The sequence below is a fragment of the Lactuca virosa genome, chromosome 1 (genome assembly GCF_052849685.1).
Source record: "Lactuca virosa cultivar CGN04683 chromosome 1, Lactuca_virosa_CGN04683_v6, whole genome shotgun sequence".
Classification (NCBI taxonomy): domain Eukaryota; kingdom Viridiplantae; phylum Streptophyta; class Magnoliopsida; order Asterales; family Asteraceae; genus Lactuca; species Lactuca virosa.
Window position 1 is genome coordinate 101,602,398 of NC_136426.1, and position 144,179 is coordinate 101,746,576.

Genomic DNA, 144,179 nt, shown 5'->3' on the forward strand with positions numbered 1-144,179 from the left:
TTCACTACAACTCCGGGTGAATCTGTAGCCTCTGCATCAAATCGGTACATGATCGTTGTGAACAAAATGACAACACATGGTGTAGTCCGAACTCCAATCGAGTACAATCTCAAGTTCATCAACAGCCTTGGAAAAGGATGGGGAAATCTTAAGTATTGTCTTCAGAGTAATGGATCTCTGAAGAAACTGAAGCTCTTTCAGTTGTATGACGAACTACAAGGTCATGAATCCAACGTTTCTCAAACGTTGAGAGAACTCTCAGGAGGTCCTCTCGCTTTAGCAAGCTCTTTCAATCCACTGATTCCGAACCCATCTGTTTTGGATCCTTTTGGAGCCATCCCACCTGTTCCATGTGTTCAGCCTACAAGACCCACTAAACCTGTTGCACCTATTCCTCTGATTCCGAACTACCTATATGATGTAGACCATGATCCAGAAGCTAATGATTTTTAACTTTGTTTCCAGCAAGAGTATGCACTTCTATCTATGAAGTACAGACGTCCTTGGAATCCCAATTAAAAACCACCTCAAAACCGATTTCAAGCTCCTTATCTAACTCAAATTCCATCATATATGACAGTTATTCATAGAGGTTATGAGTCTGCCATAGAAGTTAGTGAGAAGTTGGATAGTGAATTGACCCGTCTTATATTACGTTTTGAAGACCGGAAGATTAAGATTGAATCATTAGAGAGAGAACGTGTAATGGCTAACGATGAATGTATTATTTTGAATAAAAAATGTGAAATTACTCTTAGTGAAAGAAACATCTTAGTTATAGATAATAAACGTCTTAATGCAAAAATTATTGCTTTGCACAATTCTATTGATGTTCTCGAAGCTAACGAAAGGATGACATATAATTTTCGTCACCCTTGGTCCAAAGCATATGGTCTTAGAAGCGAGTTCCGAAACCTACAGCTCGTCCTTTGAAGGAACTTCAAAACCTAACGTTCAAGGGAGACATTCTGAACCATACTTATTCAGATACCCCTGTCTCGCCATTGTCGTCCCTTCATGAGACTTCGGACAAATATCAATCATTGATTCCTGAGTTCAAACCTATCACTGTTAAATGTCCTGATTCCACACCTCTTCCGCCTTTGATATCCCTGGATCTGAATCAATCTTCAAAATCCTTTCCAAACACATGATGTATTGGAGTTCATTTTCTGAACTCTGGACCGCCGAACAATTGTGTAATTGAGGAAATCATTCCTGAGACAAACAGACATAAATCAGACCAATCCAATTCGTTCTGAGCGTCTCTTGAGAGTGATGTAGAACTTAAGAGTGATGATGACATCTCGTCTGATTCCCGTGTCTCCAATTCTAAAGTAGTCTCAAAATTGGCTCTCGGAAGAAACCCTGGTTGAACAATAAAGACATCGTTCATCCAAAGACCGAAGCTAGGAAAGCTCTTGAAAAAGAAACTAGGCCTAGGCAATGTTTAAGGTTTCTTGAGAAATCCAAGAAGAAAGTGTCTCAAACAGTTAGTCCAACCATTAGGAATCACAATACCTTCATGCCTGTTAAGATCCTTAAGATACCGTCTAATCCTGTTAGTTCGGATTTTCAGAACAAATCTGTCAATAGTTGTGTTAAAAAAGTTATTTTTGAGACCTCATCTAAGAAAACCAGCTCTCCTCGGAGAGTTTCTTCTTCTGTGTTTATTTCTACCTCGGATGGCATGATTTTTAAACCTAAACAACTTCCAAAACCTAATGTGTCTTCGAACGCAGCAAACAAAGGAAAAGATGCTCAGAACACTGTTTTTCAGAAACTTTCTAAAGGTTTGAAACAAAAGTTTGAATGGAAAGTGAACAAGTTTGAAAACACAATCGAAACACTTGTGAATACAGTTTTTCCAGCAACATTTCGGAAAAATGTTCCTTCGAGGAAAGTAGTGCCCAAACAACCAATGGTTGAGTATGACTTTTGGATAAATGAAAAGATATTGACATTCTGCATCTTTCCAAAAGCTTCTCAGAAAAAGCCTTCCGAGATACCAGCAACTCAGAAATCGTAAAACAAGTCCAAAGCCCATGCTAAAGTCCCTAAATCTAACTCGGAGCCTAAAAAATCTAAAACTCACCGATTTTGCAGGCGTTTTGTGCTTGAGAAAAAGATACAATATGGTATATTGATAGTGCATGTTCCATGAACATGACTGGGCAGAAGTGTTTTCTGCATGATCTGAAGCTTGCTCCAAATGCTGGTTATGTTACTTATGGCAACAATTCAAATTATCAAATTCGAGGTTATGGCGTCTTAACCAATGGAAATTTCTCTGTCTCAAATGTGGAGTATGTAGCTGATCTCAAGCATAATCTGATCAGTGTGGCTCAACTCACTGATGCGAATCGAAGATTTGAATTCTGCAAGAAGCATAGCTACGTTATGACAGAAGACCAGAAAGAATGTCTTATCAAATCAGATGGCATCAAGAATATGTATCCTTTAGACATCAACATGATCATCGTAAAGCTTTAAATTTGTCTTCTTTCATAGGCCGTTCCTGACGTAAGTTGGTTATGGCATCAGGCTCTCTCATCTCAATTTCCGATACATGAATGATCTGGTTTCTTGTGAAATGCTCCAAGTTCTGCCACTCCTCAAATTTGAAAACGATCATATCTGCGATGTGTGTGAATGTGGGAAGCAATCGAAGAAAGGTCATCATGTGATTATTGAAAAATCCATTTCGGAACCACTGGAGCTTCTTCACATCGATCTCTGTGGACCATCTGCCGTAGAAAGTTTACATCACAAAAAGTATATTCTGGTGATTGTTGATGACTGCACAAAGTTCACTTGGGTTTTCTTCCTAAGGCTAAAGTTCGAAACAGCCTCTGAACTCATAAATTTCATCAAAGGAATTGAAGTTCTTGTTAAAATTAATGTTCGAAGAATCCAAAGTGATAATGGATCCGAGTTCACAAATGCCACCATTGAGAAGTTTATCACCGACAAAGGCATCGATCACAATTTCTCTGCTCCCTACACTCCTCAGCAAAATGGTGTGGTTGAAAGAAGAAATCAAACTTTTGTTGAAGCTACTTGTTCGATGTTGAACATTACAAAACTTCCTCTCTATCTATGGGCCGAAGCCGTCTCCACTTCTTGCTTCACTCAAAATCGAAGCATCATCAATCGTCTTCTGAACATGGCACCGTATGAAGCAATGAATGGTCGAAAGCCGAGTATCTCGTTCTTACACGTTTTTGGATGTAGATGCTTTATAAAAAACAACCATGATTAATGTAACGATCCAAAAATCATGACCAAAATTTTTCATTTTAAATTATAATAAAACCCATAGTTGTCAAACCATTCATTCAATACATATTTAATCAGAGTATCATGTCTAAACATATCATATCAGAGTAAAATATCCCAGGATAAAACATCACGGTGTGTGCGATGCAGTCATCCCGAGCTCTTCCCTCCGCTACTGGAAGTACCTGAAACCAAAACTAAAAACCGTAAGCATGAAGCTTAGTGAGTTCCCCATACTACCACATACCCGACATATAACCACATACTGGGCCCCCACCTGCTGCATCGGGACTTGCCCGACATCGGACTCACTCTGGCATCGGGCCCCGCCCGGCATCAGGCCCCGCCTGGCATCGAGCCCCGCTCGGTATACAGATCTGTCTCTCACAGGCCCCGCCTGTCTCTGGGCCTCGCCCGCTATACACATACAAACATACAACATACTAGCACATAAAGAAACATACTATACTGTACTCATGTTCTAAGGTGTCGCCTATCTTGGGCCTTGCCCTTGTTCTGCTATTGAAGAGTCGTAGAACCCCGTCCACACTCGGCTAGTGGTGAGATACGGGACCTCGCCCACACTCACCTCCCTACCAGGCACATACATGTATCACAAAGACAACAAGTATGCTCTACTATGCAACATAGAACATTCCTCGGGCTTACCCCGACATCGGACCCTGGTCCGGAAACATACTACCGGCACATGCAAGAATCACAAAGACCTCTAGCATACTAACATACCTCGGGCCTCGCCCGACATCATATTGTAATCTGAAACATATATCATAAAAATGCCTAGGGCTAACCCCCGGGTCCTCCTACTATACACAAACATAATGGGTCGGCATTGTGGCCGTAGACCCATGCACACAGTGAGGAGACTCACCTCGCAAGGCTGAATGCAGACTTTTACTGAAAACCTCTGGCTGCTAGCTGGCAGATCCCCGAACTGCTGATCTCTCGACTTCCCGAGCTATCATATCCCAAATATCCATTAGTCCAAATCAATAATCTTCCATAGGGTAAAATGACCATTTTACCCCCCTTAGTCCAACTTGGTCCATAACTAAGGCCCAACACCATAATATAAAAGGCCCAACACTAGGTAGACTTACCAACCCCACTAGTGGTCCACTAATGGCCCAATTTGCCAAATTGGGCCCAATCCCTCTAATGGACCTTACCCTAAGCCCAAACATCTTCTTGGCCCACCCTAACTGACTTCTGATGGCCCACTAAGGCCCAAAGAGCCAAAATCCATTGCATGGCCCAATCCGAGGCCAAAAACTCGCAAGGCCCATATCTGATGAGTACGCTAGGCGTACTCCCATGTGCGATAAGCGTACAAGAAAAATAGTGCGTACGTTGGGCGTACCTGCATGTACGCTCAGCGTACTCCCCTGCTAAGACATTTTCCCATTAAGTGCTTAATACTCTAATCCAGAAGCTACAATCACAGATCCAAGTCATTTTCAACGTCTTAATCTATAAAGTCACTGACTTGGTGACTTGCAACCCACCAAATAAGCCCAAACTTAAAATGTGACTATATACTTCCATGGAAATGGCTAGTCTCATGTATGAACCCATTAAGACATTCAAGATGGCAACTTTCGGCCTTGGGGACTCATTTAGTACAGGGAATGGCAACTCTAGGCCTAACAAAACGAGTTGAGTCATAAAGGTCCATTCTTGGGACCTAAAAGGTCCAAAACTCCATTAACATAGATCTAAGCATTCAAGAGACGAGTTCAAGACTTTATACCTCAAGAAAGTCTGGAATGAAGCAATAACCCCAGATCTATATCTTCTCCTTCAATCCACCACCTTGCTTTGCTCTTCGCTTGCTTGGAAAATGGTTTCACAACACCAAAATACTCTTCAATGGCCTCCAAAGCTCCAAGAACACTCAACGAAGGAATAAGGTTTCGTGGTGGCTGTCTAAGAATGATATGGAGGCTGACCATTGAGACATACTATTCCTTTTCTAGTGGCAAAGCCCTAAAATTAGGGTTTAGAAGCTCTGAGCGTACGCTGGGCGTACGCCTCTCCGCACCACGACCATTCTTGCTTATACGCTGGGCGTAACCCAGATTACGTTGGGCGTACCCAGCCAGACACGTGCATGCATCCCTTGCATTCATGGGACTTTCTTGCCAAATATTCCCATTAGGGGCCAAAATTGTCAAAATCTTCAAAGTGCTATAACTTCTTCGTTCTAAGTCCGTTTCCGACGAACTTAATATCCATGAAAGGGTGGCGAGAAGCCCTACGCTTCTAACAACTCGTCATTACCTAAAACTTCCCGAGCAAGAGCCCGAAATCTTCAAAAGACCGAGGTGTCAATTTACGAGTATACCCTTGGCCCCCGAAGCCACAATCAAACACTTAGATCTCGTATGCCCTAATACTCACATCCGCAATGGGCCAAATCCTTCTTTGCCCAAGGCCCTAACCCCATGACAACTAATAACTGGGCCGCAACCCCTAGCAGCGAAGCACTTCCAAAACCAGGTGTTACAATTAACTCACCAAGTTTCAACTGAAATCCGATGAAGCCATCTTTTTGGGATAATCAGCCAAATCTAAAGCTTACACGGTTCTTAATCGTAGAACTCATGTAATTGAAGAAAGTTTGGATATAACTTTTGATGATATTTTTGTTCGGAACTGAGATCCAACTCATGTTACAACACATATCACGGAGTCCGATGCTCCACCTCTTGGGTCTCCGAATCCTCAAATTATCTTTGAAGTTGATTTCGAAAGCTTGTTCGGACCAACAAAAATTGCTCTTGATTCAGAATCTCGATCAAGACCTTCCTCAACTGACGCTCTGGTTTCTTAAAATTTCTCCGGTCCGTCCCCAACCTTTCCTCCATTTGATTCCGAAGTATTTCAACCTTCTCAGGTTGAGGGGGAGAATAGTAATCCAAATCCAAATCCTACCCTCGAATCAAATGTCGACGGATTATAAGATGCAGCAGATCAATTCGCTGAATTTGATCCCATTCCGAACAACAATGAAGATGATGTCAATTTCGTTCACTTTTTGAACGATGGCGATGCTAACATATCTGGTTCAAAAGTTCAGGGGGAGCATCACCCTCTCAAATTGTTCAGGGGGAGCAACATAACTCCATTGTTGATATCGGATCATCTGCTGCACAAGAATTTCCGAGATTGCATATATGGACAAAGGATCATCCTCCGAATCAAGTTACTGGAAATCTTAACGTTGGAGTTCAAACTCGCTCTACTGCTAACATTCAAAACGAGTGTCAATTTTCGGAATTTATATCAATGGTTGAACCTAAATCCATAAAAGAAGCCTTAGAACATTCTGATTAGATTACATTCATGCAAGAAGAGCTAGTAGAATTTGACAGAAATCAAGTGTGGACTCTTGTCCCTCCTCCTCAGGATCACCCTATTGTAGGTACAAGATGGGTCTTCCGAAACAAATTCAACAATGTCGGAGTCATATTTAGAAACAAAGTGAGATTGGTATCCAAAGGATTTACTCAGATTGAAGGACTCGACTACGACGAGAATTTTGCTCATGTTGCTCGTCTTGAAACTATCTGAATCTTTCTCGCTTATACTGCTCACAAAAGCTTTAAAGTTTACCAAATGGAAGTTAAAAGCACTTTTATCAATGGTGAACTTGATACTAAAGTATATCTTCAACATCCGCTTGGGTTGTAAATATTTCATAACTGAACTACTGTTACAAACTTTAAAAAGTCGTTTATGGCCTCATGCAAGCTCCACGCGCCTGGTACGAGAAACTCACTGATTTTCGGAATCGTTCTGGTTTTCAAAGAGGAATTCTTGATCCTACATTATTCCGAAGATCGAATGGAAACCATCTCATGTTAGTTCAAATATATGTCAACGACATCATCTTTGGATCAACTGATCCGACGATGGTTGCTGATTTTGCCAAATTGATGTCAGTCGATTACAGATGAGTATGAATCGTGAATTAAGTTTCTTCCTCGGACTGCAAGTTAAACAAGCCAACAGAGGAATCTTCATTCATTAAGAGAAATACATTTCCGAACTTCTGAAGAAATATTCTATGGACACCTGTGCCTCTGCAAAGGTTCCAATGGGTTTCAGACACATTGCTTCTCGGACCCATCAAGTGTTGTTCTTGATCAGAAGAAGTATAGGGGAATGATTGGATAGCTACTCTACCTCACTGCAAGTCGTCCGAACATCATGTTCTTTACATGTTTGTGTGCTAGATTTCAGGTTAATCCGAAGATTTCTCATCTTCTGGATGTCAAGAAAATCTTCCGATATCTCAAAGGAACTAAGAAGCTTGGAATTTGGTATCCTAGAAATGAAAGTTTCCTTCTTCAAGCCTATTCCAAATCAAACTATGGAGGAATTCAACTTGATATAAATATCATTTCTGGTGGTTTTCAATATTTTGGTGGAAGATTGGTTAGCTGGTCATCCAAGAAACAAAACTGTATTGCTATTTCAACAGCCGAAGCGGAATATATTGTTGCTGCAAGCTGCACCTCGCAAGTTATATGGATGAAATCTCAGGTTTTGGACTATGGTTATCGATTTCAAAAGATTCCTATCTATTGTGGCTCTCAGAATGCAACTGCAATCTTTCACAATCCAAGTCAGCACTCCATGACCAAGAACATTGATATTCGGTACCATTTTATTAAAGATCATGTTCTAAAAGGTAACATTGAGCTCATTTGTGTTCCACCTGATGATGAAATTACTGATGTCTTTACTAAGGCATTAGATGAAACCAAATTTAATGGAAACACTAGAAAGGTAAATAATTCCGAATCAAAAGTTTTTCTTCTCGGAAAATAAAGGATCATTATATGTCTTTTTGTCTAACCTTTCTTCTAGTATTAAGTTTTTCAGTCTTCCTCATCATTTGAAGTTTAGTCCGATATAGCTACATCGAATATCTTGAGAGAATTCTCTTCTCAGAATCTTCTAATTCGGAACGATATCTCTGAAGTACACCTCGGAATTCAAATCCGAAATGGTAATCTAATCTCATCACTAATCCCCCTCGGAGCTCTGTTTCTTCAACTCTCGGAACTTCAAAACTTGTCCTCTAAGATCTTCATACATTTTTACCTCTGATATTCAATTAAAGATTCTGCCATCTCAAATTCTATATCATGTACTTATGATGTGTTTGAATTTTTTTTTCCGAAGTATCCTATGACATCCCATCTCGAAATCTGATCATTCTGAGATTCTCTTCAATAAATGAATTTTAAGGTTATCATTAAAGCTTTTATTCCAAAATGTTTTTCATGAATATCTTAACGGTAATTTTCTTTATGAGTATCCTCTTAATTCTCAATAAACATGCTTTGGTACATGTCTCAATAAAGTATTGAGTGTTTTCGGAATTGAATCGATGGTTTGCCTTTTTGAAAAAACAAACGTCCCATCTTTTTGTTCTCAACTATCACTTAGGAAGCATTTTTTTGGCTGTGCATTAAATGTAACCCGTTTTATTTTTCGGGTGTCATCATTTCATTCTTCGACCCGACCCAAAACTTCCAACCTATATAAGGATTTTGAATCCTAACCATTCCCACTTTTCTCTTTAGCTATCTTCTTTTTAGAGCGATTTCTTCCGTACTCTTTTCTTCAAAGCTTTTCAAAAAAATCCTTCACTGGCATCCAAACCTTCTAAAATGGTATCAAAGTCCTCAAAAACGGCAACAAAGAATAAATCATCAAAGGGGTCTGCTTCATCTTCCTCCACTGAGATCATTCTCAGAGAAACAACCCACTCGCTCTCTCTTGACCCCATGGATTATGATGAATCTATGAGAATCATGATCGAGTTTATCTGCCGTCATCCCATCGTTGTTCCTCTCACCAAAATCCCTAACCCTAATTTCCCTCTCAAACTTCTTCACAAAGCCTTTGAAAGAGTGAAGATCGATAAAGATGTTCTTGAAGTAAAGATAACTGATGATGGGATTGTACCGGTTCACAAGGAAACATTTTTCAAGGCAATCGATATTTCAGAAAACCCCAAAGGTTTTCAAGTGCAGGAATCGAAGTGTGAAGAGTTTCAGTCATTCTTATCCTAAATCGGTTATAATGGCAAATTCAAGGAAAAGGAGTTCAAGAAATCATCCATTCCTGGCTTATGGACTATCTTGATGCACCTCATCCTTAGAGGTATGTCTGGCAAACATGGTGGTACAGAAACCATGAGAAAAGATTGGCTTTACTTGGTTTACAACATCCTCACCGGAAGAGCTAACATCGTTGACCTACCAGAGGTTCTGTGTCAAGATTTTCGGAAGTTTGCAGTCAAGAGGCAACCGAACGATATTCCAAGTCCGAGATTCTAGCATCTGACTCTGCAAAAACTCTACTCCGATAGATATGAAGTCATTCCACTTAATTCAGACATCCAAGAGGTACACTGTTCTTTAAAACCATTAAGACTTACATGTTACCAAGTCAATATGCTTTCAAACCTGTTAGACGACTACCTAAACATATTGAAACACCTATAAAATACGGTCCAAAATTTTCATTTTTAATTATTAATAAAACCATAGTTATCAAAAATCATCTCATCAAAAAATAAGTCATAGTATGTCAAAACAAATCATATCAAAACATTTGTCAATATATCAGAGTAAACATCCCAGGCTAAATTATCATGGTGTGTGCAATGCAGTCATCCTGAGCTCTTCCCTTTGTTACCGGAAGTACCTGAAACCAAAACTGAAAATCGTAAGCACGAAAAATAGTGAATTTCCCCCCAAACTACCACATACCATACACATAACATGTAGCTAGGATATACGCCCCCCGCCCACACTCGGCTAACTATGAGATACGGGCCTCGCCCATACTCAGCTATCTATGAGATACGGGCCTCACCCACACTCTGCTAACTAGGAGGTATGGGCCCCGCCCACACTCCGCTGACTAGAAGATACGGTCCTCGCCCACACTTCGCTATCTAGAAGATACGGGCCTCGACCACACTTCGCTATCTAGGAGATACATGCCTCGCCCACACTTCGCTAACTAAGACATACATACAAGTATCACACAGACAACAAGTATAACCAAAATCTACCAATTCATATCCATACTCAAATAATGCTAAGATACGGGCCCTACCCACACTTAGCTGCTAATCATCACACGTACTATACACGAGCCGACATTAGTGCCTTAGACCCGTTCAAACCAGGAGGAAACTCACCTCAATGTGAGATGATAGCTGAAACGTCTCTGCCCAGTAATCAGCTCCACTCACTTCCTGAACCAAAACAACCCCTTAGATACCATTTCATGCTCATAACCCCTATAGGGCCAGCTGTGATCAAAGTCAAAGTCAAAATGAATGCTCCGAGTTGACTCAACTCGTCGGGTTTACCCTTCAACTCGTCGAGTTCTCATGAGTCACATAATCGCAAAATCTCGATGCAACTCGTCGAGTTTTACTCCAACTCGCCGAGTTCTTCCCTTTAACAGAATCGGGACTGTTCGACCCAATTCGTCGAGTTCCTTCATGAACTCGCCGAGTTCCTCCTAGTTCTTAGTCTATTAAGACCTTTCCTCAAATCTAAGGTTCCATAATATAGATCTACATTGTTTCCATGGTATACATCTATAAATTCGACAACTTGATGGCTTTGCATGCCTCAAATGGACCTAATCTCGAGATATAGCAACCTACTTCTATGGATATGGTCTTTTCTTGAGCATGAACGGGTTTAGGACCCTTTTTATGAATCTAAGGACCAAGTAACACTGAGAATGGAAGTTTTTAGCATCACGACTATGAAGGTTTATCATGCTCCAATAATAGGGTCAAAAAGATCAATAAAACAAAACTAAGAGAGATTTAAGCTATTGAGCATCAAGTTTGAGACTTTTTACCTCAGAAAGTTGCCAAAGACGAACGAGATTCCAGATCTAGTGCTTCTCCTAAAGCTCAATGATCTTCTAGTTCTTCCAAGTCATTCACCAACCACAAGAACACACAAAAATCCACTCAAAACCTCTAGTTTCTCAACAAGGAGCTCGCAATATGATTTAGGGTTTAGGGAGGCTGATGAGGGGCTGGTTAGAGGAGTTTTTGTCCTTTAAACAGGGTGCAAAACCCTAGAAATTAGGATTTCATCCCTGCCAGCCTACTCGTCGAGTTAAGGCCTACCAACTCGTCGAGTAGGTTACTTAAATTACGCGGCCCATACGATCTCTACTCGACGAGTTTGGGGCTTCCAACATGTCGAGTTGCTCTTAAAAATTGAATGATTAATAAATTAAATACGTAACAGGAACCAGGAGTTAGAATTCTCCTACTTGTCCCAGACTTCGTCCTCGAAGTCTGCTGCCTCAAATAACTCTGGGTAATGTTCCCTCATCTCCTCTTCTGGCTCCCAAGTTCATTCTGAGCCCTTACGGTGCTGCCACTGCACCTTCACCAACTGTACAACCTTGTTCCTTAAAGTTTCCGTCTTCCTGTCGAGGATGGATACTGGTCTCTCGATGTAATTTAGGCGGTCATCCACCTGAATATCCTCTAAATGCACAACCGCGGAGTCATCCACTAAGCACTTCCGCAACTAGGATACATGAAAAGTGTTGTGGATTTGTCTAAGCTCGGCTGGCAGATCCAGTCGATACGCAACCCGGCCCACCCGAGCCACAACCCTGAACGGACCAATGTATCTGGGGCCCAGCTTGCCCCGCTTCCTGAACCGGATGACACCTTTCCAAGGTGACACCTTAAGAAGGACCATATCCCCTACTTGAAAATATAGGTCTGAACGGCGTTTGTCGGCATAGCTTTTTCTGCCGACTCTATGCAGTCTGGAGCCTACTCCAGACCTGCTGGATATTCTCCGTGGTCTTGAGTACCACCTCAGTATTCCCCATGACTTTCTGACCGACCTCAACCCAACATATTGGGGTCCTACACTTCCTCCCGTAGAGCATCTCGAAGGGAGGTCGATCTATGCTGGCGTGATAACTGTTGTTCTACGAAAATTCCGCTAATGGAAGATACGTATCCCAACTCCCACCAAAATCTAATACGCACGCTCGAAACATGTCCTCTAGAGTCTGAATCGTCCTCTCACTCTGCCCGTCCATCTGAGGGTGAAAGGTTGTACTGAAGTGAAGACGAGTACCCATCTCGTCATGTAACCGCTTCCATAACCTAGAAGTGAAGCGAACATCTCGGTCTGACACAACCGAAACCGGCACCCCATGACGTGCCACCACCTCGCGTACATAGAGCTCGACTAGCTTCTCAGCCGATATACTCTCCTGGACCGGGATGAAATGAGCACTCTTGGTCAACCGATCCACGATGACCCAAATCGAATCCACTCCGCGTGCGGTCCTAGGAAGCTTTGTGATGAAATCCATAGTGATATCTTCCCATTTCCACACAGGAATCTCTAACGGCTGCATCTTTCCGTGAGGTCGCTGGTGCTCGGCAATGACTTTCCTGCAAGTCAAGCACCGCTCCACATACCATGCTATGTCCCGCTCCATGCAGGGCCACTAATAATCAGAGCGAAGATCCCGATACATCTTCGTCGCCCTGGGATGAATGGAGAATCTCGACTTGTGCACCTCCTCTATAAGAACCTGGATCACTCCACCCCAGTAAGGAACCCAGACCATCCTATGTAGGTTAAACAAACCACGGTTGTCATAATCGAATGAGGCCACTTGGCCTATAATCCGTTCACACTTTCGGCGCTCCTCCTTCATACCCTCGACCTGCGCCTCCGAATTCGTTCCAGCAACGGAGTAATCACTGTCATCCTCAGACATATGTATCGAATCAGAGTCCTCACTTCCTTGTGGCTAAGAGCATCGGCCACTACATTAGCCTTCCCCGGGTGATAAAGGATCTCACAGTCATAGTCCTTCACCACATCTAATCACCGACACTGCCTCATGTTCAAATTTGGCTGGTCCATCACATACCTCAAGCTCTTGTGGTCTGTGTAAATGGTATAACGAACCCCATAGAGGTAGTGTCGCTAAATCTTGAGGGTGAAAACCACAGCACCCAACTCCAAATCATGCGTCAGATAGTTCGCCTCATGCGGCTTCAGATGCCTCGACGCGTACACAATCACCCGACCTCGCTGCATCAGCACTGCACCCATGCCCATGATCAAAGCGTCACAGTAAACCACGAAATCGTCGACGCCCTCTGGCAGAGTCAGAATCGGTGCCTCGCACAACTGCTGTCTAAGAGTCTTGAAAGCTGTCTGATGCTCAGGCACCCAACGGAATGTCACTAACTTCTTGGTCATTTGGGTCAATGGAACAACAATCTTGGAGAAATGTTGGATGAATCTCCGATAGTAACCCGCCAAACCAAGAAAACTTTGAATCTCGGATGGAGACCTCGGAACCTCCCACTGCATCATGACCTCTACCTTGGCCGGATCGACCAGAATACCCTTCTGGTTGACAAGGTGCCCCAGAAACTGCACCTCGCGCAACCAAAACTCGCAGTTGGAGAACTTTGCAAAAAGTCTCCCCCTCCTCAGTGTCTTCAACACCTTCCTCAGGTGCTCTCATGCTGCTCCTGAGTCTTGGAGTAAACCAAGATATCATCGATGAAGACTATCACAGACCGGTCCAGCATTGGTCTGCACACGCGGTTTATGAGATCCATGAATGCGGCAGGAGCATTGTTGAGCCCAAATGGCATCACCAAGAACTCGTAATGACCATATCGAGTCCGAAAGGCTTTCTTTTATACATCCTCGTCTCTGACTCGCATCTGATGATAACCTGATCGCAGATCAATCTTGGAGAACCAAGATACACCTTGTAGCTGTTCAAATAGATCATCAATCCCCGGGAGGGGATAATGGTTCTTCACCGTTACCTTATTCAACTCAGGGTAGTCTATACACATCCGATGTGACCCGTCCTTCTTCTCCACAAACAGAATCGGGGCTCCCCATCGCGAACTGCTCGGCCTGATAAATCCCTTGTCTAACAGCTCCTGCAGTTGTGTAGACAACTCCTGCATCTCAGGAGGAGCCAATCGATATTGTGCCTTGGCTATCGGAGCCGCACCAGGAACCAGGTCAATCCTGAACTCTACCTGTCTCTCCGGAGGTATCCCAGGAAAATCCTCTGGGAACACGTCCGAATACTATCGTACGATCGATACATCATCCACAGTCGCCTTACCTTTTTCCTGGGTATCCATAACATAGGCGACATAACCGGCGAAACCCTGTTGAAGGTAGCGCCTAGCTCTCGCTGCTGAACATAACGTCGGTCCGTGCTGCGACCTCTCGCCCTGAATCACCAACCCTCCCCCACTTAGGGTCCAAACTCTAACTAGCTGCTGCTCGCAGTCGATCACTGCCCAATTGGGGCTCAACCAGTCCATACCCACAATAACCTTATTCCCTCGCAGGGAATGGGGACTAAATCCATAGAATACTGCTCATCGAACAACTGCAATGTACATCCCCGATGCACCCTCGTAACCCTAACGATCCTATCATCCGCTATCTCTACATCAAGTGGACAGTCCAACTCTCCTGGAGCTCCAACAAATCGCTTGCTAAGCGAGACTAATACAAAAGATCGGGTAGCCCCCGAATTGAATAATACCAGAGTTGATATACCGTTCACTAAGAACGATCCTGTAAAAAACACATAAATATAAGCGACAATTCAATATAAATAAAGAGATAAGGAGAAGATACATACCCGTCACAACATCGGGAGCTGCATGTGCCTCCTCTGCTGTCAGCTGGAAGGCTCTACTTTTTGCCACATGCGCCTCTGTCCGGCCCTGACGGCCATCGATAATCCTCAATGTAGCAGGAGCGGGTGCCGCCACCTGTCCTGCTGCTACCAAACTCAGACATTGGACCTCTTGTGGCCCCTCTGATTGCACTCGAAGCAAATCAGATCAGATATTGTAGTGGTGGTGGTGGTAGCAGTACAATCCTTGCTAACATGACCAGTTCGGCCGCACTTAAAGAAACCCGAACTACCCGTCATGCACGTCCCCTCCTGCGTCCTACCACACTTGCCACAGTGGCCTCGGCCCTGCTGGCTCTTCCATCGGGAATCCACCTTGGGCTTCTTTCTCGAACCCTCCACACCAGACACAACATTTGGTTTCCTTTTCCTCTCCATCTCTAAATCAATCTCCCTCTCCCGAGCCCTCGCTATCATATCCTCCAGCGTCTTGCAGCTGGATCGGCTCACAAACTGTCGAATGTTGCTCCTCAACATCTCATGGTACCGGGCCTTTTTCATCTCCACGTCCGCCACATACTGCGGAACAAGAAGGGCCCTCTCCCTGAACTTAGCGGTGATCTCAGTCACTGTCTCAGTCGTCTGCTGGAGATCCTAAAACTCCCTTGCAAGCTGCTACACCTCAATCACTGGTGTAAACTCGGCCCTGAACCTGGCCGAAAAGTCACTCCAGGTCATCGCATAAATCATGGCATCATCGCTAATGGCAGCCCGACCTCCTCCCACCAATCACGCGCCCTATCCTTCAGAAGGCAGGAAGCAAGTCGGACCTTGTTCTCCTCAGGACAACAACTGGTGCGAAAGGCGTTAGCGACATCAGCCAACCACCTGCTGCTAGCAATGGGGTTCCGAGCCCCATGATAGTCTGGAGCTCCACAAGTTTGGAACTCCTTGAATGTCATCGTGCGCGCCCCTATCATGACCGCCATCTTGGTGCGGAATGCACGCAACCTCCCGTCAAGAATCTCCAATATGCCCTCCTTGATCGTACCGAAGATCACAGGAGTCTGGTCCATTATACTGCGTGTGATCTAAGATGAAATGAACTCCCCCATCTGATCATCGAGTTGCCCGACTCCAGAGCCCGAGCCTGATCCCTCACCGGCTCTTGAACTGCCAACTGGTCTAGTACGTAGCATCACCATACTGAAAATACACCATAACAAACATCAGAATTCTCATCATAACTCGAGGGATCTCACACACTACAAGTTCCATGTGTTCATCTCAGCCTTCCTTGATTCGAGTATGGATTCTCTACTTTCAATAGTACGGGCATGTTAATGTTACCCTGTACGGTCACGTTAAACTTAACGGAAGGCCTAGACGGAGCGTTACCATGCTAGTACCTTGGCCGAGGCCCAGTCTTGGCCCAAGTGATCCAGCGTCGGGCTGATAGTTGATAGCTCACTTCCCATCACAAGGAAAGAACATTCCACGTGATCTCCTCATTCACCCACAACCAATCAGAAGACGACGAATAGCTCAAGTGACGCCAAGAACTGACGTCACCCGATAGTTAGTTAGCGTGGTCAAATCTCCCAGTAAGAGGAGACCACGTCTCACGCTCATAGCGTGAGGTCCCCACAATCCGTTAGCAACAGGTATAAAAGGATCTTTTCCGTCTCAAGGAAGGGATCCATTCTCTCTCTCACAGAATCTACCCTAAAAACCTCTCTCTAAGAAAACTAACTAGATCGTCGGAGCGACGTCCCGGGAGAACACCCGGTCATCCTCTAACGGTTCTTCTGTGATTGTGTTCTCAGGAAAGCTCCCAAGGTAGTTACATTATCAAGCATCCAAACCCCCTATAGAGCATGTCACAACATTTGGTGCCATCCAGACGTATCCTCAGAGTGATATAGCCAATTAACGACACTGGTTCTTCGTAAAACAACGATCTAAGCCCAACAACACCTACGCCTGCAGTAAGAGATCTGTCTCAAATATCGGTGGCGATACCCAGAGGACACCACCGTGAGTATACATCACAGACCCCAATCCAGGTGCTCATGGCATAGATCTCACTGGCTACGGGGCCAGTACTCCAGAGTAGTTCTCGGCAGTTGTCATCGGACGGTTCATCGCCTCAGACGACGATATTGCATCCCGATCTGCTGCAAGGACCTTCGCATGATGGAAAGGAAGTACTTACTATCTCTAATCCTCGTAAGAGAAACACGACTCATCAAGCGAGGGACAAAATAGAGGTACTCTCGAGAAATCAACTCAATATCAGTTTTTCGAGCAACGATCCCAGACCATTGAACTGGGATCCGCGAGATCCGCTCCTCATATATGAATTCTTTCGTAACACGAAAATCCATCAATTATATATCGAAAATGGTAGTTGCTCTGATATACTCTACGATCACCATTTTAGACAACTACCAGTTGCGTGAAAGGAGGGGCTACATCCCCTAACCGGTGGGCCGTTGATAGGGTTCGTCGGACACAGTTTGTGGCCATTAGACACAATTCGACTGCCCTTAACGATGGTCAGTCACGATCAGAGGGATCGAATCACAAGAACAATTGAATTCTCTGTGATCCGATATCCGGTAGAACACAACATTATGCTCGGATGGTCGGCAATCTCCTCACTACACCTCGTACTATCAATGATCCATGGCATAGTTAAATTTAGCACACGCCAGGGATCAGCGAAGATCCTCACCACAAACACCAAGGCACAACAATGTCACCAAATCATAGCCGCTCCCGAGCTTGTGTGAGCGCCAAAGAAGTCAAAAGAGGGATGTTCCACCGAGCAGCACCAAATAAACATGGAATATCCAGAATAGCTCGTGCGAATTGGCACTCACTTGTTAGACGAAACCAGGGCACGGTTGGTGGCACTCCTGAAACAATACTCCACTATTTTCGCCTGGAAACCAACCGATATCACGGGCATCGATCGACAAGTTATAGAACATAGCCTTAATATCGTAGCTGGGAGCAACCCTATTAAACAAAAGAAAAGGGGCCAGGCAGCAGACCAAAACAGGGCTATAAACGTAGAAGTGGCTGACCTAGTGAATGCCGGCATACTTCGGGAGGTCATGTTCCCGATGTGAATAGCTAATCCCGTCATGGTGAAGAAAGCCAATAGGTCATGGCGAATGTGTGTTGATTACTCAGATCTTAATAACGCCTACCCAAAGGATTGTTACCCTCTCGCCAAGATCGATCAGAAATTCCAGTCACTTGAAGGTTTTCGACTCAAATGTTTCCTTGATGCGTACAAGGGTTATCACCAGGTACAGATGAAATGAGAAGATGAGGCAAAAACAGCCTTCCATACAGAAAAAGGCACCTTCTGCTACCAGAAAATGCCATTTGGGCTTAAAAACGAGGGCGCTACTTATCAAAGGCTGATGGACAAGGTATTCGCCGATCAAATTGGTAGGAATATCGAAGTCTACATCGACGATATGGTAATCAAGAGTCGCGATGAGGAAACATTATTCCAAGATGTGGAAAAAAAAACCTTCAGAACGCTAGTTAAAGCGCATATGAAGTTAAACCCAGCTAAGTGCACCTTTGGAGTCGAGGAAGGGCAATTCCTTGGGTATCAGGTATCCAAGGAAGGGATTCTCCCTAATCCCACTAAAATACAGGAGTTCCTCGAATCGAAAGTTCCCCACAATCTCAAAGGAGTACAGGAGATCAACGGTAGGTTGACGGCGTTGGGAAGGTTCATCGCCAAATCTGCTGAGAAAGCACTTCCTATGTACCAGAAACTCAAAGGATGTTTAGACAAAAAGCAGTTTAAATGGACAGAAGAAGCAGATTCGGCATTGCAAAAACTAAAAGACGACCTACAACAACTCCCGGCTCTTGCCTGCCCACTCCCAAGGGAGACACTATAGATGTACTTAGCAGCGTCTGAAGAGGCCATCTCCTCTGTACTAGCAGTGGAGAGAGAAGGCAAGCAGATCCCCATTCATTTTTTTAGCAGGGCCCTTCAAGGGCCAGAAGTCAATTACCCAACCTTGGAAAAGTTGGTCCTCACCTTGGTTTACGCAGTCAGGTGGCCACAGAGATATTTCCAAGCCGATAAGGTGGATGTTCTGACTAGTTACTCGATAAAGGAAGTGCTACTAAGGCCAGAAAAGCCTAGGCGCCTGGCCAAATGGGCCATAGAGTTGGGTAAACACTACATTCAATACCACCCCCGAACCAGCATCAAAGCCCAGGCTCTTGCAGACTTCCCAGTCGAAATCCCAGATACCATCAAGGGAGTACCAATGATAATCTCCACCGATCCACTCGAGCCTGAAGCCGCTAAGGAACTCTGGAAGTTGTACACTGATGGCGCGTCAAGTAAGGAAGGCTCAGGCGCATGCCTGATCCTTCAAATCCCCAAAGGCGAAGATTTTACTTACGCGTTGTGATTCGAATTTCAAGTATCTGTTGTGATATGTTGGAGAATGGATGGGTCGAGATTGTCGGTGAATGTTGCAGAAATGACTTCCCCTGATATCACAGTACAAAACAAGATAGAGATCGTTAGTCGACGTCCGGGAGGGGGTCCCGGGACGAAGCTCCGACGAGCTAGTTAGTATGAGATCTGAGAGAGATGGTAAGTGATTACATAAAAGAGAGAATTTCGTCCCCCTCTTTGTGAGGAAGAAGGATCCTCTTATACTTGTCTCAGAGGCGTGTCTCTGAACTGATTCTGTTGAGGATTCTCTCGTAAGGTGCGATGTGGCGGACCCATATTGGAGGGTCCTCCGTCACGTCTTTTGCCTCCTTCTCCCATTGGCTGGAAGGAGATCTTCCAAATGTTCACGAAGATTGTGGCTATCGGCTAATGAGTGAGTGGGACTCTCTGATTGGTCCCACGTTTTCCAGGGTATGATTTCCTGGAGAAAGGGTTAAGGCGCGGTTCTGCATCTTAACCGCGTTATCAGCACCGGTCGTGTCGACGAAGGCCCGAACTTGGCTTTAGACTGGGTTCTGACCAGGATAAGTTTGGTGTCAGTTTGACTTCTCTTTTGACGTTTCCTGGAGGGATATGTTAACAAGTCCCTTAGGCTTGTAGGCGTATGCGTCGGTATGACAACATCGTCGTTCGAGCCTATATCTCGACAAGTGTTTACTTGGGATTAGTTCTATCGTTTGATGGGCCTTAGGTAGCGCCGTTAATGTGTTAGTTTCATCATGAGACGGTTCGTGACACTAGTTTTTCCTTTAAAATCCCCCCTTTCAAAGACCTTTCATCCTTACCTCCTTTCTTCACCCTCGTTGTATCTATCTGGGCCATCTGAGAATTTTTCTTTCCGATCACTTATTTTTTGCTCGACGATGGACCATTACGGTAGAGTACCTACTGCTGAGGAGTTCCAATTTCTGCAAGATCGCTTCGGTTTCTTACCGGAGCATGGTGTAATGATTCCGGTAAAGGGAGTATCGATCTACGATCGTCCTCCGGTGAAAATTGGGGTTCCCATTCCTTTGTTCGAAGCGGGGTTGCGCTTGCTGACATCAGATTTTTTCGATATGATCGTGCAACATTATGGTTTTACTGTCAATGAGTTAACCCCGAGCGCTGTCAATAAGATCGTTGGTTTTAAACTGATCTGTCGCTCATTGGGTCGCGTTCCCACCTTCTGGGTTTTCAGTTACTTTTTCTGCTCAACTACGAACTCCGGCGTCCATACCCTGGCTAAGCGACGAGGCATTCACCAACTGATCTCTGAGTTGGATACTTCGAAGAAGAACTGGAAAAGGAAATGGCTTTGGGTCGACCGGAACCTCATTGGGCATGGATATCGTTGGAAACTAGACTTTTTTGACCGTCTCCCCAAGTTGTTTGGGGGCAATCTGACTCTTGGCAAATGGCTGGGGAGTGTTACTGTCCATGGAGAAAACTGGGAAGACTTTATTCTTGTCGAGGCCGATATGAGTGCTGCCTGGAGGGTTCGCAGGAAGACGACACAGATGTTCATTGTGAGATGCGGTATTAACTCATCTCCTTCCCCCCCTCCTTTTTTTTGAAAATAGAGTGAGGATAAGATATCTGGTTGGCTTGTGAGATCTTACTTTGGTGTTTGCTTTCACATGTGCGGAGGCCGATATTTCATTGGAGATGTCCCTGTGTTGTCACTATCAGGGAAAGCTTTTCCATCGGGAGATCGATCTCGTAGAGGTTTTTCCTCCTCTTGTGTCTAAAAGACACATGTGGGAGCTTGCTGGACTTCTCTTGGTAGGAGGGGGAAATATGGGTTCTAGCGGGCCTGCGTCGCCTTCTCAGCCAACCGTTGGGGCCGTTTCCCCAGTTCGTTCGCCGATTTTTGTTCCTTCTGGTTTGCCTGTGGGAGTACAAGCAGGAAGAAGTAGTGAGCCTACTTAGAAAAGGCGAAGCTTACGTGTGGTGCCTTCGTCGGATGATAAGACAGAATCCGACGATGCGGGTCTTCATCCTGGTAAAGCTCGTAGGACTGTTTCTGTCGCTAGGCTTCTTAGTGGTATCGGGATATTCTCGGCGGTCAATTTTCTCTGTCTGAGCAGAGAGAGGTGGTGGTGGTTCCCAATTCTCCATAGGTGTCACCCTCTCGATCCGCTGGTTCGCACTTGGTTAATCCTGGTTTCGGCTTTATATCCGGGGGTACGCCGAGTTCGCCTGGAGGTTCTCTTCAACGTGAGAATCCTTCCTTGGTCAATGAAATAGAGACTTTATCTCACTCCCCGTATTTCGAAGCCTACACTCCGGGCTGGGCGATTACTAGGGATTCTTTGTTGTCGGAAGACATTACCGCCCAGGAGTGGAGTAGGTGCGCTCATCCTCCGGCCATGATGAGTTCGCTTGTGGGTCATTCAAGTGCTCGCATAGCTGATGACCTTTGTTACGCCGCGGCCCAGACCTCTGCCCTTATGGTTACTGCCGCCGACCGGGTTTGCCTAGCCGGTGCGAGTCAGAGGCAGTTGAAAGTACTGCAGGGTGCCTTGGTAGGCATGAGGGAGGAGGTTCGTGATTCTGACTCGGAGCATCAAGTTCTTGTTGAGCATAACAACATTGTGGCCTTCGAGAAAGCCACTTTATAGGATCAAGTGGCTACTTTGGAGGACCGCTCAGAGCGACTTGAGGACCAAGTGAGTTTTCTCACTCAAGAGAAGGATGTGCTGGCGAGTAGACTAGCAAGGTGCCAACATTAATTAGCTCGAACCCATGCTGAAGGCGTTGTTGCTCGAAATAATTTGCAATGGGTGTTGGAGAAGGGGGTGGTTCGTGTGATTGACAGGGTCATTGAGAGCATCGAGTTCGCCAAATGGGTCCAGGATGTTCGTGAGGCTTGTGAAGCCCTTAGTTTTGAGAATGGGAGGCAACTAAGTGGTTGCTCCACATCTTCCGGTACATCAGAAGTTTCAGGTCCTGGCCAAGTGGCGAGCAGTGCCAAGGAGGTCAACACTGCCCTTACATCTTTTGCTGAGACGGATTTTGATGGCCTCTTCTGTTTAGGGGAGTTAGAGTATGATGGATTCCGTCAGTTTTGTGGCAAGCTGAGCCCGGGAGGTTCTTCCTCGAACTCTGAGGGCTGACTTGTATATGCCCATTGTTGTTTGTCTTTCTGTGTACTATGTATATAGTGTAAAACTTTGGTTGCTAATAACCATGGTGTGTGTTTTTTGTTTTGTATTTGGTATGGAAGTGTTATCTTCCCTTCTTTTTTTTTGTATGTATGCACATGCTTTGAGCTGTAATTTGTTTTTGCACATTCCCTTGTTCTAGGGTTTGTGTTAATCTGGTAAGTGTGCTTCAAATGTCGCATAGCTGCTACTACTGAGTTATGTTCCTATGACTTGTATGTTTAAATAGGCTTATGGTATTAAGCCGTGAAATAATAGTCAATGTTGTTGACTATGCTGTATGGTTTAGCTACCAATACACTGGCTGAGATCGTCATCTCAAGGCCTTTACTGTTCAATTTTTAGGGGGAAAGGTTATGAACCTTTTACGCCCCCTCGTTTTCTACCATTTACACAATATCAACTCTGAGATGTTACTTGGCATATTGTAGGTAAAGATTATGACTCTTTTAAGACCTACAGCTGCATTCTTGCATAGATTTTGCTCAAGTAGCGTAGGTGCTCAGCCATTCTTGCTACTTGGAAAATATACACAGCATCTATATTTTGTGTTTTTGCCATATAGAATTCTGGAAAGTTTTTTCAAAATGCAAATTTTATCATTCCTAAAAGGAAAAAAGAAAGACATGAGACAATAGACCCTAAATGTCTAAGTGTCAGGGCATGTGCCCGGTCTTTGCTTTGGTGCCTAAAGTATGGCTATCGTGTGCGGTGTTGGGCCATACTTCCTGTTTACGCCTGATGTAGGTTAGCCTTCATAGGTTGGGGCTTCCTCTTATTTCCCCAGCGGGGCCTGGCGTGGGGGAGTTATGTTTCGTTTCTCGTTCCCTGGGGATGTTCTTGTATGTCTTTCTTTGCGACCCGATGCGTGTTGCGACCGTGGGAAGCGCCTCCCCTTGGTCGGGTGAGAGTGCCTCCTGTGTGTTTCTGCACACCCATCTTCCATGCATGACTCGCTATCACTATAGATGCTGCTTTGCTTACCGAGGGCCCTTGCTAGTGCTCTCCTAGGGGAAAACCTGCTCGTTAAAAAAGAATGGCATTCCGCCTCCGTTGTTGTTGTTTCGTGCGCTTGCACCCTCTGTTCTGAAGGGCTTTGGTTCATCAGCGAAGATTTACTCTAGATCCCGAATTGTTCTTTTGTTGGGCCTTGCCTAGTTTTCAATTATAGGCCAGGCAGGCGCCTTTGCCTATGGGCCAGCGTTTTCTCGCCATGCGCTTGTTACTCTGTATTCTTGTTGAGCGTTCCTTGGATCGGCGTGAGTTCCCTTCTGTGGGAGAGATGTTGCGAGTCGACTGAATACATCTCGCCATCGTTTCCTGGTCTCGTGGGTTGGCACTTGTGCCACACCAGATTTCCTTTGTGGGTCTTCTCTTTTTTGGCGACCTTTTTTTGATGCGATTGGGTTTCTTGCCTTGCTCCTTGTTGGGCGTCGTGCCCAATTGTCGGCTTGGTCGCTACTATCGTTGCTGACCCATCACTCGTGCTGAATTTGAGAACACGTGGAGAGTAGATGGGATTGCTTGCAGTTGAAAAAGCGCAGACCGACCTAAGAGATTGTTGTGCTCTGTCGGGCTATCGACAACCGAGAATTCGAGCACCCTTGTTATCTCCATTGCTCCGTCATGACTAGTCAATGTGAATGGGAGTCTGACTGTTCTCGTTGGCCAAATGCGGTGACCAGTGAAGCCAGCTAGTGGTCCCTGGCGCGGTGGCTGGAGGTACTCTTTCCATTTGATTGGCAGTTGACGAAGGCAATGCCCGTAGATCACATTGACTCTGCTTCCTTTGTCGATGTAAACTTGTTCTACACGGTGTTGACTAACAAAAACCGGTGATGTGCAATGGATCGTTGGGGTCCCAATGTTCTGGCCTGGGGTCATTTACTGAGAATGCTATGTTGAGGATGTTTTAGTGGTATGGCCCTGCATCCGAATATTAGCTTTGGTGGTTGGTGCATGGGCGGGGCCCGGTGATGGTGAGTATCTCCACCATTTATTCACGGTCCTTTCCTCTATCCTTTTGATTTTTAGGCTGGTGTTTATCTTCGTCGAATTTTTCCCTGAGGTCTTTTGCTATATCAACTATGTTCCCCACTAGTTGTTTTTCCGTCAATCTCCCTTTTGCTATATCAACTATGTTCCCCATATGGTCTTACATCCAAGTGCCACTCCCAGGTATAATATTTATATATTTATTTATGAGTTGTTTGAAGAACTCGACGAGTTGGATTGCCCCAACTCGTCGAGTAGAGGCGGATTGACCACGTGGGTTTTATGACCAACTCGACGAGTCGGAGAGACCAACTCGACGAGTTGGCGCTGTGAGAAGAAACCCTAATTCTCCGGGGTTGGGTCCTATTTAAAGGACCTTAAGCCCTCATTTCCGCCTCACCAGCCACCTTACTCCCCTGTGTGAAACCCTAATCGCCTATATTGAGCTAAGAGAGAGAGAGAGAGAGAGCCAATCTTTGGGCATTTTAGTGCACTTTTTGAAGAGAATAGTGGAGTATCAAAGCAAGGAACGAGAAGAGACTATTGGATCTGGTGTTATTTCATCTAGAGCTTCTGTTTAAGGTAAAAAGTCTCCAACTTGCTCATTAGTTTGATTAGATCTCATTTTATGGAGTTTTAGGGCTTATTCCATCTTTCCTTGAGGCTTTGAGTGTGTTGAGCTGACCAAGAGATTGAGACTTCAGATCTGGACCTTGTGAGGTCCCTAAAGTCCAAAGGTCCCAGCTTTATCCATCTAATAGAAGAGCTTTCATGATTAAGACCCTAAATGTAAGTTGTTTTGGCATTTCAAGCCCTAAGTGTCATGCATGGACGTAAAGCTTGCAACTTTACGTGGTATATTATCCTTGGGAGGCTAGATCTAGATTTTGGGGTTATGAATATGCCTTAAAACGTCTGAATGAGAAAGGAGACTTAAGGGACTCTCCGATTTGATGAGCCAACTCGACGAGTCAGCTAGGGTTTTCCCCGATGAGTCTGGACATGAGTAACTCGGCGAGTTGATGAGACAACTCGACGAATTAGGTTGGGCTTTCGCGACCTTTCTGAAGGAACAAGGGGACTCGACGAGTCACATAGATGCACTCGACGAGTCGGGTCCACATGGCCTGTTGACTCGAGTGTTGACTTCAGTTGACTTTAGGGTTTGGTCAAGACAGGGAGTATAAAGACCATGAAGGGGTAGAATGGTCTTTTACCCATTCCAAGAGTTAGAGAGAGAGAGAGAGAATAGCCTTGGTTTATTTAGAGTTGTGAATGGAGTGTTAATTAGAGATAATTATCATATGTATTAGGTGGAGGCTAGATCGGTGATTCGTGTACGAGATTTGTTTGCTTGATTACGAGGTGAGTATTCTCACTATACTTACCTAGAGTGGTAATCTTTATGTGACTGGAGGGTCTTGTGTGCTTATATTGAGTATTGTGATATCCTGCATCATGTCTTTGTGATTTATTTTGTGTATTATTCTGAGCTTACTGAGTTAGGACCGGAGGGTCCACCTAAGTTGTGGGACCAGAGGGTTCCACTGAGACACATTAACCGGAGGGTCTTATTCGAGTATACGGGGGAATTTCCTTCTTAGGATAACCTGTTTAGGTTATAGACTTTGACAACATTCTTGGGTAATACCATAAATTCAACTAATAACATGTTAATGTTATACACTGGGGATGGTCCCAACTTGTGACGTATCTCATGGGAAATATCCTTACTTATGAAAATGTTATGATTCGTGTGTATTTTCTGGGGAAAATCCCAACGTGTGATAACATGGAGATGTTATAAGCCTTATGTAATTTCTGGGGTAGGATCCTAATTTTGGATAACATGAAAATGTCATAAACCTTAAGGATCTTAACTTATCTTCAAAGATAAGAGGTTTGCCAAGCCACTGCATCGTGAAATGATCCCCTTATTCGTATCCCATAGTTAGATATCGTGCGTTCAAGCGAGGTGTATAAACCATAGTTTGTGTGAAAGAGGTAATTAGCTCTTAAAACCTTAGAGGGATTAAGTACCTTTAAGCGTAGGAGAGATGATCAGTCTCTAGCTTGTGTATATGATAGTTTAAAGATTATACCATTGATACAATGGAGTTGTTAAGATGCTGAGATCTTTGTGTGTCAAGATCCTTATGTTTCAGGATCTTCAACCTCGAGGATCCCTATGTTTCAGGATCTTGAGGATCCTTATGTTTTAGGATCATTACTTATGGAGATCCTTAGCTGTACGTCGTTCTGCATCGCAAACGTTAGCTAGGGGTGCACATTAGTCTAGCTAACGCCCCTCTGATGCTAAAGTTAGTAACGTATTCGAGGAGAAAATAAGTAATGACAAAACGTTTAAGGTAAAGAACATGTGCACCTTGGTCTTGTTGAAGATCAATCGATCTTACTTACATATAGTATGCTTTGAGATGCATAGCATTCCACGATTTTGGCAAAATGTCTCCTTCGAGTGTTGCTAGCCAATATGCTCCTTTTCCTGCTTTAGCATCTATGAGATATGGTCCTTCCCACTTAGGAGCTAATTTACCTGCACTAGGATCCTTGGTGTTTTGGAATGTTTTCCTTAATACCAAGTCTCCTATTTGGAATCTTCTGACTTTTATGTTCTTATTGTAAGCCTTGGTGATCCTTTGTTGATGAGCAGCAATGCGTATCTTGGCAGGATCTCTGAGTTCATCAATAGTGTCAAGATCCTAGGCTAGGATCCTATCATTGTCTTTTTGATTTAGGAGCAAGTATCTTGCCGTCGGGATCACTACTTCGGTAGGGATCATTGCTTCTGTCCCAAACACCAAGGAGTATGGGGTTTAACATGTGGCTACTTTGGAAGTGGTCTTATCTACCCATAGGACGAAAGGAAGCTCTTCTGCCCATCTTCCTTTCTTCTTGTCCAACCTTTTCTTCAAGTTGTTTACTATGATCTCATTGCTAGATTCTGCTTGACCATTAGATGGGGAATGAGTAGGTGTGGACATTATCATTTTGATTCCCCAAGCTATGCAAAATTCTCTTGTCCTATTGCTTATGAATTGGGATCCATTGTCGCATATGATTTAGTCGGGATCCCGAACCTGGTCAATATATTACGCTTAATAAATGAGACTATCTCTTTGTCTCTTGCCTGAACGAAGGCTTCAGCTTCGATCCACTTCGAGAAGTAATTAGTCATCACCAAAATGAAGACTTTTCCTCCTGGAGCTATTGGTAATTTTCCCACTATATCCATTCCCCATTTCATGAATGGCCATGGAGATATAAGAGGACGTAGAGGTTCTGCTGGTTGATGTAGGATGTTGTTGCGTCTTTGGCAAGCATCACACTTTTGAGCATGTAGAAAATAATCTCTCTTCATGGTTGGTCAGTAGTATCCTATTCTCAATACCTTGGAGCATAAGGATCTGCCCCAAGTGTGATTGCCACAGTCTCCTTCATGTATGTCTTTCAAGACTTCTGCAGCTTCAGGATCTTCCAAGCATCTAAGATATGGACCCGCCATAGACTTTTTATAGAGTATACCTTGGATTATTACGAATCTTGAGACTCTTTTTCTGAATGCTCTTTCATTTTTTTCTTCTGTTGGAATCGTGCCATTTTGGAGATACTCCATAATTGGTTGGATCCATGATCATGGACTTCTTCGTGGATCCTGTTCGTCGGGATCCCTTTAAGGAGGGATCTGAGGGTCAGGATCTCTGATGGCTGTTACATATTGGTTGTTCAGGATCATCGGGCTTGTCGGAAATGGCTTCTATAGTTGGAGTTATTGTGTGGGTCATAGGGATCTTCATTTCTAGTGGGATCCTTAGGGAGGATCCTAAGTTGGCTAATGCATCTGCTCCTGTGTTTTCTTCCCTGGAAACTTGGGTTAGGCTAAAGTTTTCAAAATTAGAGGCTAATTTTTTCAGGATCTCGAGGTATAATGCTAATCTTTCACCTTTCACTGCATAAGATCCATTGAAGTGACTGATTAATAATAAAAAATCAACAAATACCTGAAGATCCTTGATATGAAGATCCTTATCCAATTGTAGTCCCATGATGAGTGATTCATATTCCGCTTCGATGTTGGTTGCGTTGAATTCGCAACTTACTGCCTAGGGTAGGATGTCCCCCTGTGGCGATTTTAGTATGATCCCTAGCCTGGTTCCTTTTTGGTTTGAAGGTCCATCTGTGAATAGTGTCCATTTTCCCAAGTGTTCATCTTCTAGGAGTTGTTTAGCTTCAATGTATACTTCTTTTTTTAGATCATCACTAAAGTTATCCACAAAGTCTTCTCATGCTTGTGACTTTATCGCGGATCTTGGCTCATATTTGATGTCAAAGGTGCTTAACTTCACTGACCATTTTGCCAACCTTCCTGAAATTTCTGGTTTTCTCATCACATTCTTAATAGGATAATAAGTTTTCACGTGTATAGTATGTGTCTCGAAATAATGTCTTAATATAGTAGAAGCAGTTACTAACGCAAGAATTAATTTTTCGAGATGATAATACTTGGTCTCAGGATCCAGAAGACTTTTACTTATGTAGTAGATAGGATGTTGGTCTCTGTTAAGATCCTTGGCTACGATAGCACTTACCGTGTTTGAGGATACTGAGAGGTAGAGGAGAAGTGGTTCTCCATATATAGGCTTCACTAGTAATGGCGCGAAACTTAAGTATTTTTTTGAGTTCCTGAAAATCTTCTTCGTGTTCTTCAGTCCATTCGAACATCTTGTTCTTATTCAACATATCATAGAAGGGATTACACCTTTCTGAGGATCTTGAAATGAACTTGTTGAGTGCCGCTACTCTTCCAGTTAGCCTTTGGATGTCTTTTGTTAAATATGGAGATTTCAGCTTGATGATTGCTTTGATCTGCTCCGGGCTTGCTTCTATTCCTCTCTTGGTTACCATATACCCAAGGAACTTGCCCGACTTCATCCCAAAGTGGCATTTAAGTGGATTCAACTTCATGTTGTATTCGTCTAGAATGTCGAAGGCTTCTTCAAGATCCCTGAGATGATATTTAGCTTTCATCAACTTCACCACCATGTCGTCAATATAAACCTCCATGGTGTCCCCCAGCTTGTCTTTAAACATTCGATTCACCAATATTTGATATGTTGCACCTGTATTTTTAAGACCAAAAGGCATTGCAGTGTGACAATATATACATGTTGGTGTTATAAATGTTGTATCTTCTTTATCGGATGGTTCCATATGGATTTTTTGGAATCCTGCTGAAGCATCCATGAAGGTTAAGAGTTTGTGTCCAACCGTTGCATCTATCATAGAGTCAATGTGTGGTGGAGGGAAAGGATCCTTAGGACAAGCCTTGTTAAGATTCGTGTAGTCTACACATACTCGCCATTTGCTGTTTTTCTTTTGTACGGCAACTATATTAGATAGCCATCTTGGGAACTTCGGTTTATTGATCATCCCTATCTTGAGGAGCTTTTCCACTTCTTCTTGGATGATCTGATTCTTTTCGGGTGCAAACTTCCTTCTCTTTTGGTGTATTGGTCTGAAAGAAGGATCAATATTAAGTTTGTGAGTGATAGTACTCTTGTCTATACCTGTCACATCTTCATGTTTCCATGCGAACGTCTTGCATCTGGTTCGAAGGAAGTTCAACAGGTCTTGCTCGATTTGCTCGGGTATTGAAGATCCTATGAGGACTTTGGCTTCAGGATCCTCGATGCTCAGGGGCACTTCCTTCACTTCTTGCTTATTTGTTTCTAGAACATGCCGTGCCCCCTGCCTTAATTGCTATTCTTACTAAGGTTTGGTCATAGGCTTCATATAGGTTTTATAACATTCCTTTGACACTTTTTGATCTCCCATGATCTTCACTGTTCCCCATGGAGTAGGCATCTTTACACACTGATGTTATGTTGATGGAACCGTTTTCATCTTGTGGATCCACGGTCTACCTAGTATTACATTACAAGAAGATAAGGTGTCAATAACACAAAAATTTTGTATAGAGTTTACCCCCTCTGTGTATATTGGTAGCTTTATCTCCCCAACGGTGTGTTTCGTTTCCCCGCTAAATCCTATGAGGACCGAGGATCTTTTGATTATCTCTAACTTCGGGATGTTCATCCTCTTTAGTGCGTCCAAGAGTAGGATGTTGACCGCGGATCCTCTGTCAACAAGGATCCTTCTGACGAAGTGGTTGGCCATGTACAATGTTATCACGAGTCTGTCATGGTGAGGAACCTGGAACCCTTCCTTGTCCGTCTCGTTAAACGTGATTTCCTTTTCATTTCTAACCAAGGTATTCTTCCGTGGTCTATCCTCCTTTTCTGTTTTAGAGACCTTGCCGTGTCCTTTAGCCTAAGAGTAAGAACTACCACAAATGTTAGATCTGCCTGAGATAACGTTAATTATTTTGGCGTTTGGGGTGGAGATCCTCGTTTCTCCGGGATCTTGTGACCGTCCTGGTTGTTCTCCTTGGACTTTTCTCTCATTCTTCCGAGGATCTCTTTAAGATGCCCCTTGCTAAGGAGGTAGCTGATATCCTTTCTTATAGTTATACAATCCTCCGTCATGTGACCGAAATCTTCAAGGTAAGCACACCATTTGGACTTGTATTTCCAACTGGTGGACTTGTTATCCTTCTTTGGCCACCTTTCTTTGTCTCCGAGATCTTGCATAGCATGGATTAATCCTGAAACATCCACGGAAAAACAATAGTCAGTGATCTTAGGAAGTTCTTCTTCCTCTCTTTCATCTTCGAGGGCATTGGCCCTGTGATGATCTGGTTTGGAATAGGGCTTCGATTTGTAGGATCTTGGGGCCGAGGATTCGGCCTTCCTGTTGGGATTCTCGTATTGATTTGAAGGGTTGCTTCTCTTCTGGACTTCTTTATCCTCTTCGAGTCTTATGAACCTTATGTTGGATTAATGTCTAAGTCCATAACTATATTTGGTATGTACTTGACCCGACCCGGCATGGTCCATTTGGGTTGCACTTCACTGGCACAATTTATATGGATAGTCTTTTGAGAATAGTATATTTATGATTTATATTAATATATTATAAGTTCTAATATATTAATATGGAGTCATATTATTTAATTAGTATTGATCATGAATTAATTTAGAATTAATTAAGTGATCAAAAATAACTAATTAAATATGGACTCTTATATATATGGAATGGGCCAAGTTCATTTAGGTTGGGCTAAGCTTTCATGGATGGTCCATGGAGCTTTTAACCCATGGATCCTATGTAAATGAAAGGTCATGGGTATTAGGGTTTACATGGATGTAACCCTAATCCTCCATAATATATAAAGGGGTCCTTGGCTCACAAAATTGGCACAAGTGTGTGAAAATAAGAGTGGGCCGATTTTAGTGTGCATACATATTCTCTCAAGTTCTTCCAAGGTGTTTTGGTGATTTGTGATTCCATTTGAGGATTCCACACTATTGGGGCTAAGCTCTTAAAGCTTGAAGACATCAAGCTACATCAAAAGGTATGTCATCTAACTAGAACTTTGTAGTATAGGTGCTTCATAATATGCTAGTTAGGATGAAATATTGGAATAGTTAATATTTGCATGTATAATAGAGAAAACATAGATCCAAGGTTTATAGGGTTGCATGTACACCATAGGAGTGTTAGAATGCTCAAAACCCAACAGTGGTATCAGAGCCATGAGTTGTTTTCTGTTATATTGATGCAAATGTTTTATTTTCAAGTTGGAAAAAAAAGGAAAAAAAACATGACGTTTGTCAAATTTTAAGATAATTACTTGTTTTGTGAAAAACGAATTATTTGTAAAATTTGAATCATTTGTTATATGAGTTGAATTAGGTAAAATTTAGTAAAATATAAAATGATATGATTATTTTATTAGTTTTAAAAGTTTGATCTAAATGTTTTAAGGAGTTACATATTTTGTCATAAAATTTTGGAGCTCAAAAGTTTTTTTTAAAGTTGTGATCTTAAGGGTTTTTGAAACTTCCATAAGTTATGGATATGAAAGTTTTTTTTTAAAAAAAAAAATTGATTCAAAGTTTTTATGGAGTTACAAAATTTTGTGTTAATGTTTTAAAGAATTCCATAACTTGTTCTTAAGTTATAGAACATGGAAAGTTTCATCATAAAACACCATTAATTCCATAAGTTATGGAATCCAAAGGTTTTCAAGAATTACAAAACTTACCCTCAAGTTTTGGAATTGGAGAAAATATTTTTATGAAAAAAAAAATTGAATTCTAAAACTCTTGGGTTCATAACTTAAACAATTAATTAAATGGTTTTAATTTTGAGTTTAATAATTGGAATTATGATGTTTTGTTGAATAGTTCAAATTAACTCTTATGGACTTTATTAATAGTTAATTAAAGCGTTTAATTAAAAGAGTATTATTAAATCCATAAATATATGGTTTGAGTTTAATTAAATTAAAAGTCTAGTTTAATTAATAGATTAAACCACCAAGTATATTAAATGGCTAAAATACACCCTTATACTATTATAATATTAAAAGTTTAATATATTATATGTATAAGAGCAAGTCGTCTTACCATTAGTAGGCCTCATTCACGAAGTCGGTCTTTAAGGGGGGTATAAGGTTACTGCCTATAAAATGGCAGTTTAATGGGTGTCCACTCTCACTCACCGCTTCCTTGACCGGTGGAGGGTCGTTAGCCGAACAGGTAGGACAAGGACTATAATTCTCCCTTCATTCTAAGTATAATGATAAATACTAAGTAACTAAACACTTATAAATTCCCAATCTTAGTTACTTAGGAAAATGTGAATAAGGTGCTAATCCATGAAATTACACTTTGCACTCTGTTTAAGCTGTTAGTGGAGCGTGTGTGGTTAACCGGCACACTAACCTGGACTTAACAAGGTAGGCAAAGGGTAACTTAATGTTTATCATAGTATCGTTGGAGCGTGTGTGGTTAACCAGCACGTCGATTGAGGGGTAAATATTAACGGTACCAAGTATATTTGCATGGTTACTTCACACCTTGTTTTGTGATCCTCGGCATCCCAGTCACAAAACCTGAAGGGCACACTCGAGATTGAAACATGTCATTGAAAATTCAATGAATCTCAAAAGAATCTAGGAGTTTCAAAACCAATTAAAACCTAATAATACATTTCGTTTATCTTGGTGGAAATTGGTGAATCGTCATTCACCTACCTTCAAATATTTTATAGCTTGGATTACGACATCCCTCTTCCAAGTTATAAAATAGTTTGTTGGGTCCTAGCCTTAATATATCATATTGGGTGTTATATTAAGGACTTAAATCAACTTTACATGAATTTCTCCCATTGTTGATGTCTGGTTTAGACAACAATGATCTTCCCAAACCAAGCTTTCCTAATGAATATGACTTCCCGAGTTTGGCTCATGGAAGTCATACTTCTCTTCCTCCACCTCCTCCAATTATTCTCCCTAACCCACAAGTTCAAGGTCACTCAAGCCCTAATGGCAAGCAAGGTCTATGTGTGATCACATCTTAGAGATGAAGTCACATATTGACAAGCCGGGAGAGTTGGGTGTCAAAGTCTTGAGAAAGTTGGATGTTCAATCACTTTCTAAGTCACATAGTGAGTTACTTTGGGACTACTATGAAACAGACTATGACATGAACCTTAATGATCATATCTATTTGCTTGGTGCTGCTGAATCAGCAATGATTTGGAACGATAGTAAAGCAAATTTGATTAGAAGATCAACTTCCCAAAAACTTTATGGACAATGACAATGGTGACACTGGAAATCCAGAAAAAGCATTCTCTTCCCAATGGAAAGGGATTGGCCATAGTCAACCCGGTTGACCAAATGGTAAAGAGAAAGGATAAGTCTGAGATAGTCCCATTACCAAAGGGTCCATATGTTTATTTTGCCAAAGGAAGGGGCGTTGATTGCAAAGCTGCCAAATTTACCTAAGGATGTTAAAGTCAATAAGTTTGACTCTACATCAGGTAGAGCCCATTATCTAACTCTGTTAAGTTCTATTCTGAGATCCTCATTACATGATGTGACTGGGTCACATGTTGATGTTTTAAGAATCAAAGAATAGAGAGAAATCTTAAAGGAAGTATATGTTGATTCTGATCACGAAGGTGGATTTCGATCGCATCAGAATTTTGAGCAGTTGCTTCAGAAGTTATGATATATTGCTAAGGAATAGATAACAATAATTTTCCATGTGGATTGTAAGGATAAGTTTTTCCGCAAAGTTTTAAAATAAAAGAAAATTGTTTAATTTTATTTATTTGAAGTATCCTTACAATGGCATTTGTGGAAAATTGTTGCTTATATGATTCCACTGACAGCAATATTGGAAAATGGATTTGATTCTTCCATTTGTGGTAGTGTCTAAATTTACCAAATCAGGAAAGTTCCTCATCACCCAAGTTTCAATTGGACCGAAACTTGGAATCATGCAAGTTGAATAGTATGATGAATGAGAACTTTCAAGCATTGGAAAATCAAGACTAATTACTTGTTCACATGGATGTGTGAGTCAAGTGAAGGACTAAAGGGATCGAGTACACATTCTTGTGCACTGGTCATGTTCACCACAAAGCTCGTTAAGACTATTTGATTTACTAAAGTTTAGTAAATATGGTTATACTTACAAGTTTAAGTATAATTCTAAAACATTGGAAAAGTCTCAATGTATGGCAGAACGAATGGGAAGAATCAAATTAGGCAGAAAGATAAAAGTTTCTCAAATCTGAAAAGATGGGAGAGTACTTTAGTATCATGTTTGTGATCATCTTAATGATTTAGAAATCATATCACAATTAGTCCTCTAAAGGTCATCTTAGTGCATTCTTATGACTAAGAAGAGGAGTCATGAATTGTTGAAATGGTTAGATCAGGAAGATGAGTCATACTTCGTTCCAAAACAATTCTTAGAGTCATACTCCAAGATTGTAACTTGAGTGACATATCTTAAAGAAAGGTTTAAAACACTTGTCAAATGTAAGAGTAAAAGTGTCCTACTCTTGTACATTTGAAATTGGTAAGTTGTAATGTTTTGGATAAAACAAAGATCAACTAAGGCCAATTGTGTTAAGTGTTTGTCTTGATAAAGAATCCGCACTATCTCTTGAATATTTGGCAAGATAGTCTTATATGTCAAGAGGATAGTGGGAGTCTTAAAGATCCTAAAAAGAATTTCAAGAACTAATCAAGAATAAAACTTGAGGTTCTTCACTAGCACACGACTTGAGGTTTATAGCCTATCGTGTTGACATATTCTGTGCCCATTCCAGTTAAAGTTGGCTTTGCATAGGAGTTCTGAAAGTTCTCAATTGGTTGCATAACAACTTGGAAGCAATGGCAGGCTCTGTACTGCCAGGTGGCAAGAAGTTAAGATTGCATAAGTTCAGTCCATATGAGTTTGGATTTGTCATTATCCTTGTCTTGTGACTATGGTTTTGACGATTCACATGGATAAGAACACATACACCATAAAATCTAAGGGTCATAAGGTTTCTGTCCGATTCATGAAAATGATGGTGAGGAAACACTTCCACCAAGTAGATTTGAAGTAGATGGCAAAAGGTCTAAACAATTGAGACTATGATTACGGCATCCCTTTTCATAGTTCTGAAATTGTTTAGACACACATGCATGCTATCTAAGGAAAGGTGTATGATTTTGATAAAGTTTTATCAAAGCATCTCGTATCAGAAATCTGAACTTTGGTAAGAAAGTCAATAAAGTATTGATTTCGAGAAGTCCAGCTGATTTCTGAGTACATGTCAAAGCTAGTGGGAGCATAAGTGTTATGCTAATAATCATCATGTTAGTGGGAGCATGATAATTATTGTTAGTGTTGCAAGTTAGCAATGTTAATTATAGAAAACAAAAGTTTCAATTCGTGAGGCTGCAGGGATTGAAAAAGTTGTTTTGTTATAATTAAGGGAGAGGATATACTTCATTTCAGTTCTAAAGGCTTAGATTGAGACCTTAATCATCTTTAGTCAAGAATATATATATGAATTTCATGTTGGATTGGTTCAACTTAAGGAAATTCTATATATTACGTTCTCAAAATTCGATTATGATTACGGCATCCCTCTTCATAGTCAAATTTTGAAAACATGGCAAATAAAAATATTGTAGCAAAAGACTGGTCTAGAATCATGTCTTTATGTGAGACATCATGAATCGTGTACCATTTGCTTTGGGTACAGGATCGATTGCATGTGCTATAATATTTGTCATTTCTAAATTTTTCCAAATGCCCAGAGGCATTAAGAAGGGAAAAGGTCTAGAATTGGATATGACTAAAATGATTAAGCAATTGTCGAGGACAATCTGAGGTTTACCAAAGATTGGTTGCTCAGGGACAGTTGGAAGTATAGTGCTAATTTTGGAAGGACCATATTGACATATTCTGAAAAGAGGCATCTCTTATTCAGAAGTGATAGTCAAAATGAGAATATGGAGTTGTCTCCATAGGTGGAAGTTATCTGTGTAAGATTAGAAAACTTAATGCAAGAAGCATGTCCAAAGCAATGTACTTTGAATATGAGACTTAGTTTCCATGGAGTTGATCTCCATTGGAATACCTTATAATGACTGTTGACAAGTCTTTGTGACTTTGTACATATTCATTACAGGAGGGTCAGTGCATATAAGTTTAAAATATAAACATATTTCGATAAATGATAGGAATTTGAAATTCTCACATTTTTCGATAAGGATTTGGGAGTGTGAAATTAGAATCATTGAAATTATGTTCAATTGGTTTATTTCACAAAGTAAGGATCATAGACAAACATAGAGTGCATACTTGGTGTATGGCAAAGCTATTCTTTAAGAAAAACATAGTGTACATGCTTGGAGCATGGGACAACTAGTGTTTTTAATTCAAGTATAAAGTTGATAAAACCGAAACAATGAATAATAAGTAATCAGTATTGTGATAAATAAAAGTGTTTATTTATATTCATAGGGTTTGATACCATATTTGATTCATTTATTCTTGTGTTTCACTTTGCATGTTTTGACTTCCAGAATAACTAAGTCGCTCTTCCTGAATGATTAAGTTATTCAAACCATCCACAGTCGGTCATATGTTGGAAGTAGATATGAATCAAGATTGTCATGGGTTGGTTTGTAGAGGTCCAAGTTGGTGGACAAAGTGGTGCAACAACACTCATGAGTGCTCATAAGTTCTGAGTATTGGATTCAACCCGCGCTCATTTGAATCACTTCATGGATTTTATCACGAGTGATCATGAGACGATAATATCTTATATTCTTCAAACCTAGAGATATGAGTTGTTACTATGAGTTGGTTATACATTGATTGCACGAAAACGCATTTGGTAACTCGATGTTATAAAACGTGCCTTTGTGTATGATTCAACAAGTAGTAGAACAAGCCATATGAGTCGAATTTTATCCATTCCTTTTACCTTCGGGATAAAAGCGATATCTGTGGGCCCCTCGATGATTTAGCGATGACACATGTGAGTGCTTGGCCAAGCCAGGACTGATTTGATTTGTTCAATCAGTCAGTCATCATAAATCAAAAAATCAGGAAACAACAAATGGACAGAGAGAATGATTATAATCCATGTCTCAGTCCATATGATATCTAGAATGGAGGAATATATGATCCCTTATCTAATGGACAAGTCATTGACAAGGTCAGAGTTCGACAGCGGCTTTAAGAGCTACGATTGCCAGTTAGGTTTTGAAGTCATACTCAATAATAGTTTTAGACTTATCCAAGTGGGTGACTGTTGGATTAATGTCTAAGTCCATAACTATATTTGGTATGTACTTGAACCGACCCGGCATGGTCCATTTGGGTTGCACTTCACCGGCACAATTTATATGGATAGTCTTTTGAGAATAGTATATTTATGATTTATATTAATATATTATAAGTTCTAATATATTAATATGGAATCATATTATTTAATTAGTATTGATCAAGAATTAATTTAGAATTAATTAAGTGATCAAAAAGAAATAATTAAATATGGACTCTTATATATATGGAATGGGCCAAGTTCATTTAGGTTGGGCTAAGCTTTCATGGATGGTCCATGGAGCTTTTAACCTATGGATCCTATGTAAATGAAAGGTCATGGGTATTAGGGTTTACATGGATGTAACCCTAATCCTCCATAATATATAAAGGGGTCCTTGTCTCACAAAATTGGCATAAGTGTGTGAAAATAAGAGTGGGCCGATTTTAGTGTGCATACATATTCTCTCAAGTTCTTCCAATGTGTTTTGGTGATTTGTGATTCCATTTGAGGCTTCCACACTATTGGGGCTAAGCTCTTAAAGCTTGAAGACATCAAGCTACATCAAAAGGTATGTCATCTAACTAGAACTTTATAGTATAGGTGCTTCATAATATGCTAGTTAGGATGAAACCTTGAAATAGTTAATATTTGCATGTATAATAAAGAAAACATAGATCCAAGGTTTATAGGGTTGCATGTACACCATAGGAGTGTTAGAATGCTCAAAACCCAACACCTTAATGCTCGGCATCTAACTTCATCCAATCTCTTGCATGGGGTCATCACAAGATCTTCATAGAAGAATGAATCCTTCCTTAGACCCATCTTGAACGCCTCTACAGCAGTCGCCATGTCAATGTTGGGGATGCTTAGTGCTTCCCTGCCAAACCAATTAAGAAAATCCCTAAGTCGTTCCTTAGGATCCTGAACCACCAGAGATCACTAGTGATCTTCTCGAAGGTTCTGCTACAAGAAAACTGGTTATTGAAAATATTGACTAAGTGTGCAAATGAAGTAATATAATAGGAGGAACGTTTAGCAGCCATTTAAGAGCTGATCCCGTAAGGGTTGAACCAAAGCATTTGCATAGGCAAGCTTCCTTCAAGTGCACTGGTATGGGAATGATCTCCATCCTTTCTCGGTATTGTGCTACATGCTCTTCAGGATCCGTAGTTCCATCGTAAGGCTTCTTGCTAGGAGTTTGGAAGCACTTAGGAACTTCGGTATCAGCTATCGCAGGAGCATATCTTGAGATCCTGTGACTTTTTGGATACGCTTTTGGTATGGGTTGAACTACCCCAGGTACGCTTGAGATCATCTGTCTCAACTGTTGAAGTTCCCTAGCCATGTTTGGACTTATTCATGCATCAACATTTGTAGAGTTAGTATTGATAGTATGGTTGTTTAAGAAGTTACTAGAATCGAGGTTTCTAGGAGTATTGAAAGGCTCATTGAGATTATTGAGCATAGATGCTCAATTTTTCATAGTTGTCCCCTAGGGCGACGCAGCAGTAGCAGGAGCCGTGTTCTCCTTGTGATTTCCTGAGGATCCTACATTGTCGAAATTCAGGATCCTTGGTTGTACAACTGTAGGCATCATTTCCTGGGATCTGTGAAATTATGTCTTCATCCTCACCAATTCTCTAAGTAGTGTTCTATTCTAATCTTGCTGTTGAGTCATTTGTTGCGTCATTTTCCTCATCATAGCGAAAAGTTCAGCAGTGGTGACCGGAGCAGTCGGATCCTGGAGTCCTAAAGATCCCAAACTTCCTTGGCTAGTGATCAAAGCAGTCAGATCCTGGAGTCCTAAAGATCCAAAACTTCCTAGGTTAGTGATCGGAGGGTTGTTTCTCTTGAAAGTGTCAGGTGCTTTCCTCTGACCAGGGGTCCACTCGGAGGAGGTGGTAGGTTTTTGGTTGGAATGGAAGGTGCGGAGGATGAAGAAAGGATCGGTTGTGTAGACATTATCTTTCAAGTATTTTGGACACCATGGCCCCTCGGTGGGCGCCAAATTGTTTTGGTCAAAAAATTACACAAGTATTGATAAACCAAATTGAATGAGAGTCTGTGATGTTCGAACTGTGCAGTAGAAAAAGATAAAGAGAATGACACGATTGTTTACAAGGAAAGCCCTTGATCCTTGCTAGGATCTCCGACACAAAACCTTGGGAGGTGATAATGATCACCTGCCTTGATGATTTTATTAATCTAAAATGATGATTACAGAGAGTATCTTCGTAAAAACAAATGAAGAAGTTCTTAAAGTAAGCTCAGAGTTAACAGCGTGTGTTGTGTGCGAGATACAAGTGTCAATTTATAGTCGAAACTTGCTAACAAGATGTTCGATATTCCCGGGATCCTCTATGACCAGCTTTGTGAACATTGTTTGACTTGGTATTCCGGGTCTTTAGCATAGTTGAGACGAAACTCTGTTGAGAATAAGTCTTCTCTAGACTATTTCTGCACATATGTTAGTTATGAACGAAATATAACTGTTATAAATATTAGTAAATAAAAATAACGGTAATAGTCGGGATCCTAAGATTGTTGAGGATCATGAATATCTGATGAGGTTTGAGGATCTTGAATGCTTTGAGGATCCTGGCCCTAACATGGGCACCTTAACACACTAATGGTATATTGAGGGGACAACCTTTATATCATAGATCCATGGTCTACCTAGTATAACATTATAGGAGGATAATGTACCATCTATACAAAAGCATTGCATAGAGTTTACCCCCTCTATGTAGATAGGCAGATTTATCTCGCCAACCGTATACTTTGTTTCGCCACTGAATCCTATTAGTACTAAGGATCTTTTGACTATTTCAGCTCTTGGGATGTCCATCCTTTCTAAAGCATCCAGGAGTATAATGTTGATTGAGGATCCTTCGTCGACAAGGATCCTTCTGACAAAATGGTTGGCGATGTAAAGGGTGATTGTAACGCCCGGGTTTCGGGGCTAAGCATTTTAGACGATGTAATAGTCTAGGTCAACTATTGTAACTCTTTTGATATAATAAAGATGAAATATTTGAGTATTTTGTGAATTATGTGAATTTATATGCTTATTGTTTAATTATAAATGTATAATTAATAAAGAATAAAAATAAGCGTCAAAATTAAAGTGTGAGATAAACCCGATATCTTTACATAAAGTTGTAGTGGTCGAAACAAGGATTCCGGAGATATAAAGAACGCCGAAATCCGAGTTATAACGAAGAAGTTATGACCCGTCGAAGTTTCGTGATGGAACCGGCACGATACCGGGAAGCGTAAATAGTGAATTTACGATAGAGTGAGTTTTAGCCATAGCGATCTAAACGAAAGTCGTAGAATACGTTAAACCGAGAGCGTCCATGAAAAGAACGCCCAAATCTGACTTCGTATGAGGAAGTTATGATTTTTCGAAGTTTCGGCTTAGCAGTGTACAGCCAGAAGTTCGAATATTAGATCGAGCGGTTTTTAGCCGACACTACCTAAACGAGAATCGAAGATCTCGTTAATAGTAGCGTAACGATAAAAATACAGACGAAAACGGACGTCGGATGAAGAAGTTATGAATTTTTAACGGACCAATCCTGTCCCGGCCTGTTAAAAATATAACTTTTAAAATAAAGTCAAAATTAGCCGACGGAGTCTAAACGAAAGTTGTAGAGTACGTTCCCGCTTACGCGTGGATATAAAGAACGTCGAAAACGGAGCTCGTATGTGAAAGTTACGAATTTTTAAAGTCGAGAGTGCAATTTGTGAAACCGTGATGACGTGGCAAGATCGTAGCCGTTGCTTGCTCCCCACGGCCTCGCACCAGATGAAGACACGTCGCCTCGCCTTCGCTCTATGCCCCGCGTCCAAGGCTGGTACGCCCAGCGTACCTTCAGACCTGATCCTCTTACGAGTGCGAGCCAGCTGGATCCGAGCTGGTGACCTTATCCGAAGTTACGCCCCGCGTAACTTCCTGAACGCCCCGCGTAGATCCGAAGTTCGACCCCTATAAATACCCTGCGAGGGCTGCCGAGGAAATCACTCATTTCTTCATTCCTTTCTCTCTCTACTTTCTCTCACTACCCATTTTAACCCCCTAAACCCTAGGAAAAATCCCTAGCACCCTAAGGAAGCCCCAAGGCTCCCAGAGTCCCGAGAAAAAAGGTTTTTCGGTTCGGAAACGCTGCTTCGAGCAAAGCCCGGTTTTCTTTAAAATTCGCTGTAAGTGAGCTACGCCTACGCAATTTTTAATATAACTTTTAAATAAATATAGTAATGTTATTAGGTCCTTAAAAGAATTATTTGGGTTATTATTATGAGTTATATTGAGTGTTATTTAACGCTTATATAATAATAATAATAGCTAGACTATTAATTAGTCGCGGTTAACGTTAAAACTAAACTCTAGTGGTATTAATACTAGGTTTTGATCAAGGAAAAATTGTTTTGAGATAACGAAGTGCTGTTCGAGTACCGAGTCACCACCTAATCAGGTGAGTGCATAGTTACTTTCATCTTACACATAGATATGAAGTATTTTATATAAATTACGTGCTATGTGTGCATATTATCTGAATACTTGCTGCCTATGTTGGATGAATGATTTATACACGTTTTTCATGATTTAAACTGTATATGTATTTTATATCTACAAAAATGTTGGGGTAAAACATGGATAGATGTAATAAGACGATGTGTGATAAAATGATGAGAGGCCTCGATGTTGTTGGTGATCCAGTCATCTAGCGGAGTATAGATGACGACCACAGACTCTTCTAGATAGTCCAGTAGAACGCTAGCAGGCTCGCAACCTGTAGGTGTTTGTGAAAGATGTGTTCACCGGTGTACTCCATCCCCCTCATGGTTGCCTTTAGGACATTTATTGCTGAGGAACCCCCTTAGCAGTAGTGTCCATCCCGATGATGATCCTTAGGCTAGGTCCCTTATGATAGGTGTTTAGGGACGTAAAGTGAGGATAACGGGAACGGGTAATCGGGTTATTGTTGATCGATGAAATTAATAAACTTATTTATTGTGGGTTGAAAACCCTATGTGCTTACCAGGCTCCCAAGCCTGACCCACTCAGTTTCATGCATTACAGGTAGTGGCACTCGAGCATAGATGTGATGTTTTGGATGAGGGATTACGGATATAGGCCTGTAGATATGAAATAATGTAGTAAGGCTTATATTGTGCTGTTTATGCTTTTGATCTGTATCGAACATGACATCCCGAGTCTTTTAATGAAATACATTTCTACGGAAATGCTTTTGAAAAATCTTTATCATATTTTGTTTTGGGACAAATTCCGCAACACTTTTATTTAAAATGTTACTCTGATTTTCACACAAGCATAAACAAAATCGGTCTTTTCTGGCCGTGAAAATGGGGATGTCACAGTGATGACCAGTCCACCATGGTGGGGATTCTGGATGTTTGTTTTATCCGTTTCGTCGAAGGTAATCTACTTCTCGTTTGTGATCGACATATTCTTCTAAGGCCTTTCTTCTTTATCTGTTTTCGACACTTTCGCATGTATTTTGCTGCAGAATAAGAGGTACCACAAATGTCAGATCCTCCAGATATCACATTGATTACCTTGGCATCCGCAGGAGGGGATCCTAGTTTCTCTAGGATATTATGAGCATCCTGATCCTTTTCTTTAGATCTTTCTTTTCGTCTTCCAAGGATCTCCTTGAGGTATCCCTTCCTAAGTAGGTAATTGATCTCCTTTCTGAGGGATATGCAATCTTCCGTAATGTGACTGAAGTCCTCGTGGTATGCACACCATTTGGACTTATGTTTCCAGGCGGTGGACTTTTTCTCCCTTTTCTTGGCCATCTTGCTTTTTCGCGAAGATCCTACATAGAAAATATTGAACCTAAAACATCCACTATAAAACAATAATCAGTGATCTTTGGAAATTCTTCTTCCTCCCCATCATCTTCAAGGGAATTGACCCTATGATGATCAGGTTTGGAATAAGGTTTGGATTTGTAGGATCTTTGGACCGAGGAATCGGCCTTCCTATTGGGGTTATCATATGGGTTGCTCATTTTTTGGATCTCCTTGTCTTCTTCCATTCTTTTGCATGGATTCATTACAAGGTCTTCGTAAAAATGAGAGTCCTTCCTTAAGCCCATTTTGAAGGCTTTTACGGTAGTTTCCATATCGATGTTGGGGATACTCAGAGCTTCCCTGCAAATCTGTTCACGAAATCCTTGAGCGATTCCTTAGGATCCTGAACCACCCGATAGAGATCACTACTGATCTTTTCGAATGTTCTTCTACAAGAAAATTGGTTCTGAAAAATATTAACTAGATGTGCAAATGAAGTAATAGAGTAAGGAGGAACATTTAGTATCCATTTCAAGGCTAATGTTGTGAGGGTCGAACCAAAACCCTTGCATAGGCAAGCTTCCTTCAAATGTGTGGGAATGGAGATGATATGCATTCTTTCCCTATATTGTGCCACATGTTCTTTAGGATCCGTAGTCCCATTTTAAGGCTTCATGATGGGAGTTTGGAAGCGCTTTGGGACTTCGATATCAGTAATCGCCGTAGCAAATCTTGAAATCATGTGGCTCGTTGGGTAAACTTGCGGAATATGTTGGACCACCACGGGAACACTCGAGATCATCTGCCTCAACTGCTGAAGTTCCATGGCCATGACCGGGCTTATTCCTGCATCAATATGCATGCAATTATTATTAAATGTATTATTATTCATAGAGTTACCAGGATCCTTGTTATTGGGAGTGAAAAAGGTTTATTCGGGATCCTGGATCATATGAGCTTGCTCTTTTAGAGGTGCACCCCAAGCGGGAGTAGGCGTCGGTGTTGAGGATCCTATCTCACAGCGGTTTCATGAGGATCCTATATTATCAAAGTTCAGGATCTTGGGCTGCAAGATCGAGGTGCCACTTCTTGAGGTTTGTGGATCTCCACCCTCATTCTCTCCATTTCCTTTAGTATCGTCTTGTTGTCCTCCGACTGCTGAGTGACTTATCGTTCCAATCTTTTCATCATGGAAAAGAGCTCGTTATTGGAAATTAGTACAGGAGGATCCTGAAATCCTGGGGTAGCGACCGAAGAGGTGTTTTTCTTCGGTGCCTCACAAGCTTTTTTGGAAGCTCCGACTAGAGGTGGTGGAAGTTTTTTTAGAGGAAATGGGAGGAATGGAGGAAGAGGGTAGGTTTGGTTGGGTAGACATAATTCTAAAATGATTGTGAACACCATGACCCTGCGGTGGGCACCAAATTGTTTTGGTTGAAAATTGATCAAGTATAATTCAACCAAATTATATGAGAGGTTGTGGTGTTAGGATAATGCAAGTGTATAATAATAATCAAATTGAAACAAGTGAGTTACAAAGAAAGCCCTTGATCCTTTATACGATCTCCGACATAAAACCTTGGTAGGTGATAATGATCACCTGCCTTGTTGCTTTTTATTGATTTTAATCTGGTATTACAGAGACGTTGAAGATAATACGAGTACAAGTGTGATAATAGAGCTAATCGTGTGTGTGGTGTTCAATTTACAAGTGTTATTTATAGTCTAAGAGGAATAACAAGAAGTCCGATATTTCTGGGATCCTCCTTGAACAAGCATTTGCACGTTGTTTTACTTGATATTCCCCTGTCTTAAGCTTGGTTTAAGTGATTATGCGTTGATAATGAGTCTTGTGTTGACTAATTTTGCACATGTAAGAAAAAGAAAGAAGAATAACATTTTAAAGTATTAGGAAATATCAGTGATAATAGTCAGGATCCTGAGATATGTTTAAGGATCCTGAGACTCCGGGGATATTGAGGATCCTAAATATGATTCTGGGATCCTGCCCCTAACAATTTCCAACAATGAGCTCTTTTCTATGATGAAGAGCCTGGAACGACAAGTTACTCAGCAATAGGAGGACAACAGGATGGTGCTCAAGGAAATGGAGAGAATGAGGGCGGAGATCCAAAAACCCCAAGAAGCAGCACCCTCGATCTCGCTACCCCAGATCCTGAACTTTGACAATACATGATCCTCAGGAAACTGCCAGGAGATAGGATCCTCAACATAGGTCCCTACTCCCGCCTAGGGTGCAGCTCTGGATAAGCGAGCTTGTGTGATGCAAGATCCCGGCGAAACCTTCATCACTCCCAATAACAAGGATTCTAGTAACTTAGTGAATAATAATACTTTTAATACTAACTCTATGGACCATGATGCATGAATGAGGTCGGTCATGGCCAAGGAACTTTATTAATTAAGGAAGATGATCTCAAGTGTGCCCGGAGTGGTCCAACCAATACCATAACTATCCCCCACGGGCCATAGGATCTCGAGATTTGCTCTTGTGATAGCTGATACTGAAATCCCAAAACGCTTCCAAACTCCCAACATGAAGCCTTACGATGGAAATACATATCTTGAAGAATATGTGGCACAATAAATGGAAAGAATGGAGATCATCCCCATTTCCATACATTTGAAGGAAGCTTGTCTATTCAAGGGTTTCAGATCAACCCTTATAGGAATCCCTTAGGGATTTTGTGAACAGGTTTGGTAGGAAGGCTCTGAGTATTCCCAACATCAATATGGAAATTGTCGTAGAAGCCTTCAAAATGGGCTTAAAGAAGGACTCTCCTTTCTACGAAGACCTTGTAATGACTCCATGCAAAAGAATGGATGAAGTGAGAAACAAAGCACTAAGGTCCATAAGGCTCGAAGAAGACAAGGAGATACAAAAGAGGAGCAACCCACCAAACCCATATGATAACCCCAATAGGAAGGTCGACTCTTCGGTCCAAATATCATATAAGTCCAATCCATATTTCGAACCTAATCATCATAGGGTTAATGCCCTCGAAGATGTGGGTGGGGAAGAAGAGTTTCCCAAGATCACTAAATATTGCTTTTTTGTGGATGTTTCAGGTTTAATATTTGTTATGTAGGATCTTGGCGACAAAGCGAGATGGCCAAGGAAGGGAGAAAAGTCTAGTGCCTGGAAAGATAAGTCCAAGTGATGTGCATACCACGAGGACTTTGGTCACATTACAGAAGATTGCATAGCCCTCAGGAAGGAGATTAGTTACCTATTAAGCAAGGGATACCTCAAAGAGATCCTTGGAATAAGAAAAGAAAGATTTGAATGAAAGGATCAGGATCCTTATAAGATCCTAGAAAAGCTAGGATCCCATCCTGCGGACGCCAAGGTAATTAATTTTATCTCTGGAGGGTCTGGCATTTGTGGTACCTCTTATTCTGTAGCATAAAAGGCATGCCAAAGTGTCAAAAACGAAGAACGAAGAAATGCCTCAGAAGAATACGTCAATCACAAACGAGAAGGAGATCACCTTCGACGAAACATATAAAGCAGACGTCCATGATCCCCACCACGATGGATTGGTGATCACTCTTTGCATTGCCAACCATTTTGTCAGAAGGATCCTTGTCGATGGAGGATCCTCTATCAACATTATGCTCGTGGATGCAATAAAAAGAATGAACATCCCAGAATCCGAAATAGTCAAAAGATCCTAAGTACTAATAGGATTCAGCGGTGAAACAAAACATACAGTCAACTAAATAAAGTTGCCTATCTACATAATGACGGTAAACTCTATGAAACGGTGTTGTGTAATTGATACGTTATCCTCCTATAATGTTATATTAGGAAGACCATGGATCCACGATATGAAAGAGGTCTCATCGATATACCATCAATGTGTGAAGATTACCACTCCATGGGGGACAGTGAAGATCACAAGTGACCAACAAGAATTCAAGAAGTGCTGCAAGACCTCGATGAAGACTTCCAAAGTTCCACGACAAGCATAACAGTTAAAGCAAAGGGAACGAGATTTACTAGAAGCCGAAAAACAAGATACAAAGTAAGTGCCCCTAGACCTTAAGGATCCCGATGTGAAAGTACTCATAGGATCCTTACTGCCATAAAACATAAAAGAATATATAATAAAGTTCCTAAAAGAAAAAAGGAAAACCTTTGCGTGGAAACATGAAGACATGAGAGGTATAGAAGAAAATATTATAACTCACAAACTTAAAATTGAACCTTCTTTCAGACCCATACATCAAAAAAGAAGGAATTTTGCACCTGAGAGGAATCAAATCATTCAAGAAGAAGTGGAAAGACTTCCTAAGACAGGGATGATCAAGGAGGTCAAGTTCCCAAGGTGGCTGACCAACGTGGGCGTCGTACAGAAAAAGAACGACAAATGGAGAGTATGTGTGGACTATACAGATCTTAAAAATGCTTGCCCTAAGGATCCCTTCCCCCTGCCACACATAGACTCCATGATAGTTGCTACGGCTGGCCATGAGTTATTAACATTCATGGATACATCAAACTTACTCTAATTTATTAGATTTTTAAAAATACAATGTCATAATAAAATTAATGAAAAAAAACAGCTTTTAATAAAGTAATGTTAAAAGAAACAAAAACAGAATACCATAATAACCAAATAAATGAAGATACATTATTATTTCTTATATTTCTATCATATTAAGATATAACAGCCCCACCTAGCGGTATCACAATATTGTCTGCTATGGGCCACCTGATATGAAAACTTTATAGTAGGTCACTCATCTTGGAATTGCTCTCGCTCGGGCATGCTTAACCAAAGAGTGCTTATGAGAATTATTTCCCTCACAACGATAAAACGCCTTGTGATAGGGAAGGTATCCACACCACCTTATAAGGAATATTTAGTTCTCATTCCCAGCCGATGAGGGGTTAGGTGCAAGTAGCCACCCACCTTCACCCCCTCCTTTATAGGGTTCAACATCCTTGATGAACACATTGACATATACCATACTTCTTATACCATTTCTAACATCCCCATCTAGCATGTATCACAATATTTTCTGCTTTAGGCCACCTGGCACGAAAACTTCCACATGGGTCACCCTATCTATAATTGCTCTCTCTTGTGCACGTTTAACCGTAGATTTCTTATAGGATCTGTTGTCCTCACAACTTTAAAATGTGTTTTGACAAGGAAGGTATCCACACCCCATATAAATAATTCTAGTCTCATTTCTAGTCAATGTAAAGGCGATGAAGTTGAGTAGCTACATGAACCTGATTTCACATCTTTTGGGAAGGAAACTAAGCATTAATTATAAGGGTGTGGGTATATTCCTTATCACAACATGTTTTCAAGCTATGAGGGCATAAATCCCTTAAGAGCTTTGTATTTAAGCATGCTTAGGCGAGAGAAATTTCAGGACCGGTGACCCACCGAAGTTTCATACCGGGTCATCCAAAACGAACAATATTTTTATACGTGCTAGGGGATGTTATATAACAATACTAATCACATATATTGTTAATGTAATTTTTATAAATACAACAAGATTAAAACTCTTGAAGAATAAGGTATCATTTACTTTCATTAAATACGATCTCAGTATGTAAAATCAATAAATATGCACCAATAAAAAAAATACTAAATATCATATATATATATATATATATATATATATATATATATATATATATATTTAATAGTTTAATGTATATTATACTGGTTGTCAATATTTTGTTCCATAAATACGGTTAATAAATAAATATTATGGTCATATTATACAAATACTTAACTGGATTACTATAATGTTATTACATTAGAAAAATAGTAAAGGAAACATTAATATTTATATGGGAAAGTGTGTACTTCAAAATTATACACCTTCGTTTGAAACCATAGATATTATGGAAAATAAATTGGAGTTGTTGCCATCTGAGCACCAACGCGGCGTGCAAGATATTCGCAACATAGATTTTGCGAAAGAGCTAGCCCGGATTCCGTTTTACTTCAGTGAAATCTCACCGGACATGGAGTTACTTCCATATCCTAAAAAACGTCGGACACAACCTCCTTCTCCACCACCATTATCTCCTTCACCACCACCTCCTCATTCACCAGTTCAACTTCCTTCATCGCTACTACCTTCCTCTCCACCACCTTCCCCTCCAAAAGAAAATTTGTAGATTGATTTTGCCAAAGAATTTGAAAATATCCCGTTATGTATAATTGATCACAACCAAATTTCAACTCAACCATCACCACCAAAACATTTATCTTTATCACAAGATCTGCAGCCGAGTTCGATTGACGATGTTTGTCTAGTGTCACAAAATTCTACCGAGATCTCCACATTCTAGAACCAACCATTCAACAGGATTTACTCAAGTGTTTGAGATATGTTCACAAGAACATGGAAATTCATAGTTAAAATCTTATATTTGTGTATTTTTCCTGTCATTATGAACCATACATTGATAATTATATGAAAAACATTTTTCTTCTCAAATCCAATGTGATATCTTCTTCTTTCTAGATTAGTTGAAAATTATTTATGATTTCCTTTTTTCCTTTTTTGAATGATCATGAGAAGTAATTTTATTTTTATTTTAACAGAGGTTTTAATGAAACAACCATCACAAGATCTATTTGAAATATTTTAAATCATTTTTATTTACTTGCTAAAATTTCACTTGCATAAAATAAGGTCGCAAACGTTAAACATGTGTAATGTATTCAATAGTTATCTACAGAAATTATGAAGTATGCATTTTCCGAGTAAGCTCTTAAGGCATCAAATAAGCTCAATAATCCAAACAAATTAAAACATATTTGTATCAAGAATATTGGAAAGAAAGCATCTTAAATAAAGAATTGCCGATTCATTATCATTACAAATCGTCATGAGAAAATAATGCAATAAATATGCTTCTATTCTGAATTCCTAAGTCTCTACACTCACAAAGGTGCTTTTCCATATAAAGGGTAAATATAGTAACTCAAAGCATATACATGGTGTTAGCATCTCTTACTAAACTTGTGTAGAGGCTTCAAAAATATTTTTTGGAGTCATATGAGCATCACACATGAAACCACAAAATACATATGAAACTTTCATCCCCTCGATCATGACTATCTAGAATGTGAATCATAATTCACAAGCTCCATTGGTTTCATGGGACCATATTTCTAAAAATTATTGGGCTACACACAAGTCACAACCCATATTAAATGGACTATATGTTGGATTTTCTATTCAACTATACACTAGATTAAGGCAGCAGAAACAATTAATAATCATCCTAAGTGTGCATGCATCCTAGGATCTAACTTTAACTATTATAGCAACGTACTTTTAAAACTAACCTAACAAACTAAAGGAGAAAGGTATTGGTTACCTACCTCTTGAAAAATCTGATTGCCTTGTAGCATTTGATCTCTTGTTGATCTCTTGCTTCTTAGAAAGACTAGTACCCAAAGTAGAGTACCTCTAATGGTTCCTACCTAAAGTAGAGTACCTCTAATTTGATCTCTTGTTGATCTCTTGCTTCTTAGAAAAGAGCCAAAATTCTCAGCCTTTCAGGAGGGATATGAGGGACAAAAATATAAGCACCCTAAGGTCCCTTTATATAGATGTAGTGGTAACAAGATAACCATGATTTGAATCAATTAAATAAAAATATTTAATCCTTATTCAAATTACTGCCTTATCCGTTACTTGAATTAATTCTTGAACCCTCGAAGGAGTCTCCAAAACCATCCAACACCTATGGGGTTCTAGAATTTTCCCTTTGTTCAACTATTGAACAAGTAACATTCAGTCCCTGTACCTCCAGATTAATTACAATTAATCCTAAATTAATTCAAATTAATTTCAACTAGTTTCTAATTACTTTATTAATCATTTAATAAATTAATAAACTATTTCAATCTTCTAAAACTATTTCTAGATATTCTTGCTCTCGAGGGCAACCAAAAAGGACTTTGCTATAATTCCTAAAGTCACCAATTAGTTATGATATTGGACACCTACTTCCACCAGTCTCCCACTTGCACAATGCATCAACTATTATTGGTCAAATAGACTTCAAATAACCAATGCAGTATACCTTCCACAAAAGCTATCGAATTGTGATCTTATTAAAAATTGTCCCTTAGATAAGTGATCAATTATTACTTTGTTTTTTTCAAGATATCATTGTGGACTAAGTCATGCATTATGAATCAACCTAATAGTCTATCATTTGTTTCTCGATTTCCAATTCATGACTATCAAATCAGACTACTAATCGAACACATTAATCAAGTTCTGGCGAGGCTAAGTTAAAATTTTCATTTTTAAACATCCAAAACCATTCATTCATTTGTTCACGAAGTAATCAGAGTATAAAGTAGTCTCAAACATCAAGATTATAAAGTCATAAAATAGATAATGTAGGATAAAAATCCAAGGGATGCAGTGCGATCAACCCGGGACCTTCCCTTTGCAACCAAAAGTACCTAAAACATTTAAACATAAAATAGTAAGCACAAAGCTTAGTGAGTTCCCCAAAATACCATATATCATACATATCATCGGGGTCAGTCCTATGATATCTTCCAACCCAATTCAATGCTATGATCCAACCATAGTCTTACAATCACTTACAATGGTACAACCCAGTTGCACTCTTTCATGACATGATCTGACCAATGTTCTTTCATACAAGTGTTGTAATCCAACCACATTCTTACATACAGGTGTTGTGATCAAACCACAGCCTTTCATACAAGTGTCATAAAGACAGTCTAGCATCCTACATAGTATAGTGAAAAGACTCACCTCAATCTGAAGACAAGATAAACCGTGCACTAGAGCTAATGATATCAACTCTCCTCACTCTAAACATACACATAATAAAATCCAAATTAACAATTAAGGTAATAACTAATTCTCAAAGAGTCTTGGTTCATAGGTAATCCTCTTTGGGGAAAAACACCATTTTTCCCTTCCAAGACTAAATCCAATACAGTTGACCATAAGTCAAAATGGTCAAAAAGACAACGGTCAACCCTGAGTTGACCTACGCTCGACGTACCACACCGCTTTATGCTCAACATAGAGCTCCTAGTGCAAAACGAGCCATTTCTATGCTAGGCTCAGTGTAGCTACCTAATGTCCAAAAAATTTATTAAGCTCTTAATACAGAAGATTAACTCCTACAACTTTCAGATCTGGTCTAAATGGATAAAGTCTCTGACTTTACCATTTGCATGGCTAGAAAGAGTATAAAACCAAAACCTAAGTCCATCAAGTCCACTTTTTATCAAGAACTCATGCATGGATGGATGAGAGTGTCCAATCTCTCATTTTTTATGACTCCATAACCTTAAAACATTATAAAAATGATACTCACAAGGTCTTGAGTAACCCATACTTACATCGACTAAGATTATGGGCACAATATGCATAAAACTCATGACCAAACTAGATCAAAAATGAATAAGAACCACAATAGAAACTTTATACCTTTTAGAGGTGAATGATGGGATGGAAATTCCAGATCTATAAAGCTTGAAGCTCCCAAGTGGTTCTACAAGCACCTTCTTCCTTTAAAAGATAAAAAAAGTCACTCCAACGGCTCACAACTCACAAATGGTGGCTAGGGTTTCAAGGGGATATTTTAGGAGGGGGGTATTTTGGGAGGGTGGAGGTTGAGCATGGGGGGATCCCAAGGAGTTAGAACCTTTAAATAGAGCTCAAAATCCTAGGTTTAGGGTTTAGGTCCAACACGGCTACGCTCGGCGTACCCTTACCTACACTCACCGTAGGTTATTAAACCCCTGCTTCAGATCTCCCACATGTGCTCAACGTACGGGACTATCCTATGCTCAGTGTAGGTCGTAACTTTTCAAAACTAAACAATTTAATAAAATAGAACTTCAAAGAGCAATACCTAAAGATACGGGTGTTACAACTCTCCCTCACTTGAACCAGATTTCGTCCTTGAAATTTGTTGCTACAAAAAACTTGGGTTAATGATCTCTCATGTCCTCCTCGGGTTCCCGAGTCCATTTGGAACCCTTTCGGTGCTTCCAGTTCACCTTCACCAAACCCACCACTTTGTTGTGAAAGGCCTTCATCTTCCTGTCTAGAATGGAAACTGGTCTCTCCATATAATTCAAGTGCTCATCAACCTGAACATCATCCAACAGAATCATCTACCAAACACTTCCGTAGCTTAGAGACATGAAATGTGTTGTTGATATGACTAAGCTTTATGGGTAGATCCAATGGATATGCAACCTTTACCATCCATGAAACCACCCTAAACTTACCAATGAATCTAGGGCCCAACTGGTCCCACTTACAAAACTGGATGACACCTTTCCAATGTGAAAACTTCAGAAGCAGAAGATCTCTGCATGATACTCGAGATTAGAATGTCGTTGATCAGCATAACTCTTCTAGAAACTTTGAGCGGTCCACAACCTACCACGTACCTCCCGAATCAAGTCAGTGGTCTTGAGTAATACCTCTATACTCCCCATCACTTGTTGTCTGACCTCGCCCCAAAAATTGGGGTCCTAAACCTCCTCCCGTAGAGCAAATCAAAGGGACACATACCAATGTTGGAGTGATAGTTGTTATTATAAGAGAACTCAACTAAAAGGAGGTAGGTATCCTAGCTCCCACCAAAAATTGAAAATGAACACTCGGAGCATATCATCAAGTGTCTGAATGGTCCGCTCACTCTGGCCATCGGTCTGAGGGTGGTAAGCAATACTGAAATGTAATTGAGTACCCAATTCCTCATGAACCTTCTTCCCAAAACCTGGAAGTGAAGTAAACATCTCTATCGAAAATCATTAAGACTGGCACCCCATGTCATGCACCTACCTCTATGATGTAAATATCGGCCATCTTCTCGATGGAAATACTCTCATGTATAAGGATTAAGTAGGCGCTCTTGGTCAACCTTTCGATAATAACCCAAACTGAATCGACCCCACGTGTCGTCCTTGCCAATTTCGTGATCAAATACATAGTGATTTCCTCCCATTTCCGCATGGGAATATCTAACGGCTGCAACTTGTCGTGGGGTCTCTGATGCTCGGCCTTGACTTTCCAGCATGTCAATCACTGCTCCATGTACCAAGCTATATCCGTCTTCATACAAGTCCACCAATAGATAAGTATCATATCCCTGAACATCTTTGTAGCTCCAGGATGAATCGAAAACTTGGACTTGTGGGCTTTCTCCAACAATGTCTAACGAACCCCACCAAATATAGGAACTCATGTCCTGCCAAACTGAGTCAACAAACCCTGTCTTTCGGTGATAAAAGTAGAAAGTTAACCCTTGATCTTTTCTTTCTTCTGATTCTCTTCCTTCAACACCTCAATCTTTGTTTCTTAGATCAAATCAAATAGTGGTGAAGTGATAGCCACCCTCAATCATAGGTCTTGACAGGAGTACTAGTCGCCTTGCGAATCAAGGCATCGGCCACCATGTTGGACTTCCTGGGATGATACAATATCTCTCAATCGTATTCATTCGCTACATCAAGCCACCTGCGCTACCTCATATTCAGATTTGGCTGACCCATAAAGTACCTCAAGCTCTTGTGGTCCACATGGATGGTAAAACAAACTCCATAAAATTAATAACACCAAATATTAACGGCAAAAACCGCAGCCCCCAGCTCCAAATTGTGCGTAGGATAATTCGTTCCATGATGCTTCAACTGCCTCGAAGCGTACACAATTGCATGACCTCACTGCATCAACGCCGCCCCCATGCCCATAATCGAGGCATCATAATAAATCACAAAATCATCAACACCCTCAGGGAGGGTCAATATCAAAGCCTCACATAAGCTTTGCCTCAAGATCTCAAATGTTGCATGTTGCTCAGGCCCCCATTGGAAAGTGACGTTCTTCTTCGTTAAGTGAACCAAGGGAACAACAATACTAGAGAAATCTTGAATGAATCACAAGTATCATCCTGCTAACCCAAGGAAACTATAAAAATCAGATGGAGACCCTGGAATCTCACACTACATCATGGCCTCGATTATGGCTGGATCGACCAATATAACGTTATGGTTGACGAGGTGACACAAGAACTACACCTCGTGCAACCAACACTCATACTTGGAGAAGTTGGCATAAAGTATCTCCCCCCTCAACATCTTTAAAACCTCACTAAAGCGTTCCTCATGTTATTCATTGGTCTTAGAATAGACCAATATATCACCAATAAATACAATCACATATCGGTTTAACATCGGTCTGTATACCTTATTCAGGAGATCCATGAATGTTATCGGCGTATTGGTGACCCAAAGGTATCACCAGAAACTCGTAATGACCATAACAAGTTCGGAAGGTCCTCTTATGCACATCTTCATCCCTTACCCTCATCTAATGGTACCTTGACCCCAAATCAATCTTGGAGAAACAAGATGCACCCCGAAGCTGATCAAACAAGTCGTCGATCCTCGGAAGTGAATAATGTCTCTTTACCGTTAACTTATTCAGCTCCCTGTAATCAATGTACATCCTATGTGATTTGTATTTATTTTTCACAAAAAGAATCAGTGCTCCCCACAGTGAACTGATCGGCCTGATAAAACCCTCGTCTAATACCAGATGCAGTTGTGTAGAAAACTCCTATATATCTGGAGGTGCTAGGTAATATGGTGCTTTGGCTATTGGAGCTGCACCTGGAACTAGGTCAACCCAAAACTCAACCTGTCTCTCAGGAGGCATGTCCGACAAATCCTTAGGAAACACATCGAGGAAATCACGAACAATAGGTACATCATCCATACTTTTCTTCTCCTCAAACCGAGTATCGACTATATACGCCACAAACCCAAAACATTCATTTTGAAGATACCTTCAAGCTCTCGTAGTTGAGCAGATAGTCGGTCCACGCTCTACTTCCTTGACATGTATAACTAATACTCCCCTACTTGGGGTTAAAACTCTCACCAATTGATGCTCACAGTCAAGCATATCTCCATTCCAGCTTAGCCAGTCTATACCCACAATAATCTTCGTCTCTCGCAGAGAAATAGGAACTAAGACAATCAGATACTTCTTACAAAATAACTCAAAAAAAACCCTAGTGAACTCTCGAAGCACAAATCGTGTGATCGTCAGTGATCTCCACCTCTAAAGGGCAATCCAACACTCCTGAAGCGTCACTAAACTTCTTGCTAAGCATAAGATATACGGAAGATCAAGTTGCACCTGAATCGAAAAGAACGAGAACAGATAGACCATTCATTAAGAACAACCTTACACACAAGCATAAACAACGAAAGAAGCAAGAAATATAAATAGAGATACATACCTGTGACCATATATGGTGCTTTTCGGGCCTCCTTGGCAGTCAATTTAAAAGATTTACTCTTCACCACAGGGTCCTCTACTTTTCCTTCACAACCATCAGTAATCCACAACGTATCTAGAGTAGGTTACCATGGTGCCTCACTCGACAATCTCGGGCAATCGATCTTCTCGTGGCCCATCTGGTTCCAATGGAAACATATCAGCATTCCTTGAGGGCAATACCTACCCAAATGTCGTGTATGACCACACTTGAAACAACCCGAACCACCTGCTCTAAAAACCCCATCATGCAACTTGTCGCACTTGCCGCAACGGTCCTATACCTACTGTGATCTAGAAAGAGAATCAAAAGTCTTGGGTTGCTTCGATGAACCCTATGTTGTTTATACCTGAGTTGGCTTCTGCTTTGACCGAATCTCCAACTCAATATCCCGCTCTTAGGCTATGTCAATCATTTCCTCCAGGGTCTTGCAGCCCAAAATGCTAACAAACTCCTTGATGTCACCCCTCAGGATATCATGGTAGCTGGTCTTTTTCCTATCCCCATTCACAACATACTATAAAATTAGTAGGGCCCACTCTCTGAACTCGGTGGTGATCTATGTCACAGTCTCTATCATTTAACGCATGTCCTGAAACTCCCTCACCAACTGCTATACCTCGATAGCAAGTGTGAACTCTGCCCTAAACATATTAGTAAAACCCACCCAATTCATCGCCTTATGATAGGTGCTCCCAGAGCTTGACCAACCTCCTCCCACCTATAACGATCTCTATCTCTTACAAGACAAGCTATAAATCTCACTTTCGAGCCCTCATAGTAGAAGCTCGTCTTATGGGCACTCTCCATATCTGCAATCGATTATCTGCTAGAAATGGGGTCCTTCTTCCCAAAGAACTTAGGAGCCCCACAAGCACCAAACTCTCAAAATGTGAGAATACCGGCCCTGAGCTAACTGGCATCCAACTCTACAAGTAAGGTCCCCCAAATGATCCTACAGCAGTTCAACATTCCGGTCCTTGATTTACCCGAACATGGTAGGGGTCGCCTCAAGGATACCGCGCGTAATCTCGAATGCAATAAACTTATGTAGCTCAACATCACTATGTCCAACGCCAGAGCCTGAACTAGAACCAGAACTAGAACCACCTCCATGACAAGTCATCACCATTCGGAAAAACAATAGAAGGGTCAAAACATAATCCAAGAACTCCTAAAGACATCTCTACTAACAAGCATTTAATCTTGAAGTTTTGAGAAGATATATATCCTTATTCTAGCATGGATTTCATATACTAGCATATTAAATTATATCACTCATGTATGGGTATTTTCGGAATTAAGTACTTGAGCTCAAGTGATTGCATGCATCGTACCGCTTTCTTTATAAAACCTTTTTAGAAAATCGTTTTCTTTTTAAAAGATATTTTATTATTCCCCAGTTTGATTTCATATACACTAGAATGTGTGCCGGAATCCCAAAAATACAAAGTAAAAATTTCATTTTTCAAACACCCAAAACCATTCATTCCTTTGTTCACAAAGTAATCAGGGTATAAAATATTCTCAAAACATTAGTATAAAGTCATAAAATAGATAATTTGGAATAAAACTCAAAGGGATGCAGTGCGATCAAGTCGATCCCTTCCTTTTGGAACCAGAAATATCTGAAACATTTAAACATAAAACCAAAAGCACAAATGTAACACTTGAATCCTGGTAAGTTTTTCTTTTGCCCTTGTATTAACTATGTAGTCCATTTTAGTCCTTGTGTTGTACGTGGGGGCGTGCCACATGGTACGCTTGGCATACAAGCTGTAAAGCGAGTACACGGGGCGTACCACATGGTACGCTTAGCGTACTCATGCAAGGCAGGATCGGGACTCCGGACACGTACGTTGGGTGTACGAGTATGTACGTGGGGTGTACGTGGGTCATTTAGAAACCCTAATTCTCGGGGTTGGACACTATATAAGCATCATTATGGACCATGAAACCCTCATTTCTCATCCTCCTCTGTCCTCCTAGCCCTACACTCGAAACCCTAATCCTCTCTATTGCATTTTGAGCTTATAGTTTCCATTTTGGTGTGTTTTGATCCATTTTCAAGAAGTAGAAGATTGGTGCAAGGTGGTGGATCAAGTAAGAGCTTGTGGATCTGGATTATCGGCTCTATTTCTAGCTTGTTTGAGGTATAAATCTTTGATCTTGATCTTTAGAAGCTTAGATCTTCCTTGTTTGAGTTTTGGACCCTTTTTGGTCCCATTGATGAGGTCTAGTGGTTTGATACCACTTCAGGAGCTTAGAGTTGCCACTCTTGGTGTTTCTATGGTCCTAGATTCATAAAGTTGACACCTTTAGGGGTTAGGATCCCACATACAAGAGTTTGAGTTCATTTAATGGAAGTAGAATGCTAAATTTCGAAGTTCGGACCTTTTGGGGCATGCAAAGTCACCAAGTCAGTGACTTTATGGTTCTAGACACTTTTTGGGACTCAGATCTATGGTTTGGACCTTTGGACTTAAGCATTAAGAGCTTAACGGAAAAGTTGGCTTAATGGATGAGTACGTTGTACAAGTCTGTACGCGCAGCCTACAAGCCAGATAGCGAGAACGCTTAGCGTACAACTGAGTATGACACACGTACTCAGTCTGTTGGGCTTCGCATTTTTTGGGCCTCGGTTGGGCTACTTCTTTGGAACTTGTTGTTTGGGACTTAATGGGCCATCCGAAATCAAGCTTTTAGACTAAGGACAATTATTGGGCTTTAGGGTAAGGCCCATATAGGGGGTTTGGGCCCAATTTGGAAAATTGGGCCATAAGTGGGCATTGGATGATTATTTGGTTTTGGGCGTTTTTTATTGCGGATTTGGGCCTTAGTCTTGGATCAAAATAGGTTAGGGATAAAATGGTCATTTTAACCCAAGTATGGATTATTGGATATAGTTTGGAACCCAAGTGTTATTTGGGTGTTATTTTCTACTGATAGCTTGGGGAGTTTTCAGGACAGTAGCTAGGGATCTTCAGTGAGATTCAACATTCGAGGTGAGTTTCCTTACTGGGTTAGCGGGTCTAGGGGACCAATTTTGGCCCTTATCGTTATGTTAGGATACTAGGAGTCTGCATGACCCTTGCATGTGTTATGTGTTGCTATGTATACCGGGCGGGGCTCGATGTGGGACGAGGCCCGATGACTGATTCGTATGCTATTGTTTTATGATCATTGTATGTGTTAGCATGATTATGTGTGATATAAATGTTATGTGAACAGTGTGTGGGTCCCGATGTCAGGAGGGGCCTACGAATAACAGATCTTTATATCGAGAGGGGATCGAAGTCGGGCGAGGACCGAAGCTGAGTGGGACTCGATATCGGGCGGGGCCCGATGGAGGGCGGGGGCCCAATGTATGATTTATTGTGTATGATATGGGGTAGTTTGGGTAACTCACTAAGCTTTGTGCTTACGGTTTTCAGTTTATGTTTCAGGTACTTCCGGTTCCAAAGGGAAGATATCGAGTTGACTACATCGCACACACCACATGGATTCCGCATTTGAGCTTTCACTCTAATTTTTATGACATTTGATACACCTGTTTGTATTTGGGATGTATGGATAATGTTTGGAATACTGCTTTACTTAAACTAAAAGCAAAATTTTGGATCATATTTTTGGGCGTTACAAGTTGGTATCAGAGCCTTGGTTTGAGGGATTCGGACACACTCTCGGATGTGTGTCTAAACTCAAACTAAGGATTTGGTAAGGTTTTTCAAACAGACATATAAAATTTTTAAAAAAGAGTTTTTTTGAAATAAGAAAGGGTGTGGTGTATGCAATCAGCCGAGCTCAAGTAAGGTTCCTAAATACACATACATGTTATCTGATATGATCTGTAGGGGTGTAAACGAACCGAACGTTCAATGAACTGTTCGTGAACCGTTCAGTAGGAAGTTCGTTTATGTTTTTTTATTTAATAAATAAATGAACAAGAATACAAATTCTCGTTCGTTTAGTTAAACGAACGAACATGAACAATGGTCTCATTCGTTCAATTATGTTCGTGAACGTTCGTTTATGTTGTTCGTTTACGTTTGTTTATGTTCTTTCATATAAGTTCCTTTTATCTTCATATATGTTTAATTGTGTTTGATTACATTACTATATTATATGTTCATATATTTTTGTTTATCTTTGTTCGTTTGTGTTCTTTTGTTTATGTTCGTTTAGCGTGTTCACGAACATAAACGAACGAACATGAACAATGTAGTTTGTTAAACGAACGAACATGAACAAGAAAACTCGTTCGTTTAACCTTTCATGTTCGTTTATTTATTCGGTTAACTTAAACGAACGAGCATGAACAAGCCCCATTCGTGTTCTTTTGGTTCGTTTACAGCCCTAATGATCTGTGAATCTATGAATCACATGCTAGTTAACGCTAAGCATCTGCTCAGTTTTGCATGATAGAATGATAGGAGATATGCTTTTGTATGCCTATTGTATGATCTTGTGGACCTGCATGATAGTACTGATCAGTCATTGATAGGATGGCCTGATTAGGTTATGCTTGGTTTTCGTCACTTGATGCTTGAATGTTGCTAGCTTTGTGCTTTTAGGGGTTCTTACTAACTTCAGCTAGTTAGTAAGCGAATATGCTAGGTTACATACTATGGGAACTGAATATTTTAGAAGGTTAGGTTTTAACTCTAATGCACTGCTCTTGTTTGAGTCCAACCGTTATAGTGTGAGACCTTTCATTCGAAGAATTATCCGGTTTTAGTGGTATGTAATGGTATTTGTGAACTAGTTAGAAGAAGTTAGCGGGATTTCTTTCTGCAGGTGATGGCGGAGAGTAGTTCGGAGTTTGCCCTAGGAAAACCTAGGATGAGATTTAGTGTTGGGAGCCATCTCCGTGAGGGAAATCTGCATGGATATAAAGTAACTTGGTTGATTCAAGGCACTTCTTGAGGAAAGTATAGATAGATGTGGAAGGTAGTATGGGCCCGTACTACTAGAATCAGAGGATCCGTACTCGATTCAAGGAGAGTTGCGATAAAATCAGGGAGCTGGTAGAGGGATCGGCTTCAGGATCTGGAGTCCGGCAGCTCGGTGAGCAGACTAGGGAGTTTATCTCATTCGAGATTACTCGTTGCATTATCAAACTCCTGTGATATTCGTCACGGTCAAGGAGGGTATTCTGGAGGTTTTGCATGAGCGGTTGAGCTCGTTTCGTTCAGAGATGATGGCACTAGCGGGAGCACATTCTTTGACATTCAGGGAGTTCCAGGAATGTGGAGCTCCAGATTATCATGGGGTGAAGGACCTTATTGCAAGTAGCTGGTGGTTAGCAGATGTTGCTAACGCTTTCCATACCGGTCGTTCTCCCAAGGGGGACAAGGTCGGACTAGCTTCCTGCCTTTTGAAGGACAGGGCACGCGACTGGTGGTAGGAGGTAGGACGTGCAGTGGGTGATGATGTTGTTGATGTGATGTCATGGGATGATTTATCGACCAAGTTTCGAGCTGATTTTTCACCAGTAATTGAGGTGCAGCAGTTGGCACGAGAGTTCCAGGATCTCCGCCAGACTACAAACATGGTGGCTAAGATCAGTGCGATGTTCCGACAGAGGGCACTTCTTGCTCTGCAGTATGTGGCATATGAGGAGATGAAGAAGGCCCGATATCATGAGATGTTGAGGAGTCACATTCAGCAATTTGTGAGACGATCCAGCTGCAAGACGCTGGAGGATATGATAGCGCGAGCTAGGGAGAGGGAGATCGATCTTGAGATGGAGAAAAAGAGGAAACCAGATTATGTGTTGAGTGTTGAGGGTTCGAACAAGAGGCCCAAGGTATCTGATTCAAGACCGAGAGGCCATCAGGGCTAGAGCCGCTGCGGGAAATGCGGCAGGGCGCATGACGGACCGTGCACAATTGGTGGTTCTGGTTACTTCAAGTGTGGTCGGACGGGTCATTATAGCAGTGATTGTACTGTTACCGCCACCCAGGGATCTAATTTTATTTACATTTATTGCAATCAGAGGGTCCAGAAGAAGGCCCATTGTCCGAGTTTGGCTACAACAAGACCTGTGTCAGCACCTACTCATGTAACTCTTCGGATTACTGATGGTCGCCAGTGCCGAGCAGATGCACCTGCGGCAAAGAGCAGGGTTTTCCAGCTGACGGTGGAGGAGGCACGTGTAGCGCCTGATTTGGTGATGGGTATGTATCTTTTCCTTATCTTTTTAATTATATTGAATTGCCTACTTATGTTTATATGTTTTATTTTAAGATCGTTCCTTGTGAACGGTATTTCCGCTTCGGTATGGTTTGATTTGGGGGCTACCCAAGCCTTTGTATCGCTTGCGCTTAGCAAGAGATTTGTTGGAGCTCCGGGGGAGCTGGATTGTCCTCTTGATATTGAGATTGCTGACGATAGAACGGTTCGGGTTGCGAGGATTCATCAGGGGTGCACTCTTCAGATATCCAGTGATCAGTATCCAGTTAACTTGGTTTCCATTCCTCTATGTGGGAACAAGGTTATCGTGGGCATGGATTAGTTGAGCCCTAATGGGGCAGTGATCGACTGTGAGCAGCAGTTAGCTCGGGTTCGGTCCCCAAGCGGGGGAGATTTGGTGATTCATGGTGAGAGACCACAGTGTGGGCCGATTTTATGTTCTGCAGCGAGGGTCAGACGCTATCTTCATTAGGGTTGCTCGGGTTTTGTTGCCTATGTCATGGATACCCACAATAAGGGTAAGATTTCAGAGGATGATGTGCCGATTGTGCGAGATTTCCCAGATGTGTTCCCTGAGGATTTTCCTGGGGTACCTCCGGAGAGGCAGGTTGAGTTCAAGATTGATCTGGTTCCGGGTGTGGGTCTAATAGCCAAAGCACCGTATCGGTTGGCTCCTCCCGAGATGCAGGAGTTGTCTACACAGCTGCAGGAGCTGTTAGAAAAGGGATTGATTCGACCGAGTAGTTCGCCTTGGGGAGCATCGATCTTGTTTGTGAAGAACAAGGACGGATCTCATCCTATGTGTATTGACTACCGGGAGTTGAATAAGGTAACAGTGAAGAACTGTTATCCACTCCCGAGGATTGATGACCTTTTTGACCAGCTTTAGGGTGCATTTTGGTTCTCCAAGATTGATTTGCGATCGGGTTATCATAAGATGCGGGTCAGGGATGAGGATGTGTAGAAGACAGCCTTCCGGACTCGTTATGGTCATTACGAGTTCGTGGTGATGCCTTTTGGGCTCATCAATGCTCCAACCGTGTTCATGGATCTCATGAACTGCATGTGTAGACCGATGTTGGACCAGTCTGTGATGGTATTCATTGATGGTATCTTCGTTTATTCCAAGACACAGGAATAGCATGAGGAGCACTTGAGGGAAGTGCTAGAGACACTGAGGAGCGAGAGACTTTTTGTAAAGTTCTCCAAATGTGAGTTCTGGTTGCGCGAGGTCCAATATCTAAGGCACCTTATGAACCAGAAGGGTATTCTGGTCGATCCGGCCAAGGTCGAGACCGTGATGCAGTGGGAGGTTCCGAATTCTCCATTAGAGATTCGGAGTTTTCTTGATTTGGATGGTTATTTTCGGAGATTTATCCAGGATTTCTCCAAGATCGCTGTTCCTCTAACCCAACTAACCAAGAAATCGGCGACATTTTGTTGGGGGACTGAGCAGTATGCAGCTTTTGATACTCTTAGACAGCGGTTTTGTGAGGCGCCGATTCTGACCCTGCCATAGGGTGTTGATGATTTCGTGGTTTATTGTGATGCTTCGATCACAGGTTTGGGGGCGGTGTTGATGCAGCGGGGTCGCATGATCACTTACACTTCGAGACAGCTGAAACCTCATGAGGAGAATTATCTGACGCATGATTTGGATTTGGGGGTCGTTGTTTTTGTTGGATTAGGTGTCTAAGCCCATAACTATAATTGGTATGTACTTGATTCGATAGTAGCATGGTCCTTTTAGGTTGCCTTCACCATAATAGTTTGATAGGATGAATTATGGAAAAAGAGGTTAATTATGATTTATTAATATATTATAAGAATAATATATTAATTGAGAAATTATATTATATAGTTAGTATTGATCATAAATTAATTTGGTGATTAAAAGAGAGTGATTAAATTGCGGGGACTGATATTGCAATTATATGATAGTTGCAATTTGGGCTTATGGATCCCTAGGAAGGGGTGGACAAAATTCTATGTGTAGCCCACATAGATTTCGTCCAAGGAGGCCTTCTGGAAGTATCTACTAGAATGCTTAAGGCTTAAGCAATCAGATTAGGGTTTTACCTGAAACCCTAGCAGCTCAGCTATATAAGGAACCCCTTGGATCCCTGAAATCGGCCACTTGATCCTTTGAGGAAACCCTTGCCAATTTTAGAGCCTCCTAACCTCTCTCATATTCTTCCAATTGCTACTTGGTGTTTGTGACTCATTAGAGGTGCAAAGATTGAGGCACTAAGCTTTTGAAGGTCAAGATCTACAAGCTACAAGGAAAAGGTATTCTTCTAACTTTTTTTTACGTTATAAATCTCGAAAATTGTATGCTAGATAGGGTTCATGCTTTGGATGATTAATATTGCATGTATAACTTGAGAAAAACCTAGATCCAAAGCATTAGGGTTGCATGTGCACCATAAGAATGATGTAGTGCTCAAAACTCATCAGTGGTATCAGAGCTTAGGGTGTTTTTCTGTTATATTTGATGCATTAATGAATTGTTCAAAGCAAAAGAAAAATCGTTTTTTTTGTTTTGCCTAATGAACACGACGTGTTGGCCCTCCACGACGTGTAATGGCTTGACACGACGTGGAGACGAGTCAGATAGCAGCTTTTCGGATTTTTGGCTTAAATTAGATTTGGATAATTACCATAAGCTGTTTTACTAATTAAAATTCGATTTTTTTATATGCTAATTGATATCCTAATCTAATTAAAAGATAATAGTCAAATTTTAAGATAATTACAAGATTATGTGACAAATTGATTATTTGTAAAATTTGATTTGTATTTATCTTACCAAATAAAATTGGATTAGGTCAAATTTAGATAAAGATAAAATTATATGATTATTGTAATTATTTTAAATTTGATCTATAAGTTTTGAAAAGTTTCAAAACTTTCTCTCAAGTTTTGGAATTTAAAATTTGATTAAAACGTTTTTAATTTTGAAATATTAAATTCTAAAACCCTAGTGTTTTAAAAGTTTAAAATACAACCCTGATACTATTATAATATTAAAAGCTTAATACTTATATATATGTATAAGATGAGTCGGTCTTACCGTTAGTAGGCCTCATTCATAAATCCGATCTGTAAGGGGGGGTATAAGGAAACTACCTATAAAATGGCGATTGAATGGGTGTCCACTCTCACCCACCGCTTCTTTGATTGGTGGAGGGTCGTTAGCCAAACGGGTAGCATAGGACATTAATTCCTCATTAATAAGTATAATGAAAGTTATAAAGTAACTAAATGTTTTTTTTACAAATTCCTAATCTTAGTTACTTTAGGAAAAAAAATGTGAAAATGATGTTATTCCATGAAATTGCACTTTGCACCTTGTCAAAGTCGTTAGTGGAGCGTGTATGGTTAACCGGCACACTAATTTGGACTAACAAGGGTGGCGAAGGGTAGCTCAAGAATTATCATAGATCAATGGAGCATGTGTGGTTAACCGGCACATTCATTAGGTGGTAAATGACTCGAGAGTGCCAAGCTAATTTGCATGGTTATTCACACCTTGTTTGTGATCCTCGGTATCCCAGTCACAAACTTGAAGGGCATAATCGAGATTAAATATGCCATTGAAAAGTTCAATAAATCTCAAAAGAATCTAGGAATTTCATTTCATTTAAAACCTAAGTGTTCATTTCGTTTTTTATGGTGGAAATTGGTAAATCGTCATTTACCTACCTTCATATAATTTGTAATTGGATTACGACATCCCTCTTCCGAATTGTGAATTATAGTGTTGGGTGCTAGCCTTAATATTTAATTTGAGTGTTATATTAAGGATTGCTTATCTAATCTAAACTTTGTCCCTTTTTCTTTTTAGATGTCTGGCTCAAACAACGCTTCAAGCTTGAACCCCTCAAGCTCCTTCTCTCTTATGAACATTTATGCGAGGGTCACCTTCGATGGGTCCAATTTCAATGATTGGATCCGCAACATCCGCATGGCCCTCCGATACGAGGAGAAAGAATACGTCCTCGACGAAAAGCTCAAAGAGATATACGAAACTAAAGCTTCCTCTGAAGAAATAGTTGAGTATAGGGCTCACGAAAAGGATACGACAAAGGTGTCGTGTATAATGGTAGCCACTATGACTCTTGAGCTGCAGCAGTTCTAGGAGGACTACTAGCCTTACGAGATGTTCCAAGACTTGATGGAAAAGTACCATCAAAGTGCGCGTCAAGAAAGGTACGAGATCGTTGCCTCACTGATAACGACCAAGATGTAAGATGGAGAGTCCATCACAAGCCACTTGCAAAGAATGCAAAGGTATGAGGATCGTCTGCTGAAGTTGAATGTCAACTTTGACAAAGACTTGGCGATTGATATCATTCTCCACTCTTTGCCTCCTTGTTATGATCAGTTCAAGATGACTTATCATATGAACAAGGAGGAAGTCACCTTGAGCAAACTTCAAGGTCTGTTAAGAACTACTGAAAGTGGGTTGAAAGGCAAAGCTGACGCAACCACTCCTACTGTTGTTGCCCCAGTCCTGGCTATTGGACAAGGGAAGGGGAAGAAGAGGAAAACTCCCTCTAAGAATCACAAAGGAAAGTTTCATGATGAATCTTCTTCAAATGGATCCAAAGGAAAAGGTGGTTCTGCTACTCCTTCATTTGATCCAAAAGAAGCAAAGTGCTTCTACTGTCACGACAAAGGGCATTGGAAACGAAGTTGCCCGAATGTAACATACACGTTCAGTTATCATGTTTTGTTAGTTTAAAAATGAATATTATTAAATAATATATGGTTTTGAGAAATGAGTTCTAACAAGATAGTTTTATGAGAATTGAAGTAAAACTATGTTTAGAATCATTCGGGAAGAATTGGAAGTCTTATGAGATTCCAATCAAAAGTCAAATATTGAAATTAACCAAAATGTAAAATTTAAGTGGGAAATAAGTAAAAATAATGTTATTGAAAGTTGTAAATTATCTCGTTAGAAACATTTAGGTGAAAACCTCTTCGAAATCCGAGTTATAACGAAGAAGTTATGACTTATTGAAGTTTCGCGACAAAACCGGCACGACGCCATATGACGTAAAAAGTGAGTTTTCAATAAACTACTTTTTACCTTAAGTGATCTAAATGAAAGTCGTAGTATTCGTTAAACCGAGAACTTTCATAAAAAGAACGTCCAAATCTGACTTCGTAAGAGGAAGTTATGATTTTTCTAAGATTCGGCATAGCAGTACACAGTCCGAAACTCGAAATAAAGATCGAGCAGTTTTAGCTGATATAGCCTAAACAAGAATCGAAGATTTCGTCAATAGTAGTACAACGGTAAAAAGACAGACGAAAACGGACGTCGGATGAAGAAGTTATGAATTTTTAACGGACTTTTCCTATCCCGACCCGTTAAAAATATAATATTAAAAATAAAGTCAAAATTAGCCGACGGAGTCTAAACGAAAGTTGTAGAGCACAATTTCACCTACGCGTGGATATAAAGAACATCAAAAACGGAGTTCGTATGCGAGAGTTACGAATAAAAATCAGAGTACCTCTTTTAATAAAAATGTTGCAGAATTTGTTCCCAGTAAAACATGATAAATATGTTATCAAGGCATTTCCGAAGAAAAGTATTTTTATTCATTTTAAAACATTTGGTATTTCATCGTTAATACATAAACATAAGCATAAATAGAACTTACATTCATTATCACTAGTGACTTATATCTCCTTAATCTCTCAGTGTAATGTGACTTCATACCAACACCTGTGATATAAATAAACTGAGTGGGTCAGGTTGGGAAACCTGGTGAGTACATAGGGTTTTCAACCCACAATAATATAATTATTATGTTTAACATCAATCAATCAACCCAATTACCCAATCCCCATTATCTCACTCTTAAGGGTCTACCCTAAGAGTTACCTATCCTGCATTCGTTCATTCCGAAGACCCTTGCTTCCAGCGTTTATAAGACAGGCACTAAGTCCATAGCTGCCACTGCTCGTTCATAAAGCACTAATTCCATAGCTGCTAAAGTTCATTCATTAGGTACTAAATCCATAGTTACACGTGTTTATCTATTAGGTACTAAGTCCATAGCTACCAACGTTTATCTATCAGGTACTAAGTCCATAGCTACCAGCGTTTATCTATCAGGTACTAAGTCCATAGCTACCAACGTTTATTCATTAGGCACTAAGTCCATAGCTGCCAATGTTCACTCATATCATCTTTTATCTCACATCATTCATCTACCCATGTTATTCCCAACATATTTGTAGATAATAAATACGTATATAGTTTAAATCATTTAAAACATGTATAAAATCATTCATCTAGCATAGATAGCAAGTATACAGGTTATATGCACACATAGCACATAATTTATATAAAATACTTCATATCTATGTGTAAGATGAAAGTAACTATGCACTCACTTGTTAAGGTGGTGATTCTGAACTCAGACAGCGCTTCATTATCTCGAAACAATTTTCCCTTGACAAAACCTAGTATCAATACCACTAGGGTTTAGTCTAACGTTAACCACGACTAATTAATAGCCTAACTATTATTACTATTATATAAGCGTTAAACAACACTCTTATATAACTCATAATAATAACCCAAATAATTATTTTAAGGTCCTAATAATGTTACTATAATTATTTAAAAGCTATATTAAAAAATTGCGTAGGCGTAGCTCACTTACAGCGGGTTTTATAGAAAACCCGGCTTCGCTTGGAGCAGCGTTTCCGAACCGAAAGACCCTTTTTCTCGGGACTCCGGGAGCCTCGGGGCTTCCTTCGGGTGCTAGGGGGTTTACCTAGGCTTAGGGGGGTTTAGGGTAGTCTAGAGAGAGAAATAAGTTAGAGAGAGAATGAGTTTTGGTGTGAAAAAGAAGGCAGCCTCGGCCTTTTATTTATAGGCCTGAACCTTCGGACTACGTTGGGCGTAGCCTTTGGTTACGATGGGTGTAACTTCGGATATGGCTACCAGTTGTCTCGCACGTGGCCTGCTCTCGGAACTAGATAAGACCGAAGTACGCTGGGCGTACTCGGCCTCGGACGCGGGGCGTAGGCGAGGGGTGTCATGTCACTCATCCGAAGCGAGCTTTGATCATCATCGGACGGCCAAGATTCGGCCACGTCATACAGCTTCGCAAATCCGAGCTCTAACTTCAAAATTTTGTATCTTCCTCATACGAGCTCCGTTTTCGATGTTCTTTATATTCACGCATAGCCGGGAACGTAGTCTACAACTTTCGTTTAGACTCCGTCGGCTAATTTTGAATTTATTTTAAAAGTTATATTATTAACAGGCCGGGACAGGTTGGTCCGTTAAAATCTCATAACTCCTTCTTCTGACGTCCGTTTTTGTTTGTCTTTTTATCATTACGCTACTATTAACGAGATCTTCGATTCTCGTTTAGGTTGTGTCAGCTAAAAACCGCTCAATCTAATATTCGAACTTCGGGCTGTACACTGCTAAGCCAGAACTTCGAAAAATCATAACTTCTTCATACGAAGTCAGATTTGGGCGTTCTTTTTATGGACGTTTTCGGTTTAACATATTCTACGACTTTCGTTTACATCGCTAAGGCTAAAAGTCAATCTATCGTAAATTCACTATTTACGCTTCTCGATGTCGCACCGGTTCCGTCGCGAAACTTCGACGTGTCATAGCTTCTTCGTTATAACTCAGATTTCGGCGTTCTTTATATGAACGGAACCCTTGTAACATATGCTACAACTTGGTTAAGATTACGCCTTCTAAATAATCTTCCATAAAAACTCATTTTTGATGCTCATTGTCTCTAAATTGACTAGCCTGGATCTACGGGCGTTACAATTATCTCCCCCTTAGGATGATTACGTCCCGGAATCATCAACGAAACAGGGTTGTGTAATGACTCCTTACGTTATCTCTTCATCCTAGGTAATAACCGTAACTTCTATGTTGCTTTGAATTAACTTCTTTAACTGCAGGCGGTGCTCGATCTTGAATCCGCTCTCTATCTCATGTTAGACTCCAAATTATGACCTTCAAGTCACAATGTCGATCCTTACTGGAGACTCATTCTTCTTCTTAACAAACTTTAGATAAGTTTTTTGATTTCGACAATAGACCGATGGATCACGTTCCAATGACCTCTCTTCGTGTGTCGCAACGCTTAGACTCAGGTCTCTTAGAGTCAAATTCCGGAACAGACTATACCTTCCTTCATGTTCTAATCACATCTTAAAAGGTAGCATTTCTAGCTACAAGCAAATATCGCGATACCTCTACTGATCGCTTTGATTATCTTTTATTTCAATCTTCTGGCTTAAGTCAGATGCTACATCGAACTTGGTTCTCTAAACCACGTAACATACCCATCGTAGTCGGACTCAATTTGATATGACCACTAGGGTCAGAATAACAATCATCTTCTTAGACATTACCGAAACGATGGTAACGACATACTCGAATAAAACGAAATCAATTACTAGCTTCTTGGTAACCTTGTGACTTTCCCTGATCCAAGTGTGGGTCCTGTGCTTCCGGTAGTATAGGCCTCTACTACCATTCACACCTACTCATACTCGTCCCAAGTATTGTCTCACAGTTTTCCAAGTCACCATACAAGAAGATCACAAAACAATTTAACACACCAGATAACAAAACGAAGGTTTTATATTATTCCTTGAAATGATTACATAGGTGTTCAAGTTTACCCTAAACTACGCCTCTAGCAGGCTACCTGAACCTGATTTCACATCTTTTGGGAAGGAAACTAAGCATTACTTATAAGGGGTGTGGGTATATTCCTTATCACAACATGTTTTGAAGCTATGAGCGCATAAATCTCTTAAGAGCTTTGTAGTTAAACATGCTTAATGTCACACCCTCAAAACCAAATGAACGGCGGAAACGTTCTGGGGTGGAGGACGTCATGTACAGTATCACAACAATGCAAGTAGTAAACAAGCAACAACATCATCCATTGCATTAATAATATAATTTCATACAAGTGTGTTCCGTTAAGTTTTAAAGACACCAAAACAATATACATCAAAATATAAGATGAGTTTTGAACGAGCTCCATCTTCTCAAAACCTGGCTCCGGTACCTGTCTACTGGTGACCTGAGAATACAAGTTATTTTGAAAGAGTTTATCAGCTTTAGAGCTGGTGAGTTCATAAGTATATTAGTGTCTGTGTTTGTATGAAAGCATTTGTAAGATGTTTTGTAAGATGTACTGTGTGTTTGTAAAAGTTTTGTATTTGTTTGAACTATTCTAGAAAACCCTATGTTTCCTACTAAAAGTAGCCTTCTACCAAGGCATCTAGTGTCTGCGTGTGTATCCTTTGTAAAAGTGAGTATTTTCCCAAATCCGACTATCATTAACCAAAAATATAGTTTTAGCATTATTGTTAATTGTGTGAAATCACAAAGTAAAATGTAAAGGGAAAATGTTATAGTACTTTAATGTAGTATTATGAAACTACTATTGTACTAACTACCTTAAGTTAATTGTATATTTTAAGGTAACATGTGATCGGCCTGTATCTTGCTACCGACTCAATAGTAAAGTGACAATGTAAGATGCCACGAAAATGACGTTTGGCACCCGTAGACTTGCAAGTCCCACTGTAGCGAGCAGAAAGGTGTAGGATAGTCAATCCAGTATAGATCTATACACAAACTCATGCGCTCCCCAATTAAGGAGATTCTGATACAAAAACAGTCATGGCAGGTAGTGCCATGCCCTGTTTAATGGCTCACATAAATGTATTAATGTAAATGTTATGTGAATTGTGTGCTAGCTGTATTGTATGTTCTTTCTCTGTCTAGCCTGTATGTTTGTTTCTCATCACTCTGTTTCATGTTTGTTTCTCATTATAGTATGTATTGACTCATGTATGAACTGACTCATTGTATGTTTCATCGTTCTAGTAATAGTATCTTCCTAAACTACCCCTATGGTAGCTTACTAGCAATGTATGAACATGTTTGTATACCCTTGCTACCCAAGGGTATGGACTTGAATGTAAGAAAACCTTTTGTGTCTATATACATATACATAATATATAACTAGGATTCAAACGACCTTCGGACAACTAACCTTGATACCCTAAGACCACAATCAAACAAGAACAGGAAGCAGGGTAGACTAGCAGTCCTAAGTCCTTCTTAATCCTACTTATATAACTATATTTATATAGATACACATAATATAAGTTAAAAGAGGTTGATAACAAACCTTTTATATCTATATACGTATACATAATATATAACTAGGATTCAAACGACCCTCGGATAACTAACCTTGATACCCCAAGACCACAATCAAACAAGAACAGGAAGCAGGGTAGACTAGCAGTCCTAAGTCCTTCCAATCCTACTTATATAACTATATTTATATAGATACTCATAATATAAGTTAAAAAGAGTTTGATAAATGTATTGACAATAAAAGAGTTTGTAAAACAGTTTGAGGTAAAACAGTTTGATAAATAGTTTGATAACCAGTTTGAAAAGTGAGAAAACCATTTGTTTGGTAGTTATTAATCACATGTGATTGATATAATAACTATAATTGTTCAACTTGTATCCCCCCCCATAAAAGCATTTAAAACATTTAAAAGGTTAATTAAGGGGTATGAACTCACCTGTAGTTGGTGGTTTGGATGAACTGAAGAAAATAGGATTGCTAGGTGTCAAGTGAAGACTTGTACACACACAATGATCCTATTCAACATATAAATACAACATATATGTATCTAATTAGACTTTAAACAACTAATTAGCAAAGTTAAGACATCCTAAGACAAGTTAAACACCTTATATAAGTGTTATAAGTCTCAAGGAATGCATCTAAGTGTTGTCGAACAATGCTATAGGGTTTAGGGTTCAAAAGAAACCCTAACTTGAGTTTACGGTTTTGTGACCTCAACCCAATGGGTTTACGGTCGTAAACTCTAGAGTTTACGGCCGTAAACTCCCCCTCTTTTGACCATTTGTTGATTTGAACGTTTCTAAGTCCATTGAAGTGTTTCCTCTTGAAGTATAAGCCTAAGGAAGAAGCTAGGGCACCATTTCACTCCTATTTGGAGTTTACGGCCCAAAGACCACATCCCTTTGGGTTTACGGTCGTAAACCCTAGAGTTTACGGCCGTAAACTCTTATGGATGTTGGTATTTCGATGATCTCAAGTCCTTAACACATCAAGGTAAGGATCCAAGTTAGTTACCTAGGCTTAGGAAGGGACTAGGGACATTTCGGTCCCTTAAAATGGGTTTACGGTTCAAGAACGTTTTTGGACCGTAAACAAGAACCGTAAACACCATTTTCTTGGTGTTTCTTGGATGATTTCATGTTATAATGAAGTATAGCAAGCTTAAACACACTCTAGGATAGAAGTACTTACTATATGGAAGCTTGAAATGAGCCAAAATGCCAAAACACTAGTGTGTGTTCTTGGTGTTCTTGGTGAAAATGGAAAAATCAACCTTTTGGAATGATTTCACGGTTAGAAGGTTGTTAAAACACTAGATTAAGTGATCTACTAACTTGAAATGGTTGAAACCACTTACTAGGTCGAGATTTGGAATAAATCCCGTGATGATACTTGAGAGGATTTGCTTTTGTTCTTGAGAAATTTGGAAAAATGATAATAAATGACAAGTGTCATATATATACCCCAAATTTCTGGGTTTTTGGCTGAAAATATTTTATTCTGGCAGTAAACTCCAATTTCTTGAAGTTTAGGAATAACAGTGTTGCACTATAACCCTAGGGCATCCTCTCTCCTGGTATCTCCTAAAGTGTAAATCCTAAAATAATCAAACTTAATCCAAAAAGTCTGAAAATTTAACTGTAACTGATTTAACTCCTATTGAATTGACATGTTGTACAGAATAGAAATTTCGGGTTGTCACATCATCCCCTCCTTAGAAGGAATTTCGTCCCGAAATTAGAATTTAAGCAAATAAGTAGTTACAAAGAACTAAGTAAAAAGACGAGGATATTTCAGTTTCATCTGATCCTCTCGCTCCCAAGTGAATTCAGGTCCTCGCTTGGCGTCCCAGCGAACCTTCACTATCGGGAGGCGGCTTTGTTTCGTTTGCTTGACCTCTCGGTCCATGATCTCTACTGGTTCTTCCACGAAGTTGAGGCTCTCGTTGATCTCGATCTCGTCGAGTGGAATTACAAGAGTCTCGTCGGACAGACACTTTTTCAAGTTCGAGACGTGGAAGGTAGAATATACGTTACTGAGTTCGCTCGGTAAGTTAAGTTTGTAAGCTACAAGGCCGATTCTGGCAAGAATTTCGAAAGGCCCAATGTACCTTGGATTTAGCTTTCCACGCTTTCCGAAGCGTATCAAGCCCTTCCAGGGTGAGACCTTCAATAGAACATGGTCGCCCACCTGGAATTCCAACGGTTTCCTTCGTTTATCAGCGTAGCTTTTCTGTCGGTCTCTGGAGGCTTTCAGTCGTTCACGGATCTGAACGATCTTCTCCGTCGTTTCCCGTATGATCTCCGGACCTGTGAGAGTGCTTTCAGGAACTAGTCCCTTAGCTAACTGGGTATCACCCACCTCAGCCCAGCACAGAGGGGATCTGCACTTTCGGCCGTAGAGGGCCTCGAATGGAGCAGCCTTTATGCTTGTGTGATAACTGTTGTTGTAGGAAAATTCTACAAGGGGTAAATGAGTATCCCATGTTTTCCCAAAGTCAATCACACAGGCTCGCAACATGTCCTCTAAGGTTTGGATAGTCCTCTTACTTTGCCCGTCTGTCTGCGGATGGTAGGCTGTACTCATGTCCAGCCTAGTTCCTAAGGAACCTTGTAGCGACTGCCAGAACCTAGAAGTGAACCTACCATCTCTGTCCGAGATAATGGATATAGGGACACCGTGCAATCGTACAATTTCCCTTATATAAGTTCTTGTAAGCTTCTCCATCTTGTCTGTCTCTTTGATAGGCAGGAAGTGCGCGGACTTGGTCAATCTGTCGACGATGACCCATATGGTATCAAGTCCACCCGTTGTCTTGGGCAACTTGGTTATGAAATCCATAGTGATCCGCTCCCACTTCCATTCTGGGATCTCAGGCTGTTGAAGAAGACCTGAGGGTTTCTGGTACTCGACCTTGACCTTTGTGCAAGTAAGGCATTTACTTACGAAGGTAGCAATCTCTGCTTTCATGTTAGGCCACCAGTATAACTTTTTAAGATCCAGATACATCTTATCTAAACCTGGGTGAACGGAATAACGAGTGTTATGCGCCCCCTTCATGACCAAATCTCTGAAACCACCTAGTTTCGGGGTCCAGATCCGGTTCATGAGATAATAAGCTCCGCCACCTTTGACTTCCAAGTTCTTATCCATCCCTCGCAGGGATTCATTGGTCACATTTTCAGGCTTCAAAGCGTCGAGCTGAGCCGCCTGTATTTGTGTGGATAAGTGTGAATGGATAGTCATAGTCAATGACTTGACTTTACGACCAGAATATTCTTTCCGACTTAAGGCGTCAGCTACTACATTGGCCTTGCCGGGATGATAACGAATTTCGCATTCGTAGTCACTAAGTAGCTCGACCCACCGTCGTTGTCTCATGTTGAGCTCCATTCTGATCGAATATGTGTTGTAAGCTCTTGTGGTCTGTAAAGATTGTGCTCTTCGTACCGTACAGGTAGTGTCTCCAGATCTTTAGAGCAAATACAACTGCTCCTAGTTCAAGATCGTGCGTCGTATAGTTGACCTCATGTGTTTTCAGCTGCCTCGAGGCATAGGCGATGACCTTACCTCGCTGCATCAGAACACATCCGAGATCTTGGTTCGATGCATCGCAATAGACAACGAAGTCTTCTATTCCTTCGGGAAGGGATAGTATTGGTGCAGTGCATAAGGCTCGTTTGAGCGTTTGGAACGCTCTCTCCTGCTTTTCTTCCCAGTCAAAGGATACGCCCTTCTGGGTAAGTGTTGTAAGAGGCTTCGCAATGCGGGAGAAGTTCTGAATGAATCGGCGATAGTAGCCAGCGAGGCCTAGAAATTGACGAATTTCTGTTGGCGTCTTTGGTGCTGACCAGCTCTCAATGGCTTTGATTTTGGATGGGTCAACGTGGATTCCCTCTTCGCTAACCACGTGCCCTAAGAATTCGACTCGTCGGATCCAAAATTCGCATTTCGAGAACTTCGCATAAAGCTTCTCCGCGCGCAGGGTTTCTAAGACTTGTCGCAGATGTTGACTATGTTCTTCCTTACTACGAGAGTAGATAAGTATGTCATCGATGAAGACGATGACGAACTGATCCAAGTAAGGACGACACACCCTATTCATTAAGTCCATGAATACAGCGGGCGCGTTTGTTAATCCGAACGGCATCACTACGAATTCGTAGTGCCCATAACGAGTTCGGAAGGCTGTCTTTGGAACATCCTCCCCTAGCACTCGTAACTGGTGATATCCGGATCTTAAGTCGATTTTTGAAAAGAAATTCGCCCCTTGAAGTTGATCGAATAAATCGTCTATCCGAGGCAAAGGATAACGATTTTTGACGGTCAGTTTGTTGAGCTCCCTGTAGTCGATGCACATACGAAAAGATCCGTCTTTCTTCTTGACGAACAAGACTGGAGCTCCCCAAGGTGAGAAGCTTGGTCTTATAAAGCCCTTGTTGAGCAGTTCGTTAAGTTGACAGGATAGTTCTTGCATCTCTGCAGGTGCTAGACGATAAGGCGATTTGGCTACGGGGGTAGCCCCTGGAACTAAGTCGATTCTGAACTCGACTTGTCGTTGCGGAGGTAATCCTGGTAGCTCTTCTGGAAAGATGTCGGGAAAGTCGTGTACTACTGGAATGTTCTTGATGTCTTTCGCTTCTTGGCTCACATCGACAACATGAGCAAGGAATGCGTGACATTCCTTACGCAAGAATTTCTGAGCTTGAATGCTCGAGATGATACGAAGGTTTGTGCCGAGTTTGTCGCCATAAACTACTAGGGTTTCGCCAGACGAAAGATTAAGGCGAACTGCCTTTTCGTAACACATGATGTCGGCACGCCGAAGACTCAACCAATCCATGCCAATGATGACGTCGAAACTTTTAATTGAGACTGGCATGAGATCGATCGAGAATGAATGGCTATCTAAAGTTAAGGTACACCCTATGTAAATGCAGCTAGTGCTTTCTGTCTTCCCATTAGCCATTTCTACTGTGAACGGTTCTTTGAGTGCTCGTGATTTTTGCTTAAGTAAATGAGCAAATTTTTGATTCACGAAGCTTCTCTCCGCTCCACTATCAAATAGTATACAAGCATAAGAGTTGTCGAGGAGAAACGTACCAGTGACCACTGTGGGGTCGGCAACCGCCTCCTCATGGCCTATAGCCAGAACTCTTCCTACTCCACCGGCATTCCCTGCCTTGGGGTAGTTCCTCTTGTAGTGGCCCACATCGCCACAGTTGTAGCAATATTGGCCCACTCCAGCGCCGGGGACTTGGGTGATTGGCCTCGCCGGAGATTTACAGAAACGGGCTGTATGCCCCTTCCTGTTGCAGTTTACACACTGCATTTCCCGACAGGCTCCCATGTGATGGTAGTTGCACTTGTTGCATAAAGGCAAACTTCCAGAATACTGCTTTATTGGAATAGCAGCAGTGGCAGGTGATGTCGCACTATGAATTGCCACCGCCTGCTGTTTCTTCGCAGCCTTCTTCTTTTTCTTGTCCTCCCAGAATTTCCGCTTGGACTCTGCAGTTCTGGCGGTTTCTGAGATGGCCAGGGTGGTTGTTGCAGCCGGGGTACGGACCCCGTGGTCAACTAGCTGTTGTGCCAGTCGCTTGGCACTATCAAATGTAGTAGGGCGTGATGATAATACATTTCCCTGGTATGGTGGCACCAGCCCCCATATATACCTCTCGATCTTCTTTCCCTCCGTATGAATCATGTTGGGACAGAGGGCCACCAGTTCACAGAACCTGGCGGTATATGCTACGATGTTGGTGCCTTTCATGGTTAGGCGCCAAAGTTCTTCCTTCAGTTTTTGGATCTCGCCCCTCGGGCAATACTCCTCAATCATGAGGTCCTTTAAAGTATCCCAGCCCATATCATTTGCCACTGAAAGAGATAGTGACTTAACATGGCTATTCCACCATGTTAGGGCTGTGGTTTCAAAGGTGCAAGCAGCGAACTTCACCTTGCTCCCTTCTGGACAGGAGCAGATAGCGAAAACCGATTCGGTTTTCTCAAACCATTGCGAGAGTACAATGACTCCGCCAGTTCCTCTGAAGGATAATGGCTTGCAGTTTGTAAAGTCTTTGTAGGAGCACTCTCTCGAGCGCACAGGGGTTTCAACCTGTATTGTTGGAATAGGAGTCCTTCCTCCAGTGGAACTTGAAGAATGATATTCAGCCATGGCTGTTGCCACAGCCGCAGCTACAACAGCATTGAGGGCTGCTGTATCAAATTGAGGAATAGGTGGTGGAGGATTACGTCTTGTTGACTTTCGTGGAGGCATCTTTTTGCTGAAAGTTTAGAATGAATAAGATATTGATGAGAATTTGACATGAACATTGATGAGAATGACTCATGGACTAACTCTCCATAGCCCAACAGCATAATTAAATGGAATACTTGAATGAAGATGAAAGTATTTGGATAATAATTTCCATTAGATTTTTATATCTGTCAAAGATATTGGAATTACAGATGTAATGAGTTTGGGGAAAAATGACCTAGAAGTAGGTCTTACATCATCCAAGATGGGAAAATTTACCTAATCAAAACCTAGCAGGTTTAAGATTTATAAGGATAGGAAATTAGACTTAAGTTTTTACATAACTAAGTTATATCCAAAAGAGAAGTTGGTACGATTCTAACGACGACGAGAACTGTTTGAGTGAGTCCTGGAATCCGATAGGAGACGCTCTATGTCTCTCACACGTCTATCAGACCTTGCTTGCTGAGCTCGAAGTTCCCTGACTTCGGCTCGGGTTTCAGCAAGTTCCCTCTGAAGCATTACATTGCTAACCTGAGCCCTTTCATGAGCGGACTCCAGCTGGCGAATGCGGACAGTGTTAATACCAGAATTGGCATCCACTTCTACTACCCGGTCGATAGCTGCTCGACCCTGCTCGGTGTTCCGAACAATCCTACGAACCATGATAGGTAGGACCCTATCAGCTGAACCTCCCTCAGTAATGTTGTAGAAGCTTCTGTCTCCATCGTAGGGAAAAGGTTGACCTTGTTCCTGACTCCACCTGTTCAAGTTTGTGGCCCACAAAGGTGTGGGTCCTTGAAATGCAGGACGAAGGTTTGGGTTTTGAACAGCTGGGGGTTGGTTGTTGACTTCTGGCTCCGAGTCGGAACCATCAGAAAAAATTTCAGCTTCATAATCATCTAAAGGAATTGGGTGATTATCTTCTGGTTCGTCTTCCAGCCATTCTGCGTTGTCGTGGTTGGGAAAGTACGGGTCTCCGGGAAGATAAAATCCAGCCATTAAATCTACGCGAGAAAAGGGATATAAGAGATAACTAAATTTAAACTAACTAACTAATTAAATAATTATAAGATGATCTTTATCAGTTGCCTCAATACTTGTTTAAAGCATACCAGTTATATGTCATGCAGACGGGATAGACCTTCGAATAAGTAACCCTAACCCTAAGCCCACAACCAAACAAGGAACAGGAAGTAAGGCAAAGATCACTGATTCTAAGTCTATAACATCCTAGTACATATAACTTTAGTGTATCCACTAAACAACCATTGATATACTAATAAAGACCTTTAGTTCTCGAATAAGTAATTATAGTGACACAAAATACTCCTATAGTATTTTAAGTTTAATGTTTTGTTCTACTGTTCTTGTTGTAGAAGTGTTGGTAAGTTTTTAGACTTGGTGCAACCTCACAACCACACTTAGGCACATGCTAATCACTCCTCGGATAATGTAGTTGATCAGGCTACATCTTCCCAGGGTTGACCATATGTCTCTAAGTATGCTTATGCTGTCCACCAATCGTAATACTTTTGTTCTGTCCTAGTGACACTGATTTTAGTATGAATGCAGGTATGTATACTTTATTAAATATTTTATTATTTAAAGTATAAACTCTTCATCAGAGTATTTTAAATCCCGCTTGTGTTTATAGTTCGTATATCTTTTATGGGTTGATACACTCGATTCACTATAAACAAGGCTCTGATACCAATCTGTCACACCCTCAAAACCAAATGAACGGCGGAAACGTTCTGGGGTGGAGGACGTCATGTACAATATCACAACAATGCAAGTAGTAAACAAGCAACAACATCATCCATTGCATTAATAATATAATTTCATACAAGTGTGTTCCGTTAAGTTTTAAAGACACCAAAACAATATACATCAAAATATAAGATGAGTCTTGAACGAGCTCCATCTTCTCAAAACCTGGCTCCGGTACCTGTCTACTGGTGACCTGAGAATACAAGTTATTTTGAAAGAGTTTATCAGCTTTAGAGCTGGTGAGTTCATAAGTATATTAGTGTCTGTGTTTGTATGAAAGCATTTGTAAGATGTTTTGTAAGATGTACTGTGTGTTTGTAAAAGTTTTGTATTTGTTTGAACTATTCTAGAAAACCCTATGTTTCCTACTAAAAGTAGCCTTCTACCAAGGCATCTAGTGTCTGCGTGTGTATCCTTTGTAAAAGTGAGTATTTTCCCAAATCCGACTATCATTAACCAAAAATATAGTTTTAGCATCATTGTTAATTGTGTGAAATCACAAAGTAAAATGTAAAGGGAAAATGTTATAGTACTTTAATGTAGTATTATGAAACTACTGTTGTACTAACTACCTTAAGTTAATTGTATATTTTAAGGTAACATGTGATCGGCCTGTATCTTGCTACCGACTCAATAGTAAAGTGACAATGTAAGATGCCACGAAAATGACGTTTGGCACCCGTAGACTTGCAAGTCCCACTGTAGCGAGCAGAAAGGTGTAGGATAGTCAATCCAGTATAGATCTATACACAAACTCATGCGCTCCCCAATTAAGGAGATTCTGATACAAAAACAGTCATGGCAGGTAGTGCCATGCCCTGTTTAATGGCTCACATAAATGTATTAATGTAAATGTTATGTGAATTGTGTGCTAGCTGTATTGTATGTTCTTTCTCTGTCTAGCCTGTATGTTTGTTTCTCATCACTCTGTTTCATGTTTGTTTCTCATTATAGTATGTATTGACTCATGTATGAACTGACTCATTGTATGTTTCATCGTTCTAGTAATAGTATCTTCCTAAACTACCCCTATGGTAGCTTACTAGCAATGTATGAACATGTTTGTATACCCTTGCTAGCCAAGGGTATGGACTTGAATGTAGGAAAACCTTTTGTGTCTATATACATATACATAATATATAACTAGGATTCAAACGACCTTCGGACAACTAACCTTGATACCCTAAGACCACAATCAAACAAGAACAGGAAGCAGGGTAGACTAGCAGTCCTAAGTCCTTCTTAATCCTACTTATATAACTATATTTATATAGATACACATAATATAAGTTAAAAGAGGTTGATAACAAACCTTTTATATCTATATACGTATACATAATATATAACTAGGATTCAAACGACCCTCGGACAACTAACCTTGATACCCCAAGACCAAAATCAAACAAGAACAGGAAGCAGGGTAGACTAGCAGTCCTAAGTCCTTCCAATCCTACTTATATAACTATATTTATATAGATACTCATAATATAAGTTAAAAAGAGTTTGATAAATGTATTGACAATAAAAGAGTTTGTAAAACAGTTTGAGGTAAAACAGTTTGATAAATAGTTTGATAACCAGTTTGAAAAGTGAGAAAACCATTTGTTTGGTAGTTATTAATCACATGTGATTGATATAATAACTATAATTGTTCAACTTGTATCCCCCCCCATAAAAGCATTTAAAACATTTAAAAGGTTAATTAAGGGGTATGAACTCACCTGTAGTTGGTGGTTTGGATGAACTGAAGAAAATAGGATTGCTAGGTGTCAAGTGAAGACTTGTACACACACAATGATCCTATTCAACATATAAATACAACATATATGTATCTAATTAGACTTTAAACAACTAATTAGCAAAGTTAAGACATCCTAAGACAAGTTAAACACCTTATATAAGTGTTATAAGTCTCAAGGAATGCATCTAAGTGTTGTCGAACAATGCTATAGGGTTTAGGGTTCAAAAGAAACCCTAACTTGAGTTTACGGTTTTGTGACCTCAACCCAATGGGTTTACGGTCGTAAACTCTAGAGTTTACGGCCGTAAACTCCCCCTCTTTTGACCATTTGTTGATTTGAACGTTTCTAAGTCCATTGAAGTGTTTCCTCTTGAAGTATAAGCCTAAGGAAGAAGCTAGGGCACCATTTCACTCCTATTTGGAGTTTACGGCCCAAAGACCACATCCCTTTGGGTTTACGGTCGTAAACCCTAGAGTTTACGGCCGTAAACTCTTATGGATGTTGGTATTTCGATGATCTCAAGTCCTTAACACATCAAGGTAAGGATCCAAGTTAGTTACCTAGGCTTAGGAAGGGACTAGGGACATTTCGGTCCCTTAAAATGGGTTTACGGTTCAAGAACGTTCTTGGACCGTAAACAAGAACCGTAAACACCATTTTCTTGGTGTTTCTTGGATGATTTCATGTTATAATGAAGTATAGCAAGCTTAAACACACTCTAGGATAGAAGTACTTACTATATGGAAGCTTGAAATGAGCCAAAATGCCAAAAACACTAGTGTGTGTTCTTGGTGTTCTTGGTGTTCTTGGTGAAAATGGAAAAATCAGCCTTTTGGAATGATTTCACGGTTAGAAGGTTGTTAAAACACTAGATTAAGTGATCTACTAACTTGAAATGGTTGAAAACACTTACTAGGTCGAGATTTGGAATAAATCCCGTGATGATACTTGAGAGGATTTGCTTTTGTTCTTGAGAATTTTGGAAAAATGATAATAAATGACAAGTGTCATATATATACCCCAAATTTCTGGGTTTTTGGCTGAAAATATTTTATTCTGGCAGTAAACTCCAATTTCTTGAAGTTTAGGAATAACAGTGTTGCACTATAACCCTAGGGCATCCTCTCTCCTGGTATCTCCTAAAGTGTAAGTCCTAAAATAATCAAACTTAATCCAAAAAGTCTGAAAATTTAACTGTAACTGATTTAACTCCTATTGAATTGACATGTTGTACAGAATAGAAATTTCGGGTTGTCACACTTAGGCGAGAGAAATTTCAGGACCGGTGACCCACCGAAGTTTCATACCGGGTCATCCAAAACGAACAATATTGTGATACGTGCTAGGGGGATATTATATAACAATACTAATCACATATATTGTTAATTTAATTTTTATAAATACAACAAGATTAACACTCTTGAAGAATAAGGTATCATTTACTTTCATTAAATACGATCTCAGTATGTAAAATCAATAAATATGCACCAATAAAAAAATATTAAATATATATATATATATATATATGTATATATATATATATATATATATATATATATATATATATATATATATATATATAATAGTTTAATGTATATTATACTGCTTGTCAATATTTAGTTCCATAAATACGGTTAATAAATAAATATTATGGTCATATTATACGAATACTTAACTAGATTACTATAATGTTATTACATTAGAAAAATAGTAAAGGACACATTAATATTTATAGGGGAAAGTGTGTACTTCAAAATTATACACCTTCGTTTGAAACCATAGATATTATGGAAAATAAACTAGAGTTGTTGTCATCTGAGCACCAACGCGGCGTGCAAGATATTCGCAACATAGATTTTGCAAAAGAGCTAGCCCGGATTCCGTTTTACTTCAGTGAAATCTCACCGGACATGGAGTTACTTCCATATCCTAAAAAACGTCGGACACAACCTCCTTCTCCACCACCATTATCTCCTTCACCACCACCTCCTCATTCACCAGTTCAACTTCCTTCATCGCTGCTACCTTCCTCTCCACCACCTTCCCCTCCAAAAGAAAATTTGGAGATTGATTTTGCCAAAGAATTTGAAAATATCCCGTTATGTATAATTGATCACAACCAAATTTCAACTCAACCATCACCACCAAAACCTTTGTCTTTGTCACAAGATCTGCAGTCGAGTTCGATTGACGATGTTTGTCTAGTGTCACAAAATTCTACCGATATCTCCACATTCTAGAACCAACCATTCAACAGGAATTACTCAAGTGTTTGAGATATGTTCACAAGAACATGGAAATTCATAGTTAAAATCTTATATTTGTGTATTTTTCCTGTCATTATGAACCATACATTGATAATTATATGAAAAACATTTTTCTTCTCAAATCCAATGTGATATCTTCTTGTTTCTAGATTAGTTGAAAATTATTTATGATTTCCTTTTTTCCTTTTTTGAATGATCATGAGAAGTAATTTTATTTGTATTTTAACAGATGTTTTAATGAAACAACCATCACAAGATCTATTTGAAATATTTTAAATCATTTTTATTTACTTGCTAAAATTTCACTTGCATAAAATAAGGTCGCAAATGTTAAACATGTGTAATGTATTCAATAGTTATCTACAGAAATTACGAAGTATGCATTTTCCGAGTAAGCTCTTAAGGAATTAAATAAGCTCAATAATCCAAACAAATTAAAAAAATATTTGTATCAAGAATATTGGAAAGAAATCATCTTAAATAAAGTATTGCCGATTCATTATCATTACAAATTGTCATGAGAAAATAATGCAATAAATATGCTTCTATTCTGAATTCCTAAGTCTCTACACTCACAAAGGTCCTTTTCCATATAAAGGGTAAAGATAGTAACTCGAAGCATATACATGGTGTTAGCATCTCTTACTAAACTTGTTTAGAGGCTTCAAAAATATTGGAGTCATATGAGCATTACACATGAAACCACAAAATACATATGAAATTTTCATCCCCTCGATCATGACTATCTAGAATGTGAATCATAATTCACAAGCGCCATTGGTTTCATGGGACCATATTTCTAAAAATTATTGGGCTACACACAAGTCACAACCCATATTAAGTTGACTATATGTTGGATTTTCTATTCAACTATACACTAGATTAAGGCAGCAGAAAAAATTAATAATCATCCTAAGTGTGCATGCATCCTAGGATCTAACTTTAACTATTATAGCAACGTACTTTTAACACTAACCTGACAAACTAAAGGAGAAAGGTATTGGTTACCTACCTCTTGAAAAATCTGATTTCCTTGTAGCATTTGATCTCTTGTTGATCTCTTGCTTCTTAGAAAGACTAGTACCCAAAGTAGAGTACCTCTAATGGTTCCCACCTAAAATTCCAGACTTGTAGAAAGTAAGGAGATAGAGAAAAGAGCCAAAATTCTCAGCCTTTCAGGAGGGATATGAGGGACAAAAATATAAGCACCCTAAGGTCCCTTTATATAGATGTAGTGGTAACAAGATACCATGATTTGAATCAATTAAATAAAAATATTTAATCCTTATTCAAATCACTGCCTTATCCGTTACTTGAATTAATTCTGGAACCCTCGAAGGAGTCTCCAAAACCATCCAACACCTATGGGGTTCCAGAATTTTCCCTTTGTTCAACTATTGAACAAGTAACATTCAGTCCCTGTACCTCCAGATTAATTACAATTAATCCTAAATTAATTCAAATTAATTTCAACTAGTTTCTAGTTACTTTATTAATCATTTAATAAATTAATAAACTATTTCAATCTTCTAAAACTATTTCTAGATATTCTTGCTATCGAGGGCAACCAAAAAGGACTTTGCTATAATTCCTAAAGTCACCAATTAGTTATGATATTGGACACCTACTTCTACCAGTCTCCTACTTGCACAATGCATCAACTATTATTGGTCAAATAGACTTCAAATAACCAATGCAGTATACCTTCCACAATAGCTATCGAATTGTGATCTTATCAAAAATTGTCCCTTAGATAAGTGATCAATTATTACTTTGTTTTTTTCAAAATATCATTGTGGACTAAGTCATGCATTATAAATCAACCTAATAGTCCATCATTTGTTTCTCGATTTCCAATTTATGACTATCAAATCAGACTACTAATCGAACACATTAATCAAGTTCTGGCGAGGCTAAGTTAAAATTTTCATTTTTAAACATCCAAAACCATTCATTCATTTGTTCACGAGGTAATCAGAGTATAAAGTAGTCTCAAACATCAGGATTATAATGTCATAAAATAGATAATGTAGGATAAAAATCCAAGGGATGCAGTGCGATCAACCCGGGACCTTCCCTTTGCAACCAAAAGTACCTAAAACATTTAAACATAAAATAGTAAGCACAAAGCTTAGTGAGTTCCCCAAAATACCATATATCATACATATCATCGGGCTCAGTCTTATGATATCTTCCAACCCAATTCAATGCTATGATCCAACCATAGTCTTACAATCACTTACATTTGTACAACCCAGCTGCACTCTTTCCTGACATGATCTGACCAATGTTCTTTCATACAAGTGTTGTAATTCAACCACATTCTTACATACAGGTGTCGTGATCAAACCACAGCCTTTCATACTAGTGTCATAAAGACAGTCTAGCATCCTACATAGTATACTGAAAAGACTCACCTCAATCTGAAGACAAGATAAACCGTGCACTAGAGCTAATGTTATCAACTCTCCTCACAGTTTTCCAAGTCACCATACAAGAAGATCACAAAACAATTTAACACACCAGATAACAAAACGAAGGTTTTATATTATTCCTTGAAATGATTACATAGGTGTTCAAGTTTACCCTAAACTATGCCTCTAGCAGGCTACCTGAACCTAATTTCACATCTTTTGGGAAGGAAACTAAGCATTACTTATAAGGGGTGTGGGTATATTCCTTATCACAACATGTTTTGAAGCTATGAGCGCATAAATCTCTTAAGAGCTTTGTAGTTAAACATGCTTAGGTGAGAGAAATTTCAGGACCGGTGACCCACCGAAGTTTCATATCGGGTCATCCAAAACGAACAATATTGTGATACGTGCTAGGGGGATATTATATAACAATACTAATCACATATATTGTTAATTTAATTTTTATAAATACAACAAGATTAAAACTCTTGAAGAATAAGGTATCATTTACTTTCATTAAATACGATCTCAGTATGTAAAATCAATAAATATGCACCAATAAAAAAATATTATATATATATATATATATATATATATATATATAATAGTTTAATGTATATTATACTGCTTGTCAATATTTAGTTCCATAAATACGGTTAATAAATAAATATTATGGTCATATTATACGAATACTTAACTAGATTACTATAATGTTATTACATTAGAAAAATAGTAAAGGACACATTAATATTTACAGGGGAAAGTGTGTACTTCAAAATTATACACCTTCGTTTGAAACCATAGATATTATGGAAAATAAACTAGAGTTGTTGTCATCTGAGCACCAACGCGGCGTGCAAGATATTCGCAACATAGATTTTGCAAAAGAGCTAGCCCGGATTCCGTTTTACTTCAGTGAAATCTCACCGGACATGGAGTTACTTCCATATCCTAAAAAACGTCGGACACAACCTCCTTCTCCACCACCATTATCTCCTTCACCACCACCTCCTCATTCACCAGTTCAACTTCCTTCATCGCTGCTACCTTCCTCTCCACCACCTTCCCCTCCAAAAGAAAATTTGGAGATTGATTTTGCCAAAGAATTTGAAAATATCCCGTTATGTATAATTGATCACAACCAAATTTCAACTCAACCATCACCACCAAAACCTTTGTCTTTGTCACAAGATCTGCAGTCGAGTTCGATTGACGATGTTTGTCTAGTGTCACAAAATTCTACCGAGATCTCCACATTCTAGAACCAACCATTCAACAGGAATTACTCAAGTGTTTGAGATATGTTCACAAGAACATGGAAATTCATAGTTAAAATCTTATATTTGTGTATTTTTCCTGTCATTATGAACCATACATTGATAATTATATGAAAAACATTTTTCTTCTCAAATCCAATGTGATATCTTCTTGTTTCTAGATTAGTTGAAAATTATTTATGATTTCCTTTTTTCCTTTTTTGAATGATCATGAGAAGTAATTTTATTTGTATTTTAACAGATGTTTTAATGAAACAACCATCACAAGATCTATTTGAAATATTTTAAATCATTTTTATTTACTTGCTAAAATTTCACTTGCATAAAATAAGGTCGCAAATGTTAAACATGTGTAATGTATTCAATAGTTATCTACAGAAATTACGAAGTATGCATTTTCCGAGTAAGCTCTTAAGGAATTAAATAAGCTCAATAATCCAAACAAATTAAAAAATATTTGTATCAAGAATATTGGAAAGAAAGCATCTTAAATAAAGCATTGCCGATTCATTATCATTACAAATTGTCATGAGAAAATAATGCAATAAATATGCTTCTATTCTGAATTCCTAAGTCTCTACACTCACAAAGGTCCTTTTCCATATAAAGGGTAAAGATAGTAACTCGAAGCATATACATGGTGTTAGCATCTCTTACTAAACTTGTTTAGAGGCTTCAAAAATATTTTTTGGAGTCATATGAGCATCACACATGAAACCACAAAATACATATGAAATTTTCATCCCCTCGATCATGACTATCTAGAATGTTAATCATAATTCACAAGCGCCATTGGTTTCATGGGACCATATTTCTAAAAATTATTGGGCTACACACAAGTCACAACCCATATTAAGTTGACTATATGTTGGATTTTCTATTCAACTATACACTAGATTAAGGCAGCAGAAACAATTAATAATCATCCTAAGTGTGCATGCATCCTAGGATCTAACTTTAACTATTATAGCAACGTACTTTTAACACTAACCTGACAAACTAAATGAGAAAGGTATTGGTTACCTACCTCTTGAAAAATCTGATTTCCTTGTAGCATTTGATCTCTTGTTGATCTCTTACTTCTTAGAAAGACTAGTACCCAAAGTAGAGTACCTCTAATGGTTCCCACCTAAAATTCCAGACTTGTAGAAAGTAAGGAGATAGAGAAAAGAGCCAAAATTCTCAGCCTTTCAGGAGGGATATGAGGGACAAAAATATAAGCACCCTAAGGTCCCTTTATATAGATGTAGTGGTAACAAGATACCATGATTTGAATCAATTAAATAAAAATATTTAATCCTTATTCAAATCACTGCCTTATCCGTTACTTGAATTAATTCTGGAACCCTCGAAGGAGTCTCCAAAACCATCCAACACCTATGGGGTTCCAGAATTTTCCCTTTGTTCAACTATTGAACAAGTAACATTCAGTCCCTGTACCTCCAGATTAATTACAATTAATCCTAAATTAATTCAAATTAATTTCAACTAGTTTCTAATTACTTTATTAATCATTTAATAAATTAATAAACTATTTCAATCTTCTAAAACTATTTCTAGATATTCTTGCTATCGAGGGCAACCAAAAAGGACTTTGCTATAATTCCTAAAGTCACCAATTAGTTATGATATTGGACACCTACTTCTACCAGTCTCCTACTTGCACAATGCATCAACTATTATTGGTCAAATAGACTTCAAATAACCAATGCAGTATACCTTCCACAATAGCTATCGAATTGTGATCTTATCAAAAATTGTCCCTTAGATAAGTGATCAATTATTACTTTGTTTTTTTCAAAATATCATTGTGGACTAAGTCATGCATTATAAATCAACCTAATAGTCCATCATTTGTTTCTCGATTTCCAATTTATGACTATCAAATCAGACTACTAATCGAACACATTAATCAAGTTCTGGCGAGGCTAAGTTAAAATTTTCATTTTTAAACATCCAAAACCATTCATTCATTTGTTCACGAAGTAATCAGAGTATAAAGTAGTCTCAAACATCAGGATTATAATGTCATAAAATAGATAATGTAGGATAAAAATCCAAGGGATGCAGTGCGATCAACCCGGGACCTTCCCTTTGCAACCAAAAGTACCTAAAACATTTAAAAATAAAATAGTAAGCACAAAGCTTAGTGAGTTCCCCAAAATACCATATATCATACATATCATCGGGCTCAGTCTTATGATATCTTCCAACCCAATTCAATGCTATGATCCAACCATAGTCTTACAATCACTTACATTTGTACAACCCAGCTGCACTCTTTCCTGACATGATCTGACCAATGTTCTTTCATACAAGTGTTGTAATTCAACCACATTCTTACATACAGGTGTTGTGATCAAACCACAGCCTTTCATACAAGTGTCATAAAGACAGTCTAGCATCCTACATAGTATAGTGAAAAGACTCACCTCAATCTGAAGACAAGATAAACCGTGCACTAGAGCTAATGATATCAACTCTCCTCACAGTTTTCCAAGTCACCATACAAGAAGATCACAAAACAATTTAACACACCAGATAACAAAATGAAGGTTTTATATTATTCCTTGAAATGATTACATAGGTGTCAAGTTTACCCTAAACTATGCCTCTAGCAGGCTACCTGAACCTAATTTCACATCTTTTGGGAAGGAAACTAAGCATTACTTATAAGGGGTGTGGGTATATTCCTTATCACAACATGTTTTGAAGCTATGAGCGCATAAATCTCTTAAGAGCTTTGTAGTTAAACATGCTTAGGTGAGAGAAATTTCAGGACCGGTGACCCACCGAAGTTTCATACCGGGTCATCCAAAACGAACAATATTGTGATACGTGCTAGGGGGATATTATATAACAATACTAATCACATATATTGTTAATTTAATTTTTATAAATACAACAAGATTAAAACTCTTGAAGAATAAGGTATCATTTACTTTCATTAAATACGATCTCAGTATGTAAAATCAATAAATATGCACCAATAAAAAAATACTATATATATATATATATATATATATATATATATATATATATATATATATATATATATATATATAATAGTTTAATGTATATGATACTGCTTGTCAATATTTAGTTCCATAAATACGGTTAATAAATAAATATTATGGTCATATTATACGAATACTTAACTAGATTACTATAATGTTATTACATTAGAAAAATAGTAAAGGACACATTAATATTTATAGGGGAAAGTGTGTACTTCAAAATTATACACCTTCGTTTGAAACCATAGATATTATGGAAAATAAACTAGAGTTGTTGTCATCTGAGCACCAACGCGGCGTGCAAGATATTCGCAACATAGATTTTGCAAAAGAGCTAGCCCGGATTCCGTTTTACTTCAGTGAAATCTCACCGGACATGGAGTTACTTCCATATCCTAAAAAACGTCGGACACAACCTCCTTCTCCACCACCATTATCTCCTTCACCACCACCTCCTCATTCATCAGTTCAACTTCCTTCATCGCTGCTACCTTCCTCTCCACCACCTTCCCCTCCAAAAGAAAATTTGGAGATTGATTTTGCCAAGAATTTGAAAATATCCCGTTATGTATAATTGATCACAACCAAATTTCAACTCAACCATCACCACCAAAACCTTTGTCTTTGTCACAAGATCTGCAGTCGAGTTCGATTGACGATGTTTGTCTAGTGTCACAAAATTCTACCGAGATCTCCACATTCTAGAACCAACCATTCAACAGGAATTACTCAAGTGTTTGAGATATGTTCACAAGAACATGGAAATTCATAGTTAAAATCTTATATTTGTGTATTTTTCCTGTCATTATGAACCATACGTTGATAATTATATGAAAAACATTTTTCTTCTCAAATCCAATGTGATATCTTCTTCTTTCTAGATTAGTTGAAAATTATTTATGATTTCCTTTTTTCCTTTTTTGAATGATCATAAGAAGTAATTTTATTTTTATTTTAACAGATGTTTTAATGAAACAACCATCACAAGATCTATTTGAAATATTTTAAATCATTTTTATTTACTTGCTAAAATTTCACTTGCATAAAATAAGGTCGCAAATGTTAAACATGTGTAATGTATTCAATAGTTATCTACAGAAATTACGAAGTATGCATTTTCCGAGTAAGCTCTTAAGGAATTAAATAAGCTCAATAATCCAAACAAATTAAAAAATATTTGTATCAAGAATATTGGAAAGAAAGCATCTTAAATAAAGCATTGCCGATTCATTATCATTACAAATTGTCATGAGAAAATAATGCAATAAATATGCTTCTATTCTGAATTCCTAAGTCTCTACACTCACAAAGGTCCTTTTCCATATAAAGGGTAAAGATAGTAACTCGAAGCATATACATGGTGTTAGCATCTCTTACTAAACTTGTTTAGAGGCTTCAAAAATATTTTTTGGAGTCATATGAGCATCACACATGAAACCACAAAATACATATGAAATTTTCATCCCCTCGATCATGACTATCTAGAATGTGAATCATAATTCACAAGCGCCATTGGTTTCATGGGACCATATTTCTAAAAATTATTGGGCTACACACAAGTCACAACCCATATTAAGTTGACTATATGTTGGATTTTCTATTCAACTATACACTAGATTAAGGCAGCAGAAACAATTAATAATCATCCTAAGTGTGCATGCATCCTAGGATCTAACTTTAACTATTATAGCAACGTACTTTTAACACTAACTTGACAAACTAAAGGAGAAAGGTATTGGTTACCTACCTCTTGAAAAATCTGATTTCCTTGTAGCATTTGATCTCTTGTTGATCTCTTGCTTCTTAGAAAGACTAGTACCCAAAGTAGAGTACCTCTAATGGTTCCCACCTAAAATTCCAGACTTGTAGAAAGTAAGGAGATAGAGAAAAGAGCCAAAATTCTCAGCCTTTCAGGAGGGATATGAGGGACAAAAATATAAGCACCCTAAGGTCCCTTTATATAGATGTAGTGGTAACAAGATACCATGATTTGAATCAATTAAATAAAAATATTTAATCCTTATTCAAATCACTGCCTTATCCGTTACTTGAATTAATTCTGGAACCCTCGAAGGAGTCTCCAAAACCATCCAACACCTATGGGGTTCCAGAATTTTCCCTTTGTTCAACTATTGAACAAGTAACATTCAGTCCCTGTACCTCCAGATTAATTACAATTAATCCTAAATTAATTCAAATTAATTTCAACTAGTTTCTAATTACTTTATTAATCATTTAATAAATTAATAAACTATTTCAATCTTCTAAAACTATTTCTAGATATTCTTGCTATCGAGGGCAACCAAAAAGGACTTTGCTATAATTCCTAAAGTCACCAATTAGTTATGATATTGGACACCTACTTCTACCAGTCTCCTACTTGCACAATGCATCAACTATTATTGGTCAAATAGACTTCAAATAACCAATGCAGTATACCTTCCACAATAGCTATCGAATTGTGATCTTATCAAAAATTGTCCCTTAGATAAGTGATCAATTATTACTTTGTTTTTTTCAAGATATCATTGTGGACTAAGTAATGCATTATAAATCAACCTAATAGTCCATCATTTGTTTCTCGATTTCCAATTTATGACTATCAAATCAGACTACTAATCGAACACATTAATCAAGTTCTGGCGAGGCTAAGTTAAAATTTTCATTTTTAAACATCCAAAACCATTCAGTCATTTGTTCACGAAGTAATCAGAGTATAAAGTAGTCTCAAATATCAGGATTATAATGTCATAAAATAGATAATGTAGGATAAAAATCCAAGGGATGCAGTGCGATCAACCCGGGACCTTCCCTTTGCAACCAAAAGTACCTAAAACATTTAAACATAAAATAGTAAGCACAAAGCTTAGTGAGTTCCCAAAAATACCATATATCATACATATCATCGGGCTCAGTCCTATGATATCTTCCAACCCAATTCAATGCTATGATCCAACCATAGTCTTACAATCACTTACATTTGTACAACCCAGCTGCACTCTTTCCTGACATGATCTGACCAATGTTCTTTCATACAAGTGTTGTAATTCAACCACATTCTTACATACAGGTGTTGTGATCAAACCACAGCCTTTCATACAAGTGTCATAAAGACAGTCTAGCATCCTACATAGTATAGTGAAAAGACTCACCTCAATCTGAAGACAAGATAAACCGTGCACTAGAGCTAATGATATCAACTCTCCTCACAGTTTTCCAAGTCACCATACAAGAAGATCACAAAACAATTTAACACACCAGATAACAAAACGAAGGTTTTATATTATTCCTTGAAATGATTACATAGGTGTTCAAGTTTACCCTAAACTATGCCTCTAGCAGGCTACCAGAACCTAATTTCACATCTTTTGGGAAGGAAACTAAGCATTACTTATAAGGGGTGTGGGTATATTCCTTATCACAACATGTTTTGAAGCTATGAGCGCATAAATCTCTTAAGATCTTTGTAGTTAAACATGCTTAGGTGAGAGAAATTTCAGGACCGGTGACCCACCGAAGTTTCATACCGGGTCATCCAAAACGAACAATATTGTGATACGTGCTAGGGGGATATTATATAACAATACTAATCACATATATTGTTAATTTAATTTTTATAAATACAACAAGATTAAAACTCTTGAAGAATAAGGTATCATTTACTTTCATTAAATACAATCTCAGTATGTAAAATCAATAAATATGCACCAATAAAAAAATACTATATATATATATATATATATGTATATATATATATATATATAGATATATATATATATATATATATATATATATATATATATATATATATATATATATATATATATATATAATAGTTTAATGTATATTATACTGCTTGTCAATATTTAGTTCCATAAATACGGTTAATAAATAAATATTATGGTCATATTATACGAATACTTAACTAGATTACTATAATGTTGTTACATTAGAAAAATAGTAAAGGACACATTAATATTTATAGGGGAAAGTGTGTACTTCAAAATTATACACCTTCGTTTGAAACCATAGATATTATGGAAAATAAACTAGAGTTGTTGTCATCTGAGCACCAACGCGGCGTGCAAGATATTCGCAACATAGATTTTGCAAAAGAGCTAGCCCGGATTCCTTTTTACTTCAGTGAAATCTCACCGGACATGGAGTTACTTCCATATCCTAAAAAACGTCGGACACAACCTCCTTCTCCACCACCATTATCTCCTTCACCACCACCTCCTCATTCACCAGTTCAACTTCCTTCATCGCTGCTACCTTCCTCTCCACCACCTTCCCCTCCAAAAGAAAATTTGGAGATTGATTTTGCCAAAGAATTTGAAAATATCCCGTTATGTATAATTGATCACAACCAAATTTCAACTCAACCATCACCACCAAAACCTTTGTCTTTGTCACAAGATCTGCAGCCGAGTTCAATTGACGATGTTTGTCTAGTGTCACAAAATTCTACCGAGATCTCCACATTCTAGAACCAACCATTCAACAGGAATTACTCAAGTGTTTGAGATATGTTCACAAGAACATGGAAATTCATAGTTAAAATCTTATATTTGTGTATTTTTCCTGTCATTATGAACCATACATTGATAATTATATGAAAAACATTTTTCTTCTCAAATCCAATGTGATATCTTCTTGTTTCTAGATTAGTTGAAAATTATTTATGATTTCCTTTTTTCCTTTTTTGAATGATCATAAGAAGTAATTTTATTTTTATTTTAACAGATGTTTTAATGAAACAACCATCACAAGATCTATTTGAAATATTTTAAATCATTTTTATTTACTTGCTAAAATTTCACTTGCATAAAATAAGGTCGCAAATGTTAAACATGTGTAATGTATTCAATAGTTATCTACAGAAATTACGAAGTATGCATTTTCCGAGTAAGCTCTTAAGGAATTAAATAAGCTCAATAATCCAAACAAATTAAAAAATATTTGTATCAAGAATATTGGAAAGAAAGCATCTTAAATAAAGCATTGCCGATTCATTATCATTACAAATTGTCATGAGAAAATAATGCAATAAATATGCTTCTATTCTGAATTCCTAAGTCTCTACACTCACAAAGGTCCTTTTCCATATAAAGGGTAAAGATAGTAACTCGAAGCATATACATGGTGTTAGCATCTCTTACTAAACTTGTTTAGAGGCTTCAAAAATATTTTTTGGAGTCATATGAGCATCACACATGAAACCACAAAATACATATGAAATTTTCATCCCCTCGATCATGACTATCTAGAATGTGAATCATAATTCACAAGCGCCATTGGTTTCATGGGACCATATTTCTAAAAATTATTGGGCTACACACAAGTCACAACCCATATTAAGTTGACTATATGTTGGATTTTCTATTCAACTATACACTAGATTAAGGCAGCAGAAACAATTAATAATCATCCTAAGTGTGCATACATCCTAGGATCTAACTTTACCTATTATAGCAACGTACTTTTAACACTAACCTGACAAACTAAAGGAGAAAGGTATTGGTTACCTACCTCTTGAAAAATCTGATTTCCTTGTAGCATTTGATCTCTTGTTGATCTCTTGCTTCTTAGAAAGACTAGTACCCAAAGTAGAGTACCTCTAATGGTTCCCACCTAAAATTCCAGACTTGTAGAAAGTAAGGAGATAGAGAAAAGAGCCAAAATTCTCAGCCTTTCAGGAGGGATATGAGGGACAAAAATATAAGCACCCTAAGGTCCCTTTATATAGATGTAGTGGTAACAAGATACCATGATTTGAATCAATTAAATAAAAATATTTAATCCTTATTCAAATCACTGCCTTATCCGTTACTTGAATTAATTCTGGAACCCTCGAAGGAGTCTCCAAAACCATCCAACACCTATGGGGTTCCAGAATTTTCCCTTTGTTCAACTATTGAACAAGTAACATTCAGTCCCTGTACCTCCAGATTAATTACAATTAATCCTAAATTAATTCAAATTAATTTCAACTAGTTTCTAATTACTTTATTAATCATTTAATAAATTAATAAACTATTTCAATCTTCTAAAACTATTTCTAGATATTCTTGCTATCGAGGGCAACCAAAAAGGACTTTGCTATAATTCCTAAAGTCACCAATTAGTTATGATATTGGACACCTACTTCTACCAGTCTCCTACTTGCACAATGCATCAACTATTATTGGTCAAATAGACTTCAAATAACCAATGCAGTATACCTTCCACAATAGCTATCGAATTGTGATCTTATCAAAAATTGTCCCTTAGATAAGTGATCAATTATTACTTTGTTTTTTTCAAGATATCATTGTGGACTAAGTAATGCATTATAAATCAACCTAATAGTCCATCATTTGTTTCTCGATTTCCAATTTATGACTATCAAATCAGACTACTAATCGAACACATTAATCAAGTTCTGGCGAGGCTAAGTTAAAATTTTCATTTTTAAACATCCAAAACCATTCAGTCATTTGTTCACGAAGTAATCAGAGTATAAAGTAGTCTCAAATATCAGGATTATAATGTCATAAAATAGATAATGTAGGATAAAAATCCAAGGGATGCAGTGCGATCAACCCGGGACCTTCCCTTTGCAACCAAAAGTACCTAAAACATTTAAACATAAAATAGTAAGCACAAAGCTTAGTGAGTTCCCCAAAATACCATATATCATACATATCATCGGGCTCAGTCCTATGATATCTTCCAACCCAATTCAATGCTATGATCCAACCATAGTCTTACAATCACTTACATTTGTACAACCCAGCTGCACTCTTTCCTGACATGATCTGACCAATGTTCTTTCATACAAGTGTTGTAATTCAACCACATTCTTACATACAGGTGTTGTGATCAAACCACAGCCTTTTATACAAGTGTCATAAAGACAGTCTAGCATCCTACATAGTATAGTGAAAAGACTCACCTCAATCTGAAGACAAGATAAACCGTGCACTAGAGCTAATGATATCAACTCTCCTCACAGTTTTCCAAGTCACCATACAAGAAGATCACAAAACAATTTAACACACCAGATAACAAAATGAAGGTTTTATATTATTCCTTGAAATGATTACATAGGTGTTCAAGTTTACCCTAAACTATGCCTCTAGCAGGCTACCAGAACCTAATTTCACATCTTTTGGGAAGGAAACTAAGCATTACTTATAAGGGGTGTGGGTATATTCCTTATCACAACATGTTTTGAAGCTATGAGCGCATAAATCTCTTAAGAGCTTTGTAGTTAAACATGCTTAGGTGAGAGAAATTTCAGGACCGGTGACCCACCGAAGTTTCATACCGGGTCATCCAAAACGAACAATATTGTGATACGTGCTAGGGGGATATTATATAACAATACTAATCACATATATTGTTAATTTAATTTTTATAAATACAACAAGATTAAAACTCTTGAAGAATAAGGTATCATTTACTTTCATTAAATACGATCTCAGTATGTAAAATCAATAAATATGCACCAATAAAAAAATACTATATATATATATATATATATATATATATATATATATATATATATATATATATATATATAATAGTTTAATGTATATTATACTGCTTGTCAATATTTAGTTCCATAAATACGGTTAATAAATAAATATTATGGTCATATTATACGAATACTTAACTAGATTACTATAATGTTATTACATTAGAAAAATAGTAAAGGACACATTAATATTTATAGGGGAAAGTGTGTACTTCAAAATTATACACCTTCGTTTGAAACCATAGATATTATGGAAAATAAACTAGAGTTGTTGTCATCTGAGCACCAACGCGGCGTGCAAGATATTCGCAACATAGATTTTGCAAAAGAGCTAGCCCGGATTCCTTTTTACTTCAGTGAAATCTCACCGGACATGGAGTTACTTCCATATCCTAAAAAACGTCGGACACAACCTCCTTCTCCACCACCATTATCTCCTTCACCACCACCTCCTCATTCACCAGTTCAACTTCCTTCATCGCTGCTACCTTCCTCTCCACCACCTTCCCCTCCAAAAGAAAATTTGGAGATTGATTTTGCCAAAGAATTTGAAAATATCCCGTTATGTATAATTGATCACAACCAAATTTCAACTCAACCATCACCACCAAAACCTTTGTCTTTGTCACAAGATCTGCAGCCGAGTTCGATTGACGATGTTTGTCTAGTGTCACAAAATTCTACCGAGATCTCCACATTCTAGAACCAACCATTCAACAGGAATTACTCAAGTGTTTGAGATATGTTCACAAGAACATGGAAATTCATAGTTAAAATCTTATATTTGTGTATTTTTCCTGTCATTATGAACCATACATTGATAATTATATGAAAAACATTTTTCTTCTCAAATCCAATGTGATATCTTCTTGTTTCTAGATTAGTTGAAAATTATTTATGATTTCCTTTTTTCCTTTTTTGAATGATCATAAGAAATAATTTTATTTTTATTTTAACAGATGTTTTAATGAAACAACCATCACAAGATCTATTTGAAATATTTTAAATCATTTTTATTTACTTGCTAAAATTTCACTTGCATAAAATAAGGTCGCAAATGTTAAACATGTGTAATGTATTCAATAGTTATCTACAGAAATTACGAAGTATGCATTTTCCGAGTAAGCTCTTAAGGAATTAAATAAGCTCAATAATCCAAACAAATTAAAAAATATTTGTATCAAGAATATTGGAAAGAAAGCATCTTAAATAAAGCATTGCCGATTCATTATCATTACAAATTGTCATGAGAAAATAATGCAATAAATATGCTTCTATTCTGAATTCCTAAGTCTCTACACTCACAAAGGTCCTTTTCCATATAAAGGGTAAAGATAGTAACTCGAAGCATATACATGGTGTTAGCATCTCTTACTAAACTTGTTTAGAGGCTTCAAAAATATTTTTTGGAGTCATATGAGCATCACACATGAAACCACAAAATACATATGAAATTTTCATCCCCTCGATCATGACTATCTAGAATGTGAATCATAATTCACAAGCGCCATTGGTTTCATGGGACCATATTTCTAAAAATTACTGGGCTACACACAAGTCACAACCCATATTAAGTTGACTATATGTTGGATTTTCTATTCAACTATACACTAGATTAAGGCAGCAGAAACAATTAATAATCATCCTAAGTGTGTATGCATCCTAGGATCTAACTTTAACTATTATAGCAACGTACTTTTAACACTAACCTGACAAACTAAAGGAGAAAGGTATTGGTTACCTACCTCTTGAAAAATCTGATTTCCTTGTAGCATTTGATCTCTTGTTGATCTCTTGCTTCTTAGAAAGACTAGTACCCAAAGTAGAGTACCTCTAATGGTTCCCACCTAAAATTCCAGACTTGTAGAAAGTAAGGAGATAGAGAAAAGAGCCAAAATTCTCAGCCTTTCAGGAGGGATATGAGGGACAAAAATATAAGCACCCTAAGGTCCCTTTATATAGATGTAGTGGTAACAAGATACCATGATTTGAATCAATTAAATAAAAATATTTAATCCTTATTCAAATCACTGCCTTATCCGTTACTTGAATTAATTCTGGAACCCTCGAAGGAGTCTCCAAAACCATCCAACACCTATGGGGTTCCAGAATTTTCCCTTTGTTCAACTATTGAACAAGTAACATTCAGTCCTTGTACCTCCAGATTAATTACAATTAATCCTAAATTAATTCAAATTAATTTCAACTAGTTTCTAATTACTTTATTAATCATTTAATAAATTAATAAACTATTTCAATCTTCTAAAACTATTTCTAGATATTCTTGCTATCGAGGGCAACCAAAAAGGACTTTGCTATAATTCCTAAAGTCACCAATTAGTTATGATATTGGACACCTACTTCTACCAGTCTCCTACTTGCACAATGCATCAACTATTATTGGTCAAATAGACTTCAAATAACCAATGCAGTATACCTTCCACAATAGCTATCGAATTGTGATCTTATCAAAAATTGTCCCTTAGATAAGTGATCAATTATTACTTTGTTTTTTTCAAGATATCATTGTGGACTAAGTAATGCATTATAAATCAACCTAATAGTCCATCATTTGTTTCTCGATTTCCAATTTATGACTATCAAATCAGACTACTAATCGAACACATTAATCAAGTTCTGGCGAGGCTAAGTTAAAATTTTCATTTTTAAACATCCAAAACCATTCAGTCATTTGTTCACGAAGTAATCAGAGTATAAAGTAGTCTCAAATATCAGGATTATAATGTCATAAAATAGATAATGTAGGATAAAAATCCAAGGGATGCAGTGCAATCAACCCGGGACCTTCCCTTTGCAACCAAAAGTACCTAAAACATTTAAACATAAAATAGTAAGCACAAAGCTTAGTGAGTTCCCCAAAATACCATATATCATACATATCATCGGGCTCAGTCCTATGATATCTTCCAACCCAATTCAATGCTATGATCCAACCATAGTCTTACAATCACTTACATTTGTACAACCCAGCTGCACTCTTTCCTGACATGATCTGACCAATGTTCTTTCATACAAGTGTTGTAATTCAACCACATTCTTACATACAGGTGTTGTGATCAAACCACAGCCTTTCATACAAGTGTCATAAAGACAGTCTAGCATCCTACATAGTATAGTGAAAAGACTCACCTCAATCTGAAGACAAGATAAACCGTGCACTAGAGCTAATGATATCAACTCTCCTCACAGTTTTCCAAGTCACCATACAAGAAGATCACAAAACAATTTAACACACCAGATAACAAAACGAAGGTTTTATATTATTCCTTGAAATGATTACATAGGTGTTCAAGTTTACCCTAAACTATGCCTCTAGCAGGCTACCAGAACCTAATTTCACATCTTTTGGGAAGGAAACTAAGCATTACTTATAAGGGGTGTGGGTATATTCCTTATCACAACATGTTTTGAAGCTATGAGCGCATAAATCTCTTAAGAGCTTTGTAGTTAAACATGCTTAGGTGAGAGAAATTTCACGACCGGTGACCCACCGAAGTTTCATACCGGGTCATCCAAAACGAACAATATTGTGATACGTGCTAGGGGGATATTATATAACAATACTAATCACATATATTGTTAATTTAATTTTTATAAATACAACAAGATTAAAACTCTTGAAGAATAAGGTATCATTTACTTTCATTAAATACGATCTCAGTATGTAAAATCAATAAATATGCACCAATAAAAAAATACTATATATATATATATATATATATATATATATATATATATATATATATAATAGTTTAATGTATATTATACTGCTTGTCAATATTTAGTTCCATAAATACGGTTAATAAATAAATATTAGGGTCATATTATACGAATACTTAACTAGATTACTATAATGTTATTACATTAGAAAAATAGTAAAGGACACATTAATATTTATAGGGGAAAGTGTGTACTTCAAAATTATACACCTTCGTTTGAAACCATAGATATTATGGAAAATAAACTAGAGTTGTTGTCATCTGAGCACCAACGCGGCGTGCAAGATATTCGCAACATAGATTTTGCAAAAGAGCTAGCCCGGATTCCTTTTTACTTCAGTGAAATCTCACCGGACATGGAGTTACTTCCATATCCTAAAAAACGTCGGACACAACCTCCTTCTCCACCACCATTATCTCCTTCACCACCACCTCCTCATTCACCAGTTCAACTTCCTTCATCGCTGCTACCTTCCTCTCCACCACCTTCCCCTCCAAAAGAAAATTTGGAGATTGATTTTGCCAAAGAATTTGAAAATATCCCGTTATGTATAATTGATCACAACCAAATTTCAACTCAACCATCACCACCAAAACCTTTGTCTTTGTCACAAGATCTGCAGCCGAGTTCGATTGACGATGTTTGTCTAGTGTCACAAAATTCTACCGAGATCTCCACATTCTAGAACCAACCATTCAACAGGAATTACTCAAGTGTTTGAGATATGTTCACAAGAACATGGAAATTCATAGTTAAAATCTTATATTTGTGTATTTTTCCTGTCATTATGAACCATACATTGATAATTATATGAAAAACATTTTTCTTCTCAAATCCAATGTGATATCTTCTTGTTTCTAGATTAGTTGAAAATTATTTATGATTTCCTTTTTTCCTTTTTTGAATGATCATAAGAAGTAATTTTATTTTTATTTTAACAGATGTTTTAATGAAACAACCATCACAAGATCTATTTGAAATATTTTAAATCATTTTTATTTACTTGCTAAAATTTCACTTGCATAAAATAAGGTCGCAAATGTTAAACATGTGTAATGTATTCAATAGTTATCTACAGAAATTACGAAGTATGCATTTTCCGAGTAAGCTCTTAAGGAATTAAATAAGCTCAATAATCCAAACAAATTAAAAAATATTTGTATCAAGAATATTGGAAAGAAAGCATCTTAAATAAAGCATTGCCGATTCATTATCATTACAAATTGTCATGAGAAAATAATGCAATAAATATGCTTCTATTCTGAATTCCTAAGTCTCTACACTCACAAAGGTCCTTTCCATATAAAGGGTAAAGATAGTAACTCGAAGCATATACATGGTGTTAGCATCTCTTACTAAACTTGTTTAGAGGCTTCAAAAATATTTTTTGGAGTCATATGAGCATCACACATGAAACCACAAAATACATATGAAATTTTCATCCCCTCGATCATGACTATCTAGAATGTGAATCATAATTCACAAGCGCCATTGGTTTCATGGGACCATATTTCTAAAAATTATTGGGCTACACACAAGTCACAACCCATATTAAGTTGACTATATGTTGGATTTTCTATTCAACTATACACTAGATTAAGGCAGCAGAAACAATTAATAATCATCCTAAGTGTGCATGCATCCTAGGATCTAACTTTAACTATTATAGCAACGTACTTTTAACACTAACCTGACAAACTAAAGGAGAAAGGTATTGGTTACCTACCTCTTGAAAAATCTGATTTCCTTGTAGCATTTGATCTCTTGTTGATCTCTTGCTTCTTAGAAAGACTAGTACCCAAAGTAGAGTACCTCTAATGGTTCCCACCTAAAATTCCAGACTTGTAGAAAGTAAGGAGATAGAGAAAAGAGCCAAAATTCTCAGCCTTTCAGGAGGGATATGAGGGACAAAAATATAAGCACCCTAAGGTCCCTTTATATAGATGTAGTGGTAACAAGATACCATGATTTGAATCAATTAAATAAAAATATTTAATCCTTATTCAAATCACTGCCTTATCCGTTACTTGAATTAATTCTGGAACCCTCGAAGGAGTCTCCAAAACCATCCAACACCTATGGGGTTCCAGAATTTTCCCTTTGTTCAACTATTGAACAAGTAACATTCAGTCCCTGTACCTCCAGATTAATTACAATTAATCCTAAATTAATTCAAATTAATTTCAACTAGTTTCTAATTACTTTATTAATCATTTAATAAATTAATAAACTATTTCAATCTTCTAAAACTATTTCTAGATATCTTGCTATCGAGGGCAACCAAAAAGGACTTTGCTATAATTCCTAAAGTCACCAATTAGTTGTGATATTGGACACCTACTTCTACCAGTCTCCTACTTGCACAATGCATCAACTATTATTGGTCAAATAGACTTCAAATAACCAATGCAGTATACCTTCCACAATAGCTATCGAATTGTGATCTTATCAAAAATTGTCCCTTAGATAAGTGATCAATTATTACTTTGTTTTTTTCAAGATATCATTGTGGACTAAGTCATGCATTATAAATCAACCTAATAGTCCATCATTTGTTTCTCGATTTCCAATTTATGACTATCAAATCAGACTACTAATCGAACACATTAATCAAGTTCTGGCGAGGCTAAGTTAAAATTTTCATTTTTAAACATCCAAAACCATTCATTCATTTGTTCACGAAGTAATCAGAGTATAAAGTAGTCTCAAACATCAGGATTATAATGTCATAAAATAGATAATGTAGGATAAAAATCCAAGGGATGCAGTGCGATCAACCCGGGACCTTCCCTTTGCAACCAAAAGTACCAAAAACATTTAAACATTAAATAGTAAGCACAAAGCTTAGTGAGTTCCCCAAAATACCATATATCATACATATCATCGGGCTCAGTCCTATGATATCTTCCAACCCAATTCAATGCTATGATCCAACCATAGTCTTACAATCACTTACATTTGTACAACCCAGCTGCACTCTTTCCTGACATGATCTGACCAATGTTCTTTCATACAAGTGTTGTAATTCAACCACATTCTTACATACAGGTGTTGTGATCAAACCACAGCCTTTCATACAAGTGTCATAAAGACAGTCTAGCATCCTACATAGTATAGTGAAAAGACTCACCTCAATCTGAGGACAAGATAAACCGTGCACTAGAGCTAATGATATCAACTCTCCTCACTCTAAACATACACATAATAAAATCCAAATTAACAATTAAGGTAATAACTAATTCTCAAAGAGTCTTGGTTCATAGTTAATCCTCTTTGGGGAAAAACACCATTTTTTCCCTTCCAAGACTAAATCCAATACAGTTGACCATAAGTCAAAATGGTCAAAAAGACAACAGTCAACCCTGAGTTGACCTACGCTCGACGTACCACACCGCTTTATGCTCAACATAGAGCTCCTAGTGCAAAACGAGCCATTTCTATGCTAGGCTCAGTGTAGCTACCTAATGTCCAAAAAATTTATAAAGCTCTTAATACAGAAGATTAACTCCTACAACTTTCCAATTTGGTCTAAATCAACGTCTAAATGGATAAAGTCTCTGACTTTACCATTTGCATGGCTAGAAAGAGTATAAAACCAAAACCTAAGTCCATCAAGTCCACTTTTTATCAAGAACTCATGCATGGATGGATGAGAGTGTCCAATCTCTCATTTTTTATGACTCCATAACCTTAAAACATTATAAAAATGATACTCACAGGGTCTTGAGTAACCCATACTTACATCGACTAAGATTATGGGGACAATATGCATAAAACTCATGACCAAACTAGATAAAAAATGAATAAGAACCACAATAGAAACTTTACACCTTCTAGAGGTGAATGATGGGATGGAAATTCCAGATCTACAAAGCTTGAAGCTCCCAAGTGGTTCTACAAGCACCTTCTTCCTTTAAAAGTTAAAAAAAAGTCACTCCAAGGGCTCACAACTCACAAATGGTCGCTAGGGTTTCAAGGGGATATTTTAGGAGGGGGTATTTTGGGAGGGTGGAGGCTGAGCATGGGGGGATCCCAAGGAGTTAGAACCTTTAAATAGAGCTCAAAATCCTAGGTTTAGGGTTTAGGTCCAACACGGCTACGCTCGGCGTAGCCTTACCTACACTCACCGTAGGTTATTAAACCCCTGCTTCAGATCTCCCACATGCGCTCAACGTACGGGACTATCCTACGCTCAGTGTAGGACGTAACATTTCAAAACTAAACAATTTAATAAAATAGAACTTCAAAGAGCAATACCTAAAGATACGGGTGTTACAACTCTCCCTCACTTGAACCAGATTTCGTCCTTGAAATTTGTTGCTACAAAAAACTTGGGTTAATGATCTCTCATGTCCTCCTCGGGTTCCCGAGTCCATTTGGAACCCTTTCGGTGCTTCCAGTTCACCTTCACCAAACCCACCACTTTGTTGTGAAAGGCCTTCATCTTCCTGTCTAGAATGGAAACTGGTCTCTCCACATAATTCAAGTGCTCATCAACCTGAACATCATCCAACAGAATCATCTACCAAACACTTCCGTAGCTTAGAGACATGAAATGTGTTGTTGATATGACTAAGCTTTATGGGTAGATCCAATGGATATGCAACCTTTACCATCCATGAAACCACCCTAAACTTACCAATGAATCTAGGGCCCAACTGGTCCCACTTACAAAACTGGATGACACCTTTCCAATGTGAAAACTTCAGAAGCAGAAGATCTCTGCATGATACTCGAGATCAGAATGTCGTCGATCAGCATTACTCTTCTAGAAACTTTGAGCGGTCCACAACCTACCACGTACCTCCCGAATCAAGTCAGTAGTCTTGAGTAATACCTCTATACTCCCCATCACTTGTTGTCTGACCTCGCCCCAAAAATTGGGGTCCTAAACCTCCTCCCGTAGAGTAAATCAAAGGGACGCATACCAATGTTGTAGTGATAGTTGTTATTATAAGAGAACTCAACTAAAAGGAGGTAGGTATCCTAGCTCCCACCAAAAATCCAAAATGAACACTCGGAGCATATCATCAAGTGTCTGAATGGTCCGCTCACTCTGGCCATCGGTCTGAGGGTGGTAAGCAATACTGAAATGTAATTGAGTACCCAATTCCTCATGAACCTTCTTCCAAAAACCTGGAAGTGAAGTAAACATCTCTATCAAAAATCATTAAGACTGGCACCCCATGTCATGCACCTACCTCTATGATGTAAATAACGGCCATCTTCTTGATGGAAATACTCTCCTGTATAAGGATTAAGTAGGCGCTCTTGGTTAACCTTTCGATAATAACCCAAACTGAATCGACCCCACGTGTCATCCTTGAAAATTTCGTTATCAAATACATAGTGATTTCCTCCCATTTCCGCATGGGAATATCTAACGGCTGCAACTTGTCGTGGGGTCTCTGATGCTCGGCCTTGACTTTCCAGCATGTCAAGCACTTCTCCATGTACCAAGATATATCCGTCTTCATACAAGTCCACCAATAGATAAGTATCATATCCCTGAACATCTTTGTAGCGCCAGGATGAATCGAAAACTTGGACTTGTGGGCTTTCTCCAACAATGTCTAACGAACCCCACCAAAAATAGGAACTCATGTCCTGCCACACTGAGTCAACAAACCCTGTCTTTCGGTGATAAAAGTAGAAAGTTAACCCTTGATCTTTTCTTTCTTCTGATTCTCTTCCTTCAACACCTCAATCTTTGTTTCTTAGATCAAATCCAATAGTGGTGAAGTGATAGCCACCCTCAATCATAGGTCTTGACAGGAGTACTAGTCGCCTTGCGAATCAAGGCATCAGCCACCATGTTGGACTTCCTGGGATGATACAATATCTCTCAATCGTATTCATTCGCTACATCAAGCCACCTGCGCTACCTCATATTCAGATTTGGCTGACCCATAAAGTACCTCAAGCTCTTGTGGTCCACGTGGATGGTAAAACAAACTCCATAAAATTAATAACACCAAATATTAACGGCAAAAACCGCAGCCCCCAGCTCCAAATTGTGCGTAGGATAATTCGTTCCATGATGCTTCAACTGCCTCGAAGCGTACACAATTGCATGATCTCACTGCATCAACACCGCCCCCATGCCCATAATCGAGGCATCATAATAAACCACAAAATCATCAACACCCTCAGGAAGGGTCAATATCAAAGTCTCACATAAGCTTTGCCTCAAGATCTTAAATGTTGCATGTTGCTCAGGCCCCCATTGGAAAGTGACGTTCTTCTTCGTTAAGTGAACCAAGAGAACAACAATACTGGAGAAATCTTGAATGAATCACAGGTATCATCCTGCTAACCCAAGGAAACTATAAAACTCAGATGGAGACCCTGGAATCTCACACTACATCATGGCCTCGATTTCGGCTGGATCGACCAATATAACGTTATGGTTGGCGAGGTGACACAAGAACTACACCTCGTGCTACCAACACTCATACTTGGAGAAGTTAGCATAAAGTATCTCCCCCCTCAACATCTTTAAAACCTCACTAAAGTGTTCCTCATGTTATTCATTGATCTTAGAATAGACTAATATATCACCAATAAATACAATCACATATCGGTTTAACATCGGTTTGTATACCTTGTTCAGGAGATCCATGAATGTTATCGGCGTATTGGTGAGCCCAAAGGTATCACCAGAAACTCGTAATGACCATAACAAGTTCGGAAGGTCGTCTTATGCACATCTTCATCCCTTACCCTCATCTAATGGTACCTTGACCCCAAATCAATCTTGGAGAACCAAGATGCACCCCGAAGCTGATCAAACAAGTCGTCGATCCTCGGAAGTGAATAATGTCTCTTTACCGTTAACTTATTCAGCTCCCTGTAATCAATGCACATCCTATGTGATTTGTATTTATTTTTCACAAATAGAATCAGTGCTCCCCACAGTGAACTGATCGGCCTGATAAAACCCTCGTCTAATAACAGATGCAGTTGTGTAGAAAACTCCTACATATTTGGAGGTGCTAGGCAATATGGTGCTTTGGCTATTGGAGCTGCACCTGGAACTAGGTCAACCCGAAACTCAACTTGTCTCTCAGGAGGCATGTCCGACAAATCCTTAGGAAACACATCGAGGAAATCACGAACAATAGGTACATCATCCATACTTTTCTTCTCCTTAACCCAAGTATCGACTATATACGCCACAAACCCAAAACATTCATTTTGAAGATACCTTCAAGCTCTCGTAGTTGAGCAGATAGTCGGTCCACGCTCTGCTTCCTTGACATGTATAACTAATACTCCCCTACTTGGGGTTAAAACTCTCACCAATTGATGCTCACAGTCAAGCATATCTCCATTCCGGCTTAGCCAGTCTATACCCACAATAATCTTCGTCTCTCGCAGAGAAATAGGAACTAAGACAATCGGATACTTCTTACAAAATAACTCAAAAAAAACCCTAGTGAACTCTCGAAGCACAAATCGTGTGATCGTCAGTGATCTCCACCTCTAAAGGGCAATCCAACACTCCTGAAGCGTCACTAAACTTATTGCTAAGCATAAGATATACGGAAGATCAAGTTGCACCCGAATCGAAAAGAACGAGATCAGATAGACCATTCATTAAGAACAACCTTACACACAAGCATAAACAACGAAAGAAGCAAGAAATATAAATAGAGATACATACCTGTGACCATATATGGTGCTTCTCGGGCCTCCTTGGCAGTCAATTTAAAAGATTTACTCTTCACCACAGGGGCCTCTACTTTTCCTTCACAACCATCAGTAATCCACAACGTATATAGAGTAGGTTACCAGGGTGCCTCACTCGACAATCTCGGGCAATCGATCTTCTCGTGGCCCATCTGGTTCCAATGGAAACATATCAGCATTCCTTGAGGGCAATCCCTACCCAAATGTCGTGTATGACTACACTTGAAAAAACCCGAACCACCTGCTCTAAAAACCCCATCATGCAACTTGTCGCACTTGCCGCAACGGCCCTATACCTACTGTGATCTAGAAAGAGAATCAAAAGTCTTGGGTTGCTTCGCTGAACCCTATGTTGTTTATACCTGAGTTGGCTTCTGCTTTGATCGAATCTCCAACTCAATATCCCGCTCTTAGGCTATGTCAATCATTTCCTCCAGGGTCTTGCAGCCCGAAATGCTAACAAACTCCTTGATGTCACCCCTCAGGATATCATGGTACCTGGTCTTTTTCCTATCCCCATTCACAACATACTATAAAATTAGTAGGGCCCACTCTCTAAACTCGGTGGTGATCTATGTCACAGTCTCTATCATTTAACGCATGTCCTGAAACTCCCTCACCAACTGCTATACCTCGATAGCAAGTGTGAACTCTGCCCTAAACATATTAGTAAAACCCACCCAATTCATCGCCTTACGATAGGTGCTCCCAGAGCTTGACCAACCTCCTCCCACCTATCACGATAGGTACTCTACACGGAAGGTCCCCTAAATGATCCTACATCAGCTCAATTTTCCGGTCCTTGATTGACCCGAACATGGTAGGGGTCGCCTCAAGGATACCGCGCGTAATCTCGAATGCAATAAACTTATGTAGCTCAACATCACTATGTCCAACGCCAGAGCCTGAACTAGAACCAGAACTAGAACCGCCTCCATGACAAGTCATCACCATTCTGAAAAACAATAGAAGGGTCAAAACATAATCCAAGAACTCCTCACTCTACATGCTTCTTATAATCTCCAGTACTTTCCTTGATTTAAGTATGGATCCTGTTCTTTTAGTAGTTCGGGCCCATACTACCTTCCACACCTATCCGTACTTTCCTCAAGAATCATCCCGAATTTCCTAAGTCACTCCCCTATGACTACCTGCACCTGGCCTGCCTCGCTAAACATCACATACAACATAATAAGAAACTTCCTGTGCTCTCCTAGGATTTTACTCTCCACGTGTGCCAAAAGAGTCCCTGATAACACCGACGATCAACCAATGCATGTAGGTCGTACTTAATATCCTCAAAATAGACATTCAAATAAATCTATATACCATAAAACCTTTATCAAACAAGAACAAGAAATAAGAAAAAACCAAACATTTTAAGGCAATTTAGTCTTAACTATGTACTACCCTAGTGCATTCATCAAATAATTTTTAGTATCAACTTAAACTCTACAGTACTTAACCACATAACAGGCATATAAAGACATCTCTACTAACAAGCATTTAATCTTGAAGTTTTGAGAAGATATTTATCCTTATTCTAGCATGGATTTCATATACTAGCATATTAAATTATATCACTCATGTACGGGTATTTTCGGAATTAAGTACTTGAGCTCAACTGATTGCATGCATCGTATCGCTTTCTTTATAAAACCTTTTTAGAAAATCGTTTTCTTTTTAAAAGATCTTTTATTATTCCCTAGTTTGATTTCATATACACTAGAATGTGAGCTCAACTGATTGCATGCATCGGGTTGCGAGGATTCATTAGGGGTGCACTCTTCAGATATCCAGTGATCAGTATCCAGTTAACTTGGTTCCCACTCCTCTGCGTGGGAACAAGTTTATCGTGGGCATGGATTAGTTGAGCTCTAATGGGGAAGTGATCGACTGTGAGCAGCAGTTAGCTCGGGTTCGGTCCCTAAGCGGGGGAGATTTGGTGATTCATGGTGAGAGACCACAGTGTGGGCCGATCTTATGTTCTGCAGCGAGGGTCAGACGCTATCTTCATTAGGGTTGCTCAGGTTTTGTTGCCTATGTCATGGATACCCACGATAAGGGTAAGATTTCAGTGGATGATGTGCCGATTGTGCGAGATTTCCCAGATGTGTTCCCTAAGGATTTTCCTGGGGTACCTCCGGAGAGGCAGGTTGAGTTCAAGATTGATCTGGTTCCGGGTGCGGCTTTGATAGCTAAAGCACCGTATCGGTTGGCTCCTCCCGAGATGCAGGAGTTGTCTACACAGCTGCAGGAGCTGTTAGACAAGGTATTTATTCGACCGAGTAGTTCGCCTTGGGGAGCACCGATCTTGTTTGTGAAGAACAAGGACGGATCTCATCCTATGTGTATTGACTACCCAGAGTTGAATAAGGTAACAGTGAAGAACTGTTATCCACTCCCGAGGATTGATGACCTTTTTGACCAGCTTCAGGGTGCATTTTGGTTCTCCAAGATTGATTTGCGATCGGGTTATCATAAGATGCGGGTCAGGGATGAGGATGTGTAGAAGACAGCCTTCCGGACTCGTTATGGTCATTACGAGTTCGTGGTGATGCCTTTTGGGCTCATCAATGCTCCAACCGCATTCATGGATCTCATGAACCGCATGTGTAGACCGATGTTGGACCAGTCTGTGATGGTATTCATTGATGGTATATTGGTTTATTCCAAGACACAGGAACATCATGAGGAGCACTTGAGGGAAGTGCTAGAGACACTGAGGAGCGAGAGACTTTTTGTAAAGTTCTCCAAATGTGAGTTCTGGTTGCGCGAGGTCCAGTATCTAGGGAACCTTATGAACCAGAAGGGTATTCTGGTCGATCCGGCCAAGGTCGAGACCGTGATGCAGTGGGAGGTTCCGAATTCTCCATTAGAGATTCGGAGTTTTCTTGATTTGGATGGTTATTTTCGGAGATTTATCCAGGATTTCTCCAAGATCGTTGTTCCTCTAACCCGACTGACCAAGAAATCGGCGACATTTTGTTGGGGGCCTGAGCAGCATGCAGCTTTTGATACTCTTAGACAGCGGTTCTGTGAGGCGCCGATTCTGACCCTGCCATAGGGTGTTGATGATTTCGTGGTTTATTGTGATGCTTCGATCACAGGTTTGGGGGCGGTGTTGATGCAGCGGGGTCTCATGATCGCTTACACTTCGAGACAGCTGAAACCTCATGAGGAGAATTATCTGACGCATGATTTGGAGTTGGGGGTCGTTGTTTTTTTTGGATTAGGTGTCTAAGCCCATAACTATAATTGGTATGTACTTGACTCGATAGTAGCATGGTCCCTTTAGGTTGCCTTCACCATAACAGTTTGATAGGATGAATTATGGAAAAAGAGGTTAATTATGATTTATTAATATATTATAAGAATAATATATTAATTGAGAAATTATATTATTTAATTAGTATTGGTCATAAATTAATTTAGAATTAATTTGGTGATCAAAAGAGAGTGATTAAATTGCGGGGACTGATATTGCAATTATATGATAGTTGCAATTTGGGCTTATGGATCCCTAGGAAGGGGTGGACAAAATTCTATGTGTAGCCCACATAGATTTCGTCCAAGGAGGCCTTCTGGAAGGATCTACTAGAATGCTTAAGGCTTAAGCAATCAGATTAGGGTTTTACCTGAAACCCTAGCAGCTCAGCTATATAAGGAACCCCTTGGATCCCTGAAATCGGCCACTTGATCCTTTAAGGAAACCCTTGCCAATTTTAGAGCCTCCTAACCTCTCTCATATTCTTCCAATTGCTACTTGGTGTTTGTGACTAATTAGAGGTGCAAAGATTGAGGCACTAAGCTCTTGAAGGTCAAGATCTACAAGCTACAAGGAAAAGGTATTCTTCTAACTTTGTTTTACGTTATAAATCTCGAAAATTGTATGCTAGATAGGGTTCATGCTTTGGATGATTAATATTGCATGTATAACTTGAGAAAAACCTAGATCCAAAGCATTAGGGTTGCATGTGCACCATAAGAATGATGTAGTGCTCAAAACTCATCAGTGGTATCAGAGCTTAGGGTGTTTTTCTGTTATATTTGATGCATTAATGAATTGTTCAAAGCAAAAGAAAAATCGTTTTTTTTGTTCTGCCAGATGAACACGACGTGTTGGCCCTCCACGACGTGTAATGCCTTGACACGACGTGGAGACAAGTCAGATAGCAGATTTTCGGATTTTTGGCTTAAATTAGATTTGGATAATTACCATAAGCTGTTTTACTAATTAAAATTCGAATTTTTTTGATATGCTAATTGATATCCTAATCTAATTAAAAGATAATAGTCAAATTTTAAGATAATTACAAGATTATGTGACAAATTAATTATTTGTAAAATTTGATTTGTATTTATCTTACCAAATAAAATTGGATTAGGTCAAATTTAGATACAGATAAAATTATATGATTATTTTAATTATTTTAAATTTGATCTATAAGTTTTGAAAAGTTTCAAAACTTTCCCTCAAGTTTTGAAATTTAAAATTTGATTAAAACGTTTTTAATTTTGAAATATTAAATTCTAAAACCCTAGTGTTTTAAAAGTTTAAAATACAACCCTGATACTATTATAATATTAAAAGCTTAATACTTATATATATATATATATATATATATATATATATATATATATATATATATATATATATATATATATATATATATGTATAAGATGAGTCAGTCTTACCGTTAGTAGGCCTCATTCACAAATCCGATCTGTAAGGGGGGTATAAGGAAATTACCTATAAAATGGCGATTGAATGGGTGTCCACTCTCACCCACCGCTTCTTTGATTGGTGGAGGGTCGTTAGCCAAACGGGTAGTATAGGACATTAATTCCTCATTAATAAGTATAATGAAAGTTATAAAGTAACTAAATGTTTTTTTTTACAAATTCCCAATCTTAGTTACTTTAGGAAAAAAAATGTGAAAATGATGTTATTCCATGAAATTGCACTTTGCACCTTGTCAAAGTCGTTAGTGGAGCGTGTGTGGTTAACCGGCACACTAATTTGGACTAACAAGGGTGGCGAAGGGTAGCTCAAGAATTATCATAGATCAATGGAGCGTGTGTGGTTAACCGGCACATTGATTAGGTGGTAAATGACTCGAGAGTGCCAAGCTAATTTGCATGGTTATTCACACCTTGTTTGTGATCCTCGGTATCCCAGTCACAAACTTGAAGGGCATAATCGAGATTAAACATGCCATTGAAAAGTTCAATAAATCTCAAAAGAATCTAGGAATTTCATTTCATTTAAAACCTAAGTGTTCATTTCATTTTTTATGGTGGAAATTGGTAAATCGTCATTTACCTACCTTCATATAATTTGCAATTGGATTACAGCATCCCTCTTCCGAATTGTGAATTATAGTGTTGGGTCCTAGCCTTAATATTTCATTTGGGTGTTATATTAAGGATTGCTTATCTAATCTAAACTTTGTCCCTTTTTCTTTTCAGATGTCTGGCTCAAACAACGCTTCAAGCTCGAACCCCTCAAGCTCCTTCTCTCTTATGAACATTTATGGGAGGGTCACCTTCGATGGGTCCAATTTCAATGATTGGATCCGCAACATCCGCATGGCCCTCCGATACGAGGAGAAAGAATACGTCCTCGACGAAAAGCTCAAAGAGATATACGAAACTAAAGCTTCCTCTGAAGAAATAGTTGAGTATAGGGCTCACGAAAAGGATGCGACAAAGGGGTCGTGTATAATGGTAGCCACTATGACTCTTGAGCTGCAGCAGTTCTAGGAGGACTACTGGCCTTACGAGATGTACCGAGACTTGATGGAAAAGTACCATCAAAGTGCGCGTCAAGAAAGGTACGAGATCGTTGCCTCGCTGATAACGACCAAGATGTAAGATGGAGAGTCCATCACCAGCCACTTGCAAAGAATGCAAAGGTATGTGGATCATCTCCTCAAGTTGAATGTCAACTTTGACAAAGACTTGGCGATTGATATCATTCTCCACTCTCTGCCTCCTTGTTATGATCAGTTCAAGATGACTTATCATGTGAACAAGGAGGAATTCACCTTGAGCAAACTTCAAGGTCAGTTAAGAACTACTGAAAGTTGAAAGGCAAAGCTGACGCAGCCACTCCTACTGTTGTTGCCCCAGTCCTGGCTATTGGACAAGGGAAGGGGAAGAAGAGGAAAACTCCCTCTAAGAAGCACAAAGGAAAGTTTCATGATGAATCTTCTTCAAATGGATCCAAAGGAAAAGGTGGTTCTGCTACTCCTTCATTTGATCCAAAAGAAGCAAAGTGCTTCTACTGTCACGACAAAGGGCATTGGAAACGAAGTTGCCCGAATGTAACATACACGTTCAGTTATCATGTTTTGTTAGTTTAAAAATGAATATTATTAAATAATATATGGTTTTGAGAAATGAGTTCTAACAAGATAGTTTTATGAGAATTGAAGTAAAATTATGTTTAGAATCATTCGGGAAGAATTGGAAGTCTTATGAGATTCCAATCAAAAGTCAAATATTGAAATTAACCAAAATGTAAAATTTAAGTGGGAAATAAGTAAAAATAATGTTATTGAAAGTTGTAAATTATCTCGTTAGAAACATTTAGGTGAAAACCTCTTCGAAATCCGAGTTATAACGAAGAAGTTATGACTTATTGAAGTTTCGCGACAAAACTGGCACGACGCCATATGACGTAAAAAGTGAGTTTTCAATAAACTACTTTTTACCTTAAGTGATCTAAATGAAAGTCGTAGTATTCGTTAAACCGAGAACTTTCATAAAAAGAATGTCCAAATCTGACTTCGTAAGAGGAAGTTATGATTTTTCTAAGATTCGGCATAGCAGTACACAGTCCGAAACTCGAAATAAAGATCGAGCAGTTTTAGCTGATATAGCCTAAACAAGAATCGAAGATTTTGTCAATAGTAGTACAACGGTAAAAAGACAGACGAAAACGGACGTCGGATGAAGAAGTTATGAATTTTTAACGGACTTTTCCTGTCCCGACCCGTTAAAAATATAATATTAAAAATAAAGTCAAAATTAGCCGACGGAGTCTAAACGAAAGTTGTAGAGCATAATTTCACCTACACGTGGATATAAAGAACATCAAAACCGGAGTTTGTATGCGAGAGTTACGAATAAATATCAGAGTACCTCTGTTAATAAAAATGTTGCAGAATTTGTTCCCAGTAAAACATGATAAATATGTTATCAAGGCATTTCCGAAGAAAAGTATTTTTATTCATTTTAAAACGTTTCGGATGTCATCGTTAATACAGAAACATAAGCATAAATAGAACTTACATTCATTATCACTAGTGACTTATATCTCCTTAATCTCTCAGTGTAATGTGACTTCATACCAACACCTGTGATATAAATAAACTGAGTGGGTCAGGTTGGGAAACCTGGTGAGTACATAGGGTTTTCAACCCACAATAATATAATTATTATGTTTAACATCAATCAATCAACCCAATCACCCAATCCCCATTATCTCACTCTTAAGGGTCTACCCTAAGAGTTACCTATCATGCATTCGTTCATTCCGAAGACCCTTGCTTCCAGCGTTTATAAGACAGGCACTAAGTCCATAGCTGCCAATGCTCATTCGTAAAGCACTAATTCCATAGCTGCTAAAGTTCATTCATTAGATACTAAATTCGTAGCTACCCGTGTTTATCTATTAGGTACTAAGTCCATAGCTACCAACGTTTATCTATCAGGTACTAAGTCCATAGCTACCAGCGTTTATCTATCTGGTACTAAGTCCATAGCTACCAACGTTTATTCAATAGGCACTAAGTCTATAGCTGCCAATGTTAACTCATATCATCTTTTATCTCTCATCATTCATCTACCCATGTTATTCCCAACATATTTGTAGATAATAAATACGTATATAGTTTAAATCATTTAAAACATGTATAAAATCATTCATCTAGCATAGATAGCAAGTATACAGGTTATATGCACACATAGCACATAATTTATATAAAATACTTCATATCTATGTGTAAGATGAAAGTAACTATGCACTCACTTGTTAAGGTGGTGATTCTGAACTCAGACAGCGCTTCGTTATCCCGAAACAATTTTCCCTTGACAAAACCTAGTATCAATACCACTAGGGTTTAGTCTAACGTTAACCACGACTAATTAATAGCCTAACTATTATTACTATTATATAAGCGTTAAACAACACTCTTATATAACTCATAATAATAACCCAAATAATTATTTTAAGGTCCTAATAATGTTACTATAATTATTTAAAAGCTATATTAAATATAGTATAGGCGTAGCTCACTTACAGCGGGTTTTATAGAAAACCGGGCTTCGCTTGGAGCAGCGTTTCCGAACCGAAAGACCCTTTTTCTCGGGACTCCGGGAGCCTCGGGGCTTCCTTCGGGTGCTAGGGGGTTTACCTAGGCTTAGGGGGGGTTTAGGGTAGTCTAGAGAGAGAAATAAGTTAAAGAGAGAGTGAGTTTTGGTGTGAAAAAGAAGGCAGCCTCGGCCTTCTATTTATAGGCCTGAACCTTCGGACTACGCTGGGCGTAGCCTTTGGTTACGATGGGCGTAACTTCGGATATGGCTTCCAGCTGTCTCGCACGTGGCCTGCTCTCGGAACTAGATAAGACCGAAGTACGATGGGCGTACTCGGCCTCAGACGCGGGGCGTAGGCGAGGGGTGTCGTGTCACTCATCCGAAGCAAGCCTTGATCATCATCGGACGGCCGAGATTTGGCCACGTCATCAACAGCTTTGCAAATCCGAGCTCTAACTTCAAAATTTTGTATCTCCCTCATACGAGCTCCGTTTTTGACGTTCTTTATATCCACGCGTAGCCGGGAACGTACTCTACAACTTTCGTTTAGACTCCGTCGGCTAATTCTGAATTTATTTTAAAAGTTATATTATTAACAGGCCGGGACAGGGTTGGTCCGTTAAAATCTCATAACTCCTTCATCCGACGTCCGTTTTTGTCTGTCTTTTTATCATTACGCTACTATTAATGAGATCTTCGATTCTCGTTTAGGTTGTGTCGGCTAAAAACCGCTCAATCTAATATTCGAACTTCGGGCTGTACACTGCTAAGCCGGAACTTCGAAAAATCATAACTTCTTCATACGAAGTCAGATTTGGGCGTTCTTTTTATGGACGTTTTCGGTTTAACATATTCTACGACTTTCATTTAGATCGCTAAGGCTAAAATTCAATCTATCGTAAATTCACTATTTACGCTTCTCGGTGTCGCACCGGTTCCGTCGCGAAACTTCGACGGGTCATAACTTCTTCGTTATAACTCGGATTTCGGCGTTCTTTATATGCACGGAACCCTTGTAACATATGCTACAACTTGGTTAAGATTACTCCTTCTAAATAATCTTCCATAAAAAACTCATTTTTGATGCTCATTGTCTCTAAATTGACTAGCCCGGATCTACGGGCGTTACAATTATCTCCCCCTTAGGATGATTACGTCCCGGAATCATCAACGAAACAGGGTTGTGTAATGACTCCTTACGTTATCTCTTCATCCTAGGTGATAACCGTAACTTCTATGTTGCTTTGAATTAACTTCTTTAACTACAGGCGGTGCTCGATCTTGAATCCGCTCTCTATCTCATGTTAGACTCCAAATTATGACCTTCAAGTCACAATGTCGATCCTTACTGGAGACTCCTTCTTCTTCTTAAAAAACTTTAGATAAGTTGTTTGATTTTGACAATAGACCTATGGATCACGTTCCAATGACCTCTCATCGTGTGTCGCAACGCTTAGACTCAGGTCTCTTAGAGTCAAATTCCGGAACAGACTATACATTCCTTCATATTCTAATCACATCTTAAAAGGTAGCATATCTAGCTACAAGCAACTATCGCGATACCTCTACTGATCGCTTTGATTATCTTTTATTTCAATCTTCTGGCTTAAGTCAGATGCTACATCGAACTTGGTTCTCTGAACCACGTAACATACTCATCGTAGTCGGACTCAATTTGATATGACCACTAGGGTCAGAATAACAATCATCTTCTTAGTCATTACCGAAACGATGGTAACGACATACTCGAATAAAACGAAATCAATTACTAGCTTCTTTGTAACCTTGTGACTTTCCCTGATCCTAGTGTGGGTCCTGTGCTTCCGGTAGTATAGGCCTCTACTACCATTCACACCTACTCATACTCGTCCCAAGTATTGTCTCGCAGTTTTCTAAGTCACCATACAAGAAGATCACATCACAATTTAACACACCAGATAACAAACCGAAGGTTTTATATTATTCCTTGAAATGATTACATAGGTGTTCAAGTTTACCCTAAACTATGCCTCTAGAAGGCTACCTGAACCTGATTTCACATCTTTTGGGAAGGAAACTAAGCATTGCTTATAAGGGGTATGGGTATATTCCTTATCACAACATGTTTTGAAGCTATGAGGGCATAAATCCCTTAAGAGCTTTGTAGTTAAGCATGCTTAGGCGAGAGAAATTTCAGGACCGGTGACCCACCGAAGTTTCATACCGGGTCATCCAAAACGAACAATATTGTGATACGTGCTAGGGGGATGTTATATAACAATACTAATCACATATATTGTTAATTTAATTTTTATAAATACAACAAGATTAAAACTCTTGAAGAATAACATTTACTTTCATTAAATACGATCTCAGTATGTAAAATCAATAAATATGCACCAATAAAAAAATACTAAATATCATATATATATATATATATATATATATATATATATATATATATATATATATATAATAGTTTAATGTATATTATACTGGTTGTCAATATTTAGTTCCATAAATACGGTTAATAAATAAATATTATGGTCATATTATACGAATACTTAACTAGATTACTATAATGTTATTACATTAGAAAAATAGTAAAGGACACATTAATATTTATAGGGGAAAGTGTGTACTTCAAAATTATACACCTTCGTTTGAAACCATAGATATTATGGAAAATAAACTGGAGTTGCTGCCATCTGAGCACCAACGCGACGTGCAAGATATTCGCAACATAGATTTTGCAAAAGAGCTAGCCCGGATTCTGTTTTACTTCAGTGAAATCTCACCGGACATGGAGTTACTTCCATATCCTAAAAAACGTCGGACACAACCTCCTTCTCCACCACCATTATCTCCTTCACCACCACCTCCTCATTCACCAGTTCAACTTCCTTCATCGCTGCTACCTTCCTCTCCACCACCTTCCCCTCCAAAAGAAAATTTGGAGATTGATTTTGCCAAAGAATTTGAAAATATCCCGTTATGTATAATTGATCACAACCAAATTTCAACTCAACCATCACCACCAAAACCTTTGTCTTTGTCACAAGATCTGCAGCCGAATTCGATTGACGATGTTTGTCTAGTGTCACAAAATTCTACCGAGATCTCCGCATTCTAGAACCAACCATTCAACAGGAATTACTCAAGTGTTTGAGATATGTTCACAAGAACATGGAAATTCATAGTTAAAATCTTATATTTGTGTATTTTTCCTGTCATTATGAACCATACATTGATAATTATATGAAAAACATTTTTCTTCTCAAATCCAATGTGATATCTTCTTGTTTCTAGATTAGTTGAAAATTATTTATGATTTCCTTTTTTCCTTTTTTGAATGATCATGATAAGTAATTTTATTTTTATTTTAACAGATGTTTTAATGAAACAACCATCACAAGATCTACTTGAAATATTTTAAATCATTTTTATTTACTTGCTAAAATTTCACTTGCATAAAATAAGGTCGCAAATGTTAAACATGTGTAATGTATTCAATAGTTATCTACAGAAATTACGAAGTATGCATTTTCCGAGTAAGCTCTTAAGGAATTAAATAAGCTCAATAATCCAAACAAATTAAAAAATATTTGTATCAAGAATATTGGAAAGAAAGCATCTTAAATAAAGCATTGCCGATTCATTATCATTACAAATTGTCATGAGAAAATAATGCAATAAATATGCTTCTATTCTGAATTCCTAAGTCTCTACACTCACAAAGGTCCTTTTCCATATAAAGGGTAAAGATAGTAACTCGAAGCATATACATGGTGTTAGCATCTCTTACTAAACTTGTTTAGAGGCTTCAAAAATATTTTTTGGAGTCATATGAGCATCACACATGAAACCACAAAATACATATGAAATTTTCATCCCCTCGATCATGACTATCTAGAATGTGAATCATAATTCACAAGCGCCATTGGTTTCATGGGACCATATTTCTAAAAATTATTGGGCTACACACAAGTCACAACCCATATTAAGTTGACTATATGTTGGATTTTCTATTCAACTATACACTAGATTAAGGCAGCAGAAACAATTAATAATCATCCTAAGTGTGCATGCATCCTAGGATCTAACTTTAACTATTATAGCAACGTACTTTTAACACTAACCTGACAAACTAAAGGAGAAAGGTATTGGTTACCTACCTCTTGAAAAATATGATTGCCTTGTAGCATTTGATCTTCTGTTGATCTCTTGCTTCTTAGAAAGACTAGTACCCAAAGTAGAGTACCTCTAATGGTTCCCACCTAAAATTCCAGACTTGTAGAAACTAAGGAGATAGAGAAAAGAGCCAAAATTCTCAGCCTTTCAGGAGGGATATGAGGGACAAAAATATAAGCACCCTAAGGTCCCTTTATATAGATGTAGTGGTAACAAGATAACCATGATTTGAGTCAATTAAATAAAAATATTTAATCCTTATTCAAATCACTGCCTTATCCGTTACTTGAATTAATTCTTGAACCCTCGAAGGAGTCTCCAAAACCATCCAACACCTATGGGGTTCTAGAATTTTCCCTTTGTTCAACTATTGAACAAGTAACATTCAGTCCCTGTACCTCCAGATTAATTACAATTAATCCTAAATTAATTCAAATTAATTTCAACTAGTTTCTAATTACTTTATTAATCATTTAATAAATTAATAAACTATTTCAATCTTCTAAAACTATTTCTAGATATTCTTGCTCTCGAGGGCAACCAAAAAGGACTTTGCTATAATTCCTAAAGTCACCAACTAGTTATGATATTGGACACCTACTTCCACCAGTCTCCTACTTGCACAATGCATCAACTATTATTGGTCAAATAGACTTCAAATAACCAATGCAGTATACCTTCCACAAAAGATATCGAATTGTGATCTTATTAAAAATTGTCCCTTAGATAAGTGATCAATTATTACTTTGTTTTTTTCAAGATATCATTGTGGACTAAGTCATGCATTATGAATCAACCTAATAGTCCATCATTTGTTTCTCGATTTCCAATTCATGACTATCAAATCAGACTACTAATCGAACACATCAATCAAGTTCGGGCGAGGCTAAGATAAAATTTTCATTTTTAAACATCCAAAACCATTCATTCATTTGTTCACGAAGTAATCAGAGTATAAAGTAGTCTCAAACATCAGGATTATAAAGTCATAAAAAAGATAATGTAGGATAAAAATCCAAGGGATGCAGTGCGATCAACCCGGGACCTTCCCTTTGCAACCAAAAGTACCTAAAACATTTAAACATAAAATAGTAAGCACAAAGCTTAGTGAGTTCCCCAAAATACCATATATCATACATATCATCGGGCTCAGTCCTATGATATCTTCCAACCCAATTCAATGCTATGATCCAACCATAGTCTTACAATCACTTACATTTGTACAACCCAGCTGCACTCTTTCCTGACATGATCTGACCAATGTTCTTTCATACAAGTGTTGTAATCCAACCACATTCTTACATACATGTGTTGTGATCAAACCACAGCCTTTCATACATGTGTCATAAAGACAGTCTAGCATCCTACATAGTATAGTGAAAAGACTCACCTCAATCTGAAGACAAGATAAACCATGCACTAGAGCTAATGATATCAACTCTCCTCACTCTAAACATACACATAATAAAATCCAAATTAACAATTAAGGTAATAACTAATTCTCAAAGAGTCTTGGTTCATAGGTAATCCTCTTTGGGGAAAAACACCATTTTTTCCCTTCCAAGACTAAATCCAATACAGTTGACCATAAGTCAAAATGGTCAAAAAGACAACAGTCAACCCTTAGTTGACCTACGCTCGACGTACCACACCGCTTTATGCTCAACATAGAGCTCCTAGTGCAAAACGAGCCATTTCTATGCTAGGCTCAGTGTAGCTACCTAATGTCCAAAAAATTTATTAAGCTCTTAATACAGAAGATTAACTCCAACACGGCTACGCTCGGCGTAGCCTTACCTACACTCACCGTAGGTTATTAAACCCCTGCTTCAGATCTCCCACATGCGCTCAACATAGGGGACTATCCTACGCTCAGTGTAGGACGTAACTTTTCAAAACTAAACAATTTAATAACATAGAACTTCAAAGAGCAATACCTAAAGATACGGGTGTTACAACTCCTCCTCACTTGAACCAGATTTCGTCCTTGAAATTTGTTGCTACAAAAAACTTGGGTTAATGATCTCTCATATCCTCCTCGGGTTCCCGAGTCCATTTGGAACCCTTTCGGTGCTTCCATTTCACCTTCACCAAACCCACCACTTTGTTGTGAAAGGCCTTCATCTTCCTGTCTAGAATGGAAACTGGTCTCTCCACATAATTCAAGTGCTCATCAACCTGAACATCATCCAACAGAATCATCTACCAAACACTTCCGTAGCTTAGAGACATGAAATGTGTTGTTGATATGACTAAGCTTTATGGGTAGATCCAATGGATGTGCAACCTTTACCATCCATGATACCACCCTAAACTTACCAATGAATCTAGGGCCCAACTGGTCCCACTTGCAAAACTGGATGACACCTTTCCAATGCGAAAACTTCAGAAGCAGAAGATCTCTGCATGATACTCGAGATCAGAATGTCGTCGATCAGCATAACTCTTCTGGAAACTTTGAGCGGTCCGCAACCTACCATGTACCTCCCGAATCAAGTCAGTAGTCTTGAGTAATACCTCTATACTCCCCATCACTTGTTGTCTGACCTCGCCCCAAAAATTGGGGTCCTAAACCTCCTCCCGTAGAGCAAATCAAAAGGACGCATACCAATGTTGGAGTGATAGTTGTTATTATAAGAGAACTCAACTAAAAGGAGGTAGGTATCCTAGCTCCCACCAAAAATCCAAAATGAACACTCGGAGCATATCATCAAGTGTCTGAATGATCCGCTCACTCTGGCCATCGGTCTGAGGGTGGTAAGCAATACTGAAATGTAATTGAGTACCCAATTCCTCATGAACCTTCTTCCAAAAACCTGGAAGTGAAGTAAACATCTCTATCGAAAATCATTAAGACTGGCACCCCATGTCATGCACCTACCTCTATGATGTAAATATCGGCCAAATTCTCGATGGAAATACTCTCCTGTATAAGGATTAAGTAGGCGCTCTTGGTCAACCTTTCGATAATAACCCAAACTGAATCGACCCCACGTGTCGTCCTTGCTAATTTTGTGATCAAATACATAGTGATTTCCTCCCATTTCCGCATGGGAATATCTAACAGCTGCAACTTGTCGTGGGGTCTTTGATGCTCGGCCTTGACTTTCCAGCATGTCAAGCACTGCTCCATGTACCAAGCTATATCCGTCTTCATACAAGTCCACCAATAGATAAGTATCATATCCCTGAACATCTTTGTAGCGCCAGGATGAATCGAAAACTTGGACTTGTGGGCTTCCTCCAACAATGTCTAACGAACCCCACCAAAAATAGGAACTCGTGTTCTGCCACACTGAGTCAACAAACCCTGTCTTTCGGTGATAAAAGTAGAAAGTTAACCCTTGATCTTTTCTTTCTTCTGATTCTCTTCCTTCAACACCTCAATCTTTGTTTCTTAGATCAAATCCAATAGTGGTGAAGTGATAGCCACCCTCAATCATAGGTCTTGACAGGAGTACTAGTCGCCTTGCGAATCAAGGCATCGGCCACCATGTTGGACTTCCTGGGATGATACAATATCTCTCAATCGTATTCATTCGCTACATCAAGCCACCTGCGCTACCTCATATTCAGATTTGGCTGACCCATAAAGTACCTCAAGCTCTTGTGGTCCACGTGGATGGTAAAACAAACTCCATAAAATTAATAACACCAAATATTAAGGGCAAAAACCGCAGCCCCCAGCTCCAAATTGTGCGTAGGATAATTCGTTCCATGATGCTTCAACTGCCTTGAAGCGTACACAATTGCATGACCTCACTGTATCAACACCGCCCCCATGCCCATAATCGAGGCATCATAATAAACCACAAAATCATCAACACCCTCAGTGAGGGTCAATATCAAAGCCTCACATAAGCTTTGCCTCAAGATCTCAAATGTTGCATATTGCTCAGGTCCCCATTGGAAAGTGACGTTCTTCTTCGTTAAGTGAACCAAGGGAACAACAATACTAGAGAAATCTTGAATGAATCATAGGTATCATCCTGCTAACCCAAGGAAACTATAAAACTCAGATGGAGACCCTGGAATCTCACACTACATCATGGCCTCGATTTTGGCTGGATCGACTAATATAACGTTATGGTTGACGAGGTGACACAAGAACTACACCTCGTGCAACCAACACTCATACTTGGAGAAGTTGGCATAAAGTATCTCCCTCCTCAACATCTTTAAAACCTCACTAAAGTGTTCCTCATGTTATTCATTGGTCTTAGAATAGACTAATATATCACCAATAAATACAATCACATATCGGTTTAACATCGGTCTGTATAACTTGTTCAGGAGATCCATGAATGTTATCGGCGTATTGGTGACCCAAAGGTATCACCAGAAACTCGTAATGACCATAACAAGTTCGGAAGGTCGTCTTATGCACATCTTCATCCCTTACCCTCATCTAATGGTACCTTGACCCCAAATCAATCTTGGAGAACCAAGATGCATCCCGAAGCTGATCAAACAAGTCGTCGATCCTCGAAAGTGAATAATGTCTCTTCACCGTTAACTTATTCAGCTCCCTATAATCAATGCACATCCTATGTGATTTGTATTTATTTTTCACAAACAGAATCAGTGCTCCCCACAGTGAACTGATCGGCCTGATAAAACCCTCGTCTAATAACAGATGCAGTTGTGTAGAAAACTCCTACATATCTGGATGTGCTAGGCAATATGGTGCTTTGGCTATTGGAGCTGCACCTGGAACTAGGTCAACCCGAAACTCAACCTGTCTCTCAGGAGGCATGTCCGACAAATCCTTAGGAAACACATCGAGCAAATCACGAACAATAGGTACATCATCCATACTTTTCTTCTCCTTAACCCGAGTATCGACTATATACGCCACAAACCCAAAACATTCATTTTGAAGATACCTTCAAGCTCTCGTAGTTGAGCAGATAGTCGGTCCACGCTCTGCGTCCTTGACATGTATAACTAATACTCCCCTACTTGGGGTTAAAACTCTCACCAATTGATGCTCACAGTCAAGCATATCTCCATTTCGGCTTAGCCATTCTATACCCACAATAATCTTCATCTCTTGCAGAGAAATACGAACTAAGACAATCGGATACTTCTTACAAAATAACTCAAAAACCAAAACCCTAGTGAACTCTCGAAGCACTAATCGTGTGATTGTCAGTGATCTCCACCTCTAAAGGGCAATCCAACACTCCTGAAGCGTCACTAAACTTCTTGCTAAGCATAAGATATACGGAAGATCAAGTTGCACCCGAATCGAAAAGAACGAGAGCAGATAGACCATTCATTAAGAACAACTTTACACACAAGCATAAACAACGAAAGAAGCAAGAAATATAAATAGAGATACATACCTGTGACCATATATGGTGCTTCTCGGGCCTCCTTGGCAGTCAATTTAAAGGATTTACTCTTCACCACAGGGGCCTCTACTTTTCCTTCACAACCATCGGTAATCCACAACGTATCTAGAGTTGGTTCCGATGGTGCCTCACTCGACAATCTCGGTCAATCGATCTTCTCGTGGCCCATCTGGTTGCAATGGAAACATATCAGCATTCCTTGACGGCAATCCCTACCCAAATGTCGTGTATGACCACACTTGAAACAACCCGAACCACCTGCTCTAAAAACCCCATCATGCAACTTGTCGCACTTGCCGCAACGGCCCTATACCTACTATCATCTAGAAAGAGAATCAAAAATCTTGGGTTGCCTCACTGAACCCTATGTTGTTTATACCTGAGCTGGCTTCTGCTTTGACCGAATCTCCAACTCAATATCCCACTCTTAGGCTATGTCAATCATTTCCTCCAGGGTCTTGCAGCCCGAAATGCTAACAAACTCCTTGATGTCACCCCTCAGGATATCATGGTACCTGGTCTTTTTCCTATCCCCATTCACAACATACTATAAAATTAGTAGGGCCCCTCTCTGAACTCGGTGGTGATCTATGTCACAGTCTCTATCATTTAACGCATGTCCTGAAACTCCCTCACCAACTGCTATACCTCGATAGCAAGTGTGAACTCTGCCCTAAACATATTAGTAAAACCCACCCAATTCATCGCCTTACGATAGGTGCTCCCAGAGCTTGACCAACCTCCTCCCACCTATCACGATAGGTACTCTACAGGGAAGGTCCCCCAAATGATCCTACATCAGCTCAACATTCCGGTCCTTGATTGACTCGAACATGGTAGGGGTCGCCTCAAGGATACCGCACGTAATCTCGAATGCAATAAACTTATGTAGCTCAACATCATTATGTCCAACGCCAGAGCCTGAACTAGAACCAGAACTAGAACCGCCTCCATGACAAGTCATCACCATTCTGAAAAACAATAGAAGGGTCAAAACATAATCCAAGAACTCCTCACTCTACATGCTTCTTATAATCTCCAGTACTTTCCTTGATTTAAGTATGGATCCTGTGCTTTTAGTAGTTCGGGCCCATACTACCTTCCACACCTATCCGTACATTCCTCAAGAATCATCTCGAATTTCCTAAGTCACTCCCCTATGACTACCTGCACCTGGCCTGCCTCGCTAAACATCACATACAACGTAATAAGAAACTTCCTGTGCTCTCCTAGGATTTTACTCTCCACGTGAGCCAAAAGAGTCCCTAATAACACCGACGATGTAGGTCGTACTTAATATCCTCAAAACCCTAATCCTCTCTATTGCATTTTGAGCTTATAGTTTCCTTTTTGGTGTGTTTTGATCCATTTTCAAGAAGTAGAAGATTGGTGCAAGGTGGTGGATCAAGTAAGAGCTTGTGGATCTGGATTATCGGCTCTATTTCTAGCTTGTTTGAGGTATAAAGCTTTGATCTTGATCTTTAGAAGCTTAGATCTTCCTTGTTTGAGTTTTGGACCCTTTTTGGTCCCATTGATGAGGTCTAGTGGTTTGATACCACTTCAGGAGCTTAGAGTTGCCACTCTTGCTGTTTCTATGGTCCTAGATTCATAACGTTGACACCTTTAGGGGTTAGTATCCCAAATGCAAGAGTTTGAGTTCATTTAATGAAAGTAGAATGCTAAATTTCGAAGTTGGGACCTTTTGGGGCATGCAAAGTCACCAAGTCAGTGACTTTATGGTTCTAGACACTTTTTGGGACTGAGATCTATGGTTTGGACCTTTGGACTTAAGCATTAAGAGCTTAACGGAAAAGTTGGCTTAATGGATGAGTACGTTGTACAAGTCTGTACGCGCAGCGTACAAGCCAGATAGCGAGTACGCTTAGCGTACAACTGAGTATGACATGCATACTCAGTCAGTTGGGCTTCGCATCTTTTGGGCCTCGGTTGGGCTACTTCTTTAGAACTTGTTGCTTTGGGACTTAATGGGCCATCTGAAATCAAGCTTTTAGACTAAGGACAATTATTGGGCTTTAGGGTAAGGCCCATATAGGGGGTTTGGGCCCAATTTGGAAAATTGGGCCATAAGTGGGCATTGGATGATTATTTGGTTTTGGGCCTTTTAGATTGCGGATTTGGGCCTTAGTCATGGATCAAAATAGGTTAAGGGCAAAATGGTCATTTTACCCCAAGTATGGATTATTGGATATACTTTGGAACCCAAGTGTTATTTGGGTGTTATTTTCTACTGATAGCTCGGGGAGTTGTCAAGACAGTAGCTAGGGATCTTCAGTGAGATTCAGCATTCGAGGTGAGTTTCCTTACTGGGTTAGCGGGTCTAGGGGACCAATTCCGGCCCTTATCGTTATGTTAGGATACTAGGAGTCTGCATGACCCTTGCATGTGTTATGTGTTGCTATGTATACCGGGCGGGGCTCGATGCGGGACGAGGCCCAATGACTGATTCGTATGCTATTGTTTTATGATCATTGTATGTGTTAGCATGATTATGTCTGATATAAATGTTATGTGAATAGTGTGTGGGTCCCGATGTCAGGAGGGGCCTACGAATAATAGATCTTTATATCGAGAGGGGATCGAAGTCGGGCGAGGCCCGAAGCTGAGTGGGACTCGATATCGGACGGGGCCCGATGGAGGGCGGGGGCCCAATGTATGATTTATTGTGTATGGTATGGGGTAGTTTGGGGAACTCACTAAGCTTTGTGCTTACGGTTTACAGTTTATGTTTCAGGTACTTCCGGTTCCAAAGGGAAGATATCGGGTTGACTACATCGCACACACCACATGGATTCCGCATTTGAGCTTTCACTCTAATTTTTATGACATTTGATACACTTAAACTAAAAGCGAAATTTTGGATCATATTTTTGGGCGTTACAAGTTGGTATCAGAGCCTTGGTTTGAGGGATTCGGACACACTCTCGGATGTGTGTCTAAACTCAAACTAAGGATTTGGTAAGGTTTTTCAAACAGACATATAAAATTTTAAAAAAAGAGTTTTTTTGAAATAAGAAAGGGTGTGGTGCATGCAATCAGCCGAGCTCAAGTAAGGTTCCTAAATACACATACATGTTATCTGATATGATCTGTAGGGGTGTAAACGAACCGAACGTTCAACGAACTGTTCGTGAACCGTTCGGTAGGAAGTTCGTTTATGTTTTTTTATTTAATAAATAAATGAACATGAACACAAATTCTCGTTCGTTTAGTTAAACGAACGAACATGAACAATGGTCTCGTTCGTTCAATTATGTTCGTGAACGTTCGTTTATGTTGTTCGTTTACGTTTGTTTATGTTCGTTCATATAAGTTCCTTTTATCTTCATATATGTTTAATTGTGTTTGATTACATTACTATATTATATGTTCATTTATGTTCATATATTTTTGTTTATCTTTGTTCGTTTGTGTTCTTTTGTTTATGTTCCTTTAGCGTGTTCACAAACATAAACGAACGAACATGAAAAATGTAGTTTGTTAAACGAACGAACATGAACAAGAAAACTCGTTCGTTTAACCTTTCATGTTCGTTTATTTATTCGGTTAACTTAAACGAACGAGCATGAACAAGCCCCATTCGTGTTCTTTTGGTTCGTTTACAGCCCTAATGATCTGTGAATCTATGAATCACATGCTAGTTAGCGCTAAGCATCTGCTCAGTTTTGCATGATAGAATGTTAGGAGATATGCCTTTGTATGCCTATTGTATGATCTTGTGGACATGCATGATAGTACTGATCAGTCATTGATAGGATGGTCTGATTAGGTTATGCTTGGTTTTCGTCACTTGATGCTTGAATGTTGCTAGCTTTGTGCTTTTAGGGGTTCTTACTAACTTCATCTAGTTAGTAAGCGAATATGCTAGGTTACATACTATGGGAACTGAATAGTTTAGAAGGTTAGGTTTTAACTCTATTGCGCAGCTCTTGTTTGAGTCCAACCGTTATAGTGTGAGACCTTCCATTCGAAGAATTATCCGGTTTTAGTGGTATGTAATGGTATTTGTGAACTAGTTAGAGGAAGTTAGCGGTATTTCCTTCTGCAGGTGATGGCGGAGAGTAGTTCGAAGTTTGCCCTAGGAAAACCTAGGATGAGATTTAGTGTTGGGATCCATCTCCGTGGGGGAAATCTGTATGGATATAAAGTAACTTGGTTTATTCAAGGCACTTCTTGAGGAAAGTATGGATATATTTGGAAGGTAGTATGGGCCCGTACTACTGGAATCAGAGGATCCGTACTCGATTCAAGGAGAGATGCGATAAAATCAGGGAGCTGGTAGAGGGATCGGGCTCAGCATCTGGAGTCCAGCAGCTCGGTGAGCAGACTAGGGAGTTTATCTCATTCGAGATTACTCGTTGCATTATCAGACTCCTGTGATATTCGGCACGGTCAAGGAGGGTATTCTGGAGGTTTTGGATGAGCGGTTGAGCTCGTTTCGTTCTGAGATGATGGCACTAGCGGGAGCACGTTCTTTGACATTCAGGGAGTTCCAGGCATGTGGAGCTCCAGATTATCATGGGGTGAAGGACCTTATTGCAAGTAGCTGGTGGTTAGCAGATGTTGCTAACGCTTTCCATACCAGTCGTTGTTCCGAGGGGGACAAGGTTGGACTAGCTTCCTGCCTGTGAGACGATCCAGCTGCAAGACGTTGGAGGATATGATAGTGCCTGTGAGATGATCCAGCTCCCGATATCATGAGATGTTGAGGAGTGACATTCAGCAGTTTGTGAGACGATCCAGCTGCAAGACGCTGGAGGATATGATAGTGCGAGCTAGGGAGAGGGAGATCGATCTTGAGATGGAGAAAAAGAGGAAACGAGATTATGTGTTGAGTGTTGAGGGTTCGAACAAGAGGCCCAAGGTATCTGATTCGAGACCGAGAGGTCATCAGGGCTAGAGCCGCTGCGGGAAATGCGGCAGGGCGCATGACGGACCGTGCACGGTTGATGGTTCTGGTTACTTCAAGTGTGGTCGGACGGGTCATTATAGCAGTGATTGTACTGCTACCGCCACCCATGGATATAATTTTATTTGCTTTTATTGCAATCAGAGGGGCCAGAAGAAGGCCCATTGTCCGAGTTTGGCTACAACAAGACCTGTGTCAGCACCTGCTCCTGTAACTCTTCGGATTACTGATGGTCGCCAGTGCCGAGCAGATGCACCTTCGGGAAAGAGCAGGGTTTTCCAGCTGACGGTGGAGGAGGTGCGTGTAGCGCCTTATTTGGTGATGGGTATGTATCTTCTCCTTATATTTTTAATTATATTGAATTGCCTACTTATGTTTATATGTTTTATTTTAAGATCGTTCCTTGTGAACAGTATTTTCGCTTTGGTATGGTTTGATTCGGGGGCTACGCAAGCCTTTGTATCACTTGCGCTTAGCAAGAGATTTGTTGGAGCTCCGGGGGAGCTGGATTGTCCTCTTGATATTGAGATTGTTGGCGATAGGACGGTTCGGGTTGCGAGGATTCATCAGGGGTGCACTCTTCAGATATCCAGTGATCAGTATCCAGTTAACTTGGTTCCCATTCCTCTGCGTGGGAACAAGGTTATCGTGGGCATGGATTAGTTGAGCCCTAATCGGGCAGTGATCGACTGTGAGCAGCAGTTAGCTCGGGTTCGGGCCCCAAGCGTGGGAGAGTTGGTGATTCATGGTGAGAGACCGCAGTGTGGGCCGATCTTATGTTCTACAGCGAGGGTCAGACGCTATCTTCATTAGGGTTGCTCGGGTTTTGTTGCCTATGTCATGGATACCCAGGATAAGGGTAAGATTTCAAAGGATGATGTGCCGATTGTGCGAGATTTCCCAGATGTGTTCCCTGAGGATTTTCCTGGGGTACCTCCGGAGAGGCAGGTTGAGTTCAAGATTGATCTGGTTCCGGGTGCGGCTCTGATAGCCAAAGCACCGTATCGGTTGGCTCCTCCCGAGATGCAGGAGTTGTCTACACAGCTGCAGGAGCTGTTAGACAAGGGATTTATTCGACCGAGTAGTTCGCCTTGGGGAGCACCGATCTTGTTTGTGAAGAACAAGGACAGATCTCATCGTATGTGTATTGACTACCGGGAGTTGAATAAGGTAACAATGAAGAACTGTTATCCACTCCCGAGGATTGATGACCTTTTTGACCAGCTTCAGGGTGCATTTTGGTTCTCCAAGATTGATTTGCGATCGGGTTATCATAAGATGCGGGTCAGGGATGAGGATGTGTAGAAGACAGCCTTCCGGACTCGTTATGGTCATTACGAGTTCGTGGTGATGCCTTTTGGGCTCATCAATGCTCCAACCGCGTTCATGGATCTCATGAACCGCATGTGTAGACCGATGTTGGACCAGTCTGTGATGGTATTCATGTTGGATTAGTGTCTAAGTCCATAACTATTCTGGTATGTACTTGACCCGATTATGAGCATGGTCCTTTTGGGTTGCCTTCACCATAGCAATATGTAGGATGAATTAAGGAGAGAAAGGTTTAATTATGATTTATTAATATATTATGAGAATAATATATTAAAGGAGAAATCATATTGTTTAATTAATATTAGTCAAGAATTAATTTTGTGGCTAAAAGAGATTAATTAAACTTAGGGGACTGGAATTGTAATTATAAGATAATTGCAATTGGGCTATGGATCGCCTTGGAATATAGGTTGGACGAATTCTATGGGGAAACCCATTAGAAATCGTCCAAGGCATGTTCCAGAAGAGGTCCATGGGCTGCTTAGGGCTTAAGCAGTCAAATTAGGGTTTCCTTGTTAGATAACCCTAATTGCCTACCTATTTAAGGAGCCCCTAAGCCCCAAAAACGTGGTGAATGATTCCCTTAGGGTTTCTGGACGATTTTGGGCAGCCACTTCTCTTCTCCTCTTCATCCAATTGCTTAGTGGTGTTTGTGACTTCATTAGAGGTGCAACACTTGAGGCACTAAGCTTTCTGAAGCCAAGGAATTGATTGTTATTGCTACATAACAATCAAGGTAAGATCCAAACCCTAGTTTACATGTTTATTTGATTAATTGTATGCTAGATCTAGGGTTTATAAGTCTTGGAGGTTTATTGCATGTTCAAAGTAGAAAAACTAGATCCAAGCAATTAGGGTTGCATGAACACCATAGGAATGTTGTTATGCTCAAAACCCATCAGTGGTATCAGAGACTAGGTCGTTTTTCTATTGAATAGAAGCATAATTGAACTGCCAAAAATCAAAAAATTCGAAAGTTTTTGATGTCTGGAGCAGGAACTCGACGAGTTCTATATGAACTCGACGAGTTGGTATTGAACTCGACGAGTTCTATACTCAACTCGACGAGTTTTCGAGTCTGTTGCCGTATTTTTCGAATTTTTTGAGCAGATTTTGCTAAGGATAATTGTCATAACTCGTTTTTATTGCCTAAAATCGATTTTTCATGCATGGAATGTTTATCCTTCTCAAAATTAATGAATTTGGTTAAATATGGATAATATAGGATTATTATTAGATATATATTTGACCTAGTAAGTTTGAAAAGTTTCAATTTACACCCTTTAGGTTTAATAGTTTAAATTTGAACTTAAAAGTTTCTGTTTTTTGAAATTTAAATAGTTAAACCTTAATGTTTTGAAAGGTTTCAAAACTTGTCCTCGAGTTTTGGAATTTAAATTTTGATTAAAAGTTTAATTTTGAAATATTTAAATTCTAAACCCTAAGTTTGAAAAAGTTTCAAAACTTGCCCTCAAGTTTTGGATTTTAAAATTTAATTAAAGTCTTAATTTGAAGTTTTTAAAATCTAAAACTCAAGTGCTTTGAAAAGTTCAAATTACACCCTTATGATTTTATTAATTAATTAATTAAAGTGTATGATTAAAAGAGATTTAATAAATCCATAAAGTTTTGGTTTACAATTAATTAAATTAAAAGTATAATTTATTAGATTAAACCATCTAGTATTTTAAAAGTGTAAAATACACCCTATACTATATATAACATTAAAAGTCTAATATTATATATATGTATGAGTAAACAGTCAGTCTTACCGTTAGTAGGCCTCATTCACAAAGCTGGTCTATAAGGGGTGTTTAAGGAAATTGTCTATAAAATGGCGATTGAATGGGTATCCACTCTTACCCACCGCACTCTTGACTAGTGGAGGGTCGTTATCCGAACGGGTAGGATAGGAAGAAACCTTCCATTATAAGTATAATGAAGTACAAAGTAACTACATGCTTTTACAAATTCCAAAATCATAGTTACTTTAGGCAAAATGTGAAATTGTATGCTAATCCATGGAATTACACTTCGTACCTTTGTCGAAACATTAGTGGAGCGTGTGTGGTTAACCGGCACACTAATTTAGGTTTGGCATTGGTCGCGAAGGGTGGCTCGATGTTTATCATAGATCAATGGAGCGTGTGTGGCTAACCGGCACATTGATTAGGTGATAGTAGCAATTGGGTGCACCACGTGATTCGTATGGTTATTCACACCTTGTTTGTGATCCTCGGCATCCCAGTCGCAAACATGCCATTGAAAAGTTCAATGAATCTCAAAAGATCTAGGAGTTTCAATTCATTTAAAACTTAAACGTCTTTTTCGTTTTTCATGGTGGAAATTGGTAAATCGTCATTTACCTACCTTCAAATATTCTGCAACTAGATTACGGCATCCCTCTTCTAGGTTGTAGAATATTGTGTTGGATCCTAGCCTTGATGTTTCATTTGGGTGTTACATCAAGGATTCTAATCAACTTGACTTGAATTTCTCCCGTTCTGTAGATGTCTGAATCTAACAATGGTCTTCCTAAATCTATTGGAACAAGCTTTCCAAATGAAGATGGCGTTCCAAGATACGATCAAGGAAATGAGAGTCATGCTTCACTTCCTCCACCTCCTCCAATTGTTCTCCCTGACCCACAAGTTCAAAGGCTTGAAAAGTTCAAGCTCACTCAATCCCTATTGGCAAGTAAGCACGAAGATGGGAAACATGTGTGTGCGCACGTCTTAGAGATGAAGCCACGCATTGATAGGTTAAGGATGTTGGGTGTCGATATCTCAGAGATGTTGGCTGTTGACTGGGTTCTTCAGTTACTTCCTGAATCATATAGTGAGTTCGTTAGAGAGTACTATATGATGGACCATGACGTGACCCTCATTAATTTGGCCTATTTGCTTATAGCTGCTGAATCAGAAATGATTTGGCGTGCTGATCGAGCAAATTTGTCTGGCAAATCAAACTCCCAAACTTCAATGGACATTGAAAATGGTGACATTGGAAATCCAGAAAAGGTAAATTCTGAGATAGTTCCTTGTGTCATTCCAAAAGAGTCCATCTGCTTCTACTGCCAAGAGAAGGGGCATTAGAGACGAAGTTGCCCTGTTTACCTGAGAGATCTAAGAGATGGGAGAGTCAAGACGTATGGCTCTACTTCAGGTAAAATCCATTAACTAACTCTATAAGTTCCTATTTTTGGTTCTTAATACATGATGTGATAAGATTACATTTTGATGTTTTGCAGGATCGAAGAAAAGAAAGGAAACTTAAGGAAGAAGCGTGCTGAATCTGATCACGAAGAAATGGATTTTGATCGCAAGGATTCAAAGATCGGATTTGTGAGCTGCTACTTTAGAGTTAGGGTAGATTTCTAAGAAATATGTAATAGCATAGCTTTTCAGTTGAATTGCATTGTAAGGACAAAGTTTTTCCGCAATAAAATAAAATTTGTTTTTGTCTTATTTATTTATCCTTGCAATGGCATGTATGAAAAATTGATGTTTGAATGTTTCTTCTATTAGCAATAATGGATTTGATTCTTAATTGTGTTATTTGTGGAAATGTCGAGAATTTACCAAATAGGGAGAGTTTCTCATCACCCAAGTTTCAATTGGACAGAAACTTGGAATCGTGCAAACTGCATTGTGTGATGAATGAGAAACTTCATATTTGAAAAAAATTAGACTAATTCCTTGACAAAGTGTCAAGTGAAGGACTAAGAGATCGAGTACACTAGGTTGTGCGTCGATCAAGTCCACCACAAGAGTAATAAAGATATTCGTCATGATTTACTAAAGTTTAGTAAATATGGTTATACTTATAAGATTGAGTATAATTCTAAGTTGATTGAAAGAGTTTCAATCAATAGCAGAACGAATAAGAAGAATCTAGTAGTCAGAAAGATAAAAGTTTCTCTATTCTAAGAAGAAGGGAGAGTAACTTTTATTGTGTTTTATGATAGGTCTTAATGATTAAGAACCATGTATCAATTGATCCTCTAAGTGAGTCTTAGTGTAATTGCATGTCTAAGAAGAGGAATCGAGAATTGTAGAAATGGTTAAATCAAGAATTCAATCATACTTCGTTCCAATATCAAGTCTTAAAGTCTAAGATTATGACTTGAGTGACAAGTCTTAAGAAGGTTTATGGCACTCATCAAATGTGGAATTTGGAAAAGTTTTCATATTCTTGCACATTTGAAATTGGTAAGTTGTGATGTCTTGGATAAGTCAAAGACCAACTAAGACCAATTGTGTGAAGTGTTAAGCTTGATAAGAAGCTACACTAACTATTGAATATTTGTTTGTCAAGAAATGTTTCTTGATAAGAGAACCTTATATGTCAAGGAGTCAGTGGGAGTCTTAATGGTCTTGAAAAGGTTCAAGAATAAATCAAGAATAAACCTAATTGATCATCACTAGCGCACGACTTGAGGTTTGTAACCTATCGTGGATGACAATTTTGTTTTCTGCGCTATTCCAGTTAAGTTAGTTATGCTTCTGAGTTCTATGAGTTCTCATCTGTATGCATAAAGGCAAGCACCTTGATCAATGGAAGGTACATTGATATGTAAGGGTGAGTTGCTAAACTACTTGGAAGACATGGTGGGCACTCGTGTTACCATGAGACAAGAAATCAAAATTGAGAAAGTTCAGTCCATATGTTTTTTGGATTTGTCGCAAACCTTCGTTTTGGCAAATTCACATGGATAGGAACACATACACCATAAAATCTAAGTGACATAAGGTTTCCCTCCTTCATGAAAATGATTGTGAGGAAATGCTTTCACTAAGAGAGATTTTAAGAAGATAGCAATTGTGAAAATTGTATTCTCAAATTCGATTATGATTACGGCATCCCTCTTCATAGTTCGAATTGTGAGATTTGGCAATTAGTCTGAACATTTGGGACTTAGTTCTGAATTTGTCTAGACACGCATATGAGCTTTCTAAGGCAAAGATGTATGAGTTTAAGAAGCTTAGATAAAGGCTTATCAAAGCATCAAGTATTTAGAAATATGAACTTAAGGAATTCAATAAGCATTGTTTTCTGGAAGTTCAGATGTTTTCTAGATATATGTCAAAGCTAGTGGGAGTATAAGTGTTATGCTTGTATTGTAATAATCATCGTGTTAGTGGGAGCATGATTAATATTTCAAGTATTGCGAGTTAGCAATATTAATTATAGAAAACAAATATTAACTTTGCAAAGCTGTAGGGGTTAATAAGTTGTTTTGCTGTAATTAAGGGAGAGAATATTATACTATGTTTCAATATCTAAAGCTTAGATTGAGAAATTTTAATAAATTTAGTCAAAGGATACATAGTGTGTTCTCAAATTTCGATTATGATTACGGCATCCCTCTTCATAGTTCGAATTGTGAGAACGTGACACATAAAATATTATGACAGAAGATTGATAAAGTATCATATCTTTATGTGAAACATTATGCATCGTGTCCAATACGCTTCGGGTATAGGATCGATTGCATATGCTATAATATTTGACCATTCTAAAATTTTCCAAATGCCTAGGGCATTAAGAGGGAAAAAGGACTAGAATCGGTTTTGAATAAAATAATTAAACAACTATCAAAGGACGATCTGAGGTTCACTGAGGATTTGTCGCTTGTGAGTAGTTGGAAGTATAGTACTGGATGGACTATATTGACATTATTATGAATAGATAAGATTCTATTAAGAATGAGTTGTCATATAGCAAATATGGAAATGTTTCCATAAATGGGAGTTGGAAATTAAGAATCTATGTAGATTAGAAACTTTTATGCAAAAGGATGTTCGAAGGAATGTACTTTGAGTGAGAGACATCACATCTATAGAATTGTTTTGTGATAATTTCTGATAGAGTACTTTGTGATTTCATTGGCCAAGTCTTGATGACTTTTGTGCTATGACTTTACGAAAGGATCGTTGCATAAAATGTTAGAATCTGACATATTCTAAAAGTGGCAAGAATTTGGTATTCTTACACTAATGATAAGGATTGGGGATTGTGAAATGAGTATCATTGGAAAAGTTTTTCAATTGATCTATTTCACAAAGTAAGGATCATAGGAAATCAAAGTGTGCATTTTTGTCTGTCTTTTTATCATTACGCTACTATTAACAAGATCTTCGATTCTCGTTTAGGTTGTGTCGGCTAAAAACCGCTCAATCTAATATTCGAACTTCGGGCTGTACACTGCTAAGCCAGAACTTCGAAAAATCATAACTTCTTCATACGAAGTCAGATTTGGGCGTTCTTTTTATGGACGTTTTCGGTTTAACATATTCTACGACTTTCGTTTAGATGGCTAAGGCTAAAAGTCGATCTATCGTAAATTCACTATTTACGCTTCCCGGTGTCGCACCGGTTCCGTCGCGAAACTTCGACGGGTCATAATTTCTTCGTTATAACTCGGATTTCGGCGTTCTTTATATGCACGGAACCCTTGTAACATATGCTACAACTTGGTTAAGATTACTCCTTCTAAATAATCTTCCTTAAAAAACTCATTTTTGATGCTCATTGTCTCTAAATTGACTAGCCCGGATCTACGGGCGTTACAATTATCTCCCCCTTAGGATGATTACGTCCCGGAATCATCAACGAAACAGGGTTGTGTAATGACTCCTTACGTTATCTCTTCATCCTAGGTAATAACCGTAACTTCTATGTTGCTTTGAATTAACTTCTTTAACTGCAGGCGGTGCTCGATCTTGAATCCGCTCTCTGTCTCATGTTAGACTCCAAATTATGACCTTCAAGTCACAATGTCGATCCTTACTGGAGACTCCTTCTTTTTCTTAACAAAGTTTAGATAAGTTGTTTGATTTTGACAATAGACCGATGGATCACGTTCCAATGACCTCTCATCGTGTGTCGCAACGCTTAGACTCAGGTCTCTTAGAGTCAAATTCCGGAACAGACTATACCTTCCTTCATATTCTAATCACATCTTAAAAGGTAGCATATCTAGCTACAAGCAACTATTGCGATACCTCTACTGATCGCTTTGATTATCTTTTATTTCAATCTTCTGGCTTAAGTCAGATGCTACATCGAACTTGGTTCTCTGAACCACGTAACATACTCATCGTAGTCGGACTCAATTTGATATGACCACTAGGGTCAGAATAACAATCATCTTCTTAGTCATTACCGAAACGATGGTAACGACATACATGAATAAAACGAAATCAATTACTAGCTTCTTGGTAACCTTGTGAATTTCCCTGATCCAAGTGCGGGTCCTGTGCTTCCGGTAGTATAGGCCTCTACTACCATTCACACGTACTCATACTCGTCCCAAGTATTGTCTCGCAGTTTTCCAAGTCACCATACAAGAAAATCACATAACAATTTAACACACCAGATAACAAAACGAAGGTTTTATATTATTCCTTGAAATGATTACATAGGTGTTCAAGTTTACCCTAAACTATGCCTCTAGCAAGTTACATCATACGATACTATATCTACTGCATAACTCGATCTTCGGATACAAACTCCTCATCCTTGATTTCTCGCGTCGTTTTCTGCCTCGTCGAGGATTATGTGGAATGCCCTTGGTTTTGGCGGTGCCTCTGGCCTTCCTGCTGCGTTTTTCTTTGGGTAATTTCTAGACAGATGCCCCTTGCCTCCGCATCCATAGCATACCTTATCATTTTGTGCACAATCGTTGGAATAGTGACCGATTCTTCCACACTTGTAACAGGTTACTTCTTCGTTGCATCTTCCAAAGTGCTTCTTCTTGCACTTTTCACACCACTTGGCTCCATTCCTTTGGTCATCGAGGTTAGACTTTGAGAACTTTCCCTTATTATCAGGTCTTGAGGATCCTTCCAGTTTCCTCTTCTCGCCCACTTCCGCTTTCTCCAGACCTTTTTCCCTTATTTGGGTCTCAACATTCTTGGCTGCCCAGATGGCGGCCTTCAAGGTGTTTGCTTGCTTGACCATTGGACCAAAGTCCGCTGTTAATCCATTGGCAAACTTGTTGACCTTGGAAAGTTCTGTTGGAACTAGGTAAGGAACAAGCTTCATTTTCTCCGTAAAATTAGCAGCATACTCGGTGACACTCATCCTTCCTTTTTTCAAATTTTGGAATTCATTGTTGATCTCCAGAAGATCATGCTCAGAGCAGTACTGCATCTTCAGTTGCACCAGGAAATCTTCCCAAGACATCTTGCTTGCTTCTCCCTTGGGCATCGTATCTTCCAATAACTTCCACCAGCTCAAAACTCTGGTCTTCAGTTGTCTGACCGCAAAGACGGTTTTCTGCTTGTTGCTACAGTCGCAACTCTCAAACACCATCT